Raw genomic sequence first — 129002 nt, 5'->3', positions numbered from 1 at the left:
CCTGCTTTGCTAAAAGAAAGAGAAAATGCTATATGTCAAAATTGTTTCTGTGAGACACTAGATTTAATCCCTCTTAAGACTGAATGCCTTCAGAGTGTCTTCCAGATCTTTTCTGATGTACTTCTTTTTCTTTTAACGTAAAGCTGAAGTCTCTGAATCAAGCTTAGCTCTTGGTGACCTCATGGATATGTCCACACATGATTTTTGGAAATATCCATGTATCCTCTTTTAATGCCCCAAACTAGTCTACACCCAGTAGATCGTGGACATCAGATAGCATCCTTCTTATCATTTATGATTAAATTTCTCTCTCTTTTAAAAAATGATATTGAAAAATACTGCAAACCTTCAGAGTCCTTTTATATGAAATAAAATAAACTATGACTTCAGTCCCATGTAAATTGGAAATCATTCTCTTAAACTTGGTAGTTTTGGAAAACATATGTAGGATTGGGCTGCACAAAGGATACGTTCGCTTACATTGGGTCAAATGTTAGGGGTTCTCCATGTATGACAAAGTAACAAAGCTTCTGACAGCAATGAATCAACATTACTAAAAAATAGCAATTTGTTCATGCCAGACTCCTTCCAGCTTTCCTAGTGAGGATAAGCACATGAAATTAGGACTGCCAATTGTTTCAATTGTACACTTAATGTGAGGCTAGCTAATGCCTTTTGGAAAATGTTTGTTTCTTAGAATAGGCATATTAGGAAGTACTGAGTTCATACAAAAACTACAAATCTGCAAGCTCCTTTCCTAATACAAGGTTGCCACAAAGTAGCTAAACGGGCACACTTTACAGTTCTAGAATCAGTGTGTGTTTTACTGTTTCTTTGAAACCTTGTTAGGGATGTATTAATTTCCAGTGGTGATTTCATTGTGCTTTGTTCTCATCCTCAGTATTTTTGTTTATATATTTTAGTTTCTATATTCTTGCCAGAAAAAAGGATGAAAATCAATAATGGAAAAATAATAAATTTGTCATGCTTCCTTTTTCTAAAGCATAGATGGAGAAGATAAAAAGCTAAAGCATTTTGTAAAAGTCCTTGTTGCAGGTGTTAATCACTCAGCTGAAGATCTGTGTATTAACAAGAATGCATAAACAAATTTGAAAAATTTACATTTTTCAGGACTTTGTAAATGTTAACATGATTTTCAAATATAATGAGCTGTTTTAAAAAAACCTTTGTTCATATCAAATCTAAAGTGTATGGGCCTCTAGTAGCATCCATGTGGAGCCTACAAGAATACTCCCTACTTTTTGTAGCAATATTGACATGAAAAAGTAGAGCCATGCTTCCTTTGCTAGAGATTCCATCTTACCGTAAAACATTGTTAACAGATTTTGGCAGCAGACAATGTGACAATCATAGGAATTGAATATTTCCTAACTTCTAGCACTGGAGATAAATTTCTTAGCCAAATATTCTGTTCTGTTCTAGTCTAGTCTATTCTACTCTATTCTAGACTAGACTAACGATAGAAAATATTGAATAATTTTATGCTTTGCAGTCTAATATAGCCACACGTATTTAAAACTCTTTGAGATTTCAATGTAGCTTGTTTTGTCGTAAATGAACAGTTCTAATTATAGCTATATTGTAGAACTATATATTATGATACACACATTTCAGTGCAATATGAAGCCTGTTGTTGACTTCTGGCAGAGACATATGAACTAAACAAATCTCTCTGGAGAGCAGATGACTGTGGCAATGACCAAAGAACTGGTGAGATGAGATCACCCACGTGCTCCAGATTGCTGTTCCTCATGAGGAAACCACTGGTCTCCCGTGGGTTTGAGTACTAACAGATGAAGGGATCAATATGTTCACAGATGGCAGGAGTTTTGTTTTTTTTTTAAAAATGAGTTTGCTAACTTCATTTCTAATTACTTTCAGAAATTGTTTATCTAATCATCTTAAAGCTATTAGAGATCTTCCAAATAACAAGTTTGAAAAGCCACCTGGTGAATCTGTCTTCATTAACTGAACAACTAACTATAACTTAAAAGAATTTGAAATGAATGGCAAAAATCGAAAGATTTTGAACCAAAAAAGTTGTAACTGAATGAAGGGTACAGACAAATTTGGAATATTGAAACTTACTGTAAGATTTTGGAATTACATAAAACAGCTTTTTGTGGGAACCATACGTTATTTTGTCTACTATAAGTCATAACAGAGATTAGAGACTTACTTTATTTATTTATTGATTGATTGATTGATTGAACTTATATACTGCCCTTCTCCCATAGGACTCAGGGCGGTTCACAAGGCAATTAAAAATAACACTACAATACAAAAAGTTAATAACAATTAAAATAATTAAATCATCCTTGAGTAAAATATAAAAGCCCTGTAACTCTAATTAAAACCCAATTACAATAAGTTAAAAATTAAAATTCTCAGTCCTGGCCGGAAAGCTCAAAGAGCCAGGTCTTCAGGTCCCGGCGGAACGAACGAAATCAGGGGCAGTCCTGAGCTCTACAGGTAACTGGTTCCAAAGGGCAGGTGCACCCACAGAGAAGGCCCTCCCCCTGGGTGTTGCCTGCCAGCACCTAAAAGTTAAACTGAAACCTTGAATTCAAGTCCTTACTTAGCCACAAATCTTTATGGACGATTTTTGGCTAGCCTCTATTTTTCATATTTTTCCATTTACCATTTTTAATAATGTTTAATTGTTATTATCCTAGTTTGCATTGAGAATAAATAAGACTTGATATAATGTTATGGGTCCACTTTAAAAAGTGGCTATGTAGCACTTCAGAAATAAGAATCTCTATCTGCATCAGACTATAGGATTACCAAATCCAGATTTCTGTCCCCTCAGTGACCAACTAGATGGCTGTTGAAAGTTCATGAAGATAACAGCATTCTTCCCAGCAATTAGTGTTAACAAGCACTCTGTCTCTGGTGGTAGAGAAAAATAAAGCCACTGTGAAAAGCTATTTTGATAAAATGTATCTGCCAATAATTTGTCAATTCCTCTCTTAAGGACTCTGCAAAGAATTTATCAAATCAGTGTCATGCTATTCTTCATTTTTCCCAGCTATTTCCCCCCCAGCTATTTTAGAATTTTATAGATCAATAGGTTCACTTCAAACAGCCAGAAGAATCCCCTCAGGCACTTTCTTCTTATGAAGATGCCTCCTGCAGCATTCTCAAATGTAGTTTAGGATTATCTTTTAGCAAGTGTGGTCAAATAGTACATGAAGTGGTCTTTGCATTTGCACCTGTTACCATTCCCTCCACAATTTCTGAGAATGAAAGAGATATCACATGCTGCACATTTATGCCTGCATCACACTTCTGTTAAGTGGCAAAAGGTGTGGGTGGGTTTACTTCATCACAGCTGACCTTCTGAAAAGACCTTCTGGCCAGTTGCTCTTTGTAGCAAGTGGAAGGACAGGCTGGTTCAGTCTGTGCCTGGCACCAACTGAAACTAACGGAATTCAAACTATGCAGCCACATTAACAGAGAGCCCAATTGTTGAAATGCTGGTGAAGTTTCTGTATAGCCACATTGTTTTTAAATCTCAGCTCCGGGCTCAACTGCTGTAATAAATTCTGGGCTGATGTAGCTCAGTGATAAACCCACCACCCCCAGAACTCTTAACTGCTGAAATCATGAAATTAAATTGGTGCTATAAGTGATTTGTTTCACATTTCTTGACAGGAAGATACTGCTTTACACTGACCAGATCTAATGTAAAGTTGATGCTGACCAAGCAAAATGACCTATCTGTATGACCTATCACAATTTAAATTGGCTCCATGACCCACTTGCATCCAGTATTAATTTAGTATGGTGATCAGTATTGTAATCTTCGAGTCATGTCATGGAAGTGCCTAATGAAAAATGATTTTGTTCAGACAAGACACCAAGCATACATAATACTATGCTGATATATTTTTATACACAATGTTGTTTGACATAAGACTGTAAATTTGACCAAAGGCATACTTCCTTATTTATGGCATCTTTAAAAGTCTCAGTATGAAGATATAGGCATCAATCTGTCTGTCAATGCCACTCTGTATACCAAGTACTTTGATCTACCTGATTTCATAAAAAAAACAATTAAAAAATAAACAAGAAGCAAAGCAATAAATTCAAGCCTAATTTGTATTTTCAACAATTCCTCCAAGTCTTGCGTGGTGTTCGGCAGCACTCATAAAATGACAGACAATTTCAGCCTGATATTCTTATGGAATTGAGTCCACCTACTCAGAAAAAAAGCAACACTATAGAGTGGGTGGCTTATTATGAAGTAAACTTATCGGTTTATGTTCTGGTGTTTTCTGATTAGCAGCCATTAAGGTAGCCATTTTTTGAGCAATTCCTCATTAATCCATGGTTATTTTAACTATAATTTCTTGAAAAAATCCATAAAGGCTGGGTTCATACAGCATGTCTGGAAGAAATATTTATATTTATATTACATTTTAAACCAAAGCCAAATAAGACATTCTATGAATTGGCATTATGCCAAATCCTGACTTATGGACAGCTAGATTCAAGTCAGTCAATAGACTGTTAGCAATCCAGGAATGGCTGTGCCTGTGTTTATCACCTAAGTTATTTTAAAAGTCTGGTGTTTGCTTGCCATTTCTAATTTATTATAGAAGATGTTTACCTTAATTTGCTTTGGAATGTTGCTGGCATCATACCACTTTTGGAATCTTGAAGTCTAGTCTTAAAATGATTTCACCCTTTCCAATATTATTCTGCAGAATAAAATCCCCTTGAAAAGCCCTTCTACCTTCTTTGCTAGCTTCAAGTAAAGAGATTCAGGACCAGTTTAAAAGTATTTTACACAATGAATAATTAAAATGGTATTTGCTACCATCAGGTGCAACAAGAAACAGCAATTTTGATGGTATTGCAAATATGCATACAGAGGTGGTTATCAGTGTCCATTAGGCTTTATGTCTATAGTACTACATAGTAGTATATATGTAATACATGAAGGTAAAAGGTAAAGGTTCCCCCGCACATGCGTGCTAGTCGTTTCCAACTCTAGGGGCCGGTGCTCATCTCCGTTTCAAAGCCGAAGAGCCAGCGTTTGTCCGAGGACGTCTCTGTGGTCATGTGGCCGGCATGACTAGATGCCAAAGGCGCACGGAACACTGTTACCTTCCCACCGGAGTGGTCCCTATTTTTCTACTTGCATTTTTACATGCTTTCGAACTGCTAGGTTGGCAGAAGCTGGGACAAGTAACAGGCGCTCACTGTTACGTGGCACTCGGGATTCGACCTGCCAAACTGCCGACCATCAGACAAGCTCAGTGTCCTAACCCACTGAGCCACCGCGTCCCTTGTATGTAATACATAGTATATGTTAAATACCATATGCTAGAAAAGAGCAACTGAAGAGGGAAATCAATTCCTTTCTGCATTGACAAACTTCCCAAATTCCTGTGTACTGGACTAGACAGGCTGCTGGTCTAATCCACTATGGCTCTTTTTTAAATCTTATTTTGAAAACAGTCAGCCATTGAAAAAGCCCAAACGGATTGAAAAGCAGGTGGAGAAGGGCAGAATTATACATGTGAAAAAGCTGTACAGGACTCCGCTTCACAGAGGTAAACATTCTGAAGCCTGGTTTAGCTCACTTCAACAGGTTTGCACATTTATCAGCCACCATAAAGGATCAGATTAGAAAGTTGCTTTTAAAATGGGAAAGTTTACATCTGTCATAGTCTGCAGTTAATTAGTTGTCTTAAGATATTTTTTGTGGAGACAGGCTTAGAATATTTTGGCCTGGACAGTGACAATGAGTTGTCATCTAACTTGATAATAAAGGTTATCTTATCTTAATTTTCCATCTCTAACTTCAGACTCATGTTGTATCTCAGTTATGAATTATGGAATGCACTGATAATTTTGTTAATAAGTTACAGAGCACAGCATAAAAATGAGGTGAATGTGGGGAGAGCCGAGGAATGAACGTATCTTTGAAGCCTATTCTGTAAATGTTTATCATCCTTTTTATTCTTCTATGATTAATGCAAGTCAAAAGAAATGGTGTGCTCTGTATTATCGTGCTCTGCAAATCTCATCATTATGCAACACGTTGCGTGTCTGAAAAACAACAAATCTTGATCTTATGACAGATAGATTTAAAGAGATAAACAACTTTCACTTTGTGTAATTTCTAGCATCTTCAAATAGTTAGGTTAAAAATCCATGCAGTGCTGCTGCCTTTTCTCCACTGTTAGTATTGCTCTTAGACTTTTTTTTTAATACCTCAATAAAAAGGTGCACTTTCATGATACCGGTAACTAAAAATAGATGAACTTCTTTTTCCTTCCAGCCATTTATCATGTTCACTTCCTGCCCATCCCTAAAGTACAGCTGCAGCTGGAAAACATCTCAGTATTCAGTTTCTTTGTATGCTGTTTTCCATCCTACAGCAACATTTTTTAAAAAAAATTCATTGCTGAACAGAGCTGAAATTATCACAAAGATACTAATGCCCTAATTAAAAGTTATATGAATTAACATACAGTAATATTTAAAGATCGAGTGGTGATTCAGACAAAGCCTAATCGTAAGGGATTTTATCCCAATTACTGTAACAGGGAAAAATAATAGACCTGGGAGAGTGGAGGTCTGACCATGCCTAATCCACACTCGTGGCCTTTAGACATTTTAAGCAGTAGAAGTAGCCATTGCAATAGAAAAGCTCATGAATAGAAATAAATCAGGAGGAAGCTGTTTCATCACTAAATAAAGCATTGGGCAGTTATTGCAAAGATAAAACAAAGGGTATTATTTTGGTACAATGATGCTTCAAGTGGAGATTCTGCCAAAGAACAGCTTCCTGGCCTTGTAATATTCATAGCTAGAGGGTATAACAGGAGGATGAGCTCAGGCAATGCAGCTTCATTCCCTCCAAGGTCCCACTCAGGACCTTTCCAGTTCTTAGGAAATACCAACAGGAAGAAGTCAAAGAATGGTTCTTCTGCGGACTGTTTGGAAATATATAATTACAAGTCTAACCAGAACACAGGGGTTTGGACTAGTAGACCTCCAAGATCCCTTCCAGCCCTATGTTCCTATATAACACTTCCTGCCATGGTTATGGTTCAACATCTGCAGCAACACCATAAAGCAGTGTGCAATATTCTTTGGAATTCTTTCAAATGCCAATGGTTCAGAATCTAATTTCTATTCTTTATACCTTAGATGCCACTCGATCTGATGGCTTTTTTTATCTAATGGCTTTACAAACTCATGCAATCTTTGCAATCACTTAAAACAGTGTTTCTCAAACTTTAAGAGGTACAGACTAAAACTCCCAGAATTCCCCAGCCAGCGTGAGAAACATTGGCTTTCATAAAGGCTGGTTAATTATAGCACTGCAAAGCAATTGAGAGTTCAATCAAACATTTCTGCGCGCATACGTAAAGGTGAAGTTGATGCTTTGCTTGGCTGGAACAGCTCTAACAAAAGTCACACCCATCCACACCTACCTTGTGCAACTCCTCATTCCAGTCTTCCTTGTCTGACTGGTCTATGCAGTTTGATAAAGTTTCAGGTAAAGTCTCTGATATCCCAAACCACACAGACCTGCTACTATACTTTTATAGAAAAATTGGTGTAATTCTGTCCACTACAATCCTTATAATGCATGTTATTTGCTAACTTGTTTTAAATATATATATAGATACAGTGGCAAAGGATTTATAATGAAGTCCAGGCTTTGAACAGCACCTCTATTCCATTTTCCTTTTCAAGCTGATCCTGAGATACTCTCATTTTTATCTCCCTATAGTACTGTACCTTTTAAAAGTTTATACAGGAGGAAAGCTTTTATAATAGAGTGATTATTGAAGGAAACATGAGATTACTACAAGGCAATGCTTATTAATAACCTGCCTGCCTGCCCACACAATTTTCAAATGCAAGCTTTTCCTTCTTCCTTCCCCCAGATCTGTCTATTATTTCTACAAGCTTAGTTGTCATTCCTTTGTTATTTTCTTTCTTCTCCCTCTATCCCGTTACATATCAGATATTTTTCAGCCTCTTCCTTTTCTCCTGCTGAATATAAAACAAAGGCAACAAATAACACCCTGAAACTGATTTAGAACTTTGTGCCCAATCTTTCCCACAAAACCTGCAGCATCCTCTGTCCTGTTAGCCGCTCCTGAGTTGTACATAGCTATTCATCAGTACTGTTTAAATGCTATTTCCTCAGAGATTGCTACATCCCCTTTAACTGAGTGCTTTATGTGAGAAAACCAGAACAGAGGAAGTCAAGAATGGATGAATACTAAATTAATGCAGACTGGATGTAAACATGTATGAACAATACAAAGGAAACCTGTTGAAGTTTAGTCATATATAAGAGATTTAATAAGAATCCAGAAAACTAGGAACAAGGAGAGTGTGAGTTCCAGTCCCATCTTGTGCATGAAAACCATCTGGGTGACTTTGAGCCAGGGATTGTCTCTCAAGCCAACCTCACTGACAGGATTATTGTATGTGGGAAATGGGAGGTGGGCACATTATGTTTGCCACCTTGAATACACATGTGTATACACACACACACACACACACGCACACACACACAGAGGAATGGTAAGAATGAGAATGTTGTTGTTTTATATTGGGAAGATCCTAAAAAACAGTGAGATATTTAAAGAACAAGAGGTTTCATACAAATCTGACTGGATGTCATAAAAGCTAAGATGATTTGGAAAGAAAAAGAGAAGCGCTAGCTAGAGAGAATGGCAATGATGCAAAACAAAATTTAGTTATGTATTCTTTTCTTATCTCATGGATATATTTTTTTTTGCCTACCAGCTCTCTTCTGAGTTCTGCAGAGTTTTTTGTGCTTTGCATAATGTAGCTCTGAAATGGGATAACTTGATGAATCTGCCTGAATGAACACTACTTTTCCAGTGATTATGAATTCTCTTTTATTGATATTCTCTTCAATGAAATTTAATTTCTTTGTCTGAGGAATTTGCTATGTTGAACTCCATATTTGCTCTGGTATGTATGTTTAAATATATTTAGTATGCCAGTCTCCCTTGGAGACTTCCTGCAGAACAACCTATAGAATAAATAATGGGGGCATCTGTTGGAAGGGTATACAATTTTGGGGGGTGGCTGTGTATTATTTGATATTACAAAGCTATGCATTCCAAAATGAGCCTTTCTCTGAGGGAGATGGTTAGTTAAGGAATACAAGATATAAATAAATAAAAGGTGGGCAAGGGCAGAGAAAAGCTATATTTTAATTAAATGCCTTAGTAGGCACACAAGTAATCATATGTTTCTATTATATGACAGGGCTGTATCCAAAACATTAGGGGAGGCAGACATTATGTATCCTAGATCTAGGGTAAAGAAAGCTTTGGAAGCAATTCTGTTATTTGAATTTATAAATTGCAGGATAAATTTCCTTACTGCTGTATTTATTCCCAAATCCTCAAAAGCTGGGCATTTCTACTTGGGGATTCTGGATTTGAAATATGATTTAAAAAATGAAAATGGTGAAAGAATGGAAGTGCCTGCTGTCTGAGCGCTATTTATAGCATATTTATAGCATTATTAGACTTGACATCTTCTGATCTGAAATGCGAAGAATTAGCAGTGAAAATTCCCAAGTTTTCCCGACTGGCTTCTGCTGCAGCAATAAACTGCCCACAGTTTCACTCCAAATAAGGGAGAAGTATAGTGCAAGCAATAAAATTCCCCCCAAATCTGGTGTTTTCCATGCATCCTCAACCGGTTCTGAGGAGAAAGGCAAAACAGGAAAAACAAGATAAATTCAAAAAGTTCTTTTTGCTTGCACTACTGAGGGGAACAGCATGGAAACAGATGATCCTTACAATAGGACAGAAGCATTAATTCTTAAAACAAACAAATAAAAATGTATGTAGCACTATTAACGCCAGAAATAAATCATCACAGCTCTTTGATGACACTGCTGATGTGGAAATACAACTGGCTGCATTGTGAATAGGATTGAGTCTGTTCCGCTGTTTCCTGTAGAGCCATTTCATTTCTTTCTAATTTCATTGCAGATAATTCAACCTCTCAAAACAGCATGAAAACATCCATGTGGAAGCATGTACACATTCATCCACACCATCTATTAATTCTGGATAACATGTCCAATTATTCCTATATTTTCCTATGGATAGCATAGTTACTAACAGTAAACAGTTAGTCCTCAGCTTACAACCATTCAGTGACTGAAGTTACAATGGCACTGACAAAAGTGATTTATGACTGATTTTCACACTTATGACCATTGTGACATCCCCATGATTAAATGATTAAAATTAAGGCACTTGGCAACTGGCATGTATTTATGATGGTTGTAGTGTCCTGAGGTCATGTGATCATCTTCTGCTACATTCTGACAACCAAAGTCAAAGGGGAAGCCAGATTCATTTAACAACTATGATACTAACATCTGCAGTGATTCACTTAACAACTGTGGAAGGTCAAAAAATCGGGCAAAATTTACTTAACAACTGTCTTACTTAGCAAATAATTTTAGGCTCAAGCAAATTAAAAAAAAAAATCAGTGTTTCAAATTACTAGATCTTTACCCAGAACCCCTGAAGTTGGACTTGATAGTGTGTGTATGTAGGGAAGGGCATCTTGATGAGGGTATGAGTCAATGCATAGATTTCGAATTTCGTTAACTTTAGGTATGTGGTTCCCACTAAATTATGAACAATGGAAGGATAACCTGGTATGAAGTGGTCTGATCTAATTGTGAATCTTTCTAGCTTGAATGCTCGGGATCTCCATTTCCAGTCAAGCCCTAACGGTGGATTAAATCAAATGTCCTTTGGCACAGCGCCCTACTTCCACAAAGGTCAGAGCCGACCGTCAAGGTGGTCGTACTACAGTTTCCTTGCGGTTTCTGAACACGGAAGGCTCTACTGAGTGACCGTGAAGGGACGCTCCGAACTAGCCACCTCCCCAGAATCGCGAGGCGGCCGCAGGGTGACTCTCCCCGGGCCTCCGTTCGCGCCCAGCCGGCTTCCCCCGTCCCCGGGATGGCGGATGACTAAGAGGAACGCGCTGCGCGGGGATGATCATGGGCGGAGAAGGGACAGGTCTGAGCAGAGTCCGTCGGTGTTGCTGGGCGGGAGAGGAAGGAGGCGCCCCCCGGGGGTAGGAGGGGAGCGGGGAACCGCCAGTGAACCCGAGCGGGGAACGGCGGAGCTCAGCCTCCCCGCCCAGGCACCGGGCCGGGAGCCGCAACTAGCTCGAAGGCTCGGCCGCGCCGCCTTCCGTTGGCTCGCCCGGGAGGCGCGCCCAGTCCGGGCTGCTCTCCGCTCCGTCCATGCCGCTTTCCCGGGCAGAGGTTCCCTCTTCATTTCCTCCTCTCCGATGTCGGGCCCCCGCAGCGCCCTGCAGGCCTGGTGCCGCCGCCAATGCGAGGGCTACCCGGGCGTGGAGATCCGAGACCTCAGCAGCTCCTTCCGGGATGGCCTGGCCTTTTGCGCCATCCTCCATAGGAACCGGCCTGATTTGCTGTGAGTACCGCCTCTCGTTCCCCACCCCTTAATCTCCGCATATAGGACGTGGGGGACTAGGCCCAGCAACCTCGAGCTCGGCTCGACCACCAGCCGCTCGAGGAGGAGCTCCTCTCCAGCTTCCGAGTGGGGGGAACCAGCGCCTTCCTCCTGGGAGTTTGGAAGAGGGAAAAGATGGGCTACTGGCTAAAAAACCTTGCTGGACAGAGGCGCCCTCTCCAAGAGACGGACATGAAGTCCTCCTAAAGTAGTACTTAGAGCAGGGGTCTTCAAACTTGGCCCTTTTATGACTTGTGGACTTCAACTCCCAGAATTCCTCAGCCAGCTTTGCTGGCTCAGGAATTCTGGGAGTTGAAGTCCACTAGTCATAAAAGAGTCGAGGTTGCCGACCCCTGGTCTAGGAGCAGCAGGCGGAGGGGGTATTGGGGAGCTCCAGTCTGTGGCTCTAAGTAGTACTTAGAGCAGGGGTCTTCAAACGTGGCCCTTTTATGCTGGCTGGGGAATTCTGGGAGTTGAAGTCCACACATCTTCAAGTTCCTAAGGTTGGGAAACGCTGACTTAGAGCCTTGGAGAGACCTCCACCCAGCTGTTCATACCCCTCATAGCAAAAGCACCAACTGGCACCCTTTTACTCCATAGCAACTGATCCCAAACAAGGACTGTTTCCAACTCTGCAATCAGTAGTGCAGTGCAACTGGAAATTCGTTGTGTCAAAAGAGCTGGGCCATTCAAATGTCTCTGAAATGGGATCTCTGATTCAGAAATTTCCTGAAATAGGGTGACTATTCAGTTGTGAATAGTGTATCAATCGTATATAAAATAGTGTATAAAACTGATTCCTGATTTTTTTTTGGCTGAAAATTTGATGGACCCCCTTAATAAACTTTCTTTCTGCTACAAACTAAAGGATAACCAAAGTTCATGTTTTAATAATTGTAATTTTGCCTGTCTACAGTAATGAAAAGGATGTGTCCACATTCATGACAAAAAATGTATGAAACTGAGTTTTTATACTTAATCAGATTTAGCTGAAAGTCAGTTTCAGTCTTCCTCCTTGTTCCTCATCTCTGAGATGGCTTGTGCAAGAAATTGAAATCTCATCCTAGAATAGAATGGCATTTTTAACATCACAGACTCTTAGTTCAAGCTGGTCGACAACCTGGCCTGTGTCAAAATAGCCAAACTTTATCAATAGAAAAAACAAGTGTAGAATATGTATACTTTTGAAAGTGACTTGCTAAAGCTAAAGCTAAAAGTAGACCATAATCAAGGAATACTATTTGAAGCTCTATGAAATACGTTTTTGTACACTCTGCTGTAAGATTCTTAACTGACATAGCCAAATAATACGTAAGAGAAGAGTAGGAGGAGAACCTCTTCTTTTTGACTGGAAAAATATGAAGTCTTACTTTATGGTTATACTTTCAGAAGCTTTCTCAAATGAAAATTTCCACCCAGCATTGCTTGATGCTTTATAGTCTTTTTTGATGTTGCATGGATGTATGGCTCTATGTCTGCCATTATTTTAATTATTTTGTTATGCTAAAGGAGCTTTCCAGTTTGGAGATAGGTATTGGAGTTCTGGTATTAATCATGAATTAGAAACTCAGTTTTAGTATTCAAGATCAAACTTATTTTATCTAAGCCAAACAATAATATCTTATTTTTTATTTATTATAGCAAACACATTATTTATTAAAACTATATGCTACACATTTTGTCAGAAGGTGCTTCTAGGTGGCTTACAACAATTAAAACACCGAAATAAAGGATTAAATGTTAAGACAAATAGTCATAAAATGTTTGATTAAAATTGACAAGGAAGGGAGCCAAATGCACATTAATCTCTATTAACCATCTCCTGAAGGACACGCCCCCACTTTTGTAGATCATTTACAATTGTAAACACATTCACAAACATTGCCTTTTAACATGGTCACTTACAAAATAGTTGGCAGTACATGATTGAATTTTTTTTAACATTATTTCTGGTTAGTGCAAATTCAGAATTTTTGAGAAAAGAAATAGATAAATGTTCATTATCTTAGAAACTATACTGTTTAAATTAGTATGTTCCATCCCTGATATTTAACAGAACTACAATTTTCAAATGTATTCCTGCAGGCAAATATTAATGCTTCTCTTTTGTAATGTTATCTTGCAAACTTGTGTTGCCCTAGCCTAGTCAAACTACTTTGTTGTCCATGATGTTATGGATGTGTTTGAAAAAAACACGGATCTAGGCAATAACCACTGAAGCTAGCAAAATATGATCCTATATGTGTCCTATATTTATTTCTGTGTTGTATATAATGGAGATGGAGCTAAATTTGTTTATTTGCTAGACTTTTAAGCCACTGCAATTGACTCATTTTATAGAGAATAAAACTTCCATAATAACAATAATATAACAATTATTATTACAAATATAACCATAAACTATAGTTAACATTTAAACTGGAATAATGTATAAACAATTCCTGTGGTCTATTCTAAATAGTTAAAAGCCCTCCAGAAGAGCTCTGTTTTAATATATTGCTTTTTCTAATCAGAATAAGTGCTTGGGTGGAATAACAAGCAGGAAAGTGGGTGCAGGAAGGTCTCCATGCAAAGATCTCCTCATTTTTAGTTCTGGATAAGACTGAGCTGCTTTCAAACAATAGGAGTCTTTAGCCCAGGGGTCAGCAACCTGAAACAGTGAAAGAGCCACTCGGAACCGGTTCCCTCACAAAAGGAAAAACTGGGAGCCGCAAAAAAATATGTGTGCATGCGCGTACATGCACGCATGCGCAGAACAGGGTTTGACTGAAGAGTGGAGCCAAGGCAAGATATGCACCTACCCTGCATATTTGAATTGATTGGTTGAACTTTTTTAGTCCCACTTTTTTTTTTGGACTGCACGTGGTGGCAGAGGACCGGGAGCCGCAAGAAACGGCTGCAAGCCGCGGCTTGCAGACCTGTGCTTTAGCCGATGATTATGTAAATACATTTACTGAGTCCTGATCCAATTTAACTCTGGGGGAAAATATTGCAAATAATTATTTAGGGGATATTTGTCTACTCTACATATCTGTTAATCCTCCTTCTCCTGTTTGCCTATCCTAATATAATGCTATGATACAACTGCAGAATTATAGAGTTAGAAAGCATAGCACCAAATTTATTTTTTTGTTTAGCACTGTTCTCTTACAACTGGGTAACTTTGAAAAATGTGATAATTAGCAGAAAAATCAAGAGACAATTGTTGCCATCATCCTTATCTCATTTTTATGCCAGCAGTTATCTCTATAAGGTTTATAATTATTGGCTATGAGAATAAAGAATAGAAATGTCTTTAGTAAATTTATGCATCTATATGGAAGTACTGTGTTAACAACCTTTTTCATCTTGGTGCCTTCCAGATATAGTGGGACTGCAATTGCTAAAATTCTTGAATTATTGAAGTACAATACCTGTAGAACATCAGATTTGGGAAAGCTAGACTAGATTGTTTATTTTTATCCCCCTTTATTTTTATAAATAATTCAAGGCAGAAAACAAACAGGATACTTCTTCCTTCTCCTATTTTCCTCACAACAAACATTCTGTGAAGTGAGTTGGGCTAGAGAGAATTACTGATCCAAGGTCACCCTGCCAGCTTTCATCCGTATGGCAGGACTACAGTTCACAGTCCTATGGCTTCTAGCTTGGTGCCTTAAACACAAGACCACACTAGCTCTCTACTACAGGGGTCCCCAACCTGAGGGCTGCAGCCCACTACCAGACAGTGGCCTATTTGCAACTGGGCCATGTGAGAGGTGGGCCAGCATGCACGAGCGTGTGCGTGCACACAAATCCCAATTCATGCCAGCGGTGGGCATCGGTGCTTGTAGCCCCCCCTCACGCAAGCGGTGGGCATGGGTGCCAGCCACTCACACAAATGAAGCTGTGTGCATACGCACCTGCCCCTCACACAAAACTATCCCCACTTCCCCTCCTCCCTCCCCCCTCCCCCCTCCCCCGTGCCGGGCTGCCAACTTGCAAAGGTTGGGGAACACTGCTGTATTAGACCAAAGTAGATTAGGTATGACATTGATGAATGTCTGATAAAGATACTTGGTGATAGTCATTCAGTAATTTTAACATAAATGTGATAGTGTTGAGGTCCTATGAAGCAGCTGTCTAATAAGCACAAGGCCTGATGTGGCCTTGAAGCAAGTTGCTCCAAAGAGGTGAATTCAGCCCAGAGCTCTGAAATATCTCAGCTATGAATATCTCCTCTTGCAAATGGTCTAAGTAAGCACTTCTTATTTAATGGGAGTGAACTGAGTTGCCAACCTGACACATTAGAGCCTTACAAGGACATAGCATGTTAAGAAATAACTTTCCAAGGAACATCTGAAGGGAGTGTTGAATCATTTTAACTACTTCAGCATGTCTTGACTTGGAAGCTAGAGGATTGAAGTATGGAAAGAAATGGTCAAAAATCACTCCATTGGTAGATCAAAAGAAATCCTGTATTCCCTTATTTTATCAGAGTTCTTGGTGAGCTGTTTCGGTAATAAAGTCCTGTCTGATGATGGCCATGGGAAATCACGTCTCCCTTCTGTGACTTGTGATTCCTATGTTCTCAGCTCTTGGTTAGGGAGAGTATTCAGTTATAACTGTATTTTACTTTGTGTACTCACATGGAAAATGAAGATAGAAGTGTAAATGAATTTGTATGAATTTGTAATATAGTCTACTTGTATAATCTATATACTACTAAAAGCTTTGTGTCTGTAACCTTTAACTGGATGAACAGTGCATTATAGGGAAAAACTTTGGACAAAACATTTTGAACCAAATGTACTAAACCTATGAAATATGTCCTAAATCTGGGATCCATAATTCCCATGGAACTGAAATTTGGCAAATTTTATAAAACGTGACATACAAATTACAAAAATAATACAAAATGTCATAAGAGATTTCCTTTAGTCAGCTGCTGCTATTTGACTATGTTGCATAGTTCAACATGGGCTGTTTCAAGGCAGATGCATCTCTGAATATCTTGCTGAATTTTAAAGAACTTTTCTAGTATATTAGAAGCTCTGCCTTTGTTGAAGGCCTTGAAGAATGTGGCAAGGAAATTTCCATGAAACAATGACCAGTCAGGTTATGGGTTGTCTTCTTATGTTTTAATGCACTGAGTCAGCATACTGGTTTCCAATGAGAAGCCTGGATTGTAACAGTTGTAGGAGTGAGGCTTGATAGGTTAGATTATTGTCCTTTCTACCCTCTTCAAAATGGTAGAAGGAAGACGACATGTGAAATGGGTTGATATGATACCAGATGAGGGGTCCCTCCAGTTGGATAGCATTCATTATGCTATTGAGGAAGAGCTGAGTATTTTTAGATGTGCAGTATTAATGGTATCTATGATGCAGCTGTATTGAAGTCATTAAGGTATCTAAGTTCCTAATTTGCTCTGCAGAGAAGACACCTAAGATGTGAAGACAGAATTATAATGGGAATATGGAAAATGCGAAAACACAACACAATGAAACATTAAATGAATCTACTGCATGTTGGGGGGCACAATAGCCGAGTGGTTAAAGACACTGAGCTTGTCAGCTAGAAAGCTCACAGCCCAGGTTGGACATCCAAGCCCCACACAATGGAGTGAGCTCCTATTACTGCCCTCAATTCCTGCCCACATAGCAGTTCAAAACCATGCAACTGAGTAGATAAATAGGTACCACTTTGGTGGAAAGGTAACAACATTTCAATGACCTCGGCATAGTCATGCTGACCACATGACCACAGAAAGAGTCTTCGGACAACGCTGGCTCCCTTGACTGAGAAATGGAGATGAGCGCTGCCCTCTAGAGTTGGACACGACAGGACAGGGGAAACCTTTACCTTTACGTTAACATCTGCAATATCAACAAATTGAAATGGATTAAAAATTGACATTTTCAACTCAGGATACAAAAAAACAAAAAAGGAATGCCGCTACTTTTGTAGTCAAGAAGATACAGAAATACAGTGACTAAATAATATTAATTAGACTGTGGATAATCCTTTAATACAATAATTGTCTAAGTTTATGCTTTAATCACCGTTGCAGGAAAAAAAAAGGAAATTCACAAGTTTTCTAGTCAAATTCAAACTGAAACTAACGGAAAATTGTGTCAGGGCCAGCTCAAACTGGAAGGAGTCTAAGGAGGTGTCTTAGAAAGCCTCAGGGACACACCTGGGGCTGATATGGTTGCAGAGCATTCTGAGCAGCTGGAAGCAGCAGAGGGTGAGATTTCTGATCCAGGATCTCCTCCTAGCCCTAAGGCAGGGGTAGGCAAGCTCGGCTCTTTTATGACTCATGGACTTCAACTCCCAGAATTCCTGAGTCAGCATAGCTGACTCAGGAATTCTGGGAGTTGAAGTCCATGAGTCATAAAAGAGCCGAGCTTGCCTACCCCTGCCCTAAGGCATATAGGACTGAGTGAAGGGCAGAACAGAGGAGATTTGAGCAGCTCTTTGCCACACAAGGGTGTTCCCACTGGTAATTGCTTGCACCTGGTGGAGACTCTATTTTAGAACCACTTCTAGAAATCAGTCCCTTGTTGGGAACAACTACCTAACTGCATCTTGTGAAAAACTACCTCTTGCTTTTTCACTATGACCTGCAATTGTATCTTAGATTTTTGCCTTCTGACACTGACTCTGCATCCTGCTCTGGACTCATGTGCTTGGACTTCTCCTGAGGCAAACTGCTCAGGGAGGTGACTTGCATTTGAGGTGCGTAATTAATTATACACTCTGTTTGTGCTGCCTGTATTTCCTTTCCCAGTAACATTTACAGCTTATTATGTGCTGCTTCTTGGAGACGAGAAAGTCAGATTGGGAAAGAGAAAAATGTAGTTGAACTATATAGCCTAGGAGGCTGAAATGAAGCAGAACAACAGATTTTGTTTTTCATTGCTAGCATACTCTTTGGATGGCCAAAACAACATCTATATGCATGGACATCACCAGATAGAATACCCAGAAATCAAATTGACTATATTATTGGTATAAGGAGATGGAAAAACTCAGTTGCAAAATTGTAGCCAGGGGCTGACCATGGAACAAGTCGTGAACTATTCATGTGTAAGTTCTAAGTGAAGCTAATGTAGAAAAGCAGAGCCAAATAGTTTCCCAAAATTATATCGAATACACACACACACACACACAAACATACACACTATTTTCAAGGGAAATATCAGAAATCATTTTGAAGTCCTGAACCTTATTGATAGAGAACCAGAGAAATTAGGTAGTGAAATCAAAGAAGTTATTAAGGATGAATGAGAAAGCAGGCTGCCAAATATCAAGAAACAAAAAAATAATAAAAGCAAAATGGGTGTTGGAACAGATGATGGAAACTGCTAAGAAAAGAGAAGCCAAAGCTAAGAAAAAAAAATCTCACGAAAGAGCTTAACAAAGGATTTTGGAAAACTGTTAGAAGATACAGAAGTAGTATTGCATTGATATTGAAGATGAAAAGAGACATGGAAAAGCAGGGAAGGACTTCAAAAATATTTCTGAACACAGAAGCTGGCTCCAACATTAAATTAATATGCCATCGGCTAGAATAGTACCTTATTCCAAAAAGATCAAATAGGGTTGGGAGGAATATATTGAAATTCTGTACAGTAAAGATTTAGCATCTGGGATATCTTAGAAGATATTCCATACTTTACAAGAGCTTCTGGTACTAAAAGATGATGGAATAGCATGCAGCAGAAGAGAAACCAGAAAGATTTAACTAAGCTATGCCAGAAATTTGAAGAATGAAACAATGTTCAAAAAATTAGAAGAAGTATGTCTATATACCAAAGCCGAAACAAGGACATTTAACAGATTATGCAAAATATCACATATCATTTTAGGATCATCCAAAACAGATTAAAGCCCTACATAGAAGGAGAGATACCAGACATTCAAAATGATTTTAGAAAAGGTCAGGGAACCCAGACATGATTGCTGATGCATACTGGATAATTGAGACGGCTAAAGATTGCTGGTGATGTATTCTTAATCTGGTCATTGTTGTTTTAACTTTGGATGCCATAGATTTTATTTTCTTGTTTTAGTTTTAATCTTTGTATACTGTCCAGAGTCACTGCTATGAAATGGGCAGCTGTATGAATTATACAAAAAAATAAAACCATTTTTTAAAAAGTAAATAATGTGCTTCGTTATTTGTAGAAAAAAAACTTTTGATTATATCTATCACATCAAACTATGTAATGTCCTTAAAAATAGGAAACCTAGGACATCTCATTGTCCTTAAGCAAAAGTTACACAGAGTCAGGAAGCTACAGTCTGGATGGAACATGGTGAAAGAGACTCGCCCCAGATTGGCAAGAGTGAGACAAGACTTTCTTCCTGTATCCAACCTCATGGCTGAATATATAGTGAAGGGGGCCGCATTTGAAGCATGGTTTTAAAATTGGAGGAAGAAAAAGCAATAACCTGTGCCATACTGATTATGTTATTCTGATAACTGTAAATGGAAATTATTTGAAAGTCTAGTAATGAAAGTCAAGGGTCACGGAGAAAAAAAGGAGTAAGATTAAATATAAAAAAGTCACAACAATGACAACAAATACAATAACGAGCTGTAGGATTGAAATGAACATATTGAAGTGGTAGACAGTTTTTGCCTTTTGGGCTTGACTAATATCAACAGTAAAGGAAATAGCAGTCAAAAAATATTCTATAGGCTAGCCTCTAGTACTTGTTAGAGTAGTAGCGAAGGCCTTGGATATACACATGCCTTGACAATCTGTATCTAGAACAACAATCACCAACCTTTGCGGCTTGGTGGCCTGGCTGGGCGGTGGGGGGAGAGGGGAACTGGGCTACTTGAGTGGTGGGCCTGAGCAAGCGCAAACAGCTTCACTCACACGAGAGAAAAGAAGCCTTTGGAGCACCGCTTGTGTGAGTGGAACTGCGCATGCACATGGCCACCGGCCCACCTCTCAGACAGCCCGGTTTTGAATAGGCCATGGCCTAGTAGTGGGCTGCAGTTCCCTGATTTAGAAGCTCAGAATCTGTAAAAGAATTCAAAGATGATTTGGGGTGAAGTGAAAGATCCAACCTAGAGCTCTTAGTTGACATATGATTGACTGCTAAAATTATCATACTTTGGACACATTGTGGATCTAGCTCTTTGTAAAAGTCCATAATGCTGGGTAATGAGAAAGGAGAAAATGGGACAACTAATAGAAGGTGATGGACTTGATTACAGCGGCGAAAGATCCTTGTCAGAAGCCCTGAAAGGCCTGGTTCATCTTGGAGAAAGTATATCTACAGCAGGGGTGTCAAACTCAATTTCATTGAGGGTCGCATCAGCATTGCGGTTGCCCTCAGGGGGCCGGGTGGGTATGGTCTGGGTGGGCGTGGCCTACTGGGTGGGCGTGGCTGGAGTGCGTATGGCCTACTGGGTGGGCATGTCCAGCTCTACATCGTTCGCATCAAGGGTGCCTATGGGGGCCTGGGCAGGAGTGGGACAGATCTGAGGGTCTCTGGCAGGAGGAGGGTCTCTGGGCCAGGGCCAAGGCAGTGGGGGCCATTCCCTCACTGTTTCCAGGATGGCTTCGCGGGCCACATGAAACCACTTCACGGGCCGGATCTGGCCCCCGGGCCTTGTGTTTGACATGTCTCATCTACAGTATCTGATTATTAAGAGTTAAAACACAGACTTGAAAATACATATTAAAATCCATCAGCAAGTACCGCTGACTGAAAATGCAAAATCGTATCAAATCATACTAAAGTCCAATACTGAGGCTAATTTCTGGGATCATAAATAAAGCTTAAGGAGATGTATATTTTTACTCCCAGAGTTATTAAGTTCTGCTATATAACAGTACAGTTGCTGCAGTGTTGTGTGTGTTCACTATTAGTACATACAGCCTCCAATTAAATTACTCTTACTAAGTTTCCATAATAAGTAAACATGATAAATAAAAAGATAAAGGCTGATCCTGCAAATATATGAGTGATAAATAATCATAAAACTCACTTCCAACTATATATGCAATTATTTGATTATATTGACATATAGTCCTCCTGCCTTCCTTTTGTACATCTTAGCAAAATAGGATTTAATCAACTTCCCCCTCTCCAAATATGTTGGGGTATTGTCATTCCTGGCTAAAGTGACTACAGTATTTATTGTATTAGAGCACTCATAAACCCTCACTTGAAGGAAAATTAGAATGTTCCTGAAGAATATTTGGTGAAGGAGACTTTTGCAGACAAATATCATGGTAGCCAAGGAACAAAATCAAGTTTAACAAAGTTTAAAAATGTACCCATCAATTAAATAAATTTTGCCTGAATTCACATGTTCATCCATACAGTACAAGAAAAAGCAACTTACTGTGGTTTTCAACTTTACCTTGGCTTCAAATGTGCACAGGTGCTCAGTATAATGTAAAAAACCCCTCTGTGATCACAGAACAGATAATGCTATTATAACCAATGAGGTTTACTCATAGCAACTTAGCTATTTGTAGACCTGTCCTAACTTGTTTATTTTCTTCTGTTGATTAGAACAACTGACTATTTCTGAACCTATTAGTAAGTTCATAGAAAAGATGGCTAAGCTTAAGAGAAGTATCTTTTAGTGGCAGGGCTGAGGAAAAATCACATAATTCAGTCATAGCATATTCCAAAGCAGACATACAAGACTAGAAAACATGTTTATAAGATAGAAATTGACGAAATTGAAGATTGAAGTTTTGCATTGAAACATATGCATGTGCATTTCAAATGTAAGTGTCACATGAATAGATATTGACATCATGTACCAATAATCTGCTTTTGTCCCCCTCCTCCCTTTATTTTTCTAATTGTTGAATGGAGAGCAAAATCTAGGCTGGAAGTTTTGCAGCCAGCAAAACACTACGAATCATGAAGAGGGTATTAAATAAGTGTTGAATTAAGAATTATTTCCTCTTGACAGCATGGAAAGCATGCTTGAAACTCTGCTTTCTAGAAACATAATCGCATGGAAATTTAGGAATTATTAAAAAAAAAACCACCTTAGAACTGTAGACATGTTGGTATATTCCCTGGGTATTGTAAAAATGTATCTCCTATCTGGTCTCGGCCTTGATTTCTCTTTTTTCTTGACTTTAGCTTCATTGTCAGTACAATTGTGTGAATTCACACTTTCAGTGATTTTTCTCACATAGTGGAAATATGTGCAAGGAAACTAAAGGAATTGAGAAAATGGAATGCATCAAAGAAAAATTGTTTTGAACCTAGATTTCAGGTGAACCCATTGGGACATAATTTTAGCAAGTTGCAAAGAAAGAGCTGTAAAGCTGTTCCTTTGCTAATCGGAATGCTTTTTATGCTAGATCTCTTTTTTTAAAGGCACTTTTATTGTGATTGTTTAAAGTTAGAGTTTCCTTCCTTCTGTATTCTTGAAAAGTCCAAAATTTAAAGCTTTCTTATTCAACTGTAATGTCAAAGAATGAACTATAAAGGTCCTGTTCTCTGAAAATTTTACTGTTTACTGAGAAATACTGCAACATTGAGCTGTATAATCTAATGCACTTATTTTATGACAACTCTTTTCTTTTCAATTTTCAGGGACTTTACTTCCCTCTCCAAAGAAAATGTATATGAGAACAATCGTTTGGTAAGTTCTGGCCGCTGGCTTCATTGCAATCTTACTTCATCATACTTGTTTTTTAGTCCCTTTTTCTAACTCTAGTCGATATGCCTGCTATGAAAATCAGCAGACATAGCTCAACTTGAAATGCATATGCTGGTTACATTAAATGGGTGTCATGCATGCTATGTATGGATAACTAGAAATCTGCTGGTGAAAAAAGCTAATTTTTGTTAGAATGAATTCATCCTTCTTTGACAGGCCGTTATCCAGATGAGTTGACTTATAACACTCCATATTTCTGGATAGCATGGCTATTAACCAGTTCTAAAGTTGTAAATTCCAAAGCATCTAGAAATCATCAGGTTTGGGAAAACTGCAGCAAAGACATTTGTTGAAGATATGGAGACAAGAGAAATAGAATAAAGCATCAGTTCTGTAAAGAGGGGAGGAGAAATTTCTATGTGTCCTGTTTTCAGTGTTACGTATTTCCACATTTTTATCAATATTCATTAAGTGCAGCCTTTTCCAATATAGTATCTCTGGCAGTGACAGCAATTGATTGACTATGCAGGGTCAGAAGCTGGCTGGTTAGTCCTGATTGGGAATTTTCTTGGGAATACCAGAGCTATGGGCTTGACTGGGAAGTTGAAGAAACTCTTGAGGAAAAAACCATGTGCCATCTTGCTGCCAAGAGAACTACGTGGATAGGTGTATGAAGTTCACCCGAAGCTGAGCTCAACTTAAGTTTTTATATTTTTCCCAATCTGGTGCCCTTAACTGGCTGTGCTTGGTGGAAGTTTCAAACCAATACTTAAATTGGCTTATTCTTGTTGATTTTAATTTCTTTAATTTCTTATGCAAGCTTATTTCTAATTTTCACCACCACAACCTTTCTAAAAGTTGGTATCAGGGAAGAGGGATTAGGATGCAAATAATTTTCCAGGAGGCCATTAGTACATAGGTCGAAGTAAGTCTCATCACATTATAATCCAATTGTTCTGCTAGCAAGGTTCTTCAATAGTTAGAATTTTTTTCCCTTGAAAAGAAACATATCTGCATTCTAAAGGTGTTTAATCTTATGTACAGTATTGCTGTAATAGATTTCATATTTGTACAGCAAATTTGGCAGATGCAAAGGTGCAATCCAGTATCATGGGCTTGTCGTGCCAATGAAAGAATGTGCTTAGATTTTACCTGTGTGGCTAGTGTAAATTATCCAATGACTGTAAATAATAATCTACACTAGGAAAACAGTACTGATGTAATTGTAAAATTCTGATTAGCAATAGACTAGTTGAGATGTAATCCTTGCTGGTTTTAATCTGAGGGAAAATGAGCAAGGACACAATATTAGCACTTTTTTAAGGTATAGATATTGATGCAATCTTTTTAACAGTATCAGTTAAGATACTGTTTGGTTTTGCTCATTACCAACTTTATGGTATCACGTTTTTATGTCTTAACATTTTGCGTGAGTGGTCCATTTATGGGCTGTTGATGAAAACATATTCTTTTATGATGGGCATTTTCATAGATGGATTATATGCATCTGATTTTAGATTCTTTTAAAAATAATGCACTTCTTGCTAGTTTATTTACAGTTTAGTGCTGTTATTTTTAATATATGGTATGTTTTGCTTTAGAAAAGGAAGGTTAAAATATTTGTAATTATAATGTAACTATAAATTACAAATACTTCCACTATGATTTTTGTGTAAAAGCAGTTAAGCTTTGGTATTCTTAGATTAAGGAGCACTGATTGATTTATCCAGTTAGACTTTGGTTCAGCTGAGAATTGGTCAACAGTCTAACATTCCATTTATTGTAATGGATTATATAAGAAGCAAATCTGCATCTTCATTAATCTCTTTTATTTCTGTTTCACTCATTGTCCCTAGTAATTGCTTATGACTGGAAATACTTTGCCTTGGTAATTTCATTTGTCCATTAGGAGTGTATCACCATAACTTCTTTTTAATTAAAGCATATTTAGTTGTATAATATTTTCTAAAAGCAATTTTTGTGCGGTCAACATTTGGAGGGGGATTGAGCAGGAATTTTAGTATTGGAAAGGAAAGGGATATTGTGATGTATATAACAACTCAAAGGAGGCAAGACGGTTTGCCACAAGATATACATGGGAAAAACAGAACGTATTGTTTTCCATCACTTTTTATGTTTGTTTGTTTTATGTTTATTACCTTTTCATTCATTCTTTTATTGCTTTTGTGTTCCATCAAGGCAATGCTTGTAATTTTCTGTCTACATTTTATTCATGCCAAAATAAGTCAGGCTGAAAGCTGATGATTTGCCCCAGGGCATGTGATTAGCTTTGTACGTAAATAGGAATTTGAAGCTGAGTTGTCTTAATCATAGCCTGATACACTAACTATTACATCATTATTGTCTTTTTAATTATGGGTCAGTTTGTTTCACTCCGACTACAGCCAAACATATGTGGAAACAGAAATACTATACATGTGCAATTCTCTGATATAAAGGGACTAAAAGGATGGTATAACTAGGATTATGCAGACCATTCCTCTCTCAAACATAGACCATTCTCAATATTGCAGAAAGTTGTGATCCTAACATGGAAGGTTTGACTTCATAACAGGCCATTCTGAGTATTCTGGAATAGCATGGCCTGCTCCTTGCTTACTAATGGGCAAAGTGGAAACTCCTCTCTTGTACTGAAGTGTTTATAAATCAGTGATGATTTACAGCCTTGTGAGTCTTATTTTACTTATGAATAGTGTCCCTAATGTGATGGACATAATTAAGTTTGATTTAATTTAAGTGTAGTGAAAATTAATTCAAATTAATTCAATTGATTATATATGATCAGTATTCTTAATTATTCTTGACAGTATTTTTTCTGTCAAATGTCTGTCATGACATTTTTTCTCTTTCTTTGTTGATCATGTTGATCCACTAGAGCAGGGAACAACTGGCTGAGGAATTCTGGGAGTTAAAGTCCACAAGTCCTAAAGTTGCTGAGTTTGGAGTTCCCTGCACTAGAGTGCATCTGCCTCTGTCTCAGCTTCCATCAACTAACTGTTCTCTCCTGGTTGCTTTGACAGGCATTTGAAGTGGCTGAACAAGAACTGGGGATCCCTGCCTTGCTGGATCCCAATGATATGGTCTCCATGAGAGTTCCTGACTGCCTCAGCATCATGACATATGTGTCCCAGTATTACAACCATTTTAACAACCCCACCCAAGGTGAGAGCTTCAACAGGTTATTTATACCAGAGATAATTATCTGTTGAAGAGGAAGAGTTCCTTCATTTCATTTGATGTGGCAAATTAGTTTCCTAACCCTTGCTAGAAGCTGTGGACTCTCCAGGAATCCATAATGTTATTTGCCAATGGTAAACATCTCTTAGTAAGCAGGATGAAATTTTAAAAAGCTCTGAGCTTGGTGTTTGTGTGGAGTGTAGGTACTAAGACCATAACCAACTGAGCTTCCCAAAGTCCCATTAGTGATACTTCTTACTAGGATAAGTAATATGTTCAAAAAGCTTAGCTATCCCTTTATGACCTTGCTTAATGTTAGAGCTGGTTGTGGTCTTCCTTCCAAATATGTCTGAAATAATAACGGAATATAAAAAGTCTCTGCCACCCTTTCCTTTGGACTTTAATCCTAAGGTTGTGGGTGGGATATTGGCTTGAACCTGTAATGCAACTCAGGGGTGCTTTGACTGTTTTCATATTTCACCCTGGCTCTCTCCTTTACCTAAGATCTTTTACAAGAGAGGCAGAATTTTCTTCATTTTTCTCATTGCACAGGAAAAGTAAAGTATTGTAGGAGAGAACTAAGTGCAAGTAACAATTTTTTTAAAAGGATGTGTACTTCTGGATCCTTAAAAGACATGGGATGCTTGCCTCTGGCAAAATAATTTGTAACTATACCACATTTACTGGAGGATGTTTAAGGCAGCATTCCCAATCTTATGTAAAGGTACCAGGAATTAGCCTAACTGACTAAAGAAAAGTTGCTCCATACCTTGTTTTTTTTACTTATCTATTGCCTCACAAAATATTTCCCCTTTTCTCTCATTTTTGCAGCCAGAGTCTCCATGCCTATGAAACACCCAGCTGTTGCTTCCTCAATGACTCTGCCAGCTCACAAACCTTTGGCTGAACTTGAAAATACATCTACATCCCAGGTATTCAGTTTGATCAAACTGGAAAGTCTCTTTGATCTCTCCAATCTATTTTAGGCACTTGCTTCTGAATCAGTGTTCTTAAGAAAAAGCAATTTGAAGTGCCTGATTTAACAACTCATCTTCTTCTGTCTTCTTTACAGTTCTGGGTTTTGTTGATCACTTAACATCTTTTTGTGGGTTTTATGATCATACTTAAATTCCTCCTTCATCACGCCATGTATGATACACCAATACAAACTTGATAAATGCTTATGTTGTCTGTCTCGGATTATACAAATACAGGTTGTCAAGGGTCCCACAATGCTTGAGTTACAATAATTGCCATTTAGCACGCCTCAGTTATTCACGCATTTGCAAAATCAGTAATCCCATTTAATTTATTTTACATTAAAATAACAATTAAACATGGATAAATATTATTTTTTGGGGGGTGGGTCCCAGGGACTGGGGTAAAAATGATTGCTAGAGAGAAATAATAGTGGTGTTGAACTCGTATGTTTTATACATCTCAAACCACACATCAGTTACATGAGGAAAAGCTGCATCCAAGATTGCCTCAGAGTTGCAGAATAGTAAGACTCTTCATTGATTTGGCTATCTCCAGGAAGCGGTGGCTACCAAAGCTAATGCTTTTGTTTCCTTCAATAAATCCTACTCTGAAACTTTCAGTATTAACAGTTTCATAGGACTAAGCCAAAGAAAAACATGTCTTGAATGTCTGTAAAGAATAAGCCCTTTTAATTGTTTACATTATTAGTTTGATTGCTTCGTCTCCATAGTTTGCTGCCCAGAGAAGCATGTGGTTTTATTAAAGAAATGTACACTGAGTGAAAGATAATGACACCTGTGAATTAGAAATAGGGCTTTATGGTTCTGAAGAAAGTTATATGTGAAGAAGCAGATACTATGTTTGCACACAGAATCCAAAACTGGGATATAATGTTTATATATAAAGCCAGTTTGGTATAGTGGTTAAGGCATCAGTCTAGAAACTGGGAAACTGTAACTTCTAATCCCCTCCCTTAGATCAAAGCCACCTGGGTCATCTTGTGCCAGTCACATTCTCTCATCCCTAGGAAGGAGGCAATGGCAAACTAGTTCTGCAAGAAAACCATAGGGACTTCTCTGAAAATTGGATATGATTGGATGGAGGGGGGGGGAAGGATATCCCTCATTATATTGCTTTCTTTTAAAAATGTAAAATCTTTTTAGGATGAAACTTGTCCCGGGGTGACTGATACACACACAAAGAAACAAAGCATAAATTAGACCAATATTAATATTCATCAGCTCTCAGGGTTAAAATGACAAAAAGTAAAACATCCATTCCAAAATGTTAAAAGCCCAGCTACGATTGTACCCCTGAACAAAATAGTCACTTTTGGATCAATAAATAAGTTTTGAGAGTTTTCTTAAAGGTGTCATGGTTGTTAGATGGCATCAAGTCATTTTAGAAGTATTTTACTGTATATGTTTTTATTTTTTACATTTATTTGCTGCCCATCTCATATGAAAACAACTCTGGGCGGCATTTTATAAGTGTCACTTTAAGGCACTGTAAAAACTCCTCCCATGCCTTCATCAACCTAGCAACTTTGACAGAAGGTTAAAAAAAAGATTATGTTTTTTGTGTCTTTCATATCCTTAACGGAAAGGCCAGCTCTTGGTCTCGAGTCTGCATAAATCACCAGTTTATGGAGACATTCTCATCTCAATTCTTGTCTCAGGACAGTGTTACTGAAAACCTGGCAGAGGAATCCTCGCACACTTCCCTTAGCAGCACTTGTGCAGCTTGCCAAGAACACGTTCACCTGGTTCAGCGCTATTTGGCTGAGGGCAAACTTTACCACCGTCAGTGTTTCAGGTGAGCTCTTCCTATCAAAGCCCCCGGAAAACGGGTCTCTCATCTGTAGCCCAGTAGAAAATGTAGTTGTGCCAGGGTAACTTAGAACACCTCTTACTTTTTCAATCCTGAGCCCGTGATGTCTTTATAGTTTACTATGTTACCATGTTACTTGTTTTTTAAAAAAGAAAAAAATAAATAAGATCATCTCCAGTTTTCTAGGCTCATGTGGATCCCATAATTTACTGAGCCTTGGTGGAGCAGTGGGCTAATGCCTCCTTAAGTAACACCAGCTGCCTGCATTTAGTGCAGGTTCGCGTCCCACCAGGCTCAAGGTTGACTCAGCCTTCCATCCTTCCGAGGTAGGTAAAATGAGGACCCAGATTGTTGGGGGCAATTAAGCTGACTTTGTAATAATGCCGCTTGGGGTGTGTGTGAAAGCCCTAATAAGCAGGCATATACATAGAATGAAGGCTATTGCTAAGCTTGTAAGCCGCCCTGAGTCTTTGGAGAAGGACAGGATATAAATGGAATTAAAATAAAATAAAATAAAAAATAATTTATATCTTTGAAAGAAATAAAGAGAAACCCTATTTTGGTTTTTCTGGACTGTCTAATACAGGAATATAAAGTACAGTACTGTGAAATTCAGTAGTGTTATTTTCAGCTCCATGAGACTGTCTTGTTGAGTAGCAAACCCTAAAACCCTCAGGTCTGACCTGTTTTAAGCCTGTTTTACTGTGGAGCGGTCACAGGTTCACATCACATATTGTTGTGGGGATAAAATTAGGGGAGACATCCCACTCTTAACACAATCTTGAGCTGTCAGAGAAAAGGCAAAACATGAATGCAGTACTATAATTACAATTTTAAAAACCAGTTTTCCATGTTATTCACGTTGGAGAATAATTGTGGATTTTAATTTCTACAAGCAGTGAGGTCAGATACAGGAATTTAGGGTGGGATATGCTAGTTCAATAAAGAGAAGCTCTCCAAGGGAAGGTGAGATGGAGCCTTACAATATAACCACACAAAATATTACAGGCTTAATAACACAAACATTGTCACTCCTGTTGTTTGGTCTTTATGTGGGCATTGTTGGTGGTGGCAGTTTTGGATCTGCTATATTCAAAATTTTATAGACCTCCAGGATATGGGACCTGAATTTACAATAGCCCTAGGAGTTGGCATAGTTTTTTCTTTCTTTTAACAGGTTTCAATGTGGTGAAGCAATAGGAAAAAAAATGAAACTACTATGGGAGAGGGAAACAGTAAACTGCCTGTGCTACTTGTATTGGTGTGTGCAGCAGAACGTTTGCCACCCACCTGCTCTTGTCACTTAAAAGTGGGGATGATGGGAACTGATAAAAATGATAAGTGATTTTTCCCAGTCTCTTGAGTGTATCTGTAGCAAAATCACAGATTGAATTTTATTTTCTTTGGGTGCTGCTATTATCAAAAGTCAAGCAAGAACCTGAGAGTTTTCCTCTTTGTCTTCTCTTTCTGATCATGGATTCACCTCTCTGGCAGATGCAAGGAATGCTCCAGCACGCTCATTCCTGGATCTTACAAAGCTGGACCTGAATTGGGCACATTTGTGTGTACCCACCATCGTGGTAAGCTGAGCAGACTGAGTGGGATGACCGAGCACCAGCTAACTCCAGAACCTCTACTTGGAAAGGAAAGTACAGAAGCTGGGACAATGAGTAATGAGATGGAAGAAAAGAATGGCTTATCAGAAAGTCACTCATCATCCATGGAAGAGATGGGCAAAATGGGGGAAAGAACTGTTAATGAAGTGAGCGCAGAGCTTGAGATACCTCATCCCCAGCCAAAGAATGAAGTGCCCACTTCCACTTCCAATTCTGGGTTTTGCTTAAAGATACCTCCCAAGCCTCCTGTACCAACCAAGCCACCAACGCTTATCCAAGAAAAGGTTAGCCTGCAACATGGGCAGCTCAAAGAACCTCGACCCACCCCTGCCCCGCGGAGGAGCACAGATCCAGCCAGTCTGTCGCCACTGAGCTTGCATCCTGTCCCAAGGCCCAGAGCCAATATGCAAAATGAGAGCTCCAGTGAGCCACCATCTGGTTTGGTCAATGGTAAGGAAATACGGACACCTGAAGTAAATTTAAACCTTCTAACTCAGGGGTCTTCAAACTTGGCCCTTTTATGACTTGTGGACTTCAACTCCCAGAATTCCTCAGCCAGCATGGCTGGCTGAGGAATTCTGGGAGTTGAAGTCCACAAGTCATAAAAGGGCCAAGTTTGAAGACCCCTGTTCTAAGTGGACTCCTTGTAATCCTGTATGTTGAGGCCATGTCAAAGTAAGAAAAATGTGTGTCTTTCATAGAAACAAGGAATACTGACATGTATTTATATTGGATTTTTCCCCCTCAAAGGAATCTTACTACTTATTTTTCTAAAACATGCTTAGAGCAGATAAGCGTTCGTTCAATTTTATATTGCTTGCTCCAGCAAAGTCTGGTGCCTTCCACATGTTTTAAGTAACAAATCTCAGTATGGTCATTCTGATTTGGGATTATAGGAATTGTAATTCAACACATTTGGAAGAGACAGGTTAGGAAAACCTGGCCTACTTTAATATCCATAGTTTAATAATATTTTACTTTAATACTTCTTTGTAGTCTGAAGTCCTGATGGAAAACCCGATGATTTAATTTAATTTAATTTAATAATATTTGTATACCGCCCTTCTCCCTGAGGACTCAGGGCGGTTCACAGGGCAGAATAAAATACTAAATACAAACATTAAAAAGAGATTAAATGATTGCCCAAATTAAAACAATTAGAATAAAATTCTAAAACACCAAGTTAAAATTAAGACACCAAAAATAAAAAACCCCACCAATCCCCATCAGGCTAGGCCGGCTTGAACAAACAGAAACGTCTTGAGATCGTCTTGAGCTAGTGATGACTAGGAAAGCTTGATATATGAAATACATAGAAAATAGAAATACATAGAAATACATAGAAATACATAGAAATACATAGAAAGATTGTGGAAAATGACAAATGGCTATTCCTTGGGTATCCCTAATTTGGTGCCTTCCCATCAATTGGGCCAGAATATCCATCATTCCCTACTGGCAGTGGCCATCCTAGTTGGGATGATGTGCATTGTAGTACTATACCTTCAAAGGGTCTTTGGCTTTTAAGCATGTGCAGAAGAATTATGGCCAAGTCCAGAAATAAGAGAAAGTGCATCCCTTTAATGTAAGATACTGAATAGATGCATAGCCAAGCTTTCATTCCTAGACATAAAGGCAAAGAGTAGATTTTTTTTTAAAAAAAATAATCACAGTAATGTGCAAGTGGTTTTAGAGTGTAACACAGGGGTGTCAAACTCAATTTCATTGAGGGCCGCATCAGCATTGCGGTTGCCCTCAGGGGGCCAGGTGGGTATGGCCAGGGTGGGTGTGGCCTACTGGGTGGGCGTGGCTAGAGTGCGTATGGCCTACTGGGTGGGCATGGCCAGCTCTACATCGTTCGCATCAAGGGTTCCTATGGGGGCCTGGGCTGGAGTGGGACAGATCTGAGGGTCTCTGGCAGAAGGAGGGTCTCTGGGCCAGGGCCAAGGCAGTGGGGGCCATTCCCTCACTGTTTCCAGGATGGCTTTGCGGGCCACATGAAACCACTTCGCGGGCCGGATCCGGCCCCCGGGCCTTGTATTTGACATGTCTGGTGTAACACATAATTATGTCTTCTTTATTTCTGGAACAGGTAGACTTCCTGAGCTCAGCCCTCCAGTTCCAAAGCCCAGGGGCAGACCTACTTCCTCAGACCGGTATGTTCTTTTCTTGCAAATCATATTGAGGGGGAGGGAAAACTGTTACCAATTTTCCTCCCTCCCTCCCTCCCTCTCTCCCAGAACATGAACAGTACAGTATATATTGTACATACCCAGCAACCAACACAGCTAAATCTGATAGTGTCTGACAGATTGGCCGTCATGTGTTGACTTACTGCTGCTGATCATAAGGCCATGGTTTAGAGACCCCTGCGCCTTATGGTGTTCATGGCTGCATTCACCTTTGAGCTACATCCAGCAGCTCAGTATAAAGCAGTCCTGTAAATATGTCTGCATCTGGATAAGGATATCTGCTGAAGTTTAGATTGGCAAATGATGCCTCAGTCTTATTCCACTGTTAATGCATTCTATAGGAATCGTAAGACACATACCGTATATATTCCACATGATTCTCATCACTCCCTCATTGCAACACTGATGCAGGGAGTACCACCTGCCCACTGAAGTAGTGAATGAATTATGGGCAGGTAGTGTAATTAGTGTAATTATTAGTGCAACCATCCTGTTACATGCACCTAATGCCTACCTCAGTCATTATGAAATTACCTGGCTCTGCTTAGAAAAGATGCTGGAACATCATATGTTTCCTACTGCTACCAGAGATAAGGAAGAATGGATGAAGCCTAAATAGATATTTGATCGTCCCTGAGGTCAAAAGATGTTTAGAAGACTTCACTTTGTAATCCATGCCTCGAAATGCTATGAATTGGATTCAAGAGAGAGAAGGTGATGCTTCTCTTGAGCCTCATTGTTAGCTAAGCAGTAGATAACAAGGAAGTGGGCTTATTGAAAGGCAAAATGTTGTTTACAGTCTAAGTAAAGGAGTGTATTTGGATTACAAATCTCAGTGCACTATCATTAGTAGTGTACATGCAACAGCTAATTAGAAGAATTACATTCTCCCAAGTAAACAAGCCAGCTTTATTTGGAGTGGGAAGAAGGAAGAGGTTGGAAAATATGGAAAACATTGAAATTTTTTTAAAAAAGGGCTAAATTGAAAAGCAAGGAGAAATGAGGCAAAGAAATACTTGTGTCTTTCTCCTTCCCTTTAATATTTCTCCCTGCACTACTCTAAAACTAAAAAATATGCATACTTAAGTTAAAATGGGATGGAAGGAATGGAGAATATGGGCAGGTCACAGATATGCTCTCATGAGAGCAATCCAACTATAGGTGCCTTGCAGCAATCCCTGTTTTTTTTCTCTTTAGTCTCTTGCCAGTAATAGTTCCAGAATGATTCCTTTAGTGCCCCTTAAATGCTTGCAGTTTTCCATCCATCAGATTTCATCATCTATCTTGAATCAATAACAATAGATATATAATGTTATATTTGCCCAGGCAGAAAAATTTAAAAGGTAAGAACTCAGTTGTGAAGCATCATTCCATTCATATTGCCTAGAATATCATGCAGTACTTGGAAAAAGTGTTGTTCGAAAAGAGGCATTTTGTTGTTGTTGTTGTTTTATTGAGGGAAAACCAGCACATTTAATCCATACTTGAAACAAAACGTTGTGTTCTTTTCCAGGCTCAGAACACTCAGAGCAGCAATCTTTGGATCAGAACAAATTGTGCTGGAATATGCCCCTAAACTTAACTTGCTCATTGAACTAAACAATTTTCAGTTCAGGGAAGGAAAATTATTTAGCGTTGGGCTTCAAAACATCACGTTAGAAGTTTTGTAGTTTAAGAAAAGGTCATAGACCAGAGGGAAAGAAAGGAAAGGCTCCTTGAGATTCAAGACAGTGTCGAGAGTATCTGAAGGAAGTATTCAAGAATTGAGTTCTGAGAAATGAAGAAATGTAGGTCTGAGGGAGACTGAGAAAGCAGAGTTCTAAATTATTGGCAGGAGACAAAGTGGCAAGAGGTTTGCTTTCTCAAATCTATCCTAACTTTGGATCTGCATATGTTGTTGAACTCTTAAAACATTCACTACCTTTAGTCAGCTCCTCCACTGGTCAGGGATGGTAAGTACTGTAGTTTTAAACTTCTGGAGTTCCAGAGTTATAAAAGGCTTACCTACATCATTTTAAGAGATCTTGTTACTTATACCCACATTGTAGAATGGTTGAAGGCTAAAATCTGCAGGGATATGTGAGTTATTGAGCTTTATATACACCAGGGGTCTTCAAACTTGGCCCTTTTATGACTTGTGGACTTCAACTCCCAGAATTCCTCAGCCAGCTTTGCTGGCTGAGGAATTCTGGGAGTTGAAGTCCACAAGTCATAAAAGGGCCAAGTTTGAAGACCCCTGATATACACATTTGAATTAAACAGTTATTTCACTGCAGGCTTTTAGTCTGAGTTACTTTACTGTCGGGCTCTTTGGCATTTGCCTGAAACCCAAGTAAATCTTTCCAAGCAAGCTTCCCACCTTCTTTAGCAGGATTTATTGAGATGAAAGGGATAGGGTTACAAGATTTCAGCAACAGAACTATTTCCCATTGAGAAACAGTTTGTCCAAAAATACATTAGGATTAATGCTTTTTTTAGTTTCTTTCTAGCAGCCTTTCCATTATTCTGTGGGAGCTGTTTTTTTTCCCACTTATCAGAGGAAAACTTTCAGCTGGCCATTTACATAACTATCTACTGAATCTTTATCAATGTGGGAACTAACCCTAACATTTAAATTCGTTTTGCTTCTTTTATCTCTGAAGGAGAGCTGAATGAATGTGCGCATGGAGAAGAAATCCATTTTGTTCCTCTGAAACAATTTCTGTTCTTGTTATCATTCATTTTTAAATTTGTACTTGCAAGCCTGAAGGACATAAACTTACAAAATAAAAATGAAAGATAAAATGAAATTGCAGGAATAATTATTTTGTGTTTAGCTATTCCTCTGTAGCTTTTCTTTGTGTTGTGTAGCACACTTGCAGAATGTTTAGATTTATACATATCGGAAAGTGCATCTTGTTTTTCTCGCAAGGATACACAGGAACTCATCTGCCTCTACTCAGGCAGAACTTTCTAGATGCTGGGATTCCCGTTTTCCCTTTCCTCCTTCCTTAATGTTCTACCCTTTTTTTGCCCTCCGACCAGCGCTGGTGAATTGTTAAGGCCTCGAGACCCTCCGTGGATTGCACTGGTTCAGGCAGAACCCAGGAAGAAGCTGGCTCCTCTACCGCCAGGCAATAGCAAGGAAAGCTCACCAGTGGCCTTTGAAGAGAATGAAGATAGAGCAGAAGGAGGAAAGGCACCAATCAGAGAAGAGAGGCCTGTTCTGGAGGAGCCAAAGCCTTATAACCCCTTTGAAGATGAGGAAGAGGAAGAGGATGAGAAGGAAGTTGTCATACCGCAGAGCACGCAAAAGCAAGATCAAAGGGAGGGGGAGGGCGGTCTGAAGCCTGCTCATCCCTGGTACGGCATTACTCCTACAAGCAGCCCCAAGACAAAGAAGCGACCAGCTCCAAGGGCACCCAGTGCCTCCCCGCTTGGTGAGTTTCTTCAACGTGTTTTAAAATGGGGGGAAAAAAAATAATCCCTCGAGATGCATATCCTGACTTATCCAGCATGTGAATACCTTCTTCTTTTTTACAGTATAGATCACAGGTGATTTGATCTTTCAGTTGCTTCCAAAACAAATGCATTTACTTAGTCCTTCTCTGGTTACTCGTGAAGGACTAAGGAAATGGCAGAGAGCTATTGTTGAATATTTTCTCCCCTCTCCTCCATTTCTCTTCGGATCCTTAGTGAAGGACCTTTGAGGTGAAAACTTCCCCTCCCCCATTCAGTCTTGAAAATAAGTTTTCATTCTTCATCTAAAGACAAGATGCTGTATAGTCTCTTCTTTCCTCCTATTTTTTTTAAAAGGCGTGTTATTACTTGCCTAGATTTTTTTTCTTTAGGTATTTTCCTTTCTTCCCTTTTCCCTCTGTTTTTACCCGCTATAGTTTGGAGGGCACAGAGCAGTGGTGCATGACCTGAATTTCATGGTCCTGTGTGGTCTTCAAAAACCTGAGGGGAGCCCTCACAACACTGCTGCTGAAATGTAAGGTTGTGTAATAGGAGAGAGAAATTACTAAATATCTTAATAATAAAAGCAACATAATTACATTTAAATTAGAAATTGTTTTCTTTCCAAGTGCTATTTCGTTCAGGCCCCGTCTACTTTTGGAATAGCCTTTCCGGAGAGTAGCCCTTATTTTGGAGAAGGTTGCACATCCTTAAGCGACAAAAGGGTGGGGGCTTGAGGTATGGTGCTCTTCTGCCACTAGGGCTTATGCTGCAGGACTTCCATCGATGGGCCTGACTAGCCAAAAGATTCTTCACGCTACCTCCAAACTGTGTCTTTCCTATTGCAGTTCACCATCCCATGTCCAGGCTTTCCCACTCAGAACCATCTTCTTCCACGCCATCTCCAGCCCCCAGCTTGGAGAGTATCACATCTGAGTGTTTGGCCAAGGCTGCTGATAACCTAAATGATGCCTCTGTGCTGAAGAGCTCCTCTGAGCCTACAGTCCACGCTCCAGCTGCTTCCATCCTTTCCCACTCGGACTCCCCACTTATCAGCGTCCCTTCTGGTGAGGGCCCTGCAGTTCTGCCTGGCTGTTCTGCCGATTCCTCCTTATCATCATCCAGTGATTTGACTGGCTACGGTGATGAGGCACAAGGTGGACATTTACAGACTGCCAGAACTTGTTCGTCTGGGGACTTGAAAACCAGCCCTGGGGATCCCTTTCCTAAGCCTCCTGCTGGAGCATCTCCCACACCCATTCTCTTGGCATCAGAGTTGAACAGTGGGTCTGCAAGTAACTCTCCTTCACCCAAAGCACAGCCAAAGGTAGGTTGCAAGCATAGTTAGAAGCTCTCTGTCTTTTTCTTTCCTTCCCTTTCTCTCCCCTGTCTCCCCCTACCAAAGCTATTCATTGATATACAGTAGTGGCCAAAATTGTGGAAACCTTTTGGGAAAAGTGTGCAGTAGAAATGCCACCTTTGGTTAAGTTTCCACCATTTTATCTTCTTATTGTTTCTTTATAACTGTAAACTTGTTCACTTAATAATACTATTTTACATCGCTTTCTGGGCAACCAGTCAACCTTTTGCACCATTACTTTAATTTTATTATGTTTTACAAGCTCACTAAGTGAAAGAATACAGAAAAACCCCAACCAACTTGATAGCTATCACATAACCCATTGACAAATGTCCTCCCAGCTGATTGGCTCTCTAAACACTCATGCTCATTGGCTACAATCAGATGAAGGAAAGCTAGCTGATATCAACCTAAGCAAGTTGTGCTTCCTTTTTCTGGTTATTTGGCTATAACTTTTCATAGACTACAGTACAGATAATTGAACAAACTTTGTTGCATTACATTCTTGATTAAATTATCTTTCCATTGATATATAATTTTATGGTACTACTCAAAAAAAAAAGTGGTGTTATTAGCCATCAAACCTCAAAAACCTCAAACCTTTCCCAAAAGGTTTCCACAATTTGGGCCACTACTGTACATATCTTTCTAGGAAACATATGGGATTGGTTCGCTATAAAGTATTTCAGACAATTCCATCTTTGTCCATGAAATGCTTCTTTGGTCTCTTGGGATCACTTAGAATTACGGCCAATGGTATTTGGTTTGGAAGTTCTGTTTAGAACTGGCCATTTTTAAACTTATTATTCTGTTCGCTTTTGAGCAGAGGGTTCCGCAGAGGGTTAAAGAACTAGGCTCATTTGGAGACTAAAAATCTATCTCACTTTGATTAATGAGGATACTCTAGAGCAGGGGTAGGCAACCTTGGCTCTTTTATGACTTGTGGACTTCAATACCCAGAATTCCTGAACCAGCCATGCTGACTCAGGAATTCTGGGCGTTGAAATCCACAAGTCATAAAAGAGCCAAGGTTGCCTACCCCTGTTCTAGATGTTGCCTTCATCAGAAATGATTATGGGAAAAATTATGTAAACTAGAGAAGACAAGAACTGCCTTACAGGGAAGGACCATAGCTCAATAGTGGAGCACATACTAAGGATTGTATTTTCAGGTAGGGCTGGGAGGACTTCATCGTGAAATCTGGGAAAAATAGTCAGTAATAATAAAACTGAACTAGATTACCCATGTTATAAGATAGTTACCTAATGGTACTTTTAGATCTTTATGCAGTGATTCCATACCGCCTAAAGAGTCTGTATCTCTTACCTAATATGAACGAACAAACAAAATACATTGCTCAACATTCAGTTTCTGAACTAAATCCTGCTGTACAAATTCAAGCTGTCAATTAAACATTAGGGCTGGAAGGACTTTTGTCTTAAATTGTGATGAGAAGTTGCCAGTTAGATTCTCAAAGATGGATTAACAGCTTAAGTGCAATTTAGCTTCTTGGTTTTAATGTTGACAGAAAATTCTGTCTAATCCTTCAGCGTGCCCACAGTACTTGTGACTTCTTATAGTGCCTAATTTTCCTTTCTCAGAAATTTCATATTCATCTTGATGTAAAATGACCTGGACAATACACTCATTTGTTCCTACTTATTTGATCTGGAGGAGAAAATTCCTCATTTTTTAAAGGAGATGCACTCTTTTTTAGCCATGCATGTGGAGCATTTCCGTTAAAGAATGAGGATGCAACCCAAAATCACCACATGTGTTTTTATCTGTTTTATGTGTTTGTACCTAGTCATCCTGTAAGGAGAATCCTTTCAACCGGAAGCCATCACCTTCTGCTTCCCCCTCTATTAAGAAAGCTTCAAAGGGACCCAAACCAGCAAGGCCTCCTGCTCCTGGACATGGTTTCCCACTAATCAAACGGAAGGTAATTAGGATTGGGGGAAAATGGGGAAGTATTTTTGCATGGTGCTTCCTCAACTTCCTTTTTCTCCCCCCAGATGTTGGAAGAGGGTTACTAACCTCTAAGAGAGGGATTGAGTACTAAGATAGCTTTTCCCATCCTGGACATCTTCCAGATAATCTTCATTTTCCAGAGTTTTCATCAATGCCGATTGTGGGTGGCAAATTTTGGGAGTTGAACTTCACATATCTGAAAGGGGCCCAGCATAAGAAAGCTGCCAAGAGATGCTATAAGGAAGTGTGTTACTATGTAATGGTATAGTGGCTTCTTCTGAAGACTGCACTAAAGTAAAAGTCACTGTTTCAGGTTCTAAAATTGTAGCCTTAGAACTTGGCTCGAACATTCCAACCTCCAATTCTCTTTTTATAATGATTTCCATATATTGTTATTGCCATAGTCAAAATTACAGCTGCATGCATAAATTTAGGCAAACTTGGTCAGATAGTATATTTCAGTGCCTTCACGGTCCCCAGACTGGAATATTATTGAGATTCTGTGTGGAGATCTCAAACTTCCTAAAAGAATTTTTAACCTAGAAGAGTTCCAGCAAGAAGATGGAAAAAAAATTCCCACAACGAAGATAGAAAGATACTTATCTGACTACAGGAAACTCTTGGAAGTTTTCCATTCTTTCAAGGCTGTGTTACTAGTGGTGACTAAAAGGGTACTCCCAAACTCTTGTGCATGCAATATTCATTTTTTCCTTACCTTAAATCTATAAATAGATATACATAGATAATAAGCATGTATTCAGATTTGTAGAAATATGTAGTTTAGCTTTGTACCATGTACGGACTATGCCAACTTCTTATTGAAATGTACAATTTGACTAGAGTTGCCTAAGCTTTTATATAAAACAGCATAAAGAATGACATAAATGGAGAGTGAATTGGTGTAGTGGTTAAGGCATCAGGCTAGAAACTGGGAAACCGTGAATTCTAATTCCCCCTTAGGCATAAAGGCAGCTGGGTGACCTTGGGCAAGTCACTTTGTATCAGCCGTAGGAAGGAGGCAATGGCAAACCACTTATGAAAAAACTTGGTCAAGAAAACTTCAGGGACTTGTCCAGGCAATCTCTGAGAATCGGACACAATGGAATGGGGGGGGGGAAAGGCTGATTCTTGATAACCGTGAATTTGCTCCCTTAGGCATGAATGTTTAGTTAAATAAAATAAACCCCTCCCTGCCCGCCTTTCATGGTTGCAAAGGAACTAGGCCGTCAATGCCTGTTTTAGGCAAGAAGTCAGAAGGAATTTGGCATGTTGTATTTTCTCCCAAATTCTGTCCTGCTTTCGGCTCATTATCAGTAACTATTCCTCTCTGCCTACTCTGGAAATAGCTGATGCTTTTTTGTTTGGAATAAAACATACGATTCCTTTTTTTTTCTTTTTTATAGGTTCAGTCAGATCAGTATGTCCCAGTGGAGAATATTTATGGTGAGATGGACAGCATTGAGCAACAGCTGGATGAGTTAGAACACAGAGGAGTTGAGCTGGAAAGAAAACTCCGTAGTATAGAGAATGGTAGGATAGCTAATAACTACTTGTAACGCTGGACAAAGGAAAGGAAATGTGTTTTTCTGAGCTCACTCTGTCCCTGTCTCTAATTGGCAGATGTCCCTGAAGATGGTTTGCTGGTGGATTGGTTTAAGCTGATTCATGAGAAACATATGCTAGTGCGTCGGGAGTCTGAACTTATCTATATGTGAGTACAAATAATTGACTTAAGCTGCAATCTCAAACATGCTTAATAATGTATGGAGTCCAGCGAGACTTACTTTCGAATAAATATGCTATGAATTATATTTGTTGGCTGGCAAAAAAAATTCAAAATAATCTGATAGCACTTTTCCTGAAACTTAATGATTTTTAATAAATTTTATTAAATGTCATTAAATGTCCATAAGCCGCAGTTCGCCTCATTTATGCTTTTGGTTATGTGAGCTGCAGCTCATGAAAGTTTATGAATTAATAAAATTTATTAGTCAGAAACAATGCTATTAGACTTCAGATTTTTCGCCACTATAAATTAATATGGCTCTCCTTCTAAAATGTCTACAGTTTATTAGCTGGGCAGTTTCCTGCATATGGAGCACAGAATGGAAGCAAAATGGGCTAGTGTTGTTTTTTTTTCATTTACTTATATGCCACTGATATCCCTGGAAAATTATGGAAGAATCTTGAAGCAATATAATCAGAAATAAAGTCACCCTCAAATATACTACAGAAATAGAAGTAACATAGCAGAATCTAGATGATTCAGGAACCATTTCTTGTCAAGATCTTCCAAGCTAAAATGGTAGAACTGAACAATTTAATGCTACTTAGCCCATCACACCTGGTACCTACCAATGTCTGATGCTTTCTGAGTCCGTGGTTGAAGCACTTTTTTATTGTTAAGCAACTTTCCTGCCAAACTCGTGGCATCAGACATTGAACTGGCTTTCCCTCCTACAGACAACCCTAAAGGATATTCCATAAAAGTGAATGCTTACCTATTTAATTCAATATTGTTTCAAAACAGCTAATTATGTGTAGGAAGGGCAGAGAAAAGAGTATAAAACATTCAAAGTAGCTCTTTTGACCTTTGGAAAAAGTGATTTACCTGGATTTCATTAATATTCAATAGCGACAAATTCAGTAATGACAACAGAAATGCAAATATGGGGGCAGCCATAAGCAGTTTCTTTCTTACATAGCAGAAACTGTACAAAAAGGCACGAGAGTAAAGCTTATTTTCTTTTACTGCCGATTTGAGAGAGCTATGTTGGTCCTGAAAGTTGGTATATCAGTTTTTACAATAATTAAGGCAATAATACGCGCTCTGTTTCTTCTTTGAGTTTTAAGCAGCAGAACTTGGAGCAGCGCCAAGCTGATGTGGAGTATGAACTGCGATGTCTTCTTAATAAACCTGGCAAGTCTTAAAGGGTGTTGGCCTGCTTTTTGCTTTTTTTAAAAATGATCTTAAGTGAAATATGTTGTAGCATTAGGAAATTATTTAAATCATAAGCATCTGTTCTCTCACTGGGCTTGGCTCTTCCCTAATCCAGTTATCGTCATCCATGGGCTCTGCTGGTGGGAAATAATGAGAATTAACAGTTTGACACATCTGGGAGGAATTACATGGAGGAAAACTGAGCTGTGTTTATTGCTTTTTTGTGGTTTTTATTTGTTTCAACATACCTTGGCTGCCAGCAGGGAATACTGTTCTATAAAAGGAGAGGCTCTGTTTCTGCCCTAATAGCAAGAATCCAACAAAAAAAGAATCTCCAAAAGTAGGCTAAAAGCATAATGACCTGTTGAAAGATATCAGAACTTACTGATTCATGAATGGATTCAAGTGTGCATTGAACCCACAGTTGATCCTTTAATATAAATGCTAATAATAATTATAGTCACATAATCAACCAGATGTTTACAGTAGATTGGATTTGGCATTTTTATACACCCATCAATTATCTCCCAAGGACCTGGGATAGGCAGATGTTGTTTGATGGTGTTAAAGGTATTGTCACAGGATGCAAGCTGTTCCAAGTAAAGCTGCCATTTGCAATTGACTGATAAGTGATTTTGTCCATACCAATGGTGTTCAAGTGGTGATCCAAATGTTTTGGGATTATTATTTAATCCCACCTTTTAATATATTTTTGGTCAGCTCATTGTTCATTTTCAGGCAAGAAATTCAATGGCACATAAAATGTAGGAAGCTGCCTAGCATTAATTTACTATAGCCTGTTCTGATGGCAGTGGACTTCTACAGAATCCTGGTGATGTGTTACTGAAGATGCCACTGTACAGTAAGATAGAAAAGCAAACTTTGCCCAGTCTCAGCGCTTTATAATATGTACTAAAGAAAACTCAGAATGGGGGGGGGGTCAAAAGCACTTTTCTCATGTAACATTTCATAGAGCATAAATTGTCTTTATTATATACTACGTCTCCTCTCTTTCTGTTGTGTGCTAGAGAAAGACTGGACAGATGATGACCGGATCAGAGAGAAAGTATTGATGGAAGAGCTTGTAACCATTATTGAACAACGGAATGCCATTGTTAACAGTCTGGATGAGGATCGGCAAAGGTAGTGAAATGAAAAGCCAATGGGTGCATCTTTGGTTAATTGAAAACAATTGGCCTGAGAAATGTTGATAGTAGCACCACAAAGCATAATTGCACGTGTGATTCTTACTATTAATTCTTTGATAAGCAAAGCCAGGTGATGCTAGTAATTTGAGTATATGTAGGGGAGGGGTGGGCAGTTTGCAGCTCCAGGAATCCTCTGCCAGCGTTAGCTATCTTTTCAAGAAGGATCCATTCACAAACTAATGTAATTAAATATATTTAATACAACTTAAAAACTTTTTAAAATTGAAAATCCAGGCCACAGCATGTGTGCGATGTATTTTCCCTATTTGGATCTCCACCTGCTTAAATATTAAATTCAGACTTTGGACACCAAATAGTAGCTCATCTCTGGTTTGTTGTTGTTCTAATCAATCCCAGTTTGGCTACATTGATTAAAACGGAATCTGATCGTTTTTCTTGTTTTGCCAGGGAGGAAGAGGAGGATAAAATGTTGGAAGCCATGATTAAAAAAAAAGGTAAGAAGAATGAGATCCAATCAGACTTCCCAGTTTCAGATGCAGTTGTTGTTTGCAGAATTATGCACTGATACTGTTGTTCAACTACTAATTAAATAGGTTTGCCTTCTGTACAAAATATGTTAAATGTACCCATACCAACTTCAGTTCTAACCCGACAAAAGCTAATTGTATAATTAGGTATAAAATACAAACCAAATACATCTAGGTAACTTACCCTCTTTTCCACAACACACCATAGCAGCAAAGTGTACTTCTTGCTTCTTGCAGAGGGGAGGAATTAGAAGTGGGGAATATAATGTTCTCCATCCTAAACTGGCTTTGGCAATATGTGGTGTTGGCACACTTTCTCTGTTGTCAGGGAGCATCTTTGCCAAAAGGGGCTGCACATTTGCTACCATGAACCAAGGGAGAGGGAAGTTGTGTTGGTTTAGCTTCTTTCCCTTTGCCAACACAGAAGTAGCAAATCACTTTTAGCTTAGGGATCAGAGAGAGTTACATGAAAAGAGGAAGTAAACTGAGGCATTGTACCAATGAATCTAAATCTGCCTTTGTCCTCCAGTGCCAGTACAGAAGAGGGCAATCCTCCTTCCCTCTGAAGCAGATATCTTAAGGAAAGAGTGCAAGTTACGAACATTTTTCAGGGATGTGCACTTTTGTTATTTCACATTGATTTTTGATAGCTGTGGAGCAAAAACAAATAGAAGTCATAGACGTTCTGCCCAAAATATTGGAAATCCAGGCTCCTTTGTGATTTTATTATCTTTTCAAAACTTTTTTGCAGTCATAAAAACTAGAAACTTGTTCTATGACAAGAACAGTTCATTGCCAAGAGAACATGATTTTTTTCTTTGACCTGGAGAATCGCAGCATACATGCTGGCTGATTCTGAGCACACTGTAATAATTCTAAATTCAGATTCTATTTTCATTCCCAGAGTGGTGCAAGATTGAGTAATGAATATGTTCAGTGGCTATTGTGGTCTTAATATTTACCACCTGAAAATCTTTCTTAATCCAATACAGGAGAGGGGGGGAAAATCTGAACACAGCTACAGATTCTGTAAACTTTGCTAGCTCTGATTCCAAGATGATCAGAATTTTAGAAAACATGCAAATAAATAATTTATATTCTTAGATAATAGGCATGTACAAGTTTTGAATATTACAATCACTAAATATAAAATGTAAAATGTAAATTTTACATTCCTGTAAATCCTGTCATTGAGGCGTTTTCTGGACGCATTGCTTAAGCATCTGTATTCTAAGAAAGCCTTTCTGTATGTATAGAAAGGACCTTGGGTTAGTTCAGTGCTTGATGAGGTAGGGTTAGGAAGAATTGTTTCTGAAAACCAAGAACTTCACTATTTTGTTCAGTTTAGGCAAAGACAGATGATTGGTATAACTGATTCTAAGTGAGCTTTCTCTGCTCCTAATCTCCCCTTCCCCTCTCTACGTTGCATTCCACTAACCCTAATCCTTTCTCCCTCCAGAATTTCACAAGGACTCTGAGGCAGATAGCAAGAAGAAAGGAAAATTCAAACCAATGAAAGTGCTGAAGTTACTTGGAAATAAACCTGACTCAAAAAGCAGATCCCCCAAGGAAAAAAGCTAAAGCAGCTGGCAGCTAGAAGATTAAGGAGGGCTGCTAGTCTGTTTGATTGCTCAGCCCCATTTAGCTGGGCACACCTGGCAAGTAGGATGGCTTCGTGCTTTAGCTGATTTTTTAAAAAAGAGGTCGTGCCTTGCCCTACACCAAAGCTGGCTTTATCTTGTAAAAATCCAACTACCTTCCAGCAACAGGTGTTCCTTTGCCTAGAGAAGGGGAAAATATGGCAAGTCTTATGAGCACATTACATAAGGGCAGACGTGGAGGAAGAAGCTGTTTGCCATTTTCTCTTTCAAGGTGGGGATGGGAATGGACAAATAAAATAGCTTTAGACTTCCTCAGTTGCGCACCTATTATATCTTTGACTGTTCAGAACTTTTAATCATGAGTGTCTTGGGGAAAGTTGCACTAATTGTTCTCCTTTAACTGTGATAGTCACATGTGCCTAATAATCTCTTGGGGGAGGGGGGAGGAAGAGAATCCTCATTGCAGTTTGGGAGCCTCTGGATATCTCTTCTGAATTCCTTTTCTTATTCTTTTTCTCTTCTTTGATCATTCAAAAAAGTAATAATTGGGCTTTCAGGGCAGATTTTTATTGTGGGCTTAAATTTTTAAAATACTGTATATTGACCCCAGAAACATCTGTTATAAAGTCTGCAAAAACAGCCAAAAATCTAACCAATAATCTATTTCTGGAAGATTTCTTTGCCACCAAAGAAGATACTGTGCTGTGAATGGCGATTCTCTTGGCAACCAGTTAACAAACCACAGAGGAAAGGTTAAGACAGCTTTGGCATGTGTTATAAAGCAAATTGCAGTTCCCAGCATGACCAGCCATGCTGTCAGAGGGTAGATTTGTCCAGGTGTAAATGGACAACAAGTGGATCTTTTTAATCCCATTAGTTGCTGCTGCTGCTATATACAGTATATATCAGGGGACACAGCAGACTAGGACAATAACTCATTGCCTGCCAAACATTAGGGCCAGAAGAGGATGTCAAGCTGTATTCAGTATCAACAAGGTACCATTGTAATTCATTCTTAGCTCCCTCCCCTCAGGTTTTATGTGCATGTTTCCCCCCCCCCTAAGAGTGCAAAAGATCTTTATAATTTTTGTAGCCAAACCCCCACCCTCTATCTGACTTTCAGCTTTGTTTTAGTTTTGTTTGTGTGTATGAATTCAGAGGGGAGAATGTCTTTTTTTCCTCTTCTGGCTTCTCTAACTTGAGGAACTATTTATTGAGATGTTTGTTTGGTCTGAGTTAAATGTTGATAATGTTATAGGTGTTGGTTTGAGTTCATATTAGCAAATTGCTGTGCTGCTTTATTCAAATGTGATGAATTGGCAAATTGTCCTTGACTGAGATATTCAGCCTGGATTGCCCTCCCTAACTTGGAGCCCTCCAGATGTGTTATACTACCATTTACATCTTGTCAGCCAGTATATCATTTTAATACTATTTGGAGGTGATGGATAATTCAACACATCTGGAAAGCAGCAGTTAGGTGTCAGAACCTTTCAAAGCAGAACCAAATTCATTGGTGGTGTCAGCTCTGATTGGAACCACCTTCTCAGCCTCTACAAGTAGATCATGGCCACCATCAGATTCTTACTCTCAGCTACAAGATTGTCCAATGCATAACTTTCTCTCTTATAAAACAAAATAGTCAATCTTTTAAAATATCAGATACATTCCCATCAGAAAATAATGGATTCTGGTGAACATAATTATTCTGTGTTAATTGCAATCTCCACTGATGGGCACAGGTGAAATCAATAAAACCAATAAAACCACTATATTTTGTGTTTGTTTCTATAGTTTGAGATGTCTTGGCAGAAAGTGAATACAATACATTACGGTATATGGAAAGAAAAATAGAAAATTACAAAATTCTCAGAGGACTTATTTATTTTTTTACAAGTGGAGTAATAAACAGCTATCAAAAGTGAGCTGGACCAAAGCAAAAAGTGCATCAATGAGAAAAACATCCCTTACACCTGTCCAATTACTTTTGTGCTATTAAGTCTTTTTTTAACAAATGACAAGACATGTGAATAGTCAGTCATAATGAAAATGGTCCTATGTAATTTTACTGAAGAAGCATTCATCAAAAATAACTGCCATCTAAAATCTTCCGATTCTCTCTCCCCTACTCCGAAAGAACAGTCACCACTGTTCGCTTAAGAGTTATATGATGAATGAGAAGCAAGTTTTGAGTGGAAGCAGCATCCCAGTCGATGGCAGAATCAGATATAAAATATTTTTGATCTATTCTAGGAGTTGTACTGTTCTAATTCTAAAAAAACAGCAGCACATAAATGGTAGAAACACAGATGCTTTTTTCCAGAGATGAAGTATGTAGAAATCCTTTCCTCTTGTTTGTCAAGGCAAGCAAGCTGATACTCATTCTAACCTTGTGATTCATTTGAGCCCTTTTGTTTCTGGATCACATTTTTGAAAAGGCTTCTGCCATTACAAATTGAAACAGATTGTTCCTACTTTTCCAGAGTCATACAATATTTCTGGACATTAAATATATTCTACAGGTACCTGCCACAAAAGAGTCAAAACTGTACTAATAAGATATTCTTCACATTCTCTTATGTCTGCAAAAAAAGTAAGGGTGAAGGAGTTATATCCTTAGGTGTGGGGGTGTGGGGGTGTGGGGAAAACTATTGGTCTACTTGAACCATGTTTGGATTGTCATGTTTGATGCCTATATTGAAAGACTTGGCTATTGCCCCTTTTAGTTCTGCTGTTCTCTGCTGGTCAATCATCTCCATCTCCCGGAGCTTCTGCAAACAGCAGAAAAAGGAGACATAATAAGAATTCAATAAATTTTAATTTTCTTACAAGATAATACACAAGTCTTACTCCAGATGAAGATGTATTACCACCTCCACTATAACATTTTTAAAAGGTTCTTTTTGCTTTAGATACACACATGACCCTCTGCCAGATCTTTCCCCACTTTCTTAAAATATCATCATATCCAATTTTCAAACGAAAAAAGATTGCATTTAAGGTCAGAATTGCCAAGTACCTGTGATATTTCGGTTTGGATAATTCCTTGATACGCTTTGCTCTGTCCCAAAGCTTCCATTTCTGACAGGAAATTTTGTCGATCTTGAATTTCATTCACCACTGAGCATAAAGACAAATGAAGCAATGTGGAATGAAAGACTAAGGGGCAGGAACATAGTTATTCTTCTGAAGTTTGAATAATTAATTTCCCATTTATTTTATTTAAAAGACCTGTAGCAGCTCATCTTATGGGCCATAATCCTGGGAGGCTTGCAACAGCATCAACATTAAATAAAAAAACAACACCGAAACATGCTACATTAATTCTCTGTATGCTATTTAAACCTGTTCATGACCACTGCTTCCATTGGGGGAAGTGCATCCTCTTTGAGTTCTATGGTTTTACATATCAGGACATAGTAAAAAAAAATCATTTGGTCCTTAGCAGTTCTTAAAAGTAGATAAATCTAACCTCAGATGAACAAGAACACATGACATACTACACCATCGTTTATTTTACAAAAAGAAAACCAAAAAGGAGCAGCTATATGTGAAAAACTAAGTGCAGCCTTACTGCTTTCATAGCTACGAAGAGGCTAAGTGGCAGCCAGGTGCTGCTAATCAACTATCCTCGATCAGTTGACCATAAGCAAGTGTGACTATCTCTATAAAAGCCTAAGTTTTAGGAGTTTGCTGGTCTTCAGCATTGAGGTGTGTGTTAACATAATGCCAAAGGGGAAAGACATCAGCAATGATCTTAGAGATACAATTGTTGCTGCCCATCAGTCTGGGGAGGATTTTAAGGCCATTTCCAAACAATTTAAAATCCATCATTCTACAGTGAGGAAGATTATTCACAAGTGGAAAACATTCAAGGCAGTTTCCAATTTTCCCAGGAGTGGCTGTCCCAGCAAATTCACCCCAAGGACAGGCCGTGCAATGGTCACAGAAATTGCAAAAAATCCAAGAGTGACATCTCAGACTCTATAGGTCTCATATAGTATGTTAAATGTTGAAGTTCATGACAGTACAATTAGAAAAAACTAAGTATGGTTTCTTAGGAAGGGTTACCAGGAGAAAGCCTCTTTTCCTCTAAAAAGAACATGGATGCACAGCTTCGGTTTGCAAAGTTGCATCTGAACAAATCACAAGTCTTCTAGAACACTGTGCTTTGGACAGATGAGGTCAAAGTAAAGATGTTTGGCCATAATGCACAGTGCCATGTATCACAAGTCTTCTAGAACACTGTGCTTTGGACAGATGAGATCAAAGTAAAGATGTTTGGCCATAATGCACAGTGCCATGTTTGGCAAACACCAAATATCAGCACAAACATCTCATACCAATTGTCAAGCACAGGGGTGGAAGGGTGGTGATTTGGGCTTATTTTACAACCACACGACCTGGGCACCTTGCAATCATTGAGTTGACCGTGAAGTCCTCTGTATATCAAAGCATTCTAGAAACTCTTGCATCAATTGGTTTGGTGTCATCCTGGGTACAACATAGTGTCTACAACACTGTGCTAAAGTAATGATTCTGCCGTATTGCATTACTGGGATAAGGGTTGTTTTCTGTGCTTCATCCTGGAAGTATGAGCAATCTTTTGGAAAGACAATATAGCACGTAAGTCACTGATTTGACAGTGCTCAGAATCTAAGGAGACAAGCAGGAGGGAATAAATCTCTACTAGCTACAAACGCAGTATTCATAGAGCATGCTTTAATCAGATCAGGTCAATTCTTAGAAGCTGCATTTTACACATCCTAATGGTGTGGATCTAACATCTAACTTGGTTAGAGTTAATCTTAGTTTTTAGTGATGGCATACTATATGAACATAGCATGTTTGCTTATCTTCTGGTTCAGTGTATGATGCCAATCCAGTAAGTGGATTAGCATTATAAATTAATCCTAAACACTGTTAGGGATCACCACACAGCCAAATGTTTACATCGGATTTGGTATTTTTATCAACCGATTGAGTCTTCCCAAGGGCTGGTTATAGGCAAATTTTTGATAGTGTAAAAGGTATTGTTGCAGGATGTAAGCTGTTCCAAGTAAAGCTGCCTTTTACAATTGACTGATGGGGATTTTGTCAGTGCTGATGGTGTTCAAGTAGTGATCCAGTTGTTTTAAGATTGCATGTAATGTGCCTATTACTAATGGTACCATCTTTGCTTTGTTTTGCCACACTCCTTCTATTGCAGTTCTTTTTGTTATATCTGTATTCCAGTGGTGCCTGTGGGTGTAAATGTTTGAGTTCCTGAACTACAACCAACCTTTTATCCAAGGGCAGGGGTAGGCAACCTCGGCTCTTTTATGACTCATGGACTTCAACTCCCAGAATAAAAGAGCCAAGGTTGCCTACCCCTGGCCTAGGCTAATGTATGGCATGAACCCTGCCAGAGTGTATCCTTTTAACTAAGGAGGTCTGCTTACATTCATCGAATCGGTCCAGCTCTAGTACTGTTTCTTCTGTCTTGACTGGTTTCTTCTGAGTTTTCTTCTCTGCTTTGTCCTTTCCTGTTGCTAAGATGTTTTGCAGTCTTTCTTTCTCCTTCTCCAGGTCTCCTGTAAATACAAAAGAAATAATATTACTGTTTATAAAAATATTGATCAAATATTGATAGCTGACTGTCCCCCCCCACTTCATATTTGGAAAGAAGGACCATGGACTTGCTTGAATTTTGGATTGCTGAAGCTTGATGCTCAGCATTTCACGGTTTGATTCAAATCTCAGGCATTTATATATTAGTGGTTTTAGGAAAACTATTCTTTCTGACCAACCTTATCCTAACCTAAAAAGGTAAAGGTTCCCCCGCACATGCATGCTAGTCGTTTCTGACTCTAGGGGCCGGTGCTCATCTCCGTTTCAAAGCTGAAGAGCCAGCGCTTGTCCGAGGACGTCTCCGTGGTCATGTGGCCAGCATGACTAGATGCCAAAGGCGCACGGAACACTGTTACCTTCCCACCGTAGTGGTCCCTATTTTTCTACTTGCATTTTTTACATGCTTTCAAACTGCTAGGTTGACAGAAGCTGGGACGAGTAACAGGCGCTCACTCTGCTACACGGCACTCAGGATTCGACCCGCCAAACTGCCGACCATCTGATCGACAAGCTCAGAGTCCCAACCCACTGAGCCACCGCGTCCCTATCCTAACCTATTAAATAGTAAATAAAAGAACAGACTGTATTCAAAAGAAGACAAGTTTAAAATGTCTAAGCAAATGAGTACAAATGAATCCTGATACACAAATGGCAGCAGTTGAGACTGCTAAATGGAGAGAATTTTGGTACTTCTGCACACAAGACATTCCCTTGGTTATCATATTCTCTTTCTCAGACATTTCTCTTTGAAGAGTTGCACTAATCTGGCAGATCATTTAGATTCATCAAGCCTTTCAGCGGGTAGTCCTTCTTTAACTACTGCAACTGGGAACCACCAATCAGTCATTAAGCAAAGTGGTAGCTAAGCAGAAAAAATATGCGATTGTGTTTACAATTTTACATCAGCTTTCCTTTGCTTTACCATATCAAAAGGATATGACCTCAAACAGCAGGGAAGGTTTCTGGAACTTGACTCACAAGGAAGCCAGGTAAAAGGGCCAATCTTAGGGCTCCTTTTCACCATTTTGGGTGCTCACCTCAGTACTGGGATAATTAGCAAGGGAATTAGATCATTCATGTTTGTATCTACATTCATTGGAGAGGAAGAGATTATAAGAAGTAAGCAGGCACACAATGTGGAATACAGATCATCAGCTGTTTGCCTAGCACACGTGGGAGGCTTGAGCACTTAGGAGGCAAAAAAGGCCTTGAGTAAGACCTTGATTATGGTCTTGTCAATTTCAGACAGCAACTGTGCAGATCCAGGGGGTTCTAATCAAGTAATTAAAATCACAGAATTGTGGTTAGCACTTTTCAGTGACCCTCTGCATTGAAAAGAGAAGCAGCTCAGGAAGAGATAGCTTGTTTAAGCAAACCTTTTGTACTGTGAAGGAGGTAAAGAAAAAAAAAGCAGATCAGGCAATGGACAACATGTACTGTGTGAAATGGTGAAGATAAATGTGATCATTAGTTGCAAAGTTATATTTTCATAGGTTGTAATTTTCATCACTGTGGTAACTACAAGTGGTTGCTGCCCAGGCAGTACAATAGCTGAACAAAGATTACTTGTAAATAATAAGTATAATCATTGTTATTTATCTCTCAATTCCTGCATTTATCATTTGCAAATGTTTCTTGCTTACGAATGGCTTGAGGTTTGAATTTTTCTCTGATATAAGCATTTCCTGCACGACAAATTTCTGCAGGCCGGAGGTGAGGTCTACCAAAGGGACTGGTTGTCAAAATAATCTTTGATGATACAGGCTTTGGAAACTCTGGTTCTCTGCTGGATGTTGGATAACAGTGTATGGGGAAAGCATCACCACCTAAGAAAGAAGGGCAAAGATTGGTCAGAAAGGAAGTACCGTATTTTTCGGACCATATGACGCACCGGACCATAAGACGCACCCAGTTTTTAGAGCAGGAAAACAAGAAAAAAAATCTTTCTCCTTCTCTCTCTCTCCCTCTCTCTTTCTCTCCCTCCCTCTCCCATTGTCCCTTCCTTCCTTCCTTCCTTCCTTCCTTCCTTCCTTCCTTCCTTCCTTCCTTCCTTCCTTCCTTCCTTCCCTCCCTCTTTGTCCTTCCCTCTCTGCATTAGAGCAGTACCTGCGGAGGCGGCCCTGCAGCCTGGCTTTCTCTTGCAGAAAGCAAGCTGAAACGGAGTGAGGGAGATTGCCAGAAATGCGAATCGGCCGATCTCGCGCTCCTGCAAACTCCCTCGCTCAGTTTCAGCTTCCCTTGCTACAAGAGAAAGCAGGCTGAAACGAGGCAGATTGCAGCAGCGCGAGATCAGCCGATTCGCATTCCTGGCAATCTCCTCACTCCGTTTCAGCCTGCTTTCTCTTGTAACAAGGGAAGCTGAAACCGAGCGAGGGAGAGTGCAGGAGCGTGAGATCGGCGTTTCTCAGCACATGCCGATTCGTGCTCCACTTGCAGAGGTTGGGGCTGGCCATACGGATCACCTTCGGACCATAAGACACACTCTCGTTTTCCCCCCCACTTTTGGGGAAAAAGTGCGTCTTATTGTCCGAAAAATACGGTAAACATAAAGCTGATGGCATACATGTACCATTTTAAGTATACGTGGCAGAGTCTCCTTTCAGTCAAACTCAGTCGCTGGCAGCTTCTTAGATATCTCCATGTAGTATTCTTGGCAGTGTCTAGATTTGACCCCAAGGTTAAATTGCTAGGTACAAATATGTGTTCCAATTTAATATTTCAGGAGAGTTTCTGTAAATTGGCTTCTTATAAATGCATAAAAGAAAATGTATAATAGGAATGATTCTTGTTTTAATATGAATTCAGAATTATTTAAAACTAAATAGTCCCTCAACCTACCTTTATAATACATGCTGAAAATCCCAAACTTTTACAGAAGAGTCCTTATGGTTCTAGAGAGTTGGATAAACTAGAATTAAGAAGTAGTCATCATCTGTGACTTAACAGTATTCCACTAATGTTCTGTTCCCTTCCTGAGTTTATATACATTTCTTTTGCAAGGAAACAGTTTGTTTTTTTAGCTGGAGAAAGTCTAGTGGCTGAACTAAATTTAGAAATTGGAAAACCAGAACAAATAGCTTTGCAGACTTCAAAAAGAAATGTAAATTTTAGGCATACTTACGTTTCATGCAATTTACAAGATGGCGTTGCTGGAAACATGTAAGCTTAGATTCTTGCATCATCTCTGAAAGAGAAAAAATATCTATACAGATCAGCAACAACAACATCACTACTTTTGCAGAAACAGATTTACCCAAACAGTATCTACATATAAAAAGGAATCCCAAGCCTTAGAACAGATATCCACAAATGCTAAAAAGCTATAGTCCAATCTATATATAGTAGCTTTTTCCAATGAGATGTCTTCCTGCTCTCTTTTGGATGTAAATATAACTGAAGGACATCCAATTGTAGAATACTATAGCATAATTAGGATGCTGATTTTGTCGATCAGATGGTTGGCAGTTCGGCGGGTCGAATCCCGAGTGCCGCGTAACAGAGTAAGCGCTTGTTACTCGTTCCAGCTTCTGCCAACCTAGCAGTTCGAAAGCACGTAAAAATGCAAGTAGAAAAATAGGGACCACTACGGTGGGAAGGTAACAGTGTTCCGTGCGCCTTTGGCGTCTAGTCATGCCGGCCACATGGCCACGGAGACGTCCTTGGACAAGTGCTGGCTCTTCGGCTTTGAAACGGAGATGAGCACCGGCCCCTAGAGTCGGAAACGACTAGCATGCATATGTGGGGGAACCTTTACCTTTACCTTTATAGCATAATTAATATTCAAAATCCTTTTCAGAATATCTAACAAATTGCAACAATGGGTTTTCTCCACAAAACTATTTTTATTATTGTTGTTATACTGGAATACAGAAATCCAAAGAAGTTTTTTCTGGGGTTTTTTTATTTTTATAACTTTATTGGCATGACCAGATCTTGTGATTAGCTGCTATGGAGAAAAGTATGCAAGAATTTATAACTCATATTAAGGAAGAAATTCAACACAGGCTTTTTCCTACAGTCACTAAAATCATCAAAGAGTAGGGATCCTTAACTTACATTCTCAATTTGTACAAACAGTAATTTAGGTAGTGGTTTTAAAATGCAAAAAGATAATAACCAGGACTGGGGAGCATTACTTCCTGAGATACTTTTCTATTCTGCTTGATTACCTTTTAACAGCTCTTGCGTTTCCTGGCTATATTCCTTCACAGTGGGAACATGCCAAAATCCAGTTCCTTTTACCACAGGCCTGATCCTCTCTTGGGAAGCCATTGTAATACAATATCCTGAAAGAAATTGATAAAGAGATCTATAGTTACTAAGATCACATCTCAAACATTAAAACAGTTTTTAAGTTCAAATCTTTATTTCTCCTACTGTTTTTCACCAGGATTTATTTGTCATATTTATTTTATTTATTAAATTTCTATGCTGCCTGTGTTCCTCAGATAGCAACTCTGAGAGGCTTTACAATAGAATGAAAAGATAATTGCTGAAAACAGTTACAATTAGAAAAATCCAATAAGGAAGTTAAAAGTTAAAAGCTAAGATCTTCTCTGGCAACCACCCACAAAATAGTAAGCCACTGTTGGGGCCCCAGACCAAAGGACAAAGCCGTATTTTTAGACTTTAAAATATGGGCAGAATATTCAGTTGAAGATTTTAATTGAAAATCTTAAACAGGAGGGGTTCCAAGGAACACTGGATATTCTGAATTTGTCTAACAAGTTATGTGTGGCAGCATATACTTTTTAAAGCTATGTAGCACTTTCAATTTTAAGACAAAAAGATATTTTCACAGCATGTAGGCTGTGCATACTGAATTTGTATTGCACCTCCTTAAAGTTGCTATACCTTTTCCCACGACTTTGCATTTGCCCTTGGCAACTATCATATTGTATGATTCCAGAACATTCTAATCACTTCATCTGGTAAATTTGCTAGTAGAAAGCCTTCTTGAAAGACCCAAGACAGCATGATCATTTGAATTCCCTTCTTGCTGTATTACTTTTATTATTACCTCCTGTCTCAGTGTAATTTTCCTCTATTTGAAAAACTGTCAATGAGTGTATAACCTCAAAAACTATTTATACAGACTTCGGAAGTAACCAAATATTATACTGAAATAATATGGAAAGACAAAGACAAAGTCACTTGTAAAGTAGGTGATTTGGCAATGGTACTCTTTTCATGTTTCATAAATTAATATAAACACAGTTTATAATGGCAATACATTCTTTGCTGGCTCACCATTATCTTAATATCTGTAATACCCAGAATTGCTTGAGCAATTGATGCAGATGAATGGATGGATGGATAAACATTTGATTAGCTTTGCAAAGACAATTGCCCAGTGAAAGGAGTCAATGGAATTTTTTTTGTTTCTTTGTGTGTCATCAGTGATAATATTTAGCCATTTTGATTTCTGTCAATCTGTTTTATTTTTAATTATCCCAAGCATTCAAGCATCTTGCCTTCATGTTTTGTGTCCTAGATATTTAACTTTTAGCTTCATTTTTAGTCCTCTTATGGACAGCCAGGGTTCTTTTTTGTCATCTCTTATGGAATCATTTGTTTGTCAAGCTCTTGGTAGCCCACAAGATTCTCCCTGAATTTTTAAAATAGTACATGCTAAAGAGAATAGGATAAATTCTCTTTCAGAAATTTCAGCAACTGGATAGCTTTCATTTTTAGAGCCCAATTAATTCATCAAGTAGTTAAGCTGGATAGTTCTATTTTTTTTTTACTAAGGGCCTATATCAAGACTGTTCTTTTAACTGGTAAGAGAGAAACATTTAAGTAACTAGGATATGAAAATAGGCTCAGAATACAAAGTAACTATTTTTCTTTACTACAACAATTCAAAAGTGTATACTTTCTTCTTGCAATCTTTTGATCATCCAACTTTCACAGCCCAAAAGTACTACTGGGAAAATGTAGCCTTCATCATATGTATCATTGTTGCCAGAGTGATATCTTTCCCATGTATTTTATTTACATTTGTTGTACCCTTTCTCTTGAGGAGCGTATATCTGTGTATTTAATGGTTACATTTAATGGTTTAATGGATTTATTTCCAGCTTCTTATCCACCTATTTACATTGCATTGTCATTATTTGTTATTAGCTATTGGCTAGCTATATTTTTTTAATTTAATACTGAATAGCACCTTGGCTTTTCCACTTCTTTTCATCCTGAATAAGAGATTCCTTAAATCTTCTTTTATTCCAGGTGTCAAAGTGGTATAGAAGATTTCAAATACTGAATTAATTTGAATGGAAGCCTTCCCTGTGGGTACAGCTACAATTTCTGGGAAAATATCTGGACAATTACTAGGCTTTACTGTCATCTCAGCATTTTGACAGCCCAAATATGGTACTTCTAATGTCAGAAAACTGGTGCAAGTGCCAGTTTTGTGCCCTCTCCCCAGCACTGTTCTGGTAACATAATCAAAACACAACAGTCTCATAAATAGCAATAGCACTTAGACTTATATACCGCTTCACAGTGCTTTACAGCCCTCTCTAAGCTGTTTAGTCAGCATATTGCCCCCAACAATCTGGATCCTCATAGGCATCAGTAAAATGTCAAGAGAGACTACAGTTTTTGCCTGTTGGAATACAGGTAGTGCTCATTTAGTGACTGTACGAAGTTACAATTGCATTGAAAAAAGTGACTTATGACAATTTTTCACACTGATGACCATTGCAGAATACCCATAGTCATATGACCAAAATTCGGAGGCTTGGCAACTGACTCATAATATTGATGACGGTTGCAGTGTCCCAGGGTCATGTGATCACCTTTTGCAACCTGATAAGCAAAGTCAATGAGGAAGCTACATTCACTTAACAACCCGTGTTACTAACTTAACAATTGCAGCGAGTCACTTAACAACTGGCAAGAAAGGTCATAAAATGGGGCAAAACTCATTTTAAAACTGTTTTGCTTAGCAACAAATTTTGGGCTCAATTGAGTTTTACAGTATTATGGACTGCGTGTAGAAAAACCAAACTGACGTTTTAAGGCAAAAACTCTAGATGTATTTGCTCTACATCAGAGGTCTTCAAACGTGGCCCTTTTATGACTTGTGGACTTCAACTCCTAGAATACTGGGAGTTGAAGTCCACAAGTCATAAAAGGGCCAAGTTTGAAGACCCCTGCTCTACATCATGGACCACAACAATTGCAACCGCCATCTTATTCCAGCCCTTGCACCGTACTTGACGTCAAGGTGCAATTTAACGTAGTGGAGTTGCAACCAGGCAACTAAAACGGACGCGTGAAATCTCGGCTTCCATGTACCCCATGTGAACTATTCCCACAGAGCCGGTTTTCCGTCCGATCACGGCTCTTATCCTTTTCTGGAGGGATAACAATATAGGGTGGGAAGCGAGAGAGGTTCGCAAAGGAAAAAATCTCAATTTTCCTTCTCTTACCCGAATCGGCGGCCCCCGTCACCATGACAACCACCTCCGGCACTCGCTTCCGCCAACGTCAACTCTGACCTCGGAAGTGTTCGCACTCTGCGTGCTCTTCGACGGGAAGTGCGTGAGTTTGTTTTCCTTCGCGGGCTTGCCGGTGGGGATGTTCCTGGCCTCTTCACGTCTCCCGTGAGGTTGCTTGGTTTCTGCTGGGAATTGTGATCGTGAGAGTCCGCTCTGAACGAGGGAAGGCCTCAACATGTCGGACAACGAGGATAAGTAAGCGCGGGAATAAGAAATCAATCTTTAACCTCTTGCCCAAATTATGGCGTCTCTGGGGTGTCGGGCTACTTCTCATTTTCCAGAGCCGATCCAGGGTGGAAGAAAGGGGGTTGCTTAGCCGGTCCACCTGCAGTGGGGAAAACAGCCTCCTGGAACTGCTTTAAGCCGAGCTGTGAGACGCTGCCCTGGATTCAACTTCAGTTCGTGATTTCAAGAAGAATGTTGCTTTTCAGCTATTGTTTTTCCCCTTATATTGCTATGATTAATATTAACACTGTTTTTATTATCAAAATGAATATCCGACTTTCACCGTTGAACCAGTCCTAAAGCGATAGCTACCCGTGCACGGACTTTGGAGTAATTGCATAATAATGAGCTGGGCCCATGGTTATGGAGAAATTTGAATCTTAAGTAGTAACCTTACGCAAATAATTGTACTACACACTGATTTTTCCAAACATATTTTTAATTGGCATGGCATATTCTTTCTCTGCTCATCACTGAAACGAGAGTAATTACAGTCTCTCCCACCCATATATAAATTTGGATCTGACTAAAGCTCCGTTTAGCATGCTTTATTTTGAGAAGCTAAATGACCCACATTTTCAGTATGCCCTTTAGATGTGGCAGTTGAAATACAGTTAAAGTCAAGAATCCTTTGTTTTATAATTTTGTCTTCTTTATCACCTGTCAGTGAGGAATTAGGATACCTAGTCAAATCAGACTTTTAAATATATTAATATGTATATTTTAATTAACTTTATACTTTTGCTCAAACTTCATCCTGAGCGGATGGAAGGAATTTGAGAATAGAATGCATTCTCTACATCATCTATGCTAAATAGCAGTAGCCATGCCAATAGGTCATTTACTCATGTATTAGTTGGCTCTAAATTTGTTAGAACTTAAGAAGGAACCAGTAGGTTATAGTGGTCTCTGAAGTTACAAATTTGGAAAGCTTAATACAGGTGAAACTCAAAAAATTAGAATATCGTGCAAAAGTTCATTTATTTCAGTAATGCAACTTAAAAGGGGAAACTAATATATGAGATAGACTCATTACATGCAAAGCAAGATAGTTCAAGCCATGATTTGTCATAATTGTGATGATTATGGCGTACAGCTCATGAAAACCCCAAATCCACAATCTCAGAAAATTAGAATATTACATGCAATCAATAAAACAAGGAGTGTACATAGAACAATATCGGACCTCTGAAAAGTATAAGCATGCATATGTACTCAGTACTTGGTTTGGGCCCCTTTTGCAGCAATTACTGCCTCAATGCGGCGTGGCATGGAAGCTATCAGCCTGTGGTACTGCTGAGGTGTTATGGAAGACCAGGATGCTTCAATAGCGGCCTTCAGCCCTTCTGCATTGTTCGGTCTCACGTCTTGCATCTTTCTCTTGGCAATGCCCCATAGATTATGGGGTTCAGGTCAGGCGAGTTTGCTGGCCAATCAAGCACAGTAATCCCACGGTCATTGAACCAGTTTTTGGTGCTTTTGGCAGTGGGCAGGTGCCAAGTCCTGCTGGAAAATGAAGTCAGCATCCCCATAAAGCTCATCTGCGGAAGGAAGCATGAAGTGCTCCAAAATCTCCTGGTAGACAGCTGCGTTGACCCTGGACTTAATGAAGCACAGTGGACCAACAGCAGCAGATGACATGGCTCCCCAAATCAACACAGACTGTGGAAACTTCACACTGGACTTCAAGCATCTTGCAGTGTGTGCCTCTCCATTCTTCCTCCAGACTCTGGGTCCTTGGTTTCCAAATGAGATGCAAAAGTTGCTCATCAGAAAAGAGGACTTTGGACTACTGATCAACAGACCAGGTCTGTTTTTCTTTAGCCCAGGTAAGACGCTTCTGATGTTGTTTGTTGTTCAGGAGCGGCTTGACAAGAGGAATACGACATTTGAAGCCCATGTCCAGGATCCGTCTGTGTGTGGTGGCTCTTGATGCACTGACTCCAGCCTCAGTCCACTCCTTGTGAAAGTCCCCAACACTTTTGAATGGCCTTTTCCTGACAATCCTCTCCAGGCTGCGGTCATCCCTGCTGCTTGTGCACATTTTTCTTCCACACTTTTCCCTTCCACATAACTCTCTATTAATGTGCTTTGATACAGCACTTTGGGAACATCCAACGTCTTTTGCAATTACCTTTTGAGGCTTTCCCTCCTTATGGAGGATGTCAATAACGGTTTTCTGCACAACTGTCAGGTCAGCAGTCTTCCCCATGATTATATTCCTACTGAACCAGACTGAGAAACCATTTAAAGGCTCAGGAACCCTTTGCAGGTGTTATGGCTTAATTAGCTGATTAGAGTGGGACACTTTGCGCCTTGAATATTGCACCTTTTCACAATATTCTAATTTTCTGAGATTGTGGATTTTGGGTTTTCATGAGCTGTAAGCCATAATCATCATAATTATGACAAATCACGGCTTGAACTATCTTGCTTTGCATGTAATGAGTCTATCTCATATATTAATTTCCCCTTTTAAGTTGCATTACTGAATTAAATGAACTTTTGCACGATATTCTAATTTTTCGAGTTTCACCTGTAACTAGCTGTTACTTATCACCATCACAGAGTACATTCAGGGGACAGAATTGCTGTAGTTTCCAAGTTCATGCCTGTTGATTTAATGACTTAAAAGATCAAGAATGTTTTTTTTTTCTGGCTTGTGCCATAGAATTTGAAAGAAACTCATTTTCTCCAGCCTAAAGACAGAATTGTTCCCTTTTTTACTTCTCTGTGATCCATTCAAGAGCCTGATTTATAAACCTGGGGTTTCCTAGTGATTTCCCTTCCACATATAAATCAAGTCCAGTCTTGCATTGTTTTGGTCAAGGTAGCTAATTGACATCAGCTGTGACATTTAGCTTGTAGTACTTACAGTGTATAATTTAGGGATGAAGGGTTTTGCTAGAGAATTATCCATAAATTATTAATATATTTCTCCTGTTAGTTTTGATGGAGATGATTTTGATGATGTGGAAGAAGATGAAGGACTTGATGATCTAGAAAATGTTGAGGAGGTAAGTGACTTCAGTTTGTGATATTCTAAAAGAGCCTTCAATCTGGTGAATGATTTGAAATAGGAAGATATTTTATGAGTGAAATAGCTTCTAGATGTATTAGAGTTAACTTCTGTCATTCTTAACCGGCAAAATGAATACTTTTGGAAGATTTCATTTATGTATGTTATTAGGATGTAAATGAATATAGAAGTGATTTTAGGGAAATTATGAAAGGACTACTTAAGAGGAGAAAGAAGGAGCAAACTGTTAAAGAGGGACTTTGAGAAAAGGTTATATAGTCCTTAGAGGAGGAAAGCATGAAAAACAAACTGAAAATAACCTTACCATGATTTTGTGTACTATTAAGATGGGATAGAAAGAAACATGGACAGGTTTTCAAAAATTATGTCAGTCCTTTGAGGTAGGCCAGAAACTGGCAGGGATTCCAGGAATATTCTTTATCATAGTAAGGCAGAACAATAGAGTCTTGAAAGTTTTGGTCATTTGTATCCCTCTTATCTCTCTCAAAGTCTGTGCTCCATTTTTTTTTTACCCAAGGCATATATTTTGTTTCTTTAACTAGAACAGGGGTGTCAAACTGCCGGCCCATGGGCCGGAGCGTCACGGAGAAACCGCACCCATCCCATTGCCGGCAATGGGAAAAAGTTCCGATACGTTGCACAACGTCACGTGACGTCGCGAGTTTGACATGTCTGGACTAGAAACTAAGGACAATGAGAATAGAATATAAATTTATACTGGTAACTTAGATCTGTAAAGTCCCAATGCTTAAGTAGTATAAAATGTGAACTTTAGAAAATGGATTAGAAAATATATGAATTCATAGGTTAATACCTGTTTTCAAAGAAAAAACTTACCATCATGTATTAGGCCTTTTACGTAATAGCATTCTTGTTGTAGAACCTTATTTAACATTTTCCATTCATACAGTAGTGGCCAAAATTGTGGAAACCTTTTGGAAAAAGTGTACAGTAGAAATGCCACCTTTGGTTAAGTTTCCACCAATTTTTCTTCTAATTTCTTTATAACTGTAGCCTTGTTCACTTAATAATACTATTTTACATCGCTTTCTTTGCACCATTACTTTAATTTTATTACGTTTCACTAAATGAAAGAACATAAAAAAACCCAACCAACTTGATAGCGATCACATAACCCACTGACAAATGTCCTCCTCTCAGATTCAATACATGACATCAATAACTGAATCCTACTGTGATCTGATTGGCTCCTTGCCAAAACAAGATGACACCTGATTGGCTCTCTAAACACTCATGCTCATTGGCTACAATCAGATGAAGGAAAGCTACCACATATCAACCTAAGCAAGTTGTGTTTCCTTTTTCTGGTTATTTGGCTATAACTTTCCGTAGGGTAGAGTACAGATAATTGAATAAACTTTGTTGCACTACATTCTTGATTAGATTATCTTTCCAAAGATATATTATCTTTCCATTGGTACTACTCCAAAAAAAAGTGGTGTTCTTAGCCATCAAACCTTAAAGATACACTTTTCCAAAAAGGTTTCCACAATTTTAGCCACTACTTTATTCTTCATTGGTTTCAATTTGATGACTGCTCAGATGACAGGGCATACAGCTGTGTGTGTTTACATTTGCTTTGCATTATTCCATAGGAGGGTCAGGAAAATGTGGAAATCTTGCCATCTGGAGAGCGACAACAGGCAAATCAGAAGCGGATCACTACTCCTTACATGACCAAATATGAGCGGGCCAGAGTTCTTGGTACCCGTGCCCTCCAGATAGCGTAAATATATATTTATTTACTTACTCATCTTTTATACTAATGATTGTCTGAAGGCTTCTCCAGCTTTCAGCTGTTTGCCTCCAATGCATAATGAAATTTCTTTGCAGATTTCCACCCTTTCATCTACTTCGCCATAGTTATGGCTTGGTATTCTATCTAGATCTTAAGACAGCCCCCAATTGGTCGATTCCTCTGCTTTTTTTCCTTCCCACCCATCCTAGAAAAACAACAATTATTGCTGTCCCTTCATTGGGCATGTGTTTGAAGACTTGTGACGCACATCAGCGAATTGAAATGGAAATACCTCTGTAAAATGGAATGAAGCAGAGCAGGTGGACAGGATTGCCCTGCTTGCACCATCATTCAGCACAAAAAACACAGATGTCAGTTACCTTACCAGCAGGGTAAAGATGACACTAAGATGGCATCATACATTTCTGCCTTCACGAAACAGTGAGCGCCCTGTCCTCTTGCTGGGTTAAACTGGAAGTGTGGAACTAGCTTAAGTCTTTCAGTGTATCATAAAAGCATTTTAAAAGTTATTAAAGCAGAAAATTAAAATTATGAATACACATCTTTTCAGAGAAATGTCTTTAAAGCAAAAAGATCAGTTTCAATAATGGTACAGGAAGTGGCTTTCAGAGACCCAGTAGCAAAGTAAGCTCAAAGTAAGTTTAATAAATAAATAAAATAAATCCTCAAGTTGCTTAAAGACAAAGTTGAAACAACCATAGGCAAACCTCAGAGGAGTGCAATGACTTTGCATACAGTAGTATGATTTGAATTACACATTCTTGTGTGCATCTGCAACTGAGGATGCAATGGATATATACTTTGGATTAGAGAGGAGTAAAGTCTCTTTTTTAAAAAATAAACATTTTCCCTTTATTAAATTAGTCATTGATACCAGTTGCTCTATCAGAGAACTATTTTGCTATAGGCTTAGGCAAAATCTGGGTCTATAACAACTTTCAGCAGCTGAGGCTATATTTGAGAAAGGCTCTTTGGCAGAGCATGTATTTAAATTATTAGTATCATTAAAAATAGGTCATTTATTTTAAATGTTACTATGTACGTGGCTTTCAGAGTTCATACAGGGAAATATATGAATAATGGGAGGGGAAGGCTGCTAGCAGAATATTCCTATCCAGCATTCAAGAGTTGGGCAGATGAACTTTCAGATGAGCCACTGAAAACAGATCCATGAATAAGACTGTATTTTTGGGGTTACACAATATTTTTCAGATTAAAGGTGAAGGTGCTAAACAGGAAAATTGTACTTTTTTTGTGGAAAACAAAGTATTTAGAAGAATTGGCCTTTAAAAGCAGATAGATGTTTCATTATCCAATATGCTCCGAGTATTGCTCCAGGAAGGAATGTAATGCTCTTGAGCTTCTTTAAAACATCTTACGAGAGGTTTAACAAGGCAAAACTTTACAGGTTGTCCTCATTTATCAACTGCACATTTAGTGGCTATTCAGAATTATGATGGCACTGAAAAACTAGGTTTATGACCAGTTCTTAAACTTACATCACAGGGTCCCTGCAGTCATGTGATTGCACAGTGGGTGCTTGGCAACCAGTTTGCATTTATGATGGTCATCAGCTTCTGGTCACATGATTGTTATTTGCTCCCTTTGAGCTGGCTTCCAATAAAATCAGAGAAACTGGGAGTAAGTTGCAAGCTGCAGTCATATAACATCTCAGTTAATGGCCATGGATGATTTGTTTAATGACTATAGCCAGAACTGATGTCATAACTCTGATGTTCCAACTATGTCACTTAGTGATGGAGTTGCTGGTCCCAATTGTGATTAGTGAGGACTAGTAGCTGGTTATTTTTCTTCTTCATTTCAGTAGAAATCGCCTGGTAGACAGTTGCTTTGATAAGCCAATGGAGATTGGTTTGCTAGAGGTATATAACAATGTCCATGTGTGAGAATTGAGCCTCTCCTACTTTTATTTTTGTATTTTATTCCATTTTATGCCCAAAATAGTGACCCCATTTCCCCCACTTCTATATGCAATTTAAAATTAATTTATAATTCATTTGAACATTTTATTATTGAAATATATCCAACAAATAGCAAAGAGCCAGTTTGGGGTTAAGGTACCAGGCTAGAAATTTGGAGATAATCAGTATTTGTCCCACCTTAGGCACAAAGACAGTTGGATAACCTTGGGCCAGCCACTTTCTCTCAGCCCTAGGAAGCAGGCAGTGGTAAATTACTTCTGAAAACCCTTGCCCAGAAACCTACAGGGACTCTCCAGGGTTGCTAGAAGTCAAGACTTGACTCAAAGGTACAACACCTCCCTCCCCCCCCCCCCCAACTCTAAATTGAAAGTATTTAAAATGTCAAACAGCAAAGATTATAGCATAGGTTTTCAAGAATTAAAAACTCCAGGTTTCTTACAAATTTGACAGGAAACCAAATGGTATATCTTATTCTCATCTAACTTGATAACTTTTAATATCCACTGTTTACTCCAGTTGCAGTAAAAGTTCTTAAATCTTCTTTCCTGTCAGGATGTGTGCCCCAGTAATGGTAGAGCTTGAAGGAGAAAGAGATCCCTTGCTGATTGCAATGAAAGAACTGAAGTAAGTTGAGAAGTTTTATCCACGCGCAGGTGTGCATAAACAGTTCCCTCTCTAATTAGATTTGGACATTCTACTTTAAGGCAGGAGGGGCTGTATAGTGAACATGCTAGTTTCACTCTTCCTGTTCTTCCAGTTGTCCGTTAGATCAAGAGAATTTTCTGCACTCTGGAATCTTGCCTACCTGTATGGTTCTACAAACAGTTTAAAACCATGATTTTTGGGACATTGATGATGAGAGGAATCTCTATAAATAGTAAATATTTATTGCTACAGATGTTTGTCCTACAATTTGTAAATGACAAAAAGGCAATTATTGGGAAGAGAGAGCTAGTTAATTTTATGCACATGTAGAATATCTAAATACAATTCCTGTTGTCCAATAAGAGACTAACAGAGTGTTATACACAATGTTCCGTTTTGTGGGTGCCTTTACTTTTTTAAGTAGAGGAAATACTATTGTTTTGCATAGGAATAGTATTTTTATAATTATATTTTTGTCACATTTTCAGTACCATAATTTTCCCAGGTGTTTTAATTAAAAGCTTTAAAATAGTTAATGATTTGGTTCCTGCCACCTCTGTTTTTCTCCCATACAAGTATAGTCACAGTAGATGATTTCCTTTTTCTCAAAACTGAAATGTTTCAGACTGTTATTTTGAAATTCAGGGTTTATATAGATAATAATTTGGTTGCTCTTTTTTGTAAATGTTATTGGCTAGAGAGCTATAATGTCAGATGTTATATAGAAACTAAAAAAATGACAGTAAACTGTTCTGTTATAAGCACTTGAGATTCATGAGTTCCCATTATAGAAATACGAAAAGCTACTTTTTTCTTTCTTCATATTTGGCTCACGTGCGCACATAATGCAAGATTTGTACATTATTTAATGGAAAGGCGTTTGTAAGCCCAAACATTAATGTAACTAAACTTGCTTTAATATTTACTTGAGCTATGCGAAGCTCTGACTAGTATAACCCCAATACAAAATCATAATGTGATAATTTCCCTGAAAAATTCTATCCTGGTTATGGTTTCAGGACCATTCTGTTGAACTCCCATAACTTTTAAAAAAATATTTTTATGTTTTTACTTTTCACGTATTGCAATTATAAACCTGATGTCCTGGAGAAATTCCAAGCTCACTAATTACATTGTTGACTTTAAAAAGTCTTATTTCTATTGAACTGGATTTAAATTTCTTTCCTTTAGGTTCCAAGTTGTTCAGTTTGCCAAAGGTTTTTAATAGTTTATGTATTCCACTCAGAGCATTTTTTTTTGGTTTATGGCATTACACTCTATGAGCACTTTATATACAATTAAACCATGTGTATTAGAAAGGTCATTTGTGTGATCCCAGAATGGTCTTTCTACAGTGCAGTTGCATCCCTGTCTCTTAGGAAAGTTCCATGGAAAATTAAGATTCAGAAGTCCTACATTCAGATTATTTCCTGCTTAATTTCAAGAAGTAGGAAGGAACAGTCAATGATTTTCTGTGGGTGAATTTTTAGATTTGGTTTTGAAGGCTTTCAAATGTTTTATTACACTATTGGAGTTCTACTGAATACCAATGATTTAATGTCCTTTGAGTATGAATTTCTCTTTCCCTCCTCCAGAGCTCGGAAGATTCCTATAATTATCCGCAGGTACCTGCCGGATGGAAGTTATGAAGACTGGGGTGTAGATGAACTAATTATCACAGATTAAATGTCTTCTGTGCTCCAACTTCCAATTTTTATGGAATGCACCGATGGATATATATTATATATATTGTGTAAATAAATACCAAAATCCCCCTATAAATGTCTTGGATGTTTCCCTTTTACACAAAATAATGCTAAAGAAAACCAGTGGTCTGCCTGTCTTGCTCTCTTCCTTTCTTTCTCTCTTGTTTACAGTTCAGTCTTCCATTATCTGGGAAGACCCAGTAGGTTTAGTTCGGTTGTTTTTTGCAGAGCCAAGCAAGGTACCTGCTGCCTTTCAAATGCTATAAATGCAAAGGTGGCACAGGAGAAGCTTCCTCAGTGTTGTATCTAATCATCATGTTATACGCAAATGATTTTAAAGTGATCCTGCAGCTGCCAAACTTCCAGATGTCCTTTAAGACAACTGAAAGACCCCTTTGCCTTCAACCTACGCTTTTTTCCAGGGGTCTGTAGTAGAGGAGGCATTTCAGTTGCTCGCTACCAAACAGACGTGCCTTTGTGCCCGGGAACAAGTTGCCTTGGAAACCCCCAATTTCCCCTCTGATCAAGGCTGGCTCTCTGGGCTTCTCAGGAGTATCACAGAGCAACTCTCATCAAATCTTCCATTGTTCCTTTTCCTGCCCTGACTTCTTATCAATCAACAGGATCCCCTTACAGTGGGCTGTTTTACAGCCAAAAGCATAGTTGCCTTGATGAGCTATCTAGAGAGAGTCAGCCTGACATCTGTAATCTATGCTTTATGGTACCTATGTACCAGTACATTTCTTTTCCACCCTATCTGGCATAGCCTTACTGTAAGCGCGTGTTCATATTGGGAAGAATTACACGATTCCTAAAATGTCAGGAAAGTAAGTTTTAAATTTACATAAATAAGCGAACTCTATTGCAAAATAAATCTCCAAATCCATTGTGTCACTCAAATGGTAAAGGAGAATATTTTAAAAGTACTTTTGCAATGAAAATTATTTACGCTTCTTCAATGAACTTATTTTTTGAAGCTTTATATAAAAAAATATTGTCAGCATTGATTTTTAAAAAAGAAATCAGTAAAGATATTTTAATATAATCTACAAAGGCTTTGTAAACATTCCTATAAGTCAGGGGTCCCCAACCCCCAGTCCGTGGCCTGATGGAAACTGAGCTGTGCAAGCGGCAGGGAAGCACACGAAGCTCCATTTTGTATAAGCAGCTGTGGTGCATGCGAAACCATCCTCTCCTCGTTGCAGCTGTTGCTGGTCCACAGTCGGAAAGGTTGGGGACCACTGCTATAAGTTATGTAATGCATGTTGTCCATAAAGATTTGCTTAATATGCAGATTACCTTGCTTTTGGCTCTTGGTGCATACTTTCTTAAAATGTAATTTATTTTAATGCAAGTTCTTTTTAAAAAATATAACTACTGCTTTTTTGTATGCAGCATCCCTGTATCTTTTGTTTCAGATGTGGAGTTTTGGGAGAGAAACTAATGCTAACTAGACTCCGAAGAAACATTCCTGCTGGAATATCCAGATTTGCTCCCAATATAAACTGTGGCAAAATTCTTTTATAATTCTACTTTAGAAGGGTGCATCAGACTTACCCCTGATCTGAGCTGGTTTTTCCAGTGAGTTTGTGGAATTAGGGCAAGGAATGCAGGCAGTCTCACAACTTCAGCTTACCTATTCTTGCCCCCTGTCCGCGCCCCATTTTATATGTATGCTAACACTGATATATACAAATGAAATTTATATTGGGAAATAATGATTTTTTTTAAAAAAAGAGAGTAGTTTCAGAAATAATGTGAAATGGAAGTTAACAGAATACAACAACTGTCAACCGACAAAGGCACTGAAACCACAAGGAATGTGTCGTGTTTGCTGACAGCAACTATGCCAATAATAGGTTAATCTTTAGAGTTATAACTTACAAATCTCCTTGGCCTCCCCACTCCCTCTGGCGTTTAATCAAGTTTGTGTGATGAAATTTCAGTAATGAAATGTGTCTTTGTGTGATCGTTTTGGCATCCACAATGGAGCGCAGGAGTTGTTCTCCTGGTCCTCTTTTTTGTTTTAAAAAAAAGCTTCTTTGTTTTAATACTCTCCCTTCCCCATCCCCCTTCCTCAACCCTTGCATCTACATCAAATACAATTAAAAGGATAGCAAAGGCTCTAGGCCAGCTCCCAGCAGACTGGTAGGGGAACGTGCAGTCTCTTTGTGCCTAGTGTGGAAGCTGGTAAATGCGGGATCCTACTTTCTTAAGACAAACATGCCACTTTGGCATTAACTCCTGCAATTTATTGGCTAAGAAAGCACATCACCTCTTCTTAATCAGCTTTCCTTCTGAGGATGCACAAAGACAGCTCTTGAAGTAAGCTGGAACGATCCCGTTTGTCCCTTGTGTGTGGTTCCTTTAGCTGTGGCAATCTCCCCATTGGCAATAGGTCATGTATTTCCAGTCTTAACTGTGCTTCCCTAGAGCTATTACAAAAGTTCTTTCGGCTGTCCCTCCCAACTTTGCCAAAGAGTTTTCCCATTAGCTTTTTCCTTATTTTCAATGACCTTCCTCCAAATAGGGCATCCTCTGGTTGTGTGAACTCCAACTTGGAATTTTCAAAAAAGCCTATGCCAGCTGACCAATTTTGGATATTGGCACACCTACATTGGGGAGGACATAGAAGGCCGCACATCTTTGCCTCTGCTTGAACATCCCAAAGGCAACTCTTTTAAATTGCAGCATTGTATCAAATCCCAGAACTCTGGTAGGTTTTTTTTTTGTTCCCCCCAAAGGGAAATTTGTAGAACGAGACGGGGCCTTTTGAATGGTGGTACCCTCTCTTTGAACTACTTCCATGATTTTCAACTTGTGCAAATGCTGGTATTTCTCCTTTGTGCATAAACTTACTATTTGCAGAGATGCTTCAATACTTTAAAATGGAGTCAAACATTCTTGCTTTGGTATTTTTTTACTGTTGTTTCATTATTTCATTATATTGCATTAGTAGCTTTTTTTACTCTGTTTTTGCCTTTTCTGTATACCTGAGTTTCTCATCCTCAGCCACTTTAAGATGTATGGAGTTCAATCCCAAAATTCTCCCAGCCAGCATGGGTTGTTGTTGTTAATTGCGAAGTCGTGTCCGACCCATCGCGACCCTATGGACAATGTTCCTCCAGGCCTTCCTGTTCTCTACCATCTTCTGGAGTCCATTTAAGCTCACGCCTACTGCTTCAGTGACTCCATCCAGCCACCTCATTCTCTGTCGTCCCCTTCTTCTATTGCCCTCAATCTTTCCCAGCATTAGGCTCTTCTCCAGTGAGTCCTTCCTTCTCATTAGGTGGCCAAAGTATTTGAGTTTTAGCTTCAGGATCTGGCCTTCTAAAGAGCAGTCAAGGTTGATCTCCTCTAGGACTGACCGGTTTGATCGCCTTGCAGTCCAAGGGACTCGCAGGAGTCTTCTCCAGCACCATAGCTCAAAGGCCTCAATTCTTTGGCGCTCGGCCTTTCTTATGGTCCAACTTTCACTGCCATACATTGCAACTGGGAAGACCATAGCCTTGACTATACGCACTTTTGTTGACAGGGTGATGTCTCTGCTTTTTAGTGTGCTGTCTAGATTTGCCATGGCATTCCTCCCAAGGAGCAAGCGTCTTTTAATTTCTTGGCTACAGTCCCCATCTGCAGTGATCTTGGAGCCCAGGAAAATAAAATCTGTCACTACCTCCATTTCTTCCCCATCTATTTGCCAGGAATTGAGAGGGCCGGATGCCATGATATTGGTTTTCTTAATGTTTAGTTTCAACCCAAGTTTTGCACTCTCCTTCTTCACCCGCAACAAGAGGCTCTTTAGTTCCTCTTCACTTTCTGCCATTAGAGTGGTATCATCTGCATATCTTAGGTTGTTGATGTTTCTTCCGGCAATCTTAATTCCAACTTTTGATTCATCTAGCCCTGCCTTTCTCATGATGTGCTCTGCATGGGTATAGAATAGAATAGAGCTGGAAGGGACCTTGGAGGTCTTCTTGTCCAGCCCCCTGCTCAAGCAGGAGAACCAAGTATCATTCTTTATAATTTAGATAATTATTTAAACATGCTTTTATGCTTAAATAATTATCTACCATCAAAAGATTTTGCAAGAATAAAACTTTGCAAAGGAAGTTTCACCCTTTTCTGCGAGTCAGTTCTCTTTTATTGGATAGCAAAATGTCCATATGGATGTCCAGAATCCAGGACACAGAGTAATGAGTTCAAGATATAGTGTTGCGCCCCGCAGGCCCAACATTCAGCGGGGCCCCGACGACCAGCACCGCACCCATGGACCCACTCCACCCGTCCCTCAGACGCACCTGCTACGCGGCGGCTAGCTCCTGCGCTTCCTCGATCAGCTATGCGGCGGCCGGCTCCTGCGCTTCCTCAATCAGCGAAGCACCCGCGATGGCATCCTGTGCCTTCCCGGTCGGCTGGGGAGCGCGTGCATGCGCAGGATGGCTCTGCAGGGCTCCGCCCGGTGCCAGCAGGCTCCGCGGCCTTCTTGGTCAGGGACGGGCTCGTTCCCACCGCGGGGCCTGCATTCGGGTTGGCGCCGGAGCAGACAAGAGGACGCGACCTCAGCGGGCCCGCTGAGGGGTACCTCCTGCCTCCCTCCCTCTTATACGCGCGGCAAGGGATTGCGGCTGCTGGACCCATTGGCGCGGCTGAGGACCTGGTGGTGCCGGGGTCCGTGGGGGGTGGGGCAGTGTCTGAGGGTCAGGGCCGGGTGGGGCCTGCCCTGGGGTGGGACGTAGGGGCGGTACATGGTGGTGGTGGGTCGTGGACATGGGTGGGGGCTTACCGGGACGGTGGAGGGCGCTGGGTGTCAGGGCGAGGGCCGAAAGGTTGTTCCGGGGAGGGGCGGGCCTTAAGTAGGGGATGGGCGGATGTGGATGCAGTTGGGTGGGGTGTGGGCATTTGCTTTCGATGGGTATTTAGCAGCGTTGGTTGCAGGTAGCGGCCAATGCTGACTTCGCTTTTCCTTGAATTGCTGTCTGTTGACAATAAACTTTTCCTGTGGACTCGGCACTCGTTCCGGTTGCATTTTTTTCCCCTGCTCTCCGGACGGGGCTGAGATATAGGAAGACTGGGAGAAATATTGGTCGCACTATAGAATTAGAGGAGTGGGAACAAATTTGGAAGAAAAATATAAAATTAACATTAGCAACAGCATTTAAAGAAAATATGTACAAAATGTTGTATAGATGGTACTTAGCTTCCGCACGAATTTCAAAAATGTTTCCCAATGCAAATGACAAATGTGATTCTGCCAGGGGCACTTTCTACCATTAATGGTGGACTTGTCCAAAGGTTAGGCGTTACTGGACCAATATAAAAAATTGGTTATTTCAAATAACGATATGATTTTCAATTGGACCCAGCTATTTTCCTCTTGGGGATGAAGCCACAAGAAGTACCAAAAATGTTTGGTATCTATTAATACATATTACAACAGCGGCGCGTATGACATGCACAATATTGGAAGACGAAGGAAATCCCAACGGGTTATCAAGTAATAGAGAAAGTATTACTATGCACAGAGTCAGATCGAATGACATATATTCTCAAAGGGAAAAGTGAATCACTTTAATAAAAGTTGGGACTCCTGGTATTCATGGTTACAAAATAGAATATTTAACTTCAATAGGGGAAATACCAGATGATTGTGTATTATTATTTGAGGTATAGAATCTGGAGATATATACAATTATAGATTTCTAATACTTGGTAATTAAAGGTTACTTAGCCTGGGATGTACGAGAAAAAGAAAATTAGGGGTAGTATTACACTCCCCGGTCTTGTTTAATGTTGTTGTTTTTGTTTTTTGGTGTATAGGGTGTTTTGGTGTTTTTCTATTCGACGCACTTTTCAGTACTTTGTAATAATGTTCTTGTTTTTATTTAAAACTTGTTTAATAAAGTATATTTTTTAAAAAAAAGATATAGGAAGACAGATGCCTTCTCTATCAAAAACGAAGCATGCTATCTAGAAAGGTGGACTGCTTTTCACTGAATATATTCAAATTAGGACTGGGAACCATCTGACTAGGATGCTTTAATTTGGATTCCTTCACAGGAGATTGGACTTAGAGGGCCCACCCACCCTCTTCCAGTTCTGATTCTATGCTTCTAGTCTTTAGGATTTGTAGTAAGAGGGGTGAAGAAAGAAGCTATGGCTGTTCAGTTCTAAAATGAAGTATATCTTAAGTTAATTCATTGGTCAGATGAAGAAATATATTTGTATTGATCTTATCACTTTCCTATTAATCTCCTCTTGTTACTTGTCCTTTACCTAGGAAAGTTCAACTCAGATTGCTTAGCGATCATTGAATCATCTGGTTAAATAACTCCTAGTGCCATGGTAAACATGGCACAAGTTGCCAAATGTTGGGAATTTAAAGCATTTGGCCAGACATTTAAACAGAAGCCTAGAGCCAAAGATTTCCATCAGAGTCAAAGGAGATAATGTCAGGCCAAATACACAACCCACCCACCATTACATTTTTCATGTGCCCCCACACAGAATAAGTCAAAAGGTACGCTGGTATACAAAATATGGCAATTTCTGAATTGTAAGTATCATCTTGGCTATATATTTCCTTTTTTTACTTTGCAACCCTTTGGTTTCGGTATGATATTTCAGACTGAAAAATGTATCATCTATTCCTAATCTTAGAAATCTTGTGGAATGAAACTAAGTTGGGGGAGCGGACAAAAGTGGGAATTTGCTCCTCCTGATTGTTAAGTACCTACCTGAGAAATCAGGAAGGATCAGTTGGTTTCAGGGATAGAGGGGAAGCTTGAAAGTCCATTTGTGTAATTCCCAAAATTCCCAAAATAGAAATGGCAATAATGGAGATGAAAGAAATAGCTAAAGTGATTTGACAGCTGCTTGATGAAGAAGGCCCACTTTTTCTCTCACGCAAAGGGCTGCAAATCAAGTGGGATGATAAACTGGATGAATAAATTGAATTAGAAGGGTTTAATTCTAATCTCACTTTAAAAATATATTTAGAATTTAAAATTATACAGTCGACCTGTTTGGTTGCATCACAAAAAGGATCCCTCATTAATGTGACGCAGTTGATTTATAGAATGTATGCCACAAAAGAATTAGGTACAATTCTGTAAAATAGACTTATCAAGTACAGTTATCCTTGGAAATTAAAGATGTTACCTCATATTCAAAGGCAGCTGACTTTAGAATAGCAAATATAATAAAAGAGCTAGAAAAGATTGACTAGGTGCGTGTGAACATCCCAATTGGCTTTAACAGATAACCATGGAACTGGAAGAGTACAATGAAAAGCGTGCTTGGAATGTTTAACTGGAAAGACCAACGATCCTCATCTGGTCCATTGTTGGGTGAAAAAAGTGGGAATTGTAGTTCTGATTAGGTGTGAAAAGACAGGTTAACAATGCACAGGGAGAAATCTATATGCTAATAAGGTGATATGTAGTATACTAGGATTTTTTTCCCTCTCTCTTCTCAGCCAGTTTTGGAGGGGTATGAGGCAGAGCATAGACCAAAATAGGAAACACACGTTGACATATATAGCTAAAACATTTTAAGTTTATTACTCCATACATTTGATGCAAAGTTAATGATGCTAGGACAACTTAAGTTTGTAGCATTGGGGACAGGAAAAGATGTGCTACTTGCATAAATAAGGGTGCATAGCAGTTAATAGATTATAAGGGATACAGCCATACTACATGTTCTTTTCAAATACCATAGAGAAAAGATAATTATCCATAGCTGAACATGGAAGTAAGCATATATAAGTTCATAACTCAGGGCAGGCAAGCCTCAGCTGTCTCAGCCTAAAGGTGTTGGGAAGAACAAAATGTAACTGTAACATACAATACTATGTAGCCCACTGTTTCTCAACCTTGTCAACTTGAAGATGCTGGCTGGAGAATTCTGGGAATTAAAGTCCATGCACCTTCAAGTTGCCAAGATTGAGAAATACTGCTACAGCCAGTAATGGCCTTTTCTCATGGACTTGCATAGCATCTGTTGTTTCTAGGGCATTGATGTTTTCATGCTTTTACGTTGCAGCCAAAAGGCATAGTAACACACTCCTCAGTTCATAGCAGATTTTGATGAATGATTGAAAGGTAGCAAATGATCAGCTAATATTTTTACTATCTTTTTACCATTCCTGGGTACCATTTGAACAATCTGCCTCAGGCACCCAAACATCTTGAGATCTTTCATGAAACGATAAGATTACATTAGTTAATGCTATGGCAATTTTGATCTCTAATGAAGCATGTAAGAAAAACCATACTGACTTGCTTTGTTTCCTCAGTTTCCCTACACCCACAGTATACACACTCATACATGGAAAACCCATTCATAAGCATGCCAGAAGAAAAAACATTGGCTTTGGCAGGATATCTTTTTGACTATTAGAAAGGTAGTTGGGAGAGTTAGAAGGCAACCATGAAGAACTGGGAACAGACTAGGAATACAAAATGTTCATTACCAAGAAGGAAAATTCAGTCTACTTTGCCATTTATGGTCCAGGGACCAGCAGGTGTGCAGACATGAATGCACTTACATGCAAAGGTGGCCAGATCATGTAATACAGTTCCTGGGTCCAATGTACTGTGTAGTTAAGTCTTAAGAGAGCCAGGCAGCAGAGAGGCGATGGAATAGATAGGCGGAAACAGAGATGCCAAGTACAACAGGAAAAGCAAGCACAGGGTGATCTTCCAATGGAGAACTAAATTTCATGCATGTGCAACTCTGAAGCACAAACGTCCTTGAGCTCTGTCCACAACAGCTGCATTACTGCATTTCTTCTGTAACATATCTACCACAGCGTGCCCAGCTCTAGCCATAATTTACCCATCGATCGTGGCAAAGTTATGGTCATTGGTTTCTTCCTTACTGATAGTTTGGACAGTTGAGGATGGGGGAAGAGAAGGGAGGAATTATCTCTCAATTTTATTCTTCTTGTAATTACTTTAAACTCACAATCTGTCTTACAAAAACCAACCATGACTTGTTGCTCCATGCCTAGAATCACCCTCCTTTAGAAGGCCTATGGGATCTTGAAAGCCACTCAGGGACTGGGAGTAGGGGTGGTGGTTGGGAACCTTCCTCCAGCCAGGTGAGCCATCGGTAACTGTGGTCATGATAGACATCCCCGGATATTCTGTGAATTCTGGCGAATGGATGACACCAAAAGACCTTGGAACGTGGAGGCTCATCTTCTGGGGCTGATTCTTTGGAGCCTTTCCGCTGCTGCTTTGGTCACTGCTCCCCATTCCCTAGGGTCTTGAGAGGGTTGTATACACAGGCTGTTCCCAGTGTGTGGGACTGTGAGACTGTGGCACTGAAGGGGCTGGGTCAGAGATGGCAGTGTACAGAGGACGCTGAGAGGGCCCCATATATGAGAAGGCTGAGTAGAGACCAGAAGCCTGACTAGAGTGGCTGTAATAGGGTCCTGAAGGTTGGTGATCAGGATAATCAAACTGGGGCCTGGATATAGAGGGAAAAGCTGAGCCATAATGGGGCAGACCGAGTGATGTGTAAGCTAACTGGGAAGTGGAGGGTTGGTCAGTATAATGACCCCCAGGAGTAGAACCCTCTGTTTTTACTTGTGTCTTCGAATCTATCACCGAGGATGTGGCAGCAGACAAAGAGACTCCATGCTGCTTGGAGATCCAGGCAGAGTGTCCACTGGCTGCAGCCAGGGCACTACCAAGGCCATAACCAGCAGCTGTGGCATAACCCCCCACATGGCCTGGGTGAGCAGCGTGTCCATTTGGTGGAAGATATTGATCAAACTCGTTGACATCAAAGGGCTCCATGTTGGACATCACTTCGTGGCTGATCTCCCCGATATCCACATTGCCAAAGTCGATGTGAGGCTTTCCTCCTTCCCCAAGGGAACGCCCATCCCGTTTGGAGTCAGCCTTACCCGTCTGGAGCTCCGTCTTCGGTGTAGTTGGTGGAGTGGGAGGTCCATGGCTCTGACCTGTAAGTTTGATATCACAAAAGAAGGAAGAGAGATAGTGTGTAAACTTTTTTCTTTATACAAATCTGACTTTATGCTTGAATTGGATCCTTTCCAGGTTACCAGAGTTTGCCTCTATGAACATGAACTGTAACAAACCAGTATTTTAGTTAATTTTTTTACCTTCATTGCACAGACTACTTAGTCATTTATTTGTTTGTTTTATTTCATTTAGGCACTGCCTGACTTGGGCTGGCTTCACAAGAGGTTCCAGTGAAAAGGCAAAAATAAAATAAAATAAAATAAAATAATAATAAAATAATAATAAAATAAAATAAAATAAAATAAATAAAAAATAAAATAAAAAAATAATAAAATAAAATAAAAGCTGGTAATTAGTAAAATTGCAAGATGTAACACATTCCATCGGGTGTGGCAATTGTGATACTCTTGTTATGATACTCATCTATTCCAATTCAATTAAATGTTCAGCTTTGTCAGAAAAATAAATGGTGGTTTTTATGATTCTGCTCTATATTTAGACAATTGCTGGTTTACTATACAACTGGATTTCAGATTGTTGTGGATCTGACTGCTGGCTAAATTTATAAACTAACCTGAAGAATGTTCAGGTTGCCCATCAGACAAGGGAGATCCTTCTCCAGGATGCCTATGGTCCAAATGGGCATTCTTATAGTGGGCTTGAATAGCTGCAGCTCCACCAGCTTCCCCATCAGCCTGCCCATCATTTTCTCCCTGGGCAGCCTTGCCATTTTTCCGACGCCGTGGTTGGTACTTATAATCAGGGTGGTCCTTCTTGTGCTGCATCCGTAGCCGCTCTGCTTCTTCAATGAAAGGCCGTTTGTCACTTTCATTCAATAATCTTAAAAAGATGGAGAGATAAGAGAACAGGAAGAAATGTAAGCAACCAATTTTAAAAGGGGAATTCTAAATAATCAGGACCATATCAATTGATAATACGGACCATTAATGATTATCAGACACAGCATTACAGATGGAAAAGAAGATCAGCAAAGGAGAGAGATGTTGAAAGCTGCTCTACCATGACTCTGGAAGGAGATTGACCAGAAATTTTGCAATGGAGCAGAGAACTTTAAGACAATCGATGATGCTACCAGAAACATCAACAGCCATTTTTCTTTAAACTCATCAAGAATTCTACACTCAGGTAGTCAATGACCTATCTTACATCATGAACAGATTTCAATTTAACACATCAGCAAAGGTTTTTTTTATTTTTGCCATAATCATGCTTTTATGTAAAATTCACTGGTATGAGGAAATGTAAACAGTTATGTATTTTATTCAGCTGAGAACCAGTCTGGTGTAGTGGCTACAAGCTCTGGGCTAGAAACCAGGAGGTCTAATCCTGTTTTGGGGCATAAAGCCAACTGGGTGACCTTGGGCAGCTCTCCTCTCTCTCAGCCATAAGAAGCAGGCAACGGCAAACCACTTCCGAAAATCTTGCCAAGAAAACTGCAGGGACTTGTTCAGACAATTGCCTGGAGTCAGGACTGACCTGAAGGCACACAGACACAAAAAGCACATCTGGTACATGTTTTTCTACTGACCTACTGAGCCTTAGTAATGCGTGAAAGTTTTATTTAGGAGAATTAGTTAAATGTTTGTAATCAGTTTCACTGAAATGAAACAGAAAGATGTTCCTCAAAGATTGTATAAGTGGGAAAAATTTACATCATTCATTTATAAAAATTATAGTCTTTCTGCAATAAGATCTATTTCCATTTATACACAGTCGTTTTCAATTTATTCACAGAACAAACTCCCAGGATCAAGTGAAACTGTAAGAGATTGGTACACTCTGGTGTTTCTTTCCATGGGTCAAGGTACATCACATGTTAAATCTTTAACATGCATTTGCTATGGCAGCTTTATTTTTCAGACTGGGGCCATCATACATTGGCTAGATAATATTTTGATCTCCAGATGCCATCTTCAAAACATTCTCACAGATACTATGTAAATGGAGTATTGTTTTGTTCTAAAATGTCATTTATAACAATGCATCCCTTCCCCTTAAAAATTCCATTCAGATGCAGGAGAATGTTTTACTTTTGATAAACAAGAGGTAAAGAAGGATTAACTTCTGCTCTCCAGCAATGTGAATGCCCAAATCTACACTGGGTTATTGCAAGCTTTCTATAAAGAAGAGAAACTACCTCCTTAACACATTGTGGACTTTTCCTCTTAATGGGGATTGCTATTCAGACCAATTTGAGCCCAACATTAACCTTGAGACCAATCAGATTCTTATTTCATTGCCTCATCTAAATCAAGAATTTTTCAATCTCTCATAATCTCTAAGTGGCTTGTGTTCTTATTTGAGACAATATTTCTTGCTAAGTCGCTGCAAGTGGGCAGAGTTGTGAAGTTAAGTAGCATTTTGGAGCCCTGAACAGAAAACTTATTATCTGGAATTTCAAAATCTCAACATTTGTCTATCTGCTTAGATGATCATTGTTTACGGGGGGGGGGAGGCAAGGGGGAATATAGGGCAGGTATATCACAGGAAGGGGAAATATAAGGCAGGTATAACTTCAACATGTCACTTTGCTCTTCGTCTTTCAGCATCTACCACCTGAGGCAGTCAATTGACTAATAGCAATAGCATTTACACATATACTGCTCCATAGTGCTTACAGCCCTCTCTAAGCAGTTTACAAAGTCAGCATATTGCTCCCAACAATTTACCAATTTTGGAAGAATGGAAGGTTGAATCAACCATGAGCCAGTCAGGATTGAATTCCTGGCTGTGGGCAGAGTTAGCTTGCAGTACTGCATTCTAACCACTGACCACTATGGCTATTTAATGGTGCTGTAAAGCCCATCCCAGAATGAAGGCTGTGTAAGGCTTGTTATACTATATATGTAATATTCAGATTACGGATTGTATTCACAGTGTCCAAGGAATGTTATTGTTTGCCTTAAATTTTAACAAAACAAATCTCAGATTTTTGGGATCTCTCAATAAAAATGAACTCTTTTCTCCCTTTCTCTGTCTCATCCAGTGAGGGGGAAACCTCTGCTTGATAGACAAACAACAAACAGAATGAATCTTTTTATTCCTCAAATAACCTATGAAAAATTACTTTGGTTATTTCTTGTTTAGCAATCAGTGGATTTTGCTTTCATCAATAAGAACCTAAATACTCTATTCATTTATGTAAATATAAACCTCTCCATGGCATAGGGTTAGATTCTGAGGGACCACTGCTTCCTGATATGTCTATAGGCCCAGCATGATATGGATCCCATTTATTAGAAACTGTCATCTAGTGGGACCCAGAAAGAAAGCTTGTTGTGAAAGCTTGCCCACTCTTTGGAACATCATTAAATTAGTCCTAACCTTGTTAACCTTTTGGATGGTTTTGAAGAATATGCTACCAGGCACGGAATCAAAATGAGAGCCAATGGGATACTTGCATTGATGGTTATGATGGTTTTTACCTTGGCTGCCAATCTTTAGTATGCTATTATTGTTGCTTTATGTTTTTAATTGCTGTTCGCTGCCCAAGGTCATGAGATTAAGATGGGCAGTTCTATAAGTTAAGAGAGAGAGAGAGAGATTAAACCACAAATATTCTGAGCTTCAATTCATATTATTATTTAATATTATTCTCTTATTCACATGCTCTGTCTTTGCATGAATCTTGAATACATTCAGTGCTTTGTTTTTGTGTGTGAAATGGTTCTTCATGAAGTTTTGGCACATATCAGCATGCTGAAAGCATCTCTAGGTCAAGGATAGCCAGTACATCCAGAAACCCCACGTTTTACAGCCTTGGAACCAGTGGCGGGATTCAGCCGGTTCGTACCACTTCAGCAGAACCGGTAGCTAATTTTTTTGTTGCCCAGGCCTAGAATGAACTTCCGGAAGCGACATCCACACAGAGAACTGATTGTTCAAATATTTGAATACCACCACTGCTTGGAACCCTTCAGGGGAACCCAATTTCCCTAGTCTGGAAGTACTGAGAATCTTCCAGCATAGTTAAAAAAAAAACCAACCCTCAAAATGGTGTTACAGATTTGCATTTTAAAGCCAACTAACTGAGTTGTTTTAATTGGGACTAAATTTTGCAACATCCAAGGCTTTCAACCTAAGGCACAATAAATCAGGCACAGAGATTGGCAGCAACAGTGTTTAATGGATAATATGTAAACAAGGAGTTATAATGACAGAGCTTCATTGGAACAAAAGCTTGAGTTCTGGTATTTGTTGTAAATATCAAGCAGCTGCTTGAAACATGTGAAACTGTTTTTTTATTAGGACTGCAAGCTTTGTTTAGTTGGCACTGCTTGCTAGCAAATGGATCTTAATTTTAATTGGTATAGAAATTACAAAACCATACTGGCTTATTGTTTCTAGGGTTTTACAACAATGGGGAATCAAATAAAAAGATTCAAGATAATCCTAACTTCCTATATTTATATATAGGTAAAAGAAAAGTCATATAACTTTTCTCTTCTTGCCTTTGCTCTCCTTTCTCCTCATGAAACTTATGGCCCAGTTTTCTGCCACATTTGACTGTCAAAATGAAATACTTAATACAATATATAATAGGTGCACAAATTATGTCTATGACAGTTTCCACTGATTGCTAGCAATCTCTGCCTCAAAATATTTCATCTTCAGGAGGAGAGCAAAGGCAAGAAAAGAAAAGGCAGATTTTTGAGGTTTTGCATTTAATTGATCGGTCATAGATGTTTTAAAACATAGATGACTAGTGAGCTAACCACTCTATAATCAAGTATTATAATAACAATCAGAGCACAGGCAGAGGCCCTCCTTGGCCTCAAAATAGCGGCATCCCTTCCCACCTCCCACCCCCAGTTCAATAGATTTGAAAAAGTTTCGATTTCTGTGCCTTGAGTCAAATAAAAGAGGCAAGCATACTCAGGTATAAGAGCTGGAAAAGCTGTAAGGCCATTCCCATTTCCTCTGGACCTGATAAAGAAATACTTCCTAGCCCCTTTGGGCATGTCATAATGATGACCGTGCATTCCTATTTTTCTGGTGGATTTTGTTTTAGATCTTCCTTTCCCCCCCCCCCCATATCCTTCTATCTTCTTGCAAACATGCTTACAATCTATTAATTGCCAATTGGATTATCATTAAAAAATAGGGCAATTAATTTCCAAATTAAAGAAATAAATGACCTATGGAAATGTGGATTCATGTAGTCATACCTAATGCTTGGAACTATTACTTTTTCTCTGCCTTACAATGTCAGGTTTGCCATGTTCAGCTACACCTGCTACCATTTTGAAGTACCGGTTGGTTTTGTGCCTTTGCTCTTCAGGCAAGGTCAAAAGTTTTTAAATTGTATCATGTTAAGATGTGAAATTGCTCTCAAGAGGAGGGAGCATGAGAACAGGCAATGACAATGAGTCATCTCAAAATGCAAAATTTTAGTCCAAGAAGGGATTGGCACATCTAACAGCACTAGAAGGAATATGTTTCATTAGTACAACAGCACCTGTTTTTAGATATTTCTCTACATTCCCCCAAAAGACTCTTTTAGCTAACCTATTAGCATAACTATAGTTTTCAGAGATATATAGATATATAGATCAGGTTTTTACAACCTGGGTTCTGATTACTGAAAATTCCCACCATCTCAAGAGCTGCTGTGCTATATTCTGAATATCACTCCACAGTATTCCTTATTAAAACCTGGACTGACTCTACTGTTTCTCTCCATAAATGCTGCTTCTTTCAGATTAAATGAGAAACAGAACAATTCCCCGGTGTTTCTTTTCTTGTGTGATTTCCAGCTAATTTAGACACAGTTGTAAATTCTCATGCAAGTCTGTCACTCTGTACAAGATTTCCAGTTAAGAATTTTGATTACGTTCTGGGAAGGAGTACTAAAATACTAAATTGAATGGAGTTTCTGTGAGTCTGTGCAAGCTCTGAAGATTCTTACATTATTGAAATTAACATCCAAGCAGACTTTAATATTAGAAAGCTAAGCAGAGACTAGGTTCACACATCACATAACTCATAGTTTTTTAAATGGCTTGCTGGCTGGGTTGCACATTATTACTATTTTAGTTTATAAACTACAATTGTAATCACAGAACATATTCCTAACAATACAAAATCAATCACACATCTTCTGGCTTATTTTATTATATTAACAAGAATAGTAAATACTGATGAATGATTAGCAGCCCATAACAATGTTAATAGGGAAACATAAGACTTGGCTTTTCTTTTCTATGACCTGCATCAGAGTCTCTTGCAATCCTGATTTACTATCACACCAACAGGTGCTGAATGGTTGATATGCCCCAAATTTTATTCTCTTACTTCGTCATTTTAATCCAGGATATTAAAAGCACTGATCTTCCAGAAATTTAGTGTCAGCTTTCCTGTTTCTCTTTGTGGCCCTATATGGACTGCATTCAGAGATTAAAACCACCCACCTCCTTTGTCTTGAATTGTTCCAAGCGGAGTTCTTCAATGGGTCTAAAAAGCTAAGTGGAGCCCCAGCTCAACAATACTCAGTTGACAATTATTTTCTGGAAGGATGAAATCTGGGCAAGCCAGTCAACATAATTTGAAAAAGTGCTGAATATTATTCTGGAAATTGGATAAAACAAAAAAGTCACTGGAAATTAATTCAGAACCATTTAACCTGCTTGGTATTAAATACTTGTCAGCAAAAAATAGGGTCTATGCAAGATGGCTCAATGTTTTCAGTCCTTGCTTGGAGATACATAGACATTCTTGTTCAGTGCCTGCTTTCATCAGTGATTCAGTGGGCTGCTTCTTCAGTGGCATTATATTATATATTTATTTATCATATTTAAGAACTGCCTATCTCACTCACACAGGGACTCTTATACAGCAGGATATGCTTTTTATTTAAAAAGATCACCCTTAATGGTGCTGTTTTATGACAACACAATTGACAGGAAGATCCACGCTATAAAATCAGCTTCAATTCTTTTTGTATCAGCCTTTGTACCCAGAGTGGAACCTGTGCATTTTTGTTTTCGCCATCTTTCAATGAATTGCAATCAAACTCTTGCTGATCTACCCATCTCTGTGCACCTAACCAAACCAGCTATAATAAACAGAAAGTGATATGAGTAGGCAGAGAACTGGGAGGGGGTTTCAACTCAATCTTCTTCTTTGTAAAAAGGAATTGGATGCAAACTGTCCTCCACACACACATAACCCCCCCACCACGACAGACGGGGAAGGCAAATCAACCTGTAAAGCTATTAGTCCTAAGAAAGCTTTAATTGAACTCCCAGTTTCTTGACCCACAAATAAAGAATATTTCACACAGTTCAAGTCTTTCAGTCTTAGTTTTTCACTGTCATGATAGTAAGAAATCTGGTGAATATCCCTGAAAGTGACTGTAAATGATAAAGTCACAACCGTCTCCACTTACTCATCAGTAGCTGCTGCTGCTGAATCAGTGTGGTGGACAATGGAAACAAGGAGAAAGTGGAGGAAAGAAGATCACACGTTCGGCATGAATACCCATAGACAAATACAGATGTGTGAACATTGTGACTATGACAACACTATTCCAACATGACATGACTCAAAGTTATTTGGGCTGAGATTGAAAACTTTTATTATGCACATCAAAATTTTTACCATTTCATATTTGACTTCTTGATAATCTATTGCAGGGGTGTCAAACTCAATTTCATTGAGGGCCGCATCAGCATTGCGGTTGCCCTCAGGGGGCCTGGTGGGTGTGGCCTGGGTGGGCGTGGCCTACTGGGTGGGTGTGGCTAGAGTGTGTATGGCCTACTGGGTGGGCGTGGCCAGCTCTACATCGTTGGCATCAAGGGTGCCTATGGGGGCCTGGGCAGGAGTGGGACAGATCTGAGGGTCTCTGGCAGAAGGAGGGTCTCTGGGCCAGGGCCAAGGCAGTGGGGGCCGTTCCCTCACTGTTTCCAGGATAGCTTCGCGGGCCACATGAAACCACTTCGCGGGCCGGATCTGGCCCCCGGGCCTTGTGTTTGACATGTCTGATCTATTGAGTCAAAAACAGATGCTTCAACACCCAAAAGCAAGCAACACCTAAATAAGATAGGATATATTTTGGACATTTGATTTTATCACATGCAGAATATAGAAAAGAGATATAAGAAAAATTCAGCATGAAACTAAATTAGACTTTATCAAAATCATTGGTGCTAATCTGGGTTTCAGTTGAATAAAACAGTTTTCTGCCCCATCCTGGGGTTAATTAATTTAGCAATGCTAAGACGATGTTATTATTTCCAATGAGTATTATTGTAAATATCTTTTCTGCTGATTGTATGTATCTGAAATTTAATTGGCCATTTTAAAGATCTGAAGTTCTTCCCAATCTGCACAATTATTTCTAACATCAAATCTAAATGGCCACATGCCAAAAAGATATGGTTATTCTCCTGTAGTTCTCTGTAGACAAAGAAAACAAAGTCTGCAAGGGTAGCTGTATGGCAAACTACATCTACATCTGCAAGGGTAGCTTTATGACAAACAACATCTCTTCTTCACAACCCATGAAGGGTCAAGAAGTCTGTCTCTTTTTGTATTTGGCAAGTTTGTCTGCCAAGAAGGCTAGATAATATCAGACATGTGACAAGCACAGGTGGGCAAAAACGCACCAAGGTAGATGCTGACAGTCTTGGTGAAGCAATATACTTTTAGTCCAAAAAGTTAGTGGTAATTGAATAAATGAGCACCTTATCTACTCACATATTCTGGTGTAGTTTCTGCTCATCTCTGTGTTAACAACTCAGTTCATATGAAGTTACAATGAAGAGTGGTTTGAGAAAAAAATGGAAGTATTTTTAAAAGTCAAAATTGTTGCCCTCATTTACAAGGACAAGGGACTTATAATTCTCCATATCATGTTGGGTATAGTTCCCATAATCTTGGAATGTTGACAGTATTAAGATAAGATAAGATAACCTTTATTGTCATTTTTTTTACTGTGGGCACAATGGCACACATCAAAAATGAAATGGATGGAAGCTGTTTCCCATTACTAGGAAAGATAATTAGTTCTCCTTTTCCAACTTGTTTCAAAAGAAGTCTAGGTGTGTGTCTGCCCACTCGTCCACTTAAATACATTTATATAACAAGTATATATTTGTTCAGTGTAATTTGTGTGAATAGTTTGTAAATGTTGAGCCAAACCTATATGACACATGATAAAAAGTTACCTTCCTTAACTGTAGGATAACTTGTTCTCACAGAAACAATTTTAGCACCTACCAGATTCCACCAGTGGCACAATTTTAAAACAGTTCCTCTCTATTCACACAACACATTGCCACATTTAAGAGCATAATTTTATTAGTTTTGGTTTCTCACAGTTTCTCAGCTTTCTACTCATGTTCTCTTTTCCATTTGCTATTTGTTTACAATTTTTTTAAAAAGGCATATGTTTAAATGAATTTCTCCTAAGATGTGTAATTTGGTTTAATATATTCATTTTTCCAAGTGATTGCTTTAATATGCATTTCTATGTGCCATTCTTATTCACATATGCATTTTCCTTAATTTTTCCCAGCATGCACATTAGAATACCCAATACAGAGTAGAGAATTGCTTTATCAGAAAAGTACCATTCCTGAAGGACAATTTACATTTCTGTTTGAGTATTGGTTCGAACAAATAATTTAGTGGACTGCATGCAAATACAAGCTGAACAATTTGCTCACTTTCCTAGGCTGTCAGACCTTTTTCTGTGAATACTAAAATCAAAACATTGAATGCAATTCACCCTGCTCAATTCATGTGCATGTGCTAAGGCAGGGGTCCCCAACTGGCATCTGGCCGTGGCATGTCAGAAACCTATCGTGCAAACAACCAAAGCCCCATCCGCAGGATGCAGGCAGTATAAGAAACCACGTCCCCTCCTGTACACAGAAAAACCTCTCTCCACGGAACCGGTCCCTGATGCTCAAAAGGTTGGGGACCTCTGTGCTAAAGCATAATAATGAAAAAGGGAAAAGGAAAAAGAGCAACAGCAATATTATCCTTCCACAATTTTCTTGCCATGATTCCATTGATTATGCATGCCTAGGTTTGATGTGCCAATATTATTGGGTGGCTAGTGATAAAAGTAGGGCATATCCTGAGCTATTGCACCTACCTACCGCCAACCTGTGGCTCAAGATTTCAACCATTAATTTCTAACCAGCATAACTATGTATGCAAACTGTGATTTTCAATTTAAATGTTGAATGATGCACATTCGGGCAACAATCTAACTTCATCTATACATTAATGTGATCAGAGCTGCCCGTAAATTAATCAAGAAAAAGATCTCGGGGTCATAGCGGATAGCTCAACAACAATTGAATCTGCTTTTTTCAACAACTGCTGTGAATAGTTGGGAGACTCCTTAAAAAAAATCAAAAATAGAACATTCAGGATTCTTAGCATAGGAAGAAGCACCTGAGGAAGTGGCGGGTGGACAACTGAAGTGTTAATGCAGCATGATATTAAGAAAGTGAGCTGGGAGAAATCTTTGTTCCTCTGTCCAAACACTGGGGCCAGTTATGATCCAGTGAAGACGGCTGACATTCAGAACAATCAAAAGAAAGCACTTCTTCAACCAGCACATAATAATCTTTATTTAGATGTCTTTAAAGAGGGAATGGATACATTCATGGAGGAAGATCAGTTAAGGGCTATTAGTCTTGAAAAGTCAGTTTTATCTTTGGATTACAGGCAAAGTTGCTCAAAAATTAGTTGCAGGCAAACAACAACAGAAGAGAAATATGTCTCCGTCTCCTACTTGTGAGAAACAAAATACTGGTCTAAGAGGGGCTTTGGTTTGGTCCTATTCTTATATGTTCATAAATATGCTGATTAGGAATAATGGGAGTTAGAGGTCAACACATCTGGAAGACATCAAATTGGGAACACTGATTTGATATAAAAAAACCTGGAAAGATGTGCAATCACGTATATACTATGATGCTGTCAAAAACTCTCAGGAACAGTTTCACCAAACTGGCATACTGATTTTTGGTCTGTGTGCATGGATGTGTGCACTGCACTGTTGCTTAACATACCTTGCAATGTTCAGTGCTTAATGATCTTCCAAATATCTGAATTTGCCCATCAAAAACTAAAAGTACACCAGAGAATTTTTACAACATACCACAAGTTCATCTTCTTCTTCTCATGAATACATGCAGCAATGTGTTAATTAGGCCATCATAAGTCTAACTATTCTTTTTCTTTTTGCAAACACTGCGAATTCCTATGGATTTATTTTAGGGAACAATTTTTATTCTTGTTGGAATGTGTTATTGGATGTCTTGTCCAGGAGAGGGTGCTGTAAATAGCAGCAGTTTAGTCTACATACAGCAGCCTGGTCTTCTCACATTATCACAGATACTAATTTCGTTATTGTCTTTCTTTTCAAATGGATCACACTCGCACTCCTCACAACATGTACAAGAATCCACACTTACATCCATCTCTACAGTTCTTTATGGGACTTTGAACCTCTGCCTGTGCAAAAACGCCCTTTCTATCTGAAGGGATCTCAAGACTTCTACATCTCATGGATTTTCTGGGCTGGAAAAACCCTGCACTTCTGTATCTTTCCCAGTGAATCTGGCAGACAATAATTTTTTTAGCATTTATTCTTAAGCACTAGATACTATTTCCATAAAGAAAAAGTCCTTGACAAGAATCAACCAACAAAATGCATAATTCAAAAACCTGTTCTACTCTTACTCCACCCTCGTTGAAATTGGCAAAATGGATAAAAATTCTATTTTCACGGCATTCCAAATGATGTACACATACTTAAAATTCATGGATTTTAGCTTAGTCTGTTGTGTGAACATAGCTGGTTTTGAATAATCAACAAACCATTTAAAAGCAAACTGGGACTTGAACCTAATGTCTGAATATGTTTTGATCACAATGGAAATTACGTAAAACCATATCAAATGAGAATTATCAATATTGTCCACTAATGATGCAATAAACAGAAGAAAAACATATATGTGAAATTAGATCTCAATTTTCATTTTATTTATGTAGTAATCATTCAGATAAATCATTCATCTATTACAGCCCTTTGCCTGAATCCTTTTTATTGGCCAGCAATGAATTTTTAGAAGAGATTTAGGGATCTGTTCAATAAATTGGTTCCATAGGAATTGAAAATTCTGCTTTCTTTATCTTACCACTCAAGTACATTAATATTATTTGTAATGTTCAATTACCCACATTTTATTTTAAAGTGTCTTTAACAATTAAGAATCACATATAAAAAAATTTCAGGCATAATTATAATTCTATGTATTCCAGAACTGATCTTCAATATTAAAATCTGCCAATACATTTATTCAACTGATTATTCAACTTTGAGCAGAATCAGCATTGAACAAAATGAAACTCTATTAATCTTTAAGATGCCACAAAAGTATTGGTTTTGCTGCAAGAAATTAACAATTATCTTTCTTCTGGAGAAAAAGTTCCTCTGCACAACCTGGAACTACAAGGTAAGTATTCTGGATGTGAACCTATGCATCGAATGAAACGCACGAGCAGTTTATGATATCCCTTCGGTATATCGTTGTTAATGCTCTCATACCAATTTACTTGTGCACACTTGTATGTAAAATGGTATTATATTTATTTCCCAACGTATACATGTGGCAATTGAAAAAGATATTCAGATGCTGTCATGTATATACCTATGGAAATTAGTATAATGCAGCTAATGATATTCCTTGTTGCACTCTAAGAAGGATAGAAAAAGCAGGAGAGAAAGAATATTGACCGCTTTGAATGTTGGTGTTGGAGAAGACTCTGGAAATACTGTGAGCAGTCAAGAAAGCAAACCAACGGATCATTGAACAAATCAATATTCACATGAGGCAGAAATGACCAGGCTCAATTGTTTTCTACATCAAACATCTTAAGTGAAAACCTAGTTCTCTGCTGAAATCCATTATGCTGGGAAAGGTGGAAGGAAGGAGAAGAAGAAGGGACAACCGGCAGCAAAGTGGATGGACTCAGTTTGAGTGATGAGGCGTACCCCACTGGAAGACCTGAAGGATGGGTTAGGAACAGATTGGCTTAGAGAAAATCTATCTCTGTTGTTGCTAAAAGTTAACAATGCGATGGCACATAATCAACATGTGGCAAAAATAAAAATGTACACATGAGGTAAGCACCTGCATGAGGTCATAAATCACAGACCGAAAATAAGATAGTTGAGAGACTATCCTAAATCTCAGTTCAGCTCTGATACTGTTTGTAAAAACTATACAATATGAGAGGATACTTTAGACAAGCTATTCTCAGTAAAGTAGGAATATCACTGTCATAAATTGTAGCCTTATTATGAGAGCATGAGCTATATTAAATAAATACTAAATATAGTAAATATACTAAAAAAAATAAGTACAATTTTAAGGGACCTTAGTAAATACAGGTTTTCTCTTCCCATTAAAATATTAATTTTCCCATGGAGGTGTAGGTATTATTTCCACAATGGATAATGCAAATAGCCTACTGCCTCTATCTGCAAAAATTCAGAGGAATTTCCAAATTATAGGAAGATTCCTGATTATAGCAGACTGTGGAAGCAATAACGCAGGAATTTTGATGGGTGGGTAAGGAATATCCTTTTGGATACTGCCACTGAAAAATATTGATACGAAGTGAAGAATCTTTTTTTTTAACCTTCCGGATACAATGGAGTTAAAATGGTCTTCGATTCTGGTTGTACAACACTTACAAATTCAACACATCAGGCAAAAGGCATACACTCTAGTCCGTAGGGAGTAAAACAGTTGCCCTTGAGCCATAAGCAGATGCTTTGGAGATATGACGAGAAGCAAGAGATAAACACCATTATGGTTTATGAAGCCAGTAAAGGTATTTGTTATGTTTTGGGTGCCTGTGAGTTATATTCTGGACCATATCTTAAAAAATAAAGAGAACTTTAACCACAGGTTTTCATTCCACACGGAGGAGGAGATGCTATCTACACTTCTAAAATAAAACTGAAAACTCTGATTTTGACTTTATTTCACTTTTGTCCAGAAAAGGCAGCGTATGAGGCAAAGTTTTACTTGTTTGTGCTAGTTGCTGGCTGAAAGTACAGTATAAAAAAATAAATGTTGATGCTGTTTGTTGGCCTTTTTAGGTTAGGATAGTGCAGACTTGCTTGCCAGGACAAGAGAAGCGACAATCCAGACTTTGACTTCAGTTTCACTTTAGGACTCAGGTAGGTTTCTGATTCCTGGATGTGTTCATATATCAATTGCCTGTTCTGGAATACCCGTCCCACAAGGTGAGGATAGCTCTCTCCTTGCCAACATTTAGGAAGACAATGAAAACTTTCCCTTTCAGGATGCAAGAATTTTGAAACAGGAAACATTGGAGAGATTTTGGGAAATATTCTATAGTTACCTAAAGTAGCCGAGATAATATGAATCAAAGTGACTTTACTAATGGTTTTGATCACTGTTAAACGCAGCATTAATCTAATGTTAACTTTGAAGCTTTTACTCTGTGTTTTATTAGTTTCCAAATTTCTCTATTAAATACATTTTAATTTGGGATCCTGATATTTATTGCGGTATTATAAATATCAGGAATTGATAGAGCAGGCGACGTATGTTTGCATGTAACAAATAACCATATAAAAAAAGAGATTGAAATCTTTCCTGCATTTTCATAAGTAAAGTATTATTGTCAGTGAGCATTTCTTTAATGCAGGGTCATGAACTGTTTTTTAAGCCTTTGGCTACATTTGACCTGTGAATAGTGTGCCAAGTCTTGCACTCCCAGAAATGGACAGAAGGCCAGAACAAAACCTAAATGCAATCAAATTGAAATGAATTAATTAATAATGCTCATGAGCATTAGTTCTGTGTTTAATAATTTACCTCTTAAAAAGTGCAACTCAGGGACAACTGAAGAACTCTAGAGGTTGTTTCAAACCGGGCCACCACTGATATCCCCTTGCTCATAAATGCCTTTGTAATGCAGCTTATTTCATTTACCGTAGGAAACAATGAAAGCTCCTCCTTGGTTTTTTGGCAACCTAAATTAGTCTTCTGTAGCTCAATGCCTTCTGGATGTATTGGACCATATCACTATCATTCTATTCCAGGGGATGGGAGTTGTAGTCCAACATACCTGGAGGACATCTGGTGGCCAAAAGTTATTCTACAGAATTGTTATGGTCCATTTCCAAGTTAAGTGACTCAATCAATAAATCACTGTAGCATCAATCTACTGAGAGCTATTTACTGTGTTGTCCCTTGATTGCAATGGATGTAATGGTATGTGAGAATAACCTTGGGAAATGGATGGAAGAGATGCTACCAAGATACAACTTGCAGCTGCATAATGGGCAGAGAAAGAAACTCAGAAAGGAACAGTCCTAATTTCTCAAACAGTAAAAGAGACAGCAAAAAGTTTCTACTGTCAGACTTGGAAGATTCTCTTAATGCAGTCTTACAATTAAGTAAAATTAGCTCATCTGGTGGCTTTCCTGTCTAATTGACCTGGGGAGGCAGACATGGGGCTTCTGCCCGTTCAGAATTCCTGGAAGTCTCAAGGACAAGAGTGGCAGCTGTAGGTCCCGTAGAACATGGCCACGAGATCTGGGAGACATCCTCTGTGTGTCTGGGATCAGAAAAGAAAATGACTTTTCCAAACTTAACATTTTAATGACTGAAGTTCTGCTGTATGTGAGCTTTATATCAAAAGCATGAAATAAAATTGTTTTTCAGTTAGGACAAAATACTTTTAAAAACCTGAAATATTTGTTTGTTTGTTTGTTTATGACTAGTTAAGATAATATTTATTTAAAGAATATTTAGGGTGATTTTAAAATGTTGGCAGCAAGATATATAAAGAAAAAAAAAGAGAAATGCTGTGTAAGAGATGAGTGATACAAGGAAGTTTTTGTTAACAAAAGCAAACAAGGCAAAACAAATAGAGACATAAATTAAGATTATTGAGAAACAGCCATTTTGATTTGTCCCTTAGACATGCTGTGACTGCTTTCCTAAAACCAGAACTAACCAAGCAGGACCACAGCAAGCGTCAATAAATATAATGGGATATTAAGGCAAAAGAAAAATATATATGATTAAGTGTTGTGCCTGAAACAAGGGATATATACCACTATATAATATTTAAAAAGAAGTCATAGATATTCTATGGAGCTCTTCATTATATAGAATATAATTAGCAGGTACATAATAACTAATTATAACTGTATGATGATCTGATTGTATGGTACCCTAAAAGTATATATTTAGGTGTTTAAGATTATAAACTCATTTCAAAATGTATACAGGCAAAAATATAATAAGGCAAATATAAAAGTAAATACAGCATCACATTAATGAAAACAAAAACATAAAAATATGACTAGTATTCTGTGTCCTCTTTTACAAATCAGACATGTTCAAAAGCCAATGGCTACAATCTAGTATCATCAATGAACTTGAAGATGATTTTAAAATAAATAAAAAATTGGTATATCTCCCTCCCACCTAAAGAAGAGATGCATTTCAAAATGCTTGATTTATTTGATTTGCCCTTGCAGGAGTCACAATATTTAATATGGTTGATTTTTACACTATTGTAATAGTTTGATATTACTGCATCTAATCATCAGAGAAGAAATAGGAAGAAAGATCACATAATGATTACTGACTTGATCTAATAACAAAGTAGAAGGAGGGGAAGATACTTACACTGCCGCTTAATCTACTCATTGACAATATGATCAACACCGATTTAGCATTTACAGTATGTACTTAAGATTGATCTTAATGCAATTAAAGTCATTGATGGCCTTATTGGTTTATATCTCAACACTGTCTATATCTACTAATGTACAACTAACCTATGATTATACCAGTATTAGCGGAAATAAATTTGTAGCTGGTCAAAGAACAATTCCTCACAAATAATTGTTTACAAGGATCAAGAAAATTAATATGCATTAATTTTTTTCTTCAACTAAATAAATATTTATTTAATAAATAAATAGTGGTCAGTTTTAATAAAATGGGTTGGTTTCCTAAAACTTAAATTGTCTGGGTGTCAAAACTATGTTAATCTGGTTTCAAACTCCAAATAGTAGCAGCAGCAGCAATAGCAGTTGTAGTAGTAACGGTAGATTTAATAGTCTGTGCAATAGTGAATGCAAACAGGCTCCTGTGAAGTAACAATGTCTTTGTAACCTTAAGAAGCCAGTGTTCATCAAAGTAGTTCATCATGAACTGTTTACGGAAATTCTTTTATAGGATATTTTGGGGAAAAATTAGATGTGAGCAGGATACCTTAGAAATCTTATTTGTGATTTGTGATCTTTATATTTATTTATTTTTAAGAAGCCCTTTTGCTTGAGTTAGTCAAAAGAACTAGGAACAGATCCTGATTCTGATAAACCACAATCAAGAAATTAGTCTGTCAAATATTTTGTGAATGCTTTTCTCCAGCACCAAACAGACAAACTAAAATATTGGATAGAATAGATTTCACAAAGGTTCTGCAACTTGCAGTTAATATCTCTGTTTCATATCTATCTAATCCAGAAAGATAATTGCCTTTAAGTCACATGGCTAAAGAACTGAAATCCAAATCCCAGTGGGATTTTCTTAATGAAAACAAACTTAATATTAAGGATTTGGATCTCAGTTCTTTAGCCATGTGATTTAATGCCAATTATCTTTCCACTTCTTTCCTGGCACATATGTAACTGACTTCACCTAAAAGACAAATTGTATGTATCAAACAATTTTAGGGAGGTAATAAAAAAAGTGTGCTGCATATAAAGTTAGATCACTAATCCACCTCAGTTGCTTGTCCTATTAGCCAGTGGCTCTTTAAGGTTTAAACATTTTCAGCCCTCCTTGAGAAGAACACAGGAAGTTCGGTATGCAATATGTACTATTGCACACTATTGAACTCTAATCAATCATTTGCCTTTTAGTTACAAATGTGCCAGGAAAGAAGTGGAATTCTTAACCCAACATCACATGGGTACTCTGTTTCTCCCCATAACCAAATTGCTTAGCAAAATGAATCACATGAACTAAGACGTATTTAGATCTTTTGAAGGAATGATAGTCGGGTGGGATGGGGCAAAGTCTTGAAAGCAAGCAGTGTGGCTAGATTCTGGAATTTCGAGTCCCTTGTTGTTTATATTTCCTTGTCTGAAAGAATCACGTGATATGATGAAAATTATATATTCAGTTTGTTTTGTTCCAAAGCTGTTTTCTAATATTCCACTATCTGGATAAAAGTAGATTTTTTAAAAAACCCCAATTCTGAGAATCATATTAGAAATAATATAATTAATTTAACCTTTATTCAGGCTTTTGTTGTGATGTTTAATTGCTTCAAATGTGATACACTGAATTGAAAAGAATATCCCTCAGCAACAGAATCCAACTTTAAGGTTTATTTGGATGATCAATCAAAAGCAAGTCTGCCTCATCTGAGACTTCACACGAAACTCCTGCATATCCAGAATTCTGAAGTTATAATGCAATATGACAGGAAGAAAGGCAAATTTTATACTTACCCCTTAATCATCTTTTTAAATGTTTGATTAAACTTCAGTGTATGAGTCAGCTTATACTTTCCCCACAAAATGAAGAATTTAAAATCAGCTAACCTCTAATGCTAAAAGTCCCATGCTAAAATAACCATCTTAATTATACAAATGAATCCTTAGGCTATAGCATCAGGATTATCTGATGTGAAGATGAAACAATCAAAGGCCTTTCCATGCTTTGTTTCCATCTACTTAATTTCAGCTTGATTGTGAGTATTCTTTTTTCCAAGCTATTATTATGGCACATATATATTGAGTTATATCTGTTTTAAATCAATGATGTCATGGACACTCTCCAGTGGATACCCTTGATGTCCTCATAATTGTATTCTAATAGGTTCTTCTAGATGTGATAATTAATTGCATTTTTCTTCCAGCAGCAATCTAACATGATCTGAATGCTGGGAAAACGTAGTGTCTCTGAAATGTAAGTGCCTCCTCAAGTCTAGGTCCATGTAAAAGAAGGGCATGGACAATGCAACAATCCCTACTGTTGGGTAGGTGCTGGCTTATTCCTGCTAAGTGTGGAGTAGTATAGTTCCATAAAGATAACTCTCCCTCAGTTTGATCACCCAAAAGTTACAAATGCCCAGTTGATCAGTCAAGTATTACCTATTTATAAAGGAGGAGGGTGGTTAATTAGCAATATAAAGGATCTTATCTTTAATTTTAAATTCCTCATTTCTCCACTAATCCTTTTTTTTTCAAGCTTATCACCAATCTTATACCAAATTCCATCATCATATCACTTTCAGACAACTGCAAATTATTCATCCCTGTGATTAAAAATAGGATGGTTTCTAATAAGAACAAGCTGCTTCTTTCATTGTACCTGCATCGCACTATATTATTAGTAATCATTTTGTTCTTTCTCTCCAATAGAAGGATTTGTTTTCCCTCATGGAGAAAAAAGGTAGTTATTTGAATTGCTTTAGAAGATATTCTGTAAAACCTCTCTTTTCCAACATCGTTGGATTCATGAAAATCATTGCTCCAGTCTTAGATGCTCCCCAGCAGAACAAAGAGCTTTGGTCTGTCAAGGAAGCAAAGGTTTAAACTTGCCTATCCCACTTGGGTGCCCTCCAAGTGCCTCCAAATGTAATTTCCATCATTCCCAGCCAGCATGCCAAATGCTTTGGATTAGAAGATGATCAAGAATTCAGACTGAAGTAACACAGCTGAGAAGGGTCAGAGTACATAGTATCTGAAATAAAATCTCATGGGCCTAGGACTGAATGGCCAGGTCAACTGAGCCTCATGGCAGAGATAAAAGAATAGACAAGATCAAAATATGAGCTAAATTTTAAGTTGACAGCACTCGGGATGTTTCATCTATTGGCTGTCTGCTTATTCTTTGACACTCCCTATATTAACACCATAAATTGCGAAGATAGGTACACTAAATCAATACTTGCTGAGCTTCTCTCACTCTCCATTATGTCTCTATCTGATCTTGCCCTTATGTGGTTTCTTTAACCCCCAATTGTTCTTACCTCCAGAGCTTCCCAAGCGTCTTACTAAGTTCTGCATTGTGAAGGTGAGGATACTGATCAGCCAGCTTCCTCCGGGCTGCTTGAGCCCACACCATGAAGGCATTCATAGGCCGCTTGACATGGGGCTTGCTCTTGCTGCTTCCATTGACACGCACAGGCATGGGCACTAGGGTCCAATCATAACCACTCAGTACCTGGCTCACTGCCTCCCGGATGCACACTGGAAACTTATCATCATCTGCTTCTGTGTCTTGTTGTTCCTTCTTCACTTTCCCCATCTCACCACTGGCAGAGTTGGTAAGATGAGAGTTGGTGTCTGATGCCATGGAAGGTCCTGGTGAAAGGCAGTGATGGTCTTCAGAATCAACAGGACTCATTTCTACTTCAGAAAGGTCTTGATCATCTGTCATTGTTTCCTCTTGATTTTACCCCTCAAAAATCAAGTCTTCAGGCTTGAACTACCATTAAAAAAATAGATGTGAATATTAAAGTCAAAAGTGTTCAAAATTCCTGAACAATCAAACAAACAGCCAGTAACCATTAAAAAAAGAGCAGGGCTATATTTTATCATTTGCAAAATCAAAAATGATGATCAAAAATGGGAGGTCAAGGTCTAAATTAATTGATGCTTCCCATTTTTGTTGAGAAAGTTTCTAATATGGCAACTGACCTTTTGAGCACATGAGCATGAAATAAAAATTGGGGTGTTCTTAGAGGGGTGAGAATAAAAAAAAATCTCCATGTTCTAATTTGTCCTTCTACATTCCAAATATGGCTTCTAATATAAGCTTCTTTTGAGACTGGAGTTAAGAATATTGGCAGCGAAGGAGGAATAGGTGGTTTTAGTATTAAAGGATCATAACAGGAACGCCTTGTGATTGTGTAAGACGTACATTTCAGAATGCGTCTTTACATATTGTGCCCTCTGAAGCCAACAGGTAAAGGCAGCATAGAGGGGATACAAATATTTAGTCTTTAGGTTCTAGTCCTGTTTCACTTACTCTATGATTAAAGGGGGGGGATCTTTTAGGAAATTCAAATCTGTTAGCTTTAGTTCGTCATTACTTGTTACTTCTACCACCACCTAGTTACTGTGAGATATTATCCAACCATAGGGAAACAATATTTAAAAATAAAGTTGACTCAAACACCTTCAGTGAAATTAGCCAAACTAAAATTTGGCTTCCAGTTACATATTTATAGTATTTTGAAAAAAAATATTAGTAACTTTGATCTACTAAAGGAATAAGTGAAGTGAAAGCTGTCAGTTAAAAAGAAGGGAGAGAGAAAAGGAAAAAAAGAGAAGAAGCAAGTTACTAAGTACAGGTAAGGAAACTTACATCAGCCGGTCTCTCGGGCAAATCCTGAGTTAGCTGTAATTTGTGTCCCACTAGCCTCTCTGTTCTCTCTGTGTCTGTTCTCTTTTCACGAGGCTGGTAGCTTTCAAGAGCTGTGTGCTGGGAGAACTATCAGAAGTGCCATTCCTGGAGGGAGGCTTGGTTGCTCCTAATACCCTGCATGAATGTCTCTGTGACTGGCTCGTTGCTTAACACTGGGGGAGGGAAAGTCAAAGGGTGGAGCTAAGAGCTCTCTATGGCCCAAATACATCCACTGTATGCAGACAGGAGACATTTGGCATCCCCATCAACTACATTTCAGCCCCCATCTCAAATTAACACTTTTTTATTGTATGGCCTATTTAGAAGGTGGCTATAGTCAACTTTTATTTCATCTATTCAAAGTTTAGCATCAGACCTTCCTCCCTTCCCCCCCAAATACCCCTTTTCAAACCATCTTTTAAGGACCACTTTGTTTTATCATTCCTCTACAGAATGAACAAACTTGGTGTGTCATTCCCTATGATGGCTACACCAATAGTTTTATTTTTATTTATTTATATATATGAATCCATGAGTGTGTGAATAACAGTCAATTATTCAATACATGCATCTACTGAAAACATTATAGTTTCCATGTATGTGCAATTATATGGAATTGCCTTTAGAATGAAGCTTACTGTTCTGATATTGGGTAAGCTTCCAATACTTGAGTGTTCTTTGAGCCCTCAAGATAAATATTTTTCTCCTACACAAAGAGTTCAGAACATTCTAGGAAATACAAAGAGCAATTTAGAAAAAGTTATAATTGAATTGCCCATGGCCAGTTGCAGTTAGGCCTGTGCAACTTTAAAATGCATGGACATCAAGTTCCAGAATCCCCCAGTCTACATATTGAAGGAATTGAAGTCAACACATCTTAAAGTTGCCAAAATTGAGACACACTGAGGTAGGTTACACTTCTCTTGTTGTAGATTCCATTCTTAGAAGATACTGAGGGCAAGGAATTGGTGGATTGATTAAGATGATTTGGGACAGTTTGGAAAACTGTAGTTTTGTGGGAGGAGGTAGAATTTGTATGTTTACAGTTACGTAGTTTATTGTTTTTGTTCAACCTATCTTTATAAACACTCCTGAAATGAAGATAAAAATTAAACGTACCTCAGTGCAGTGGCTAATACATGTATCTGATGACTGGAATTTATCGTTGGGCTAAAAACCATCCCTCCTAAGATTTTTCCACATTCTTGTGGAGAAAACACATAGACAAAAAAAATCTACATTTTTCTTTCCCTTTGAATTACCATTTGAAGTCTCCAATGATTCTTGCAATATTAATATTTATACTGATGGAATGGGATTACAGACATTTACTACAATCCTCAGGAGACAGTTCCAAAGATGCAATAAAACTGAGAAAAGACATTTGCACACCAAAACCATGAAGTATAGATTCAAGTACAGTATAGATGATTCTACAATGTTGTGGAATTCTCACTATTTCTGGCATTTTACCACAGTTGCAACAAAAATGTTTTTTTTATCATCTGAACCCTGGTAACTGTCACGTGCAACCATTCCAATAAACATTTTTTTCCAGTTAAGTACCCAAATGATCATTTAAACTGTGATGCCTAACAATCCCCATTCCACACCAAAAATAAATATAATACAGGTCAGATTATTGTATATTTGGGACATTAGTGAAATCTAGTGTTGTGTTGGCTGTACTATCTTTCTTTCTTTTTGGTCAGGAAGCTGAGAAATCATGCCTCAAAACAGGAAGTTGCTATATTTTTGTCTAGGCTACTCTTGCTGTTTTTCTCTCCTGTTTGTTGGGAAGTTACTGTAATAACAATATTGTAGTATTTGCTCCAGCAAACAAAGATGGGTGAACACAATCTTGGGATACTAAGATGCACACTAAAAGCAACTGTGATTTCAACATGATAGCTGGACTCACTACTGTTGCATACAAAGCCATAATTTGTTTAACCATAATATATTTAATAAACCAAAACTAGCTAGTTTCACATAACATGTTAAACTAAAGCCAACTGAACAATATTATGACTTAAGGTGCAGTCAGTCTGTAGCAATGGTCTAAGAATTAAACAACCTGCAGATTTTGTGGATGTAATTCAGAATTGGTCAAGTACAGCTCTTAAAACCCTTCCATATATTGCCATCCATCCAACATTAATTTTAATATGACAGAAGAAGAAAATTATTAAGCCTATGGAGAGGACTTTTGTTATGTTTTATTCCTGTGCCATTTTCCTTGACAGAGAAGCACAGTGATTTACAAAATACTGTAAAGGAGGAAACTCTTTAATAAAATTATACCCTCGTGTTTAAAAATAATAAATGTGTACATTCAAAATATATAATTAAAACAGATATAGATCATACAATTAAATAAAAACAGTTCCAACATAGGAAGCGGAAGCCAATAATAGGATACAATTTGGCTTTCACATGTATGAACTCAGCTATTGTCCTAATGCCGTCTTGAATTATTACAGAAGGAGAGAGAGTGGACCCACTGGGACACCAAGACTCAATGCTTTCTCACTCATGTCTTAACTAAACTCCTAACGCCAAGCTGCCTTTTGCCCCACTATGAGCAACATATTCAACTGAACAATTGCATTAAGGACGGTAACAGAAGCTAGGTTCATGGTGGGCCACCCAAATGAGAGGAGGCAATCTGAGGGTCACTGAGTGGTATAAGATTGCATCAGATTGCACTACAATACAAAATTAGCAACAGACTGGTAACTTTTCTCTCTTTTAACAATAGTTAAAGACATGGTTGCAGCAAAGATTATGACTGACCTATATTATACTTCTGTAACAGTAAACCAACAACAATGGTCAAATTGTCAACATGGGGTTTGGTAAATAATTGATGTTGTAGCAAAGACCCTGCCCCTCCTTTGAATTAACTTTTAATATTGAATTTTAACTATCTTTGCCTCTTATCTAAATTCTGTACAGTTTTTAGGATTGAATATTTTACTTGCACACTGCCCAGTGAAGGAGAGGGATGATTTTTAAATTTGATAAATGAAATAAAAAAAATAAAGTGGACAGATTAACAGGACAACACATCATAAAAACTGACAAGTAAAATTGATTGGTTTTGTTAACAAATGTGTATTTATTACACATTGCTACTTTGGATTATAATAACCATAAACCCTAACCAATACAGCAAATTGTCGGGGATTGTGCATGTAGTTATAGCTTAAAGCAGTTTTTCTCAACCTCAGCAGGTTTAAGATGAGTAGACTTCAACTTCCAGAATTCTCCAGCCAGCTTTGCTGGGCTCAGTTAGTTTCCTTATGTGAATGATAATATATGATTTTATTCTCCAAATATATAAAATGTATATTTGTGAAAACATCAACATGTTATTTTCTGTTAGCTCTAGGACAATGGATACATCCCAGACTGGCATAATTGTTGCACAAAAACTACAAAAATGGTTAAGTCATACCTAATATTACATCAAAACGTACCGCTTTTAAAAATATATTATGATACACTATAATTCTACACCTGTATCTAAATTCTGTAAGTTCTGACTTTATTTTATGAAAAATATAGTGATAATTTTATGTTTTTCTAGAAAATGTGTGCTAATTGGGAGAAATAACTTTGGCATTTTAAAGCAGGCCCCTCTGCGGCCATAACCTGAATATCTTCATCCCACCACTTAAAAAGAACAAACAAGAGTTTGGTAATTTCTACCCAGGGGAACTGTTCATTTCCATGGCCTACTTCAAATGGTGTAATTATATTACATCAACTCAGCTGTATCAAGCCTGGTTTGAAAGGGTCATCTTCAGCCAGCTTGAGAGATGGGAGACTCTTCAGATGGAGCAATAGCCTCAGGGAGGGGAAGGCACGGGGGGAGGATCTTTTGGTCCCCTGAGATATCACCATGGCTTGGAAACACTGGTCCGATTGTTCCAAAGTCAGGCTAAAATTCAGCTTAGAGTAGGGAAGTGCAACTTGGGAAACAATGGGGAAAAAAAGAGGTAGGGCAGCAATTTTCCCCGTGCCCAGGTGCACTTTGCTAGTGAAAAACAATAGTATTTTGGATGCCATAGCTATCTTCAAGCATCTGGAGTTACATGATCAAGCAAGAGGAAATGAGTCATCAACTGACAGAAGAGTCCACTTCATGAAAGGGGACTAGACCTCGAACCTGGGAGGGCACCCCAAATCTCACCTAAAAAGGAGAATTTTGCCAGCTTGCTTCTCATAAGACTTTATGATGGAAAAATAGACACCCACAGAAGTTTCTCTTTGTTTCTATGTTAACTGTGAATGAAGCTGCTTAACTAGGCCAGCGCAAAGAAAGATATATTTCAGAGAACAACATGTATAAAACATTGCTTCTTTGAATCTCAGAAGAAAAGTGGATCCTAGTTAAAATGAGAACAGGACTATCCAGGTTCCCTGTTTTACTTGCCCTTATTTTTTAAAAAGATTCTTTAAACTGTAAGTAAATGGGAAGTTAGGATGCAGCTAAGCCAACCATTAACCTCCAAAATATCTTCATTTCTAGGAATCATCTTGAGCTGCAAACTGGTCCCCTAGATATTTTTAGCCAATAACAATGGTGGATAATTTCAACTTAGTGCTCTGTTTTGAAAGGTGCTCATTTGCCAAAAACAACAACAACTGAGATTGTAGAAAATAGACTGGAATGTCACAATCAGAACACAAATCATACGGCAACCATTTTGTGAAATAACCCATAGAATGCTCTAAAAGTGCCCAAAGGTTATCTACCTCTAGATTTCAATTATTATCTCCTGCCCCCATCAGTCATGCTTTACAATCAGAGATAGCTTTTCCCATCACAATAGAAGGTGAGGGGGGAGTTTTGGATTTGAGAACCAGAAGAAATTTTTCATAACCACAGTTATTTTGGAAAGCATCAACGTGGTAATTTATGACATGAGAAACCTGGAAAATGTAACTTGTTTACTTTGTTATTTTTTTTAACTGGCTAATTAAATAGTTAAATGGTTGCATTGTGTTTAAGTTTAGAATGCACTCTTCCATGTTTTATTATGGTTTTTAGCTGTTTTAATTGTCTTTTTAATGGTTTTGTTGTTAATTTATTTGAAGGTTCAGGTTTTTTTGGTTTCTTGACAGTGTACACTGCCCAGAGTTATTACGTGAGATGGGCAGCTATATAAATTTAATAAATAGTTGTTGCACCAGGAAACAGCCTATTAGTGGAGCTGAAACACATTCACAAGTCCATGGTCACAAATAAATTTGATGTTTATTTTTTAAAAAAAATACTACAAAGACAAGGAAAAATTCTGATTCTCACAGCTTCTCTGATTTTCAGAAAGTGAACAAGTAACAATATTGAGTTTATTTCCAGTCTTCTTTACACTTTATGTGGCATCATCCCTGTGGATTGGGCTCCCACCCTTACACTTTGAATGTGAAACTCTGCTAAACATGTGGTACCTTCCCACTTTCTAAGGACAGTCCTGCAACTACAGGCACCCCATTTAGTGAACATACAGTGTCAGTATGGAGTTTTCTAATATAATTTCAACTGCTACATATTACAGCTACAATGAAAGTGACATTGCAATCTTGTGCTACTGTGATTAGACTAGATCTCATGCTTGGAAAAATAGTTTTCCAAGTTCATTCCTCACTTCTTCATGAACATGTTGGCAAGACACCTGTCTATAAATCTGGCTATTTACAGATAGGCAGCCTTCTTATTTGTGCTCAAATTGTCTGATTTCTTAGCATAATTTTGGTGGAATGTTTTTGCTGTTTAAAATTCTGAGGTTGCTGGCTGACGAGGAAATATGGAACCAACTTCTGCTGAAAACAAAAAATTAAGTAGCACACCTGATTACTATGAAAAGAAGATCCCAGAACAATACACAATAGCACCAACTCTCAATTCAGGTGGGGAGGGGGTTCAATTGATTTTAATGTTGCAATTGCATCCTTGTCTGAAGGAGCCTTTGGTTAAGGGAGCTTTTGTTCATTCTATTCAGCTTTGGGCTGAATAACACCTGTCTGCAAATCTTAAACGAAATGTATCTTTTCCCAGGATTATGCTGTAGTTATGGAGGGCAGATGTGCAATCCTAGGAAAACACTCAGCTGCTTCAACAGTTGCAGAGGTGCTACATGAGCAGCCCTGCCTGCTCTGAAGTCCTTCTTTTGCCTCTGAACCCGAAGTCTTGCATAGTTTTACTAGACAGGGCTTGTTCCAAATGTGTGGAATTACAAACTGGAAATCCTGGGAGTTGTAACTCCAGTGTTTTTGTAGTCTCAAAGCAGGTCAAGATTAGAAAATAAGATACATTAAATACAAAATAATATTAAGCCACTCAGATATTTTAGAGTTAGACTGTCTGGAAATTTGAAATAATAAACAAAGATAGGAAAATGTGGACTCTAGATTCTGAATTCCATTTTCCCACAGAGCTTAATTAAACATATTTAATATACTTACTTCCCATGTATTTCATGATTTTCATTTTCTGTTGCATTACAATTGCAATTTTGTAGCAACATTAATAGGTATCTGGGTATCACATACCAGGCTTTTAAGAGTCATGTATGGCCTTCAATTCTTTGTCTCTACTGGAGCTAAGAGCAGTTCTTCGGGATCTCTGGCACATGATTTGCTAGCACTTGCTTATTTCTAACTGAATTTATTTCTAATTGAAAGTGTCAGTGACTGAACTTCAGATTTTCTGAGTGAGATACCATTAAACACTAACTGTATTAAGGTTTCTTCTCCTTTAGGCTGGCACTAATGAAAATACAATACAAGTATGTTACATTAATAAAAATTGGGGTACTGTGGTTGTGGTAGTCAGTGTTCAGCATTAGTCTCCTTTACACTGATATTATTCTACTTTTGATATTTTTTTGATATTGGATAGTATGAACTTCTCTACATAGTGATGTCCATCTTACCTTTCTCTGTTCAAACTTTACATCATCAGCAGAAAGAAAGGTCTAATCTAGTCCTCCCCAAATGAACTAATTTTCTATTCAAAATTAAATAGAGAAATTAGTGAATACATCAGAAAAACCACTTTTCAGAAGAGAAATTAATCAATAAATTCCACATATGAAGAGGAACTGAAGGAGGAAAATTAAGCTTCCATGATATTCTTTATTTTCTTAAAAAACTTTTCAGCCACTGGTATTTTAATCATCTCAACCTTTGGGGGAATTATACACACAGGTGGGTTATACTCTCAATTGCATAACCCATGTGTCCAGCCACTTTGTAAATACGATAGAGGTATATATTGCAGATGATGCTTGTCTTGGGGGTAATGGACTGATGTCATACCCCTTAGGAAAATTGGAGGGACTCTATTAATTATTTCTATACACTAGAGCAATAACGGGTGAAAGAAAGAGGGGGACATGTTCAACACGCAATGGCTGAACAATAACGCCAGTGTGCAGACAGAAAGAGAGACCCATGAATTGAAAGTTTGATAAGGGCTCTCTCTTTCTCTCAACAACCCTTTCAATTTCTCCCCCCTTCTCTTGCCTGCTTTCTTGTTTGGGCTTTTTAACAGTGCACTGCCTTTGTTCAAGATACAGGTGAACAATAATCATGTGATTAAAACACACACACACACACACACACTCCACACACATGCCCACAGCTTCTTAAAGGCCCGTCCTTTCTTGCCCAGAACCAGGGAGCACTTAGGGCTGTAAGAAGCAGAGACCACAAGAGCCGGGCTAGTGGCCACAGCACAACTATGGCTGAGCCTTTTCTGATGGGTATGGACTGTTCAGGGCCTTTCTGGAATGAAATGCTTCCTCACAGAACAAGAAGTAGCCTCAGACAGTGAGAGAATGTGAAGAGAGGTCCATTTTATTCCTTGCATCAGAGGGAACTATAAACCCTTGGTTGGTGGCACCTTTTTTATATCTTTGAGATTACCATGATGGTTTTCTGCTTCTCCACCACTTTCCTAGGTCACAGTGGTAGAGCAGATGGTTGGCACTACTTGGAATTGTCAACTCAATCTGCCACTTGCCAATGTTTGGAAGTCTTGCTGGAGTTAAATCAGGGGAATGAAGGTTAGTTTTATTTATTTTTATTTTTATATCTGTAGAAGCAGGAGATGTATAAAGAGATCTAGCTTCTCTTCAAGTTCTGATAGATACTAAGATGCTGGAATCCATTCAAGAAAGGACTCACGTATCTTCTTCCTTTTTCACATGTCATGAAAAACGTCTAGGTTCTTCTTTGGTAGAAACAGAGAAATAAATGTCACCCTCTACTGGGTTCTGTGGGCTAGGCTCCCTTGCAAGAGCAGATAGGCAAAGAGATGGAGATGGGGAAGCTGATTTCCATTAGACTATTTCATACTGGAGTTAAGACAGAAAGTTACAAATGGGAGCCAATGACTTATAACCTAATGGAGATAAATTTAAATGATTTTGTTGTGATGACGTCTAATGTGTAAAAAAGTAATACAGCCACAGGTGTTGAAGAATTGGAAGAAGTAACAGAATATTTGTATGTATATATGTGTTTCTTCTCCTTTATCATCATTATCATCAACTCCTTATTTCCATATTTTCTACTTATGTAATTTTTTCTGTATTACAAATAGTGAAACATGTTTGCTGCAAGAACTTTTAATACCGTCCACCACCCAACAGAAAATCCTGGGATTTGAGAACTGCTGCACAAAGACAGTGAGAGTTTCTAATGACAAACTGAATCCTTATCCCAAGTCTTTACAAAAAGAAATGCCAAAAAAGTCCGACAAATTTACAAAGGATCTGTAAAACATTCCTTTTGTGCAATATAGATTCAAATATGATGAGTAGAAGGAAGGGAGAATGGAATGCCGCTCTTAGGATGATGCTAAAACTATGTCTTTAATTATGAACATAAATGAAAATTGGCTGATTATTCCTCATATTGTTAGATATTGATCTTTACTTTATTAAGTACATTTAACTTCTGTGACAGTCTGAAGTCTACCAGGTCTATACCACAAATATACAAATGTTCTTTGAATTGGATGTTAGGTACTGCCACTACAAAATTAGTGGATGAAGCTTCCCAATTTATCTTCATGTCTGTTTAACTGGTTCAGAAATCAGAGTGCCATGCTTTCTATTGACAATTACTGATAAGAATCACTCTGCATCACAGGTTAACATATGTTAGACAGATATTATAGGATCAAACCTCCAGGATATTGATTAGCAGTTTTAACTTTTTTCCTTGAAAGTATTTCCAACTCTCCTAGAAATCTATGTACTAGATCAAATCTAATTATTTCTCTTGTGAAGAAACCTGACCAGGGAATATCTCTGAACATTAATGTTCCTGATAAATTTTAGTAGCTAAGTAATTAATTATTCTGATTCTTCTCTAATAATTTATTTAATAATTTAATAAACAACCTGGAGTAGACATTACAGTTGATTTAGTCTTTTCCATGGCCTTATTCATGTGCTGGATTGCTGTGTGTACATACTCAGTTCTTAAGGAGATTAAAGGAAAGCTTGAAAAAAAACATGCCCTTCTATGTAAGAGTAATTTTTTAGCCTGGATTCTCAGATATTGCAGCTAAGTTTTAGTAAATGCTATTAATCATATGAGTGGTGACAGAGTATTAATATCTGCAATATATGCAAAGAGGTCTGTCAGTCTGCTCTGCTCCTCAAGGCTCCCAATACAGATGCTTGGTTATCTTGTGGTTTATTGCATAAAGAGTGAAGGAAAGGGCCCTCGGTTATGGATTAGGTCACATGCCTTGTGTCAGTCATATTTGGACAGTATAATTTTCTAGGATTAGAAGAACCATATGTTCAAGCTGGGTATCTTTGTGTTTCAAAACATCTTTTAGGAGTTATATTATAGTTCACATATGCTTCCTGCCATGAAATGTTGTATCTCTGCTGACTTGGGGTGGAATGATCAGAAAAGGTTTATGATCTGCAGGTTATCCACCACTGGTTGAGATGAATTTAGAAGATCATAGTTCAAAATCATGGTACAATTCTGAATTTTACTGACATCTGTGATATTTTTACTTCTTGGCATGCTTGCCAAAAATGTTATAAATATTGTATTATGCCTCTCTGAATTGAAAGAAACTTCAGTTTTGTTCTTTTTAGAAGGGAGCTGGAAATTTGTTGGCAATAGATAACTGCTAGATGATGGATAGATAGATGGATGGATGGATGGATGGATAGATAGATAGATAGATAGATAGATAGATAGATAGATAGATAGATAGTAGCTAGGTAGGTAGGTAGATATATATATATATATATATATATATAGGGAGATATATATATATATAGGGAGATATATATATATATATATATATATATATATATATATATATATATATATATATATGTGTGTGTGTGTGTGTGTGTGTGTGTGTGTGTGTGTGTGTGTGTGTGTGTGTGTGTGTGTGTGTTTTAAGTGTTTGTTAAGTATTTAGAATACCTTGCTAGGCCCCAAACACGGGACAAATCTTATTTCCTGTTTCAGCCTAAAAAAAAAGAAAAAATTTTTACACACACACACACACATGTGCAAACAGACAGACAGCAAACAAATAATAAAAATAAAACTATATAGAATTCTTGAAATGTAACATTTATTTTACTGGGGAAAAACAAGGATGAAATAAAGGAGGAAGACTGAACTTTTTTTCACAAACAAAACAGAACATTAACTTTTGGTAATGTTTGTATTTATTTACAAATATATGATAAACAGATGGAGGTGGACTTTTAATATTGAATGCATGCATACATACATTTGAATGTGCCATTGAGTGCCCTTCTCTCAAATGGAATCTATAACCCCTTGGATAGCACTCAGAGAAGCCACATATACACACAACTGCCCAGGCTTCCTGCTTCACTTAATTTTGCACATTACAATAATAAGTACATAGGAAACTGGGATGGTACAAAAGAAAAGTAACTTTTATTTCCAAAAATGTTTTGGGGGCACAAATGGTTCCGTGCTCTTTTTTTAAAAAAAATAAATATCTGTGCATGCACATGCAATCATTTCATAATGGTCTACCCTACCTCAGCAAGACTTTTAAGAAAGTATTCCAAATGAACCCATCTTAAGATAATTAAAGACTAAACTCAGGTTTATACCTCCCAGTGTCTTTCTCAAGTCACATTCAAACTATGGTGATTTTGTCTTTACTGACAAACATTTTGCCTGTTTCCCTTACATAGAGGAGTGAGGGTCTGTTGATCGCTTCTGATCATCATCAAACCTTCTCACCTATCATTTAGCACCATAGATTGTTAGGACTATGTCAAAGTAAAATATTGCTTCTGTGCCAACCATACTGACAGGCCTACTTGCAGATAGTTCAATCTAACAGAAGAACATAGGAATATTATCAGTATCACGTATCTCATTGTGGAATACCGTATACCAGAAGTATTGCATGCTGTATCTTTCTCTCTTTTAAATGTTTATAGGCAAAAGTAACTGGAATGATTTTTATGAATTTAGGAACCAAAATGCATCTAGATTATGCTTTTTGTACACACTGCCTGGCAAATTACCCATAATATTTTTTGTGGGGACCCAGATATATCTGTTCACTATTTGTAAATTTTTCAACTTTTCAAACATTCTTTTGTGCATGAGGAAAAAGTAGAATAGCTATGCAGTATGATTTTATTGAAATCTTTGGATTGATCTGGAAGACTTAATTAGAGAGTCAACATAACATACCCAACTATTTTAGAAAGTGTTTAAGAAGAAAACAAGGTCTACAATTGCTGAAGGATCCATTTCTTTGCCTACTTCCAGCTTCAGAAGATGAAAGAGGACAGGTGTACCTCTTTGCTTCCTATTCCTTTGTTCTTAACCCTTCATGCCCTGATGCAGAATAAGAAGTTTCAAGTCTGAACTAGGACACCAGTTTTAATAGCTTTTAAAAAGTAGCCCTTACCCGCCCAGACTTGCATTATGTATTCTACTGTAAGATTATGGGTATCTTTTACCATTAAGTCCAATATAGGTTTTGGTATCATAATCAGTGTGACAGAGAGTATCTTTAAAACAATTTGCTAGGCTGAAAGTTAGCATGTATGTGTAAAACAGATAGGGGTGTTTGGCGGATGTTTTGGCAAGGCACTCTTCTTTTAGGGAACAATCATGGAAAACCAGAATCACGCAGCAGCACTTGTGTCTTTGGCACCCTTGCTCTATGAAACATCCCAGGAAGTCAGGGAAAGGGTTAAGCCAGGAACATTTCAGCTTGCTGCCTCCTTCCTTGTAATTCCTCCCAGGGAATAAGAACAAGGAGCTCTTTCTGTTTTCAAGAATTAATAGCAAAGAGTCATCTGGGGTGTCATTCAAACCCTGATCGGCTTCCAGAAGTGTGTGTCTCTCTCTCTGTGTGTGTGTGTGTAAGTAAGAGAGAGAGGGAGAGAAGAGAGGGTCCCTGAGGCCGAGATGCCAAAGCGAGGGCAGAAATAATTCTGTTGGCAAGTAGAGAACAAAATGGAAAACGTTCAGGAAGACATTTTTCCTTTGTTTAAATAGTTTCCATCCCAATGGCCCAGCACGGGATTAAATGCTTTGAGCCACATTGACCAGATTTCTCTCTTTTAAAATATAGCTGCTCTTTCCTTAATTGCTATGCCTGTGCCTGAATCTATATTCTGACAAATTTCTGATTAGATCAATGTTACTTGCTTTAAAATATGATGTGCAACTTTTTCTGGCTCAAGAGTCATAATTGGGGCATATTTGGGGCATGTTGCACATTCTTCACCTACAAAGTTTTATAGCCTCCAAGTCAATTTTGTCAAATTTGGTCAAATTCTATAATCTCTGTTGGGGCAGTAGATTAACTTTGCCAAGTTACAGTAGAAAAAGAATCACTGTTAATGTATCTTGCAGGTGGATTTTCCCACTGACAGGGTTCCCAATTTCTAAGCTTTTCCCCCTCCCTTAAACTTCTCATCCATGTTACCTTTGCAACTGTCTTTTTAAACTGGACTCAAGAGGCACTATGCAACTTACCCTCACAATGGCAGACAGTGTTTTTTTTGAAGCTGCCAAGGGAAAAAGCATTGCACCAAAATCTGAGTAGGAGTAGGAGCTGGCAGGATGCGTTCCCTTCTTCGTTAGTTGGAAGGCCAGCACAAATGGCCCTGTGGAACTCTCCTCAGATAGCAGAATGAATTCCAATAATACCCAAATACACCAGAATTGCTATCTTTTTTATATTACAATGAACAGATATTTGCCTTTCCTAGTACAGAATTATGGAACTGATAATTAATTCTAAATTCCAAATGATTGGATATGAAAGTCCTTTCAGTTTTATGGGTGATATGCGAAGAGACAGAGACTCTTGCTATTGAGATGGGCAGCATATAAATTTAAAATAATAAAATAAAATAATAATAAAATAAAATAAATAATATGATCAGTCTTATAAGTTCACACATTAATCTTCAGAGTTTGATATATTTAATCAAGAATGCCTACATATTTTTCCCCAGGACCACCTGCAGATTACAAATATATTTTAGCAACTAGATGTTGGAAAGATACAAAACTCAACCCCCTATAAAGTTGCCAATTATACTGTCAATGAAACTCTCAAATTATAAAATGAATATAGAGAGTGGAATGGCAACTGCTATTTTGTAACTACTGATTGATGTCAACATTTGTAAACTGAAAATAATAAATAAATAACTGAAGGGACAAATTTTAAATTCTGTTAATACATTTTTCATAATTTTTAATTTATCAGACTAGTAAAAAAGAAGCAATAAAAATAATTCACACCTATTGTTCACTCTGTGTGATTTGCTAATATGTAAATCTGTTATATCACACCATGCTTTTCTTTAAGTCCTCTCCATTTCATTTTCTGCATTTTCTCAGTTATAATCTTTTATCTTTGGGGCACATTCTTTGGGGCTATTCTTTTCCCCCTCTGTTTGCTATTAATTTGCATTGTTTTATCATCAATTTTATAAACCAGGTTGCTATTTCATACCAGCCATCATCCATGGGAGCACAAAAATGGAAGAATGCCTACAGTTGAATCTGTGTGTGCTTCTTCCTCAGTTCCTCAAAGATATTCTGAATATACAAACCCTTCACCCTATAAAATAAGGGCCCATTGTACAGGAAGGGTTAATAAATGATGTAAAGAGGGGGCCATTTAAGACACGACAAACCTTGACCTTTCATAAATCATACTAGCTTGGGTGCAAGTGTGTGGGGGCTCTATGCAGCTGCGCGCGACGTTGACATTGTTCCCACCATCTCTAAATGCAACAAATCCCTCTATTGTCTTCCTGGTTTATCTGGTTCCTCTTGTTTATTAGCAGAGGTTGTTTGGCACTGGTTCCAGCTCTGGGCGGGTGGAAAGAGTGCTGGCACGCACCAAGGAGGGAGGGGGGAGCGGGTGATGAGAAGGCTATATCAATGGTGTTATTGTCCCACCATTTTTGTTTCGCTGTAATGATACGTTTGAAAAAAAGGGGGGGGATTTAAAAAGAAAAGGAGAGAGAGAGAGAGAGAAAGAGAGAGAGAGAGAGAGAAATCTGTGCAAAGGACTTGGTAGGAATTGTTGTCTGGGTCTTGAGCGGATGCTGCTGCAGCTGGAGGATGGCCCAGGACAGACGCATGACGGGGCTGCAGTGGCCCTTTATTCTACTACTTTGGATTCTGATCTGTCACCCTGTGACAAGTACTGGAATCCACAGGTGTCAATTATTTTTTAAAAATAATCAGTGGTCATCCTCTGACTTTCACATCCGTTCAACAGAAGCTTGCTGTGACAAGGAGTTCATACAACATAGATATCAAGGACATTATTGTAAAGTTATTGCTAATGTGTTTTTGTCACAACTCTTCTCTCTATCCCTCCTTTTCTCTTCCTTCCCCTTTCCAGCAAAGCTATATTTATATAATAATCCTCTCATGGGGTTAGACTCCATATATCTGATGATTACACCGTCAACAAAAAGTTAGGTAATAATAAATTTGCTTTTATAATGCCACAAGATTCGTCTTTGAAACACTTCTTAATTATTATTGTAAAAAGGAGCAGAAGTGATATTTACTACCCATTTCATTTTGTTTTTTAAAAATTAGCACATTGTTTTAACCAATCCCCACTGGCATTGCATCTCGATTAGACAGATAACTTAGGGCTAATTCATGCATTGTGTAGGATGGGACACTTTTGACATGGTAAAAATTTCTCTCCAAGTTTCATATAAGAAAGTATTCAGTTCAAGAAATATTCCATCTTCTTTTTCTAAACTTGACAGAATTCTAGATTAATCCTTCTTTCTGATCCATGCATATGGGAATTTTTTTTAAATACAACAGTTTTCATTTAATGCCTATCCATTATTAAAAAAAACCAGAACCCTGAACTAATACAGACATGTGAAAACTTAATTGCATTATGGATACAACTTTCGGAGAAAAAAATGAAGTTATAATTCCAAAGGCTGACAAGAGATTATTGCCAAAAAAGGGAAAATGTGTGGCAAAAATGAGTTTAAAACATAATAATAATTTGCATGTAATGTGTGCTAATTTATATATTGAGATGCACATGTAGAAATGTATTATTACATAAATAAAATGACTTTATAAGAAGGAACACTGTGATGGGATGGTTTATGGGCTAGCTCAGACTGCTGCCCTAGTATTAAAGGTTCCTGCTCAACTTTCTTAAGTTTCTTTATCTTCTCATTGAATTTGGACTGGGCAAATATTAGGACTGTGCTTAACAAATTCTCACAAATAGATCACAGATGGTCAATCAATGTATCATCTATAATTTCATTATTATTGCTCATTTGTATTCCCAGTATACTAGCCTTCCTTATCATGGCACTTTCCATCAATATTAACTAGGAATTATGGCATTATAATTCATTATGTCAGGATGGCACCCAATAGGATTAGATTTTCAAAGCCTATAATACAAGCTAGTGGACATCTAAAAGATTTCAGTGGTATTATTGGCATACCACCGGCCTGGTCTGATGGGTTCGGGGTTTGGGTTTTAACATGGCTTTTAACTATTGTATTATATCGGGCATAATTATTTAATGTTTTTTAACTTTTGTACTTTGTATTTTGATATTTATTGCCCTGTACACCGCCCTGAGTCCTTCGGGAGAAGGGCAGTATAAAAATTTAATAAATATAAATATATGAATAGTACAAGGTAAAACATGCATGAAAGTGTTACATCCAGAAGACAGACAAACACTTTATTTAATTTTTAAATCAATGTCAATATTTTGATTTTTGGAAGAATATGAGCCAATGAAATAGTAAAAATGGTAATGTACCTTATTTGGAAAAGGTGAGCAGTTTTTCTTTTTTAAGAGTTATGGGATCACATCAAACTTGACTATAGAATACAAATCTTATGGGCCTTCCTTCCCCAAATCATCATCAATTAATTGATTTGCAACCAAAGATATTTCTCTTATAAAGTTAGGTTTCAGGATCATCCACTGAAATTAACTATAGAGAAATGTAGAGCTGAAAAAAGTATTTCTTATACAATGTATAGAACAAATTATGTTGAATTTGTTTCCAACAAATATAGATGGTTTTTAAAGAGAAATAAACAGACTTAGGGAGAATCAGACTATCAATGGACCCAGTGTTGTTGGTTGGTTTCATAGGCAGTAGGCCTTGAAAATCACCTGCAAATGGAGCAACATCAAAAGAAAACTATCACTCTAATGTCCATGCTTAGGAGTTTCCTGAATGCTTCTGAATAGTAACTTACCGGTATATGGCAAAATGCAGAACTAGATGGAATGTTCTGATCCAACACGGTTCTTCTTATGCTAATTTCCACTCCTCTGGGTCCCTGACTTTGTTCATTCTGCTGTACTACTTTGCAGAAACCCAAATGGCTGCATTGGATGATACTTCTGTATCAGTGTTGATAACCTACTGCTAGTTTATTACTCAGTATATTGATGCAAGTGATTATGTGATCAGGGAGTGATTATGGGCAATAGAAACGTCATGACTTTTTGCAATCTTTAGAATCCAACCTCAAAGAACCAGTCCATCCATTACCAGTAGCTTCCCACCCTTCTCACAAATATGCTTTGCAAGGAAATAGATTCAAATGGAAGAGTTTCACATGCTTTCAGCTAGATTTGTCCTTGAAACTGAAAATAGAGATAAAATAATCTTTGTTGCAGGATCTAAAGGAAAAAATATATGATTTGTTCCAGAAAACAAATTGAAGGAAGTATTACTTCTTGGGTTATATACACTCATTTTGCCTCGCCCTCTAGCAATCAGATGGTTGTTCTATTTCAGAAACTTTTTTGGCCTCGTTTTTAAGATTGAACGCACTTCTGCATATCTGTTTCCCAGTCCTTCAGTTCCCAAAGCAGTATCAAGATGATTCATAATGGTCTACTTTTGAAAAGATAAGGAATCCTTGTATGGATGTGCCTGGCTTAGTCAAATAGAATCAATGTGATGAAAAAACATTTTTCTCAAGTTGATGACATTTTTTAAACTGTCTTTTTCCAGTCCTGCATAATTATAAATTAAAGTTAGTTCTATACATTCACATACTTTCTGATATTTGACCAATGGGGACACTGCCCTTGACTATGATGCCTAAATTCTTAAGCCAGAATCTCTCCCTAAGAGCTTCACATTACTGAAGAGGTCCTTTTTACAAAGTTTACGTGTCTATATAGCAAAGTCAGTTTTAGCTATGGTATTAATTAGCTGGACAATAATTTTCATAATCCTCAGCCACTCTGATTAACAATTAGGAATGTTAGGAGTTTATTTATTTATTTATCACATTTATATCACAATCATGAATAGATTCTTGGTGGCTAACAATATCTAATAGAACAATACATATTAATACAAGTCAGGTGTACAAGCTGAAAAATATGTGGCATCAACCCCTACACGCCTCATGGAAAACATCATTTTCAGCTGCTTCTGGAATGTGACCAAAGTTGTGGGTGAATTGGAGTTCAATGCTATTTAGGGTCCCAAAACTGGAAAGCACCAATATAGGGGCTGTTTAGGACTGTGAGTTAATTGTACTATGAAAGTTGCATATTGTGGTAAGCTGATGAGTCTGGAAGGATTTGGCAACATACAAATTTAATAAATAAAAATAAATCATTATCATCATCCTTGGTCAGGACTCAATAGGTAGACAAAAATGCCAAATCCAGTCTGAACATCTGGCTGACTGTACAATGATTAATAACATCATCATCATCATCATCATCATCATCATCAACAACAACAATAATAATTCAATACTTCCTATCACAGGGGGCCTGATGGATTTCCAAATACTCAGATTCCCAGGCAGAGGTCTTTCCATCATGTGCTTCTTAATCATTTTCATCACAGATCCCTGAGGTTGAATTTGAGATCTTCGTGTCAAAGCAAATATCATGAAAAGCAGATGCTCTATTACAGAGTCATCTTTTCCCTCAGGTTGTTAACTGAACCATCACAGTTTCCTGTGTGACTTTCAAGATACGTTTCATGATCTGTCCCATCAAATTAATGAATACTAGAAACAGGACTTGTTCAATAGTTGTGCCAAAACTTTGGAATGTCTTTCTTTGCAAATCTTTAGGCTCCTTCATACAATTTTTGAGGGTTGTTGTTTATTATAACTTCTTTTTAAATGAATTTTAAATGTCCTGATCTGCAATTATGAAACACTCTGTGTTTATTGTATTGATGTTTTCAATACCGCAACAGGATTCATTTCTGTATTGATTGTTAGTGTTTTTAAATAATAATGCTTTGTTTTGTTCAAGATAGATATTTGGTGTTACTGCTCAAAAAGCAATGTGGTGGTGAACTCAGTTACAATAATAATTATACTGCAGTGCGTCCACGTTTAGTTATTAAAGACTAGCTGGAAGTCATGATATAGTATTTAGCGCCTGAACATGCCCCAACTGTGAAATTGGCAGGACAGGTTTTGTTGTTGTTATGGTGTCTTTACAAATGTTCATTTGAGTTCAGACAGTTGCAACCTGTTGCAATCAAGTAGTTTATTTAGGTGCTTTACATCCTTTATTTTATTAAAATGCTTAAGATACTGTTCGTAGCATTCTGTTGTCCATTTTTTTCCACACTTCCTTGAGATATGCTGAACTAAATAATAGTGATTGTCCCAAACTTATCTTGTGAGCTTGTATGGCTGAGGCTGAGTTTGAACGTGCATCTTTATGGATTTAATCCAACATTCTAACACTGGTGCATCACCACATAATGGCTCCAGGCAATCAAGGAGATATATCCTCCTCCAGCAGGCTATTTGCTTGCAATGGATAGTCCTTATTCTGCATGGATGGCAGAGTTCATTTCTGGATTTTGTCACTTTTGTGTCTGCTCATAAATCAGAAACATTCTACTTCCTTACATATTCATTTGCAGTGTTACAAAATCTGCATAGAAATTTGCATTCCAATACATTTTTGGGTACATTTTTCTAAAAAATGCGAATTTCTCAAGATGTGCTCCTATAGCATGGAAGGGTCTAGCAATTGATGGTAAAGAGATTTCCAAGTACTCCTCTGACTGATCAGGGTTTTTAATGCTGAGCCGTTATTATTATTATTATTATTATTATTATTATTATTATTATTATTATTATTAAAACAACAACAAAACAACAAAACAACAAAACAACAACAACAACAACAACAACAACAACAATAATAATAATAATAATAATAACAACATGGCAAAGGCAAGCAAGGGTAGTACCAATAGTAATAGGTGCCTTGGGTGCAATCCCAAAACAACTGGAGCATCACTTGAACACCATTGGCATTGACAAATTTGCCATTAGTCAATTGCAAAAGGCAGCCTTACTAGGAACTGCTTCCATCCTGCAACTATAATACCATCAAACATCCACATCTGCCTATCCCAAGTCCTTGGTAAGGAGTCGATAGGTAGACAAAAATGCCAAATCCATTCTGAAAATCTGGCTGACTTTGCGATGATTAATGATAATAATAATAATGGAAATAACACAGTAGACACATCATTCATGAAAAAACTGTTTTTCCTCTTCTCTTTTTTAAAATGAAATTATTCCAATAATTAAAAAATATACATTTTATAGTTTCACACCAATAAGTGTGAACCTGTATTTGATTGTATTTGGTGGAACTCATCTGGGCTTAGAAGCTTAAGGAGGTTTGGTTACTATTTGGGAGGTTACAAGGGAATCCCAGGGCTGGAAAATAAAATAGGAATCCTGTAATGTATTGGGATTTTACTTGAACTGTTTTCACATGTCTTTTGAATTCTGCTTAAGGTTGCTCAACTGAGGTGTCTGTGTAACAGTCGCTGACTAGCCAGACATGCAGTCTCCAAGAAGATCATTGGACCATTTGGGGCGGGAATGGGTTCCTTTAAACCTATTAGCCTCTGCCTAGTGGCCAACCATATAAGTAGCTGCGCAGAAGCCTCTGATTCAGTTCTGTTCCTGTTTGCCTCAATAAAGAAATGTTCCTGTTTGAAACCTCTTGTCTTGTTTCCTGCCTCCAAAGAACTCACTACACAACAAATCCCTTTATCTTTTGCTTCTCAGGTTGACAATAATAGCTCACAAATGGCTGGAACTTGCTGGTAAATGGTCCTCAAGGGACTAACCAGAATAAGCTGCTCAGTTTTACAATAGCTCCCTGAAAAATGCTCTAATGCTGGGAAAGGTGGAAGCAAGTGGGGGGGGGGAGACACTAGAAGGATAAACTCATTTGAAGTGGTGATTGGTGCATCTTTGGAACACCTGAAAGACCAGGTTAGAGACAGTTCATCCTGGAGGAAATTATCTGTGTGGTCATTAGGAATTAAAAATGGCTTGATGATACATAAGCATCATCTTAAGCAGAAATATAAATAATACATCTGTTTAAATACTGCTCTAAAATAATTATTTCTATTGTTCTTTTCTACTTTGGGGGACTTTATCTTCTCTTTCACTCACCTTTTATTTTTCTCCACCAACCTCCAAAAAGTGTAATAACTAACTACCTTTTTTCCAACCACTAACAACCTTTTTCGGGACAAGTTATTCCCATTCCCTCTTGTAAGGAAAAATAGTTATGCTTTAGCCATGAAAACCAGCTGGGTAACCTTGGGCCAGTCTCTCTCTCTCTCACCTCAGGGTGGTCTTTGTGGGGAAAATAGGAAGAGAAAGATGCATTGGATAGCAGAGCTGAAGAAGTGAAACATCTTCGAAGAAAAACAAGAAAGTCTGGTTGCCTCGTGAAAAAGCACTTTGGGGATAACTATGACCTGGATGACAGAATCTCCATAGACATGCATTGGATATGTTCACTGCATTGAATAATTTATAAAAATGATAAAGACGAGACACAAATAAAGATATAAAATATATCTTTAGTGTGATCAGATGCTATAGTCAGTAGAAGGGAAAATGAATACGCTAATCCCAAGTTTTATGTGCATGTCCCCATTTCCAAGACACATTTGGGAAAATGAGAACTTCCTCCAATCCATCTCATTCAGAATTCCTAATTTTGCCCACCAGGATCAGAACAATGGCAGTGAACTTTTCTACTGCAATTTAAAAAGCACTTCGCAAAATAAATATATAAATGTAAGATTGTGCCTCAAGGAAGAAGCTCAACGATCAGAGTGGAAAGGCTCAGTTGTCCCAGATGCTAAAGCTTTATTGTCAACCTTGTATTTATTCAAGAATAAATCATCCATAGACATTAGACACCTCTGTAGAGACAAGGGGTAATGAAATGAATAAAAAAATGGATTAAATTATATAATTGGAACGCTTACTGGGTAAGTTATCATTAATTCCTATGGCTTCCAATTAAGGTATGGAAAGTACAGGTGGTCGTTGTTGCCACAGTTGTTAAGTGAATCACTGAAGTAGTTGAGTTGGTAACGGTTGTTAAGTAAATCTGGCTTCCCCACTGACTTTGCTTATCACAAAAGGTGATCACATGGCCAGGGACACTGCAACTGTCACAAATACATGCCAGTTGCCAAGTGTCTGGATTTTGATCATGTGATCATATGGATGTGGTGTAAAGGGAAGGGGTTAAGGAGGGAAACTGCTAACTTCAGCAATAGGAAACCTGAAGCAAAATAATAATCATATCTAATGTTTCACTACAGTATATAAAAATGTGTTATTGCACATTCTGAAAATATTTATTTTTTTAAAAAAGTGAATCTCCAAGATGGCCGGAACTACTGAACTACTGTCCTATTCAATCTATCCAGCATGTCTTCATTATTTAGTTTTTCCCTAATTTATAACTTTAAATATCATCACACGTACTCCCCTTGACATGAGCTTTCCCAGCTTTTCCTCATGTGATAAAAGATTTGCACCTTTTGGACAAATAAGTCCAATTTATCTTCATCTTCCTCGTCCCACCCCCAAGCAAAATTTCTTACTCCCTGCAACCTTGTCCCCCACTCCCCAAACTAGTGTGTGTGTGTTCTTTCTCTCTCTCTCTCTCTCTCTCACTCACTCACTCACACACACACACACTCACTCCCTGAAAGATCCTTGCAGCTGCAGAGCTGGCTAGACAATCGGGTGTTTTAGAGAAATACATTTTTGGGCTAATTTGCCATGCATAAGTGTTTCTCCTACCCTTTAAAGCCTGGGAACAAAGAGTGCATTCTGCGAGAACTCTGCCCTGTTGTGAGCGCCCTGCAGCTGTACAGAGCTAAGCTATGCTCTTCTCTCTTGCTCCATTCTCTGCTTGCTTTTTAGAGAGCCAGGCCTCTGCATTTACCAATGCCCCAAAAGACCACGCCATCTCCAACTCCCACCAAATGTGTCTATTCTTCCTTTGAAAGGCAGATGGAGCAGGTGGGGAGGACGAGAGGCAGTGGCAATATGGTCCTACCTATAGTGGCTTGTATCTTAAATAAGTTTGCTCCTTTAAGGGACATCCTTTTGTTTTAAGAGACATCGCCAGCTCACTACATGATGCTCCATTTTCAGCATCATACTAAAAAAATGTCTGATGTGATGACAATTAGAAAAATGGTGATCCTAGATAGGATATGAGATTTAGATTACGTATTATTTCATACTTAATGGTCAAAAGAATAATGTAGTTAATAAGCCTATACCAATAGAAGTGAATGGGGACAGTGCCCTTGACTATGATGCCTAAATTCTTAAGCCAGAATCTCTGCCTAAGAGATTCACATTACTGAAGAGGTCCTTTTTACAAAGTGGACTACGTGTCTATATAGCAAAGTCAATTTTAGCTATGGCATTAATTAGCTGGATAATAATTTTCAACAAAATGAGAACTTCCTCCAATCCATCTCATTCAGAATTCCTAAATAGTGAGGAAATGTCCTTTGTATAAACACAACCAAAATCTGCAAGATTACATTGGGCTCTCTTAAGAACCAACAGCTTCTTCCCAAACTTGACCTGCTTGCAATTTGGTTAAATATTTAGTTGATTCAAAAGTTTCAAGAGCAGCCATCATACATGTACCCTACCTAGGTACCTTCCAGATGGGTGGGCTTTAACCCTCAGATTGTATAGCAATAGGTACAGCAGCTGGATATTCAATTGTTTGAAATGTACTTAGGGGTGGTTGATCTAATCTGGAGTTGAGATTGTACATGGGAGGGTATATTTATGGTGTTAATTATTTTTTGTTTCTTTTATCTGTTGTGAGTTGGACAGCATATAAATATGATAAAATAAATAAGCAAACACAATTATGTATTGAGCTGCCCATAGAACTCTTTGTAGATCTGTTACTCAGCTTGAATATTTGTTCTCCATTATAATTGGCTCTTGAGAACTCTGCTTTGAATAAGATATTAATCCTTCAATACCATTTACTAATAATTTTGGTATTCACTTCTATGAATGACTGTTTTACACATGTTGAATGCAATGCTCTTTCGGTAGGTCAAAGATTGTTTAGCAGATTGTGAAGGAGTAAAACCACAGTGCCTGTGTACATTATGAGAAGAATAGTGAGTGATGGTAGCAAGCAGCTCTATAAAACAGTTAGATTTTTGTGAACAGTAGCTAACAAATTACAGTGCTTTGCTGCAATATTTGTATCAGGTTATTCTAGAGCTGAATTGGGTGACTGAATGATACATGACAGCAATACTATATATTTCTAACAAATGTATTCAGTCTATAGTATAACCTTTTTATGGCTGACTCTAAATTAAAGACCTTGTAACCAAAATATCTTCTAAACAATTTTGTTTCTTCCTCTGATCTCTATAATAGCCTGATGAAGAATTTTTGAGAACTCAAACATTCACTCATGCTCTTCTGTTTTCTTACTGAAGATATTGTCCAGCTATGGGCCTTGGATCTTTAGGCTATGTTTAAAAAACTTAAATGTTTATTTAAAATATAAATATAGCTTCAAATGAGAGTAGGGGATCCTTAAAGTATTAGGTTAGAATGAAAGAGACCATTAATTTCATTGATAATTATTAACAGGGATGTCAGAAAATTATGTTCAGAAAGTCAAGATGGTGATTGTAACAGTTCACATGATGCTCTATGTGTGTTTTATGTGCATCGCACACACATTTTATACAAGCTCGTTCACAGAAGCGATACTGTTCATTTTGTCAATGCAATGTCATGTTATTTTATACTTCTGTTTTTAAATGTGTTACTTAATTTCATTGTTGTAAACCATATTGGCAGCCATCTGTGGTTGGAAACTGTGACATAAAATAAAAAAAATATTTGTTGTGGTTTTTTACTAGTAGAAAATTGCATCCATCATCTACCAAAAAATTTCATAGGCAAAATGTTCTACAGGCTAGACTCTGCAACTGAGAAGTCTTTAAAATGCCCACCAATTATATTAACTTCACATCTCAAAAAAAAAATGAAGGAAGTGAAAATAAAAAAATCTCAGCTTCTGGTTTTGCACAGTAGCACAACAGCCAAGGGATCGCGATGCTCCGCACCTTACGGCCAATTTCTTTCTGTTTGGAGACCCTAAATAGGCCTAAAGTCGCCCCAGAGAGGCGACAAAGAAGGAGGGAAGCCCCATCGACTGTGGAGAGACAGAAGTCAATCTGGACATTCAGGGAAATCCCTCCAGAAACCTTCAGGAGAAAGGCTAGCTTAACTCCAGAGTCTAACCCAAACTACAAGCAGCCGAAGCCCAAAAGCACTATTTTAAGCTGACTGTAAACAATGTGATTGGAACATTGATAAGAACATTGATTTTCTCTCTTCCACTTAATAATTGATTTCCTGGGGGGGAAAACCAAGAAGCAAAAAGCCTCCAAAAGTGAGAAGGAGAGAGATTTTTGCCCTACCCTCCTACAGATGGAAGTGGCAAATTAAACTTTTTATGGGGGACAGAAATATATCAAAATGAAATGAATATAAGACCTAAACCTGGACAAGTTTGAAATTGGTGGAATTTGTTAAGAGTTTCTTTTTAAATCATGAAAACAGAAGAAAGTAATTGTTTGTTATGAAAACTGAAAAACAAACTGGTGCTGACATCTAGTGGTGGATGAAAAACAACAGTAGTTACTCCAATATAGGAACTGGCAAAGCCCAGGAAAAGATAATTTTGTTTGGTGACTTTCAATGCCTTAATAACAGAGAACAGCTGTGACAAAAAAGAAAACATTTTGGGCTATCTACAAAGTGAGAATTATAAATTTTAGGAGGGGGGGAATTGACCTTTCTGGATTATAAATATCTACTCAATTGTGACTCTAAAGCTGTTTTCAGAGAAAGGAAAATTCTGATTATTGGCTGTCACAGAAAACCAGAGATCTGCAGAAAGAATATACCAAGAAAAAACAAATACTTTCCAGGAGGACATGTATGCTATGTTGCAACTAATTCTCAAACAACATTGATCTCAAACCATGAGGAAATTAAAAATAACTTTGAAAATATAAATGAATACATCTCCAATTTAACTTTACAACAAAAAACTCTCTCTCAAAAAAAAAATAGAGAGTGAGCAGATAAAACAGACAACTGAATGTAAACCAGAGGAAAGAGATTTAAAAATGGAACCTAACAATAGAAGGAAGTATGACTTAACCTGGTGGGAAAAAAACTTGCCAGAAATGTTGGATATGGAATAGATAACTTATACTCTAAGGTCACAAAATAAGTCTGAGGACAAGAAAAAAGATTCAACAAAATGGATTACAGAGCTGTCAGGAGAACTACTAGAACTTGACAGACAAAACTGGTAAGAGAAATTAAGAGGGAAAGAAAGGAAAAGATTTTCAATAAATACAAAGGGGTGAAGCCTTCCCATAAAAACATCTTACTTGATTTGCCTTTTTTACTTATAACAACATTTACTCTTTTTCTTTTTCTTTTGTTTTTTGACATGAGAAATATAAAAATGTTGGGATGGTTTATATAAAGGAAATGTCCTAAATACTTAAGTGTAATTGATCTTGAGAAAACTTTAATGGATAAAAATGTTTTGAATAGATCTAAAAGATTAGATAATTGGATTTATTAAATGGAACATTTAAAGATTAAACATATGTTTGAATATGGTTAAAAAGAAGAGAAAAATTCTGGATATAAATGTACATTAGCCTAAGAGGGACATGTATTTTAAGTAGTATACTATCTTCTTATTTCTTTTTCTTCTCTCTCTCTCTCTTTTTTAAGACATAAGAAAGGTAAAATCGTTGGGATGGCTTGCATGAAGAAAAAGACTTAAATACTTAAGTCTAATTAACTTTGAGAAAATCTCAACTGGTAAGAATGTTTTGAACATTGCGGGGAAAACAAACTTAAACAAGAATTTTGTAAAACAGGATCTATGACAAGGGATGATCAATTAGAAAAGAAGCTTTATATTGATGTGGTTATTATTTGCAGAAATATTAGATAAATGTCTATATTTAATTATTATTTATCAAAATAATAAAAATCGTACTAATGCAAGGTTGGCAAAAGAGAATATTATTGGAAGAAGAGAAAATCAAGCAAAGATACTATGTGGACTATAGAATTATAGAAACTAATTATTGATTGTTTTTTAAATATAAACCCAGACAACATGCTGTTTACCAAATATTAAGGTGATTATGTTAAAAAATCAATAAAATGTTTTTTTTAAAAAAAAGAAAATCAAAGAATCTCAGACAGCAGCACTGAAAATGAATCCTAGAGAGGTTTTGAAGAACTAATACTAGCTAATATTGGGCTACAGAAGCCATAGCAGGACCTGTTATTATAATATCATAGATAATAGATTAACTCTGGTGAGATTAAAAGAGTTGCAGAATCGGATGCAGCTCTGAACTAAACATCTATGATTGTATGGCATGCTTACCATGATTTATTCAATTTATTCAATTCATCTTTCTGAGTTTAAATGGTACATTAGATTATAATTCAAATGGGCCAAATTTGTATAATATACTATGTTAAAATGTGGATGACTAATTTTTGGTTTAACAAGGTGCACACACAGTAAGAGTCTTTAAATTATATAAACAATGCATATATTTTCAAGCAACTTTGTTGCTTTCAGCTACAATACCAGAGATAAGAAATGTTGAAGGTAATGGGATAGGCAGGGAGCTAGAGCAGAATAGAAATTACTTGCTGTCACCAGCCATATAATTGTGAGATTTCATCTTAATCTAGTTGCGGGACAATTTGGAGCAGCATCTAAGGCTAAAGTTAAGGGAAGAAACAGCTTCTTGTGCACTAGTGGGATACGTGGAAGAATTCCACACCTAGCATCTTTTTTTTATAGACAAACGTGTGTATGGCCACGTAACAGAGTGTGGGATCTTTTCACTTTGATATGAGACAGATAGCATATTTTTTATTTTTAAATTTTATTTTTTATTTTACAAGATTATAAAAAAATAGAATACCAGAATACTCAGCAATAAAAAAAACTGTACAAAACTAAGAGGAAAAAATACCCCAAACTAAAATGGACAGGAATGGGTGAATTTAATTCAGATGCCCATCAGGTATGCTACTGCAGGCAAGAATCCCTCAGAAGAAATGGAGTAGCCTTCATAGTCAATAAAAGAGTAGGAAAAACAATACTGGGATACAATCCCCAAAATGACAGAATGATCTCAGTTCGAATCCAAGGCAAACCATTCAATATCACAGTAGTCCAAGTCTATGCCCCAACCACTGGTGCTGAAGAGGATGAAATTGACCGGTTCTATGAAGCCCTACAGCACCTTATAGAACTAACACCAAAAAATGATGGGAGATTGGAATGCTAAAGTAGGAAGCCAAAAGATAACCGGAATAACAGACAAGTTTGGCCTTGGAGTACAAAATGAAGCAGGGCACAGGCTGATAGAATTTTGTCACGAGAATACGATGGTCATAGCAAACACTCTTTTCCAGCAACCCAAGAGACGGCTCTACACATGGACATCACCAGACGGTCAACACAGAAATCAGATTGACTATGTGCTCTGCAGCCAAAGAAGGAGAAGTTCTATACAGACAGTAAAAACAAGACCAGTAGCTGACTGTGGCTCAGACCATGAGCTTTTCGTTGCAAAGTTTAGGCTTAAACTGAAGAAAGTAAGGAAAAGCACTAGGCCAGTCAGGTATGAATTAAATCATATCCCTGTTGAATATACAGTAGAGGTGACAAATAGATTTAAGGAATTAGATCTGATAGACAGAGTGCCTGAAGAACTATGGACAGAGGTTCACAACGTTGTACAAGAGGTAGCAATTAAAACCATCCCAAGAAAAAGAAATGCAAGAAAGCAAAATGGCTGTCTGAGGAAGCTTTGCAAATAGCTGAGGAAAGGAGGGAAGCGAAAGGCAAGGGAGAAAAAGAAAGATACGCCCAATTGAATGCAGAATTCCAGAGAATATCTAGAAGAGATAAGAATGCCTTCTTAAATGAACAGTGCAAAGAAATAGAAGAAAACAACAGAATAGGGAGGAGCAGAGATCTCTTCAAGAAAATTGGAGAGATGAAGGGAACGTTTAATGCAAAAATGGG

At 38.1% G+C, this 129002-nt stretch overlaps 4 protein-coding genes and 1 long non-coding RNA gene across 8 annotated transcripts; 3 read left to right on the top strand and 2 right to left on the bottom strand.

Moving 5' to 3' along the window:
* Positions 1-11042: 11042 nt before the first annotated feature.
* MICALL1 (MICAL like 1) lies at positions 11043-46867 on the top strand. Of its 2 annotated transcripts, none has more exons than XM_083365455.1 (16): positions 11043-11516; positions 23130-23178; positions 26238-26379; positions 27226-27326; positions 29054-29190; positions 30700-31271; positions 32914-32977; positions 36056-36432; positions 37300-37778; positions 39619-39753; positions 41186-41312; positions 41403-41493; positions 42629-42702; positions 43752-43866; positions 44340-44386; positions 45879-46867. In XM_083365455.1, exons 1-16 carry the CDS (start codon positions 11371-11373, stop codon positions 45998-46000), a joined length of 2778 nt encoding a protein of 925 aa, XP_083221581.1. In that variant the 5' UTR covers positions 11043-11370; the 3' UTR covers positions 46001-46867. The 2 variants fall into 2 exon arrangements, with proteins under 2 accessions (XP_083221581.1, XP_083221580.1); XM_083365454.1 differs by having other exon boundaries at positions 36038-36432.
* Positions 46868-47076: 209 nt separating this feature from the next.
* On the bottom strand, positions 47077-59116 carry LOC310642074 (UPF0193 protein EVG1). 2 transcript variants are annotated; one of them, XM_083365469.1, is made up of 7 exons: positions 59070-59116; positions 55800-55916; positions 54752-54814; positions 53274-53456; positions 51462-51593; positions 49040-49140; positions 47077-48791 (listed from the first exon to the last, which is right to left on the bottom strand). In XM_083365469.1, exons 1-7 carry the CDS (start codon positions 59092-59094, stop codon positions 48669-48671), a joined length of 744 nt encoding a protein of 247 aa, XP_083221595.1. In that variant the 5' UTR covers positions 59095-59116; the 3' UTR covers positions 47077-48668. The 2 variants fall into 2 exon arrangements, with proteins under 2 accessions (XP_083221595.1, XP_083221594.1); XM_083365468.1 differs by lacking the exon at positions 59070-59116 and adding an exon at positions 56485-56742.
* A 24-nt stretch (positions 59117-59140) lies between these two features.
* Positions 59141-71536, top strand: POLR2F (RNA polymerase II, I and III subunit F). 2 transcript variants are annotated; one of them, XM_083365473.1, is made up of 6 exons: positions 59141-59333; positions 62311-62380; positions 64020-64150; positions 66679-66750; positions 66884-67003; positions 68367-68517. In XM_083365473.1, the coding sequence occupies exons 1-5, from the start codon at positions 59314-59316 to the stop codon at positions 66954-66956; spliced, it is 366 nt and encodes a 121-aa protein (XP_083221599.1). In that variant the 5' UTR covers positions 59141-59313; the 3' UTR covers positions 66957-67003; positions 68367-68517. The 2 variants fall into 2 exon arrangements, with proteins under 2 accessions (XP_083221599.1, XP_083221598.1); XM_083365472.1 differs by lacking the exon at positions 66884-67003 and having other exon boundaries at positions 68367-71536.
* Positions 71537-76045: 4509 nt separating this feature from the next.
* SOX10 (SRY-box transcription factor 10) lies at positions 76046-100069 on the bottom strand. Its single transcript, XM_083365459.1, has 4 exons — positions 99904-100069; positions 98564-99021; positions 79047-79312; positions 76046-78450 (listed from the first exon to the last, which is right to left on the bottom strand). The coding sequence occupies exons 2-4, from the start codon at positions 98971-98973 to the stop codon at positions 77741-77743; spliced, it is 1386 nt and encodes a 461-aa protein (XP_083221585.1). The 5' UTR covers positions 98974-99021; positions 99904-100069; the 3' UTR covers positions 76046-77740.
* Positions 79268-91015, top strand: LOC310642079. Its single transcript, XR_014492828.1, has 3 exons — positions 79268-79618; positions 80228-80297; positions 90779-91015. It is a non-coding gene; the product is annotated as an uncharacterized lncRNA (long non-coding RNA).
* Positions 100070-129002: the final 28933 nt, after the last annotated feature.

The sequence above is a fragment of the Vipera ursinii genome (assembly GCF_947247035.1).
Source record: "Vipera ursinii genome assembly, chromosome: 6".
Lineage (NCBI taxonomy): Eukaryota > Metazoa > Chordata > Lepidosauria > Squamata > Viperidae > Vipera > Vipera ursinii.
This window is presented reverse-complemented; position numbering and strand designations above follow the sequence as displayed.

What these genes read in the sequence shown, in the direction of transcription:
- MICALL1 (XM_083365454.1), top strand. Translation starts at nt 11,371, where the DNA reads ATGTCGGGCCCCCGCAGCGCCCTGCAGGCCTGGTGCCGCCGCCAATGC. An exon ending in GAGTCTGAACTTATCTATAT is followed by an intron (nt 41,494 to 42,628) that starts GTGAGTACAAAT and finishes TTCTTCTTTGAG; the next exon opens with TTTTAAGCAGCAGAACTTGG. An exon ending in ATGTCTTCTTAATAAACCTG is followed by an intron (nt 42,703 to 43,751) that starts GCAAGTCTTAAA and finishes GTTGTGTGCTAG; the next exon opens with AGAAAGACTGGACAGATGAT.
- LOC310642074 (XM_083365468.1), bottom strand. Translation starts at nt 56,524, where the DNA reads ATGATAGTTGCCAAGGGCAAATGCAAAGTCGTGGGAAAAG. An exon ending in AACGCAAGAGCTGTTAAAAG is followed by an intron (nt 54,815 to 55,799) that starts GTAATCAAGCAG and finishes TTTCTCTTTCAG; the next exon opens with AGATGATGCAAGAATCTAAG. An exon ending in TCTTGTAAATTGCATGAAAC is followed by an intron (nt 53,457 to 54,751) that starts GTAAGTATGCCT and finishes CTTCTTTCTTAG; the next exon opens with GTGGTGATGCTTTCCCCATA.
- POLR2F (XM_083365472.1), top strand. Translation starts at nt 59,314, where the DNA reads ATGTCGGACAACGAGGATAA. An exon ending in ATGTCGGACAACGAGGATAA is followed by an intron (nt 59,334 to 62,310) that starts GTAAGCGCGGGA and finishes TTCTCCTGTTAG; the next exon opens with TTTTGATGGAGATGATTTTG. An exon ending in ATTGCAATGAAAGAACTGAA is followed by an intron (nt 66,751 to 68,366) that starts GTAAGTTGAGAA and finishes TCCCTCCTCCAG; the next exon opens with AGCTCGGAAGATTCCTATAA.
- SOX10 (XM_083365459.1), bottom strand. Translation starts at nt 98,973, where the DNA reads ATGACAGATGATCAAGACCTTTCTGAAGTAGAAATGAGTCCTGTTGAT. An exon ending in ACGCTTGGGAAGCTCTGGAG is followed by an intron (nt 79,313 to 98,563) that starts GTAAGAACAATT and finishes CATCTTTTTAAG; the next exon opens with ATTATTGAATGAAAGTGACA. An exon ending in GCAACCTGAACATTCTTCAG is followed by an intron (nt 78,451 to 79,046) that starts GTTAGTTTATAA and finishes TCAAACTTACAG; the next exon opens with GTCAGAGCCATGGACCTCCC.